The 144,179-nt window shown below is 46.9% G+C and overlaps 1 protein-coding gene across 2 annotated transcripts; it reads left to right on the top strand.

Annotated features, from left to right (window-relative positions):
* Positions 1–32,211: 32,211 nt before the first annotated feature.
* Positions 32,212–93,633, top strand: fgf16 (fibroblast growth factor 16). Of its 2 annotated transcripts, none has more exons than XM_065020012.1 (3): positions 32,212–33,093; positions 64,716–64,819; positions 91,685–93,633. In XM_065020012.1, exons 1-3 carry the CDS (start codon positions 32,820–32,822, stop codon positions 91,925–91,927), a joined length of 621 nt encoding a protein of 206 aa, XP_064876084.1. In that variant the 5' UTR covers positions 32,212–32,819; the 3' UTR covers positions 91,928–93,633. The 2 variants fall into 2 exon arrangements, with proteins under 2 accessions (XP_064876084.1, XP_064876083.1); XM_065020011.1 differs by having other exon boundaries at positions 32,215–33,093; positions 91,682–93,633.
* Positions 93,634–144,179: the final 50,546 nt, after the last annotated feature.

The raw sequence follows: 144,179 nt of genomic DNA, 5'->3' as shown, positions 1-144,179 counted from the left end.
CTCTGCTCTGTTCTACTCTGCTCTACTCTGCTCTGTTCTGCTCTGCTCTGTTCTACTCAACTCTGCTCTGTCCTCCTATGTTCTGCTCTACTCTGATCTACTCTGCTCTGTTCTCCTCTGCTCTGTTCTACTCTGCTCTGTTCTACTCTGCTCTGTTCTACTCTGCTCTACTCTACTCTGCTCTGTTCTACTCTACTCTACTCTGTTCTACTCTGTTCTGCTCTACTCTGTTCTACTCTGCTCTACTCTGTTCTACTCTGCTCTGATCTACTCTGCTCTGTTCTACTCTGCTCTGATCTACTCTGCTCTGCTCTGTTCTACTCTACTCTGTTCTACTTGGTTCTGTTCTACTCTGCTCTACTCTGTTCTACTCTGCTCTGCTCTGCTCTACTCTGTTCTGCTCTACTCTGTTACACTCTGTTCTGCTCTACTCTGTTCTACTCTGCTCTACGCTACTCTGTTCTACACTGCTCTGTTCTACTCTGCTCTACTCTACTCTACTCTAATCTGCTCTGTTATACTCTGTTCTGTTCTACTCTGCTCTGATCTACTCATCTCTGATCTGTTCTACTCTACTCTGTTCTACTCTGTTCTGTTCTACTCTACTCTGCTCTACTCTGATCTGTCTACTCTGTTCTACTCTGCTCTGTTCTACTCTGCTCTGCTCTGTTCTACTCTGCTCTACTCTACTCTGCTCTGTTCTACTCTCTCTACTCTGCTCTGTTCTCTACTCTGCTTCTGCTCTACTCTGTTCTACTCTGTTCTCTACTGCTCTCTGTTCTACTCTGCTCTGCTCTGCTCTGTTATACTCTGTTCTGCTCTACTCTGCTAAGCTCTGTTCTACTCTACTCTGTTATACACTGCTCTGTTCTACTCTGCTCTGTTCTACTCTGCTCTGTTCTAATCTAATCTGCTCTGTTCTACTCTGCTCTACTCTGCTCTGTTCTACTCTGCTCTGCTCTGTTCTACTCTGCTCTACTCTGCTCTGTTCTACTCTGCTCTGTTCTACTCTGCTCTACTCTGCTCTGTTCTGCTCTGCTCTGCTCTGTTCTACTCAACTCTGCTCTGTCCTCCTATGTTCTGCTCTACTCTGATCTACTCTGCTCTGTTCTCTCTGCTCTGTTCTACTCTGCTCTGTTCTACTCTGCTCTGTTCTACTCTGCTCTACTCTACTCTGCTCTGTTCTACTCTACTCTACTCTGTTCTACTCTGTTCTGCTCTACTCTGTTCTACTCTGCTCTACTCTGTTCTACTCTGCTCTGATCTACTCTGCTCTGTTCTACTCTGCTCTGATCTACTCTGCTCTGCTCTGTTCTACTCTACTCTGTTCTACTTGGTTCTGTTCTACTCTGCTCTACTCTGTTCTACTCTGCTCTGCTCTGCTCTGCTCTACTCTGTTCTGCTCTACTCTGTTACACTCTGTTCTGCTCTACTCTGTTCTACTCTGCTCTACGCTACTCTGTTCTACACTGCTCTGTTCTACTCTGCTCTACTCTACTCTACTCTAATCTGCTCTGTTATACTCTGTTCTGTTCTACTCTGCTCTGATCTACTCATCTCTGATCTGTTCTACTCTACTCTGTTCTACTCTGTTCTGTTCTACTCTACTCTGCTCTACTCTGATCTGTTCTACTCTGCTCTACTCTGCTCTGTTCTACTCTGCTCTGCTCTGTTCTACTCTGCTCTACTCTGCTCTGTTCTACTCTGCTCTGTTCTACTCTGCTCTACTCTGCTCTGTTCTGCTCTGCTCTGCTCTGTTCTACTCAACTCTGCTCTGTTCTCCTATGTTCTGCTCTACTCTGATCTACTCTGCTCTGTTCTCCTCTGCTCTGTTCTACTCTGCTCTGTTCTACTCTGCTCTGTTCTACTCTGCTCTACTCTACTCTGCTCTGTTCTACTCTACTCTACTCTGTTCTACTCTGTTCTGCTCTACTCTGTTCTACTCTGCTCTACTCTGTTCTACTCTGCTCTGATCTACTCTGCTCTGTTCTACTCTGCTCTGATCTACTCTGCTCTGCTCTGTTCTACTCTACTCTGTTCTACTTGGTTCTGTTCTACTCTGCTCTACTCTGTTCTACTCTGCTCTGCTCTGCTCTACTCTGTTCTGCTCTACTCTGTTACACTCTGTTCTGCTCTACTCTGTTCTACTCTGCTCTACGCTACTCTGTTCTACACTGCTCTGTTCTACTCTGCTCTACTCTACTCTACTCTAATCTGCTCTGTTATACTCTGTTCTGTTCTACTCTGCTCTGATCTACTCATCTCTGATCTGTTCTACTCTACTCTGTTCTACTCTGTTCTGTTCTACTCTACTCTGCTCTACTCTGATCTGCTCTACTCTGTTCTACTCTGCTCTGTTCTACTCTGCTCTGTTCTACTCTGCTCTACTCTACTCTGCTCTGTTCTACTCTACTCTACTCTGTTCTACTCTGTTCTGCTCTACTCTGTTCTACTCTGCTCTACTCTGTTCTACTCTGTTCTACTCTGCTCTGATCTACTCTGCTCTGTTCTACTCTGCTCTGATCTACTCTGCTCTGCTCTGTTCTACTCTACTCTGTTCTACTTGGTTCTGTTCTACTCTGCTCTACTCTGTTCTACTCTGCTCTGCTCTGCTCTGCTCTACTCTGTTCTGCTCTACTCTGTTACTCTGTTCTGCTCTTCTGCTCTACTCTGTTCTACTCTGCTCTACGCTACTCTGCTCTGTTCTACTCTGCTCTGTTCTACTCTGCTCTACTCTACTCTACTCTAATCTGCTCTGTTCTACTCTGTTCTGTTCTACTCTGCTCTGATCTACTCTGCTCTGATCTGTTCTACTCTACTCTGTTCTACTCTGCTTCTGTTCTACTCTCTGCTCTACTCTGTTCTGCTCTACTCTGTTCTACTCTGCTCTGTTCTACTCTGCTCTGTTCTACTCTGCTCTACTCTACTCTGCTCTGTTCTCTACTCTACTCTACTCTGTTCTACTCTGTTCTGCTGTTCTACTCTGTTCTGTTCTGCTCTGTTCTGCTCTGTTCTACTCTGTTCTACTCTGCTCTGATCTACTCTGCTCTGTTCTACTCTGCTCTGATCTACTCTGCTCTGCTCTGTTCTACTCTACTCTGTTCTACTTGGTTCTGTTCTACTCTGCTCTACTCTGTTCTACTCTGCTCTGCTCTGCTCTGCTCTACTCTGTTCTGCTCTACTCTGTTACACTCTGTTCTGCTCTACTCTGTTCTACTCTGCTCTACGCTACTCTGTTCTACACTGCTCTGTTCTACTCTGCTCTACTCTACTCTACTCTAATCTGCTCTGTTATACTCTGTTCTGTTCTACTCTGCTCTGATCTACTCATCTCTGATCTGTTCTACTCTACTCTGTTCTACTCTGTTCTGTTCTACTCTACTCTGCTCTACTCTGATCTGTTCTACTCTGCTCTACTCTGCTCTGTTCTACTCTGCTCTGCTCTGTTCTACTCTGCTCTACTCTGCTCTGTTCTACTCTGCTCTGTTCTACTCTGCTCTACTCTGCTCTGTTCTGCTCTGCTCTGCTCTGTTCTACTCAACTCTGCTCTGTTCTCCTATGTTCTGCTCTACTCTGATCTACTCTGCTCTGTTCTCCTCTGCTCTGTTCTACTCTGCTCTGTTCTACTCTGCTCTGTTCTACTCTGCTCTGTTCTACTCTGCTCTACTCTACTCTGCTCTGTTCTACTCTACTCTACTCTGTTCTACTCTGTTCTGCTCTACTCTGTTCTACTCTGCTCTACTCTGTTCTACTCTGCTCTGATCTACTCTGCTCTGTTCTACTCTGCTCTGATCTACTCTGCTCTGCTCTGTTCTACTCTACTCTGTTCTACTTGGTTCTGTTCTACTCTGCTCTACTCTGTTCTACTCTGCTCTGCTCTGCTCTGCTCTACTCTGTTCTGCTCTACTCTGTTACACTCTGTTCTGCTCTACTCTGTTCTACTCTGCTCTACGCTACTCTGTTCTACACTGCTCTGTTCTACTCTGCTCTACTCTACTCTACTCTAATCTGCTCTGTTATACTCTGTTCTGTTCTACTCTGCTCTGATCTACTCATCTCTGATCTGTTCTACTCTACTCTGTTCTACTCTGTTCTGTTCTACTCTACTCTGCTCTACTCTGATCTGCTCTACTCTGTTCTACTCTGCTCTGTTCTACTCTGCTCTGTTCTACTCTGCTCTGTTCTACTCTGCTCTGTTCTACTCTGCTCTGTTCTACTCTGCTCTACTCTACTCTGCTCTGTTCTACTCTACTCTACTCTGTTCTACTCTGTTCTGCTCTACTCTGTTCTACTCTGCTCTACTCTGTTCTACTCTGTTCTACTCTGCTCTGATCTACTCTGCTCTGTTCTACTCTGCTCTGATCTACTCTGCTCTGCTCTGTTCTACTCTACTCTGTTCTACTTGGTTCTGTTCTACTCTGCTCTACTCTGTTCTACTCTGCTCTGCTCTGCTCTGCTCTACTCTGTTCTGCTCTACTCTGTTACACTCTGTTCTGCTCTACTCTGTTCTACTCTGCTCTACTCTACTCTGTTCTACTCTGTTCTGCTCTACTCTGTTCTACTCTGCTCTACTCTGTTCTACTCTGTTCTACTCTGCTCTGATCTACTCTGCTCTGTTCTACTCTGCTCTGATCTACTCTGCTCTGCTCTGTTCTACTCTACTCTGTTCTACTTGGTTCTGTTCTACTCTGCTCTACTCTGTTCTACTCTGCTCTGCTCTGCTCTGCTCTACTCTGTTCTGCTCTACTCTGTTACACTCTGTTCTGCTCTACTCTGTTCTACTCTGCTCTACGCTACTCTGTTCTACACTGCTCTGTTCTACTCTGCTCTACTCTACTCTACTCTAATCTGCTCTGTTATACTCTGTTCTGTTCTACTCTGCTCTGATCTACTCATCTCTGATCTGTTCTACTCTACTCTGTTCTACTCTGTTCTGTTCTACTCTACTCTGCTCTACTCTGATCTGCTCTACTCTGTTCTACTCTGCTCTGTTCTACTCTGTTATACTCTACCCTGCTCTGCTCTGTTCTACTCTACTCTGTTATGTTCTATTCTACTCTGTTCTACTCTGTTCTGTTCTTCTTTGTTCTGTTCTGCTCAGCTCCGTTCTGCTCTACTCTGTTCTACTCTACTCTGCTCTACTCTACTCTACTCTACTCTGCTCTGCTCTGTTATACTCTGCTCTGCTCTGTCCTGCTCTGTTCTACTCTGTTCTGCTCTACTCTGCTCTGTTCTACTCTACTCTGCTCTACACTGCTCTGTTCTACTCTGTTCTGCTCTACTCTGCTCTGTTCTACTCTACTCTGTTCTACACTGCTCTGTTCTACTCTGCTCTGTTCTACTCTGCTCTGTTCTACTCTGCTCTGCTCTACTCTGCTCTGCTCTAATCTGCTCTGTTATACTCTTCTGTTCTACTCTGCTCTGATCTACTCATCTCTGATCTGTTCTACTCTGCTCTACTCTGCTCTACTCTGTTCTACTCTACTCTGCTCTGTTCTACTGTGTTCTACTCTACTCTACTCTGTTCTACTCTACTCTGATCTGCTCTACTCTGATCTACTCTACTCTGTTCTACTCTACTCTGTTCTACTCTACTTTACTCTGCTCTGATCTGCTCTACTCTGCTCTGTTCTACTCTGTTCTACTCTACTCTGATCTGCTCTACTCTGATCTACTCTGCTCTGTTCTACTCTACTCTGTTCTACTCTACTCTGTTCTACTCTACTCTGCTCTGCTCTGATCTGCTCTGCTCTACTCTGCTCTGTTCTACTCTGTTCTACTCTACTCTGCTCTACTCTGCTCTGTTCTACTCTGTTATACTCTGCTCTGCTCTTGTTTGAGTATTTTACCTTTATTTAACTAGGGAAGTCAGTTAAGAACACATTCTTATTTACAATGACAGCCTACAGCAGCCAAACCTGGACGACGCTGGACCAATTTTGCTCACCCTATGGAACTCACAATCACCGCCGGTTGTGATACAGCCTGGAATCAAACCATGGTCTGTAGTGATGCCTCTAGCACTAGGATGCAGTGCCTTAGACTGCTGGCCACTCCACTTTGCTCTGTTCTGTTCTACTCTGTTCTATTCGGTTCTTCTCTGCTCTGTTCTTCTCTGCTCTGTTCTGTTCTACTCTGTTCTTCTTTGTTCTGTTCTGCTCTGCTCTGTTCTTCTTTGTTCTGTTCTGCTCTAATCTGTTCTGTTCTACTGTGTTCTTCTCTGTTCTGCTCTGTTCTGCTCTGTTTTACTCTGTTCTGTTCTGCTCTAATCTGTTCTGTTCTGCTCTAATCTGTTCTGCTCTAATCTGTTCTGCTCTGCTCTAATCTGTTCTGTTCTGCTCTGTTCTTCTCTGTTCTGCTCTGTTCTGTTCTGCTCTGTTCTGTTCTCCTCTGTTCTGTTCTACTCTGTTATTCTTTGTTCTGTTCTGTTCTGCACTGTTCCGTTCTGCTCTGTTCTGCTCTGTTCTCTTCTGTTCTGCTCTGTTCTGTTCTGTTCTGTTCTTCTCTGTTCTGTTCTGCACTGTTCTGTTCTGCTCTGTTCTGTTTTACTGTGTTCTATTCGGTTCTGTTCTGATCTACTCTGTTCTGTTCTGATATAGTCTGTTCTGCTCTGTTCTGCTCTAATCTGTTCTGTTCTGCTCTGTTCTCTTCTGTTCTGTTCTCTTCTGTTCTGTTCTGTTCTGCTTTTTTCTTCTCTGTTCTGTTGAAGTTACAATAACAGTCTCCTCACAGCACTGTTTTCTCATCACACTGGATCATGCATACAAAGTTACATACTCTCCTCTCTACAGTTACATTCTCTCTCTCTCCCCTTATACAACATCAGAAACAGAGGGGACCCACTCAACATTGAGAAACTGAACCACAACTGTAATCCACACCTCGATCCTGTGGACGGACGGACGGACGGACGGACAGACGGACGGACGGACAGACAGACAGACAGACAGACAGACAGACAGACAGACAGACAGCCTGTGCCAGCTGAATGGAAGGCCCTAACTAGTCCTGTGCCAGCTGAATGGAAGGCCCTAACTAGGCCTGTGCCAGCTGAATGGAAGGCCCTAACTAGTCCTGTGCCAGCTGAATGGAAGGCCCTAACTAGTCCTGTCCCAGCTGAATGGAAGGCCCTAACTAGTCCTGTGCCAGCTGAATGGAAGGCCCTAACTAGGCCTGTCCCAGCTGAATGGAAGGCCCTAACTAGGCCTGTCCCAGCTGAATGGAAGGCCCTAACTAGTCCTGTGCCAGCTGAATAGAAGGCCCTAACTAGTCCTGTCCCAGCTGAATGGAAGGCCCTAACTAGGCCTGTCCCAGCTGAATGGAAGGCCCTAACTACGCTGTGCTGTGGAAGCTAGTCCTGTGCCAGCTGAATGGAAGGCCCTAACTAGGCCTGTCCCAGCTGAATGGAAGGCCCTAACTAGGCCTGTGCCAGCTGAATGGAAGGCCCTAACTAGGCCTGTCCCAGCTGAATGGAAGGCCCTAACTAATCCTGTGCCAGCTGAATGGAAGGCCCTAACTACGCCTGTGCCAGCTGAATGGAAGGCCCTAACTACGCCTGTGCCAGCTGAATGGAAGGCCCTAACTAGTCCTGTCCCAGCTGAATGGAAGGCCCTAACTAGGCCTGTCCCAGCTGAATGGAAGGCCCTAACTAATCCTGTGCCAGCTGAATGGAAGGCCCTAACTACGCCTGTGCCAGCTGAATGGAAGGCCCTAACTAGGCCTGTGCCAGCTGAATGGAAGGCCCTAACTACGCCTGTGCCAGCTGAATGGAAGGCCCTAACTACGCCTGTGCCAGCTGAATGGAAGGCCCTAACTACGCCTGTGCCAGCTGAATGGAAGGCCCTAACTAGGCCTGTCCCAGCTGAATGGAAGGCCCTAACTAATCCTGTGCCAGCTGAATGGAAGGCCCTAACTAGGCCTGTGCCAGCTGAATGGAAGGCCCTAACTAGGTGTCCCCAACCCATTGTGTGTTTTGTGTTTGTTTATTTGCGTTGTTTGTAACTTATTGTGTACATAATGTTGCTGCTACCGTCTCTTATGACCGAAAATAACTTCTGGACATCAGGACTGCAGTTACTCACCACAGACTGGCAGAATCCTTTTTCCCTTTAACGAGTGTGACGAGCCCGACGCGAATGATATAGTGCTCTCCCAGGAACAGGCCCAGATCCCCGTTGCCTTCTGAGAATTCGTAGGCGATCGAATAAAACCCCAACTTTCTTCCATTCTGCTAGCAAACGTGCAATCTTTGGACAATAAAATAGATGACCTACGCGGAAGATTAAACTACCAACAGGACATTCAAAACTGTAATATCTTATGCTTCATCGTGGCTGAATGACACCATATCAACATACAGCTGGCTGGTTATACGCTGTACCAGCAGGATAGAACAGCGGCGTCTGGTAAGACAAGGTAAGACAGGGTAGAACATCGGCGTCTGGTAAGACAAGGTAAGACAGGATAGAACAGCGGCATCTGGTAAGACGAGGTAAGACAGGATAGAACAGCGGCATCTGGTAAGACAAGATAAGACAGGATAGAACAGCGGCGTCTGGTAAGACAAGGTAAGACAGGGTAGAACAGCGGCGTCTGGTAAGACAGGGTAGAACAGCAGCGTCTGGTAAGACAGGATAGAACAGCGGCGTCTGGTAAGACAGGATAGAACAGCGGCGTCTGGTAAGACAAGGTAAGACGAGGGGCAGCAGACTAATGCTTATATGTAATCAACAGCTGGTGATATCTGAGGAAGTCGAGGTTTTGCTCGCCTGAGGTAGAGTATCTCATGATAAGCTGTAGACCACACTATTTACCTAGAGAGTTTTTGTTAAAGGAATTAAATTGCTCTATGTTTTAATACCCAATTAAAATTAAGCACTCTGTCAATTCATAAGGATTTGTAAGACCCTTATTCTATAATAATGGACAGTCTTAAAGTCATACAGCAGAGTTTATTCACGAGAGTACTGAATACGATACAGTTTACCACAGGTTATAAACTGAAAATGACATCATTAGTTTCAACACCAACCCGTGCCATCTCCGTTCCAGTACAAAGGCTGTATCTCAAGCTCTCCCACATCCGTCTCTCTACCAATTTAATATAATTTACGAGCCAAGGTTTTCTTGTGTAGATAAGCATTCTAGCCAGTCTGAAGATATCGTTCATTCATTTGTACCAAGGAACCGACAGTCATTGTTCTAATCCTTGATTAATTCACACACATTATATTCAGTACTAAGATTAAGAAAGAAAATTCATACATATACAGTAACATAATTAGTATTCTGATTAGTACATATACAGTAACATAATTAGTATTCTGATTAGTACATATACACTAACATAATTAGTATTCTGATTAGTCAGTCCTGATTGACATAATTAGTATTCTGATTAGTCACATTGAAATTAGTATTCTGATTAGTACATATCCAGTAACATAATAGTATTCTGATTAGTCATATCCTGATTGACATAATTAGTATTCTGATTAGTACATATACAGTAACATAATTAGTATTCTGATTAGTCAGTCCTGATTGACATAATTAGTATTCTGATTAGTCAGTCCTGATTGACATAATTAGTATTCTGATTAGTCAGTCCTGATTGACATAATTAGTATTCTGATTAGTCAGTCCTGATTGACATAATTAGTATTCTGATTAGTCAGTCCTGATTGACATAATTTGTATTCTGATTAGTCAGTCCTGATTGACATAATTAGTATTCTGATTAGTCAGTCCTGATTGACATAATTAGTATTCTGATTAGTCAGTCCTGATTGGCATAATTAGTATTCTGATTAGTCAGTCCTGATTGACATAATTAGTATTCTGATTAGTCAGTCCTGATTGACATAATTAGATTGATTAGTCATCCTGATTGACATAATTTGTATTCTGATTAGTCAGTCCTGATTGACATAATTAGTATTCTGATTAGTCAGTCCTGATTGACATAATTAGTATTCTGATTAGTCAGTCCTGATTGACATAATTAGTATTCTGATTAGTCAGTCCTGATTGACATAATTAGTATTCTGATCCTGATTGACATAATTAGTATTCTGATTAGTCAGTCCTGATTGACATAATTAGTATTCTGATTAGTCAGTCCTGATTGACATAATTAGTATTCTGATTAGTCAGTCCTGATTGACATAATTAGTATTCTGATTAGTCAGTCCTGATTGACATAATTAGACATATTAGTATTCTGATTAGTCAGTCCTGATTGACATAATTAGTATTCTGATTAGTCAGTCCTGATTGACGTAATTAGTATTCTGATTAGTCAGTCCTGATTGACATAATTAGTATTCTGATTAGTCAGTCCTGATTGACATAATTAGTATTCTGATTAGTCAGTCCTGATTGACATAATTAGTATTCTGATTAGTCAGTCCTGATTGACATAATTAGTATTCTGATTAGTCAGTCCTGATTGACATAATTAGTATTCTGATTAGTCAGTCTGATTGACATAATTAGTATTCTGATTAGTCAGTCCTGATTGACATAATTTGTATTCTGATTAGTCAGTCCTGATTGACATAATTAGTATTCTGATTAGTCAGTCCTGATTGGCATAATTTGTATTCTGATTAGTCAGTCCTGATTGACATAATTAGTATTCTGATTAGTCAGTCCTGATTGACATAATTAGTATTCTGATTAGTCAGTCCTGATTGACATAATTAGTATTCTGATTAGTCATTGTCCTGATTGACATAATTTGTATTCTGATTAGTCAGTCTGATTGACATAATTAGTATTCTGATTAGTCAGTCCTGATTGACATAATTAGTATTCTGATTAGTCAGTCCTGATTGACATAATTAGTATTCTGATTAGTCAGTCCTGATTGACATAATTAGTATTCTGATTAGTCAGTCCTGATTGACATAATTAGTATTCTGATTAGTTAGTAATTAGTATTCTGATTAGTCAGTCCTGATTGACATAATTAGTATTCTGATTAGTCAGTCCTGATTGACATAATTAGTATTCTGATTAGTCAGTCAGTCTGATTGACATAATTAGTATTCTGATTGACATAATTAGTATTCTGATTAGTCAGTCCTGATTGACATAATTAGTATTCTGATTAGTCAGTCCTGATTGACATAATTATTCTGTTATCAGTCTGATTAGTCAGTCCTGATTGACATAATTAGTATTCTGATTAGTCAGTCCTGATTGACATAATTAGTATTCTGATTAGTCAGTCCTGATTGACATAATTAGTATTCTGATTAGTCAGTCCTGATTGACATAATTAGTATTCTGATTAGTCAGTCCTGATTGACATAATTAGTCATCATTGATAAAAATTCCCTCAACAGTTTTCATCTGTATTTTTGGGAGCTGTTTACACCGAGACAGCACTGAATGAGCTGTACTCAGCCATAAGCAACAACAAAACGCTCACCAAGAGGCGGTGCTCCTAGGAGCCGGGGACTTTAATGCAGGGAAACTTAAACCAGTTTTACCAAATTTCTATCAGCATGTTAAATGTGTAACCAGAGAGAAAAAAAACTCTGGACCACCTGTACTCCACACACAGAGACGCGTACAAAGCTCTCCCTCCATTTGGCAAATCTGACCATAATTCCTGATTTTGCTTACAATCAAAAAATTAAATCAGGAATCACCAGTGATCAATAAAAAAGTGTCCAGATGAAGCAGATGCTAGAACAGACTGGAACATGTTCTGGGACTCCTCCGATGGCAGTGAGGAATACACCACATCAGTCATTGGCTTCATCAATAAGTGCATCGATGATGTCACCCCCACAGTAACCGTACGTACATACCCCAACCAGAAGCCATGGATTACAGGCAACATCCTCACTGAGCTAAAGGCTGCCGCTTTCAAGGAACGGGACTCTAACCCGGAAGCTTATAAGAAATCCCGCTATGCCCACCGACGAACCATCAAACAGGCAAAGCTTCAATACAGGGCTAAGATCGAATCGTACTACACCGGCACTGACACTCGTCAGATGTGGCAGGGCTTGCAAACCATTACAGACTACAAAGGGAAGCACAGCCGAGAGCTGCCCAGTGACACAAGCCTACGAGATGAGCTAAACTACTTCTATGCTCGCTTCGAGGCAAATAACACTGGACCATGCATGATAGCACCAGCTGTTCCAGAAGACTGTGTGATCACAGTACATCACTGAGGCCAAGCTTCCTGCCATCCAGGACCTCTATACCAGGCGGTGTCAGAGGAAGGCCCAGTACATCACTGGGGCCAAGCTTCCTGCCATCCAGGACCTCTATACCAGGCGGTGTCAGAGGAAGGCCCAGTACATCACTGAGGCCAAGCTTCCTGCCATCCAGGACCTCTATACCAGGCGGTGTCAGAGGAAGGCCCAGTACATCACTGGGGCCAAGCTTCCTGCCATCCAGGACCTCTATACCAGGCGGTGTCAGAGGAAGGCCCAGTACATCACTGAGGCCAAGCTTCCTGCCATCCAGGACCTCTATACCAGGCGGTGTCAGAGGAAGGCCCAGTACATCACTGGGGCCAAGCTTCCTGCCATCCAGGACCTCTATACCAGGCGGTGTCAGAGGAAGGCCCAGTACATCACTGAGGCCAAGCTTCCTGCCATCCAGGACCTCTATACCAGGCGGTGTCAGAGGAAGGCCCAGTACATCACTGAGGCCAAGCTTCCTGCCATCCAGGACCTCTATACCAGGCGGTGTCAGAGGAAGGCCCTAGAAATTGTCAAAGACTCCAGCCACCCTAGTCATACTGTTCTCGCTGCTACCGCACGGCCTGTGCCTAAAACCCTATTTCCTTTATAGTTCACTGCTTTAGACCAGGGCCCAGAGGGTAGGTCACTACTTTAGACCAGGGCCCAGAGGGTAGTGCACTATACTGTATAGGAATATGATGCCATTTGGGAGACTTTTCCTTGCAGAGTGTAGAACTCTGTGGATGATGCTCTCGCCCCATCTCTCTCTCTCTCTCTCTCTCAATTCAATTCATTTCAAGGGGCTTTATTGGCATGGGAAGCATGTGTCAATATTGCCAAAGTAAGTGAGGTAGATAATATACAAAAGTGAAATAAACAATAAAAATGAACAGTAAACATTACACATACAGAAGTTTCAAAACAATAAAGACATTACAAATGTCATATTATGTATATATACAGTGTTGTAACAATGTATAAATGGTTAAAGTACACAAGGGAAAATAAATAAGCATAAATATGAGTCTCTCTCTCTCTCTCTCTCCACCTATCTTTCTCTCTCTCTCCACCTATCTTTCTCTCTCTCTCTCTCTCCACCTACCTTTCTCTCTCTCACTCCACCTATCTTTCTCTCTCTCTCTCTCCACCTGTCTTTCTCTCTCTCTCTACCAATCTTTCTCTCTCTCTCACTCCACCTATCTTTCTCTCTCTCTCACTCCACCTATCTTTCTCTCTCTCTCTCTCCACCTATCTTTCTCTCTCTCTCCATCTATCCTTCTCTCTCTCCACCTATCTCTCTCTCTCCTACTCTCTCTCTCCACCTATCTTTCTCTCTCTCTCTCCATCAATCTCTCTCTCTCCTCCTATCTCTCTCTCTGCCTATTTCTCTTTCTCTCTCTTCAGAGAATAACACGTGAGTATTTTGTTTAACAAATGTTGGATTTAGACGGTGTTCCTCCGTGCGTACGGCTCCTCTAGAGCTGGAGGGCTTCGTTGGTTAGAGGTTTAAAGAAAAGCAAACAGATTAATTAACACTATCTCTACACACTGAGACCAGCCGGCTGGGCTAACAGACCAAGGAAAGCAGGCGCTGAAATATAACACCATTACCTAAATTCACATGCATCTGTCCATGTCTACACCCCCCCCCCACCCACCCCTCCTCTTCCTCCCCTCCCCTCCGCCCCGGGACCCTAGCCCCAATGCAGCGTGGCCTTGAACACGGTCTTCGTTGTGTGTGTGTCAAGGCGGAGGGACCACCTGTGTGTCTGGAATACAATTACACAGAATCCAGTTCTGCAAATAACTCAGTGAGAAGATCATTTTCCTCCACGTGCCGCTCGCTAGACAAAAGGTAAAATAAGAACAGATGATATCATTTCATTCCTCTCATTCCCTTTCTTTCTCCCTCTTCTGGAATCAGGGATCTTTCTTTTTTCTTCACATGAAGAGGGTGAGATGACCTCTGTTGGGGGTCATGAAATTAACATAGCAGGAGACACTCCATACAGGTCTATAAGTGTTAGAGGAGCAGGGGAACACGACTCAGACATCTGCAGGTTTAGGGTCCTCAGAGACAACCCTGAATGTTCTGTTCACCTCTCTGAAGAGGAGTAGGAGAACACGACTCAGACATCTGCAGCTTTGGGGTCCTCAGAGATAACCCTGAATGATCTGTTCCCCTCTCTGAAGAGGAGTAGGAGGACACGACTCAGACATCTGCAGCTTTGGGGTCCTCAGAGATAACCCTGAATGTTCTGTTCACCTCTCCGAAGAGGAGCAGGGGAACACGACTCAGACATCTGCAGCTTTGGGGTCCTCAGAGATAACCCTGAATGATCTGTTCACCTCTCTGAAGAGGAGACAGATGCAGTTGGTCTAAAGGGTTAGTTACTCTGACTCCTATCAGACTATTACCAGGGTTAGTTACACTGACTCCTATCAGACTATTACCAGGGTTAGTTACACTGACTCCTATCAGACTATTACCAGGGTTAGTTACACTGACTCCTATCAGACTATTACCAGGGTTAGTTACACTGACTCCTATCAGACTATTACCAGGGTTAGTTACTCTGACTCCTATCAGACTATTACCAGGGTTAGTTAGGGTTACTCTGACTCCTATCAGACTAATACCAGGGTTAGTTAGGGTTACACTGACTCCTATCAGACTATTACCAGGGTTAGTTAGGGTTACTCTGACTCCTATCAGACTATTACCAGGGTTAGTTACACTGACTCCTATCAGACTATTACCAGGGTTAGTTAGGGTTACTCTGACTCCTATCAGACTATTACCAGGGTTAGTTACACTGACTCCTATCAGACTATTACCAGGGTTAGTTAGGGTTACAGTGACTCCTATCAGACTATTACCAGGGTTAGTTAGGGTTACTCTGACTCCTATCAGACTATTACCAGGGTTAGTTAGGGTTACTCTGACTCCTATCAGACTATTACCAGGCTTAGTTACACTGACTCCTATCAGACTATTACCAGGGTTAGTTAGGGTTACACTGACTCCTATCAGACTATTACCAGGGTTACTCCTATCAGACTATTACCAGGGTTAGTTACACTGACTCCTATCAGACTATTACCAGGGTTAGTTACACTGACTCCTATCAGACTATTACCAGGGTTAGTTACTCTGACTCCTATCAGACTATTACCAGGGTTAGTTAGGGTTACTCTGACTCCTATCAGACTATTACCAGGGTTAGTTAGGGTTACTCTGACTCCTATCAGACTATTACCAGGGTTAGTTAGGGTTACAGTGACTCCTATCAGACTATTACCAGGGTTAGTTAGGGTTACTCTGACTCCTATCAGACTATTACCAGGGTTAGTTACACTGACTCCTATCAGACTATTACCAGGGTTAGTTAGGGTTACAGTGACTCCTATCAGACTATTACCAGGGTTAGTTAGGGTTACTCTGACTCTATCTATCAGACTATTACCAGGGTTAGTTAGGGTTACTCTGACTCCTATCAGACTATTACCAGGGTTAGTTAGGGTTACAGTGACTCCTATCAGACTATTACCAGGGTTAGTTAGGGTTACTCTGACTCCTATCAGACTATTACCAGGGTTAGTTAGGGTTACAGTGACTCCTATCAGACTATTACCAGGGTTAGTTAGGGTTACTCTGACTCCTATCAGACTATTACCAGGGTTAGTTAGGGTTACAGTGACTCCTATCAGACTATTAGGGTTACCACTCCTATCAGGGGTTAGTTAGGGTTACAGTGACTCCTATCAGACTATTACCAGGGTTAGTTAGGGTTACAGTGACTCCTATCAGACTATTACCAGTTGACAGTGACTCCTATCAGACTATTACCAGGGTTAGTTAGGGTTACTCTGACTCCTATCAGACTATTACCAGGGTTAGTTAGGGTTACTCTGACTCCTATCAGACTATTACCAGGGTTAGTTACACTGACTCCTATCAGACTATTACCAGGGTTAGTTAGGGTTACACTGACTCCTATCAGGCTATTACCAGGGTTAGTTACACTGACTCCTATCAGACTATTACCAGGGTTAGTTAGGGTTACAGTGACTCCTATCAGACTATTACCAGGGTTAGTTAGGGTTACAGTGACTCCTATCAGACTATTACCAGGGTTAGTTAGGGTTACAGTGACTCCTATCAGACTATTACCAGGGTTAGTTAGAGTTACACTGACTCCTATCAGACTATTACCAGGGTTAGTTAGGGTTACTCTGACTCCTATCAGACTATTACCAGGGTTAGTTAGGGTTACAGTGACTCCTATCAGACTATTACCAGGGTTAGTTACACTAACTCCTATCAGATTATTACCAGGGTTAGTTAGGGTTACAGTGACTCCTATCAGACTATTACCAGGGTTAGTTAGGGTTACACTGACTCCTATCAGACTATTACCAGGGTTAGTTAGGGTTACAGTGACTCCTATCAGACTATTACCAGGGTTACACTGACTCCTATCAGACTATTACCAGGGTTAGTTAGGGTTACACTGACTCCTATCAGACTATTACCAGGGTTAGTTAGGGTTACAGTGACTCCTATCAGACTATTACCAGGGTTACACTGACTCCTATCAGACTATTACCAGGGTTAGTTAGGGTTACACTGACTCTTATCAGACTATTACCAGGGTTACACTGACTCTTATCAGACTATTACCAGGGTTACAGTGACTCCTATCAGACTATTACCAGGGTTACACTGACTCCTATCAGACTATTACCAGGGTTAGTTAGGGTTACAGTGACTCCTATCAGACTATTACCAGGGTTAGTTACACCTTCTCCGATCAGTCTCTACACACTGAGACCAGCCGGCTGGGCTAACAGACCAAGGAAAGCAGGCGCTGAAATCTAACACCATTACTTAAATTCACATGCATCTGTCCATGTCTTCAGACTGTGAGCAGAGCAACATGCACAACCCCCACTAATGCACCCGCCCAGGCCCCATCCTGTAACAGGCCTAACCCACACTAATGCACCCCCCCCAAGCCCCATCCTGTAACAGGCCTAACCCACACTAATGCACCCACCAGGCCCCATCCTGTAACAGGCCTAACCCCCACTAATGCACCCACCAGGCCCCATCCTGTAACAGGCCTAACCCCCACTAATGCACCCACCAGGCCCCATCCTGTAACAGGCCTAACCCCCACTAATGCACCCACCAGGCCCCATCCTGTAACAGGCCTAACCCCCACTAATGCACCCACCAGGCCCCATCCTTTAACAGGCCTAACCCCACTAATGCACCCACCAAGCCCCATCCTGTAACAGGCCTAACCCCCACTAATGCACCCCCCAAGCCCCATCCTGTAACAGGCCTAACCCCCCACTAATGCACCCACCAGGCCCCATCCTGTAACAGGCCTAACCCCCACTAATGCACCCACCAAGCCCCATCCTGTAACAGGCCTAACCCCCACTAATGCACCCACCAAGCCCCATCCTGTAACAGGCCTAACCCCCCACTAATGCACCCACCAGGCCCCATCCTGTAACAGGCCTAACCCCCCCACTAATGCACCCACCAAGCCCCATCCTGTAACAGGCCTAACCCCCACTAATGCACCCACCAGGCCCCATCCTGTAACAGGCCTAACCCCCACTAATGCACCCACCAAGCCCCATCCTGTAACAGGCCTAACCCCCACTAATGCACCCACCAGGCCCCATCCTGTAACAGGCCTAACCCCCACTAATGCACCCACCAAGCCCCATCCTGTAACAGGCCTAACCCCACTAATGCACCCACCAGGCCCCATCCTGTAACAGGCCTAACCCCCACTTTTACACCCCACCAGGCCCCATCCTGCGACCTACGAGGTATGTATCAGATGCTCAACATGCTCTGCTCACACCTACTGTGATGGTCCGGGCCTAAACCACAACACTAGACACTATGCAACACTAGACACTATGGAACACTAGACACTATGGAACACTAGACACTATGGAACACTAGACACTATGGAACACTAGACACTATGGAACACTAGACACTATGCAACACTAGACACTATGGAACACTAGACACTATGGAACACCAGACACTATGGAACACCAGACACTATGGAACACTAGACACTATGGAACACTAGACACTATGGAACACCAGACACTATGCAACACTAGACACTATGGAACACTAGACACTATGGAACACCAAACACTATGGAACACTAGACACTATGCAACACTAGACACTATGGAACACCAGACACTATGGAACACCAGACACTATGGAACACCAGACACTATGGAACACTAGACACTATGCAACACTAGACACTATGGAACACTAGACACTATGGAACACTAGACACTATGGAACACTAGACACTATGGAACACTAGACACTATGGAACACTAGACACTATGGAACACAAAGCTTTTACTATCTCATCCTGGAATATACAAGGTCTTTGGCCTAAAGAGCAGGAACCTGGACTTCACCAAATAAATCAGAAATACAGACACTGTCATCCTACAAGAAACATGGTATAGAGGAGATGGACCCACTGGTTGTCCTCTAGGTTACAGAGAGATGGTAGTCCCATCCACCAAACTACCAGGTGGGTGGTATAGAGGAGATGGATCCACTGGTTGTCCTCTAGGTTACAGAGAGCTGGTAGTCCCATCCACCACACTACCAGGTGGGTGGTATAGAGGAGATGGACCCACTGGTTGCCCTCTAGGTTACAGAGAGATGGTAGTCCCATCCACCACACTACCAGGTGGGTGGTATAGAGGAGATGGACCCACTGGTTGTCCTCTGGGTTACAGAGAGATGGTAGTCCCATCCACCACACTACCAGGTGGGTGGTATAGAGGAGATGGACCCACTGGTTGTCCTCTAGGTTACAGAGAGCTGGTAGTCCCAACCACCAAACTACCAGGTGGGTGGTATAGAGGAGATGGACCCACTGGTTGTCCTCTAGGTTACAGAGAGCTGGTAGTCCCATCCACCACACTACCAGGTGGGTGGTATAGAGGAGATGGATCCACTGGTTGTCCTCTAGGTTACAGAGAGCTGGTAGTCCCATCCACCACACTACCAGGTGGGTGGTATAGAGGAGATGGACCCACTGGTTGCCCTCTAGGTTACAGAGAGATGGTAGTCCCATCCACCACACTACCAGGTGGGTGGTATAGAGGAGATGGACCCACTGGTTGTCCTCTGGGTTACAGAGAGATGGTAGTCCCATCCACCACACTACCAGGTGGGTGGTATAGAGGAGATGGACCCACTGGTTGCCCTCTAGGTTACAGAGAGCTGGTAGTCCCATCCACCACACTACCAGGTGGGTGGTATAGAGGTGATGGATCCACTGGTTGTCCTCTAGGTTACAGAGAGCTGGTAGTCCCATTCACCACACTACCAGGTGGGTGGTATAGAGGAGATGGACCCACTGGTTGTCCTCTAGGTTACAGAGAGCTGGTAGTCCCATTCACCACACTACCAGGTGGGTGGTATAGAGGAGATTTGGTATAGATCAGACCTAACTCACTCTATTAAATTAGCCAAAACAGGAACATTTTATATCAGTCTAGAAATGAATAAGGAAAATATCTTAACAGAGAGAAATGTCCTCCTGTGTGCTACCTATATCCCCCCACTAGAATCCCCATACATTAATGAAGACAGCTTCTCCATCCTGGAGGGGGAAATCAATCATTTCCAGGTCCAGGGACATGTACTAGTCTGTGGCGACCTAAATGCCAGAACCGGACAAGAACCTGACACCCTCAGCACACAGGGGGACAAACAACAGCACAGGGGGACAAACAACAGCACAGGGGGACAAACAACAGCACAGGGGGACAAACAACAGCACAGGTGGACAAACAACAGCACAGGGGGACAAACAACAGCACAGGAGGACAAACAACAGCACAGGGGGACAAACAACAGCACAGGGGGACAAACAACAGCACAGGGGGACAAACAACAGCACAGGGGGACAAACAACAGCACAGGGGGACAAACAACAGCACAGGGGGACAAACAACAGCACAGGAGGACAAACAACAGCACAGGAGGACAAACAACAGCACAGGGGGACAAACAACAGCACAGGGGGCTGGTGGGGGCCGTGGAGGGAGCATCTAAGTCCCCGGCCGGGAAATGTTTGTTTCCTGGGACTGTCGGCAGTGAAAACTCAGTTGAATCTGCTGGAGACTCGCATGCTATGAAATGTAGAATCTGCGACCTGTTTTTGGTTGTCACAGGGAAAGATCCGATGGATACTGAAAAATGTATTGGACTTGATGCAGCTAAATACAATATTATCCATGAAGAAATTAAACACCAAGCGCCTTGAACTGAATAAGGATTCTATGAAACTACCGGCATCTTTAAATGCTTCCTATCAAAACATCCAACAGGATCATAATGGGACCTTCCAGGACTATGATCAACTTTCCCCACTGCACCCCTCTACGAGCTAGAACCAGGAAATGGCTGCTCCTTGTTGAACTCCAGGTGAGTGTAAATAGCTGCTCCTTGTTGGACTCCAGGTGAGTGTAAATGGCTGCTCCTTGTTGGACTCCAGGTGAGTGTAAATGGCTGCTCCTTGTTGGACTCCAGGTGAGTGTAAATGGCTGCTCCTTGTTGGACTCCAGGTGAGTGTAAATGGCTGCTCCTTGTTGGACTCCAGGTGAGTGTAAATAGCTGCTCCTTGTTGGACTCCAGGTGAGTGTAAATGGCTCCTCCTTGTTGGACTCCAGGTGAGTGTAAATGGCTGCTCCTTGTTGGACTCCAGGTGAGTGTAAATGGCTGCTCCTTGTTGGACTCCAGGTGAGTGTAAATGGCTGCTCCTTGTTAGACTCCAGGTGAGTGTAAATGGCTGTTCCTTGTTAGACTCCAGGTGAGTGTAAATGGCTGCTCCTTGTTAGACTCCAGGTGAGTGTAAATGGCTGATCGTTGTTGGACTCCAGGTGAGTGTAAATGGCTGCTCCTTGTTGGACTCCAGGTGAGTGTAAATGTCCTTGTTGGACTCCAGGTGTAATGCTCCTTGTTAGACTCCAGGTGAGTGTAAATGGCTGCTCCTTGTTGGACTCCAGAGTGTAAATGGCTCCAGGTGAGTGTAAATGGCTGCTCCTTGTTGGACTCCAGGTGAGTGTAAATGGCTGCTCCTTGTTAGACTCCAGGTGAGTGTAAATGGCTGCTCCTTGTTGGACTCCAGGTGAGTGTAAATGGCTGCTCCTTGTTAGACTCCAGGTGAGTGTAAATGGCTGCTCCTTGTTGGACTCCAGGTGAGTGTAAATGGCTGCTCCTTGTTGGACTCCAGGTGAGTGTAAATGGCTGCTCCTTGTTGGACTCCAGGTGAGTGTAAATGGCTGTTGGACTCCAGGTGAGTGTTGGACTCAGGTGAGTGTAAATGGCTGCTCCTTGTTAGACTCCAGGTGAGTGTAAATGGCTGCTCCTTGTTGGACTCCAGGTGAGTGTAAATGGCTGCTCCTTGTTGGACTCCAGGTGAGTGTAAATGGCTGCTCCTTGTTGGACTCCAGGTGAGTGTAAATGGCTGCTCCTTGTTGGACTCCAGGTGTGTAAATGGCTGTAAATGTGTAAATGGCTGCTCCTTGTTGGACTCCAGGTGAGTGTAAATGGCTGCTCCTTGTTGGACTCAGGTGAGTGTAAATGGCTGCCCTTGTTGGACTCAGGTGAGTGTAAATGGCTGCTCCTTGTTGGACTCCAGGTGAGTGTAAATGGCTGCTCCTTTGTTGAGTGTAAATGGCTGCCACTCCAGGTGAGTGTAAATGGCTGCTCCTTGTTGACTCCAGGTGAGTGTAAATGGCTGCTCCTTGTTGGACTCAGGTGAGTGTAAATGGCTGCTCCTTGTTGGACTCCAGGTGAGTGTAAATGGCTGCTCCTTGTTGGACTCCAGGTGAGTGTAAATGGCTGCTCCTTGTTGGACTCCAGGTGAGTGTAAATGGCTGCTCCTTGTTGGACTCCAGGTGAGTGTAAATGGCTGCTCCTTGTTGGACTCCAGGTGAGTGTAAATGGCTGCTCCTTGTTGGACTCCAGGTGAGTGTAAATGGCTGCTCCTTGTTAGACTCAGGTGAGTGTAAATGGCTGCTCCTTGTTGGACTCCAGGTGAGTGTAAATGGCTGCTCCTTGTTGGACTCCAGGTGAGTGTAAATGGCTGCTCCTTGTTGGACTCCAGGTGAGTGTAAATGGCTGCTCCTTGTTAGACTCCAGGTGAGTGTAAATGGCTGCTCCTTGTTGGACTCCAGGTGAGTGTAAATGGCTGCTCCTTGTTGGACTCCAGGTGAGTGTAAATGGCTGCTCCTTGTTAGACTCCAGGTGAGTGTAAATGGCTGCTCCTTGTTGGACTCCAGGTGAGTGTAAATGGCTGCTCCTTGTTGGACACTTGACTCAACACTATACATGTCAGCTACTACAGCGACTGAAATGACTGCAACACTTAACAAAGAGCTGGAGTTAGATTCGTAACGGGTAGCAAGGAATAAGTTAGTCCTAAATATTTCTAAACCTAAAAGCATTATATTTGGGACAAAACATTCACTAAACCCAAAACCACAACTAAATCTTGTAATGAATAATGGGGAAATCTAGCAGATTGAGGAGACTAAACTGCTTGGAGTAACCCTGGATTGTAAACTGTCATGGTCAAAACATATTGATGCAGTAGATGAGGGGAGAAGTCTGTCTATAATAAAGTGCTGCTCTGCCTTCTTAAACACACTATCAACAAGGCAGGTCCAACAGGCCCTAGTTTTGTCACTACTGTTCAGTCGTGTAGTTAGGAGCCACAAAGAGAGACTTAGGAAAATTGCAATTGTCTCAGAGACAAGAGAGAGGATTACCTCCTCATCACTATCTGAAGAGACAGGATTACCTCCTCATCACTATCTGAAGAGAGAGGATTACCTCCTCATCACTATCTGAAGAGACAGGATTACATCCTCATCACTATCTGTAGAGAGAGGATTACCTCCTCATCACTATGTGTAGAGACAGGATTACCTCCTCATCACTATGTGTAGAGACAGGATTACCTCCTCATCACTATGTGTAGAGACAGGATTACCTCCTCATCACTATGTGTAGAGACAGGATTACCTCCTCATCACTATGTGTAGAGACAGGATTACCTCCTCATCACTATGTGTAGAGAGAGGATTACCTCCTCATCACTATGTGTAGAGAGAGGATTACCTCCTCATCACTATGTGTAGAGAGAGGATTACCTCATCATCACTATGTGTAGAGAGAGGATTACCTCCTCATCACTATCTGTAGAGAGAGGATTACCTCCTCATCACTATGTGTAGAGACAGGATTACCTCCTCATCACTATGTGTAGAGAGAGGATTGCCTCCTCATCACTATCTGTAGAGAGAGGATTACCTCCTCATCACTATCTGTAGAGAGAGGATTACCTCCTCATCACTATGTGTAGAGACAGGATTACCTCCTCATCACTATGTGTAGAGACAGGATTACCTCCTCATCACTATGTGTAGAGACAGGATTACCTCCTCATCACTATCTGTAGAGAGAGGATTACCTCCTCATCACTATCTGTAGAGAGAGGATTACCTCCTCATCACTATGTGTAGAGACAGGATTACCTTTTGCATGGGAGGTCTATGAAAGCGTGTCAAATTACCTGAAGCTTATTAATCAAATAGAGAGTCATGTTTAGGTTGTTACAAATGTGCTGATCCAAGTGGACACGTGGCATTCTGCAACTTTAAGAAAAACATCTTGATCTGCGTTATCTGCCCTCTCATTGGGTAGCATGGTCCCACCTCATCACCCCCTGCGTTATCTGCCCTCTCATTGGGTAGCATGGTCCCACCTCATCACCCCCTGCGTTATCTGCCCTCTCATTGGGTAGCATGGTCCCTCCTCATCACTATCTGCGTTATCTGCCCTCTCATTGGGTAGCATGGTCCCTCCTCATCACCCCCTGCGTTATCTGCCCTCTCATTGGGTAGCATGGTCCCACCTCATCACCCCCTGCGTTATCTGCCCTCTCATTGGGTAGCATGGTCCCACCTCATCACCCCCTGCGTTATCTGCCCTCTCATTGGGTAGCATGGTCCCACCTCATCACTATCTGCGTTATCTGCCCTCTCATTGGGTAGCATGGTCCCTCCTCATCACTATCTGCGTTATCTGCCCTCTCATTGGGTAGCATGGTCCCACCTCATCACTATCTGCGTTATCTGCCCTCTCATTGGGTAGCATGGTCCCACCTCATCACCCCCTGCGTTATCTGCCCTCTCATTGGGTAGCATGGTCCCTCCTCATCACCCCCTGCGTTATCTGCCCTCTCATTGGGTAGCATGGTCCCACCTCATCACCCCCTGCGTTATCTGCCCTCTCATTGGGTAGCATGGTCCCTCCTCATCACTATCTGCGTTATCTGCCCTCTCATTGGGTAGCATGGTCCCACCTCATCACCCCCTGCGTTATCTGCCCTCTCAATGGGTAGCATGGTCCCACCTCATCACCCCCTGCGTTATCTGCCCTCTCATTGGGTAGCATGGTCCCACCTCATCACTATCTGCGTTATCTGCCCTCTCATTGGGTAGCATGGTCCCACCTCATCACCCCCTGCGTTATCTGCCCTCTCATTGGGTAGCATGGTCCCTCCTCATCACCCCCTGCGTTATCTGCCCTCTCATTGGGTAGCATGGTCCCACCTCATCACTATCTGCGTTATCTGCCCTCTCATTGGGTGGCATGGTCCCTCCTCATCACCCCCTGCGTTATCTGCCCTCTCATTGGGTAGCATGGTCCCTCCTCATCACCCCCTGCGTTATCTGCCCTCTCATTGGGTAGCATGGTCCCACCTCATCACCCCCTGCGTTATCTGCCCTCTCATTGGGTAGCATGGTCCCACCTCATCACCCCCTGCGTTATCTGCCCTCTCATTGGGTAGCATGGTCCCTCCTCATCACCCCCTGCGTTATCTGCCCTCTCATTGGGTAGCATGGTCCCACCTCATCACCCCCTGCGTTATCTGCCCTCTCATTGGGTAGCATGGTCCCACCTCATCACCCCCTGCGTTATCTGCCCTCTCATTGGGTAGCATGGTCCCTCCTCATCACTATCTGCGTTATCTGCCCTCTCATTGGGTAGCATGGTCCCTCCTCATCACCCCCTGCGTTATCTGCCCTCTCATTGGGTAGCATGGTCCCTCCTCATCACCCCCTGCGTTATCTGCCCTCTCATTGGGTAGCATGGTCCCTCCTCATCACCCCCTGCGTTATCTGCCCTCTCATTGGGTAGCATGGTCCCACCTCATCACTATCTGCGTTATCTGCCCTCTCATTGGGTAGCATGGTCCCACCTCATCACCCCCTGCGTTATCTGCCCTCTCATTGGGTAGCATTGTCCCACCTCATCACCCCCTGCGTTATCTGCCCTCTCATTGGGTAGCATGGTCCCACCTCATCACTATCTGCGTTATCTGCCCTCTCATTGGGTAGCATGGTCCCACCTCATCACTATCTGCGTTATCTGCCCTCTCATTGGGTAGCATGGTCCCACCTCATTACTATCTGCGTTATCTGCCCTCTCATTGGGTAGCATGGTCCCTCCTCATCACCCCCTGCGTTATCTGCCCTCTCATTGGGTAGCATGGTCCCACCTCATCACTATCTGCGTTATCTGCCCTCTCATTGGGTAGCATGGTCCCTCCTCATCACCCCCTGCGTTATCTGCCCTCTCATTGGGTAGCATGGTCCCTCCTCATCACTATCTGCGTTATCTGCCCTCTCATTGGGTAGCATGGTCCCACCTCATCACCCCCTGCGTTATCTGCCCTCTCATTGGGTAGCATGGTTCCACTTCATCACTATCTGCGTTATCTGCCCTCTCATTGGGTAGCATGGTCCCTCCTCATCACTATCTGCGTTATCTGCCCTCTCATTGGGTAGCATGGTCCCACCTCATCACCCCCTGCGTTATCTGCCCTCTCATTGGGTAGCATGGTCCCACCTCATCACTATCTGCGTTATCTGCCCTCTCATTGGGTAGCATGGTCCCTCCTCATCACCCCCTGCGTTATCTGCCCTCTCATTGGGTAGCATGGTCCCACCTCATCACCCCCTGCGTTATCTGCCCTCTCATTGGGTAGCATGGTCCCACCTCATCACTATCTGCGTTATCTGCCCTCTCATTGGGTAGCATGGTCCCTCCTCATCACCCCCTGCGTTATCTGCCCTCTCATTGGGTAGCATGGTCCCACCTCATCACCCCCTGCGTTATCTGCCCTCTCATTGGGTAGCATGGTCCCACCTCATCTTGCCTGTCTTCCATCTTTGAGTACTTTTACAAAAGCCTTCAGAAAGTGTTCATACTCTTTAACCTATTCCATGTTTTGTTGTGTTAAAGCCTTAATTCAAAATGGATTAAAGATATTTTTTCCACCCATCTACACACAATACCCCATAATGAAACAAGTGAAAACATGCTTTTCGACAAATTTATTGAAAATCAAATACAGAAATATATAATTTACTTAAGTATTCTGAGTCAATACTTTGTAGAAGGACCTTCGGCAGCAATTCCAGCAGTGAGTCTTTAAGAGCTTTCAATAACTTGGCCATTTTTCTTTTCACAATGATTCATATCAAATTGGTTGTTGATCATTGCTAGACAACCAAGCGGTCTGAATACTGTACGATGCCCAGGCACGAGGCAGCACCTGCTCCAGCACAGATAGAAACAGGAAAGGACTCAGGGGGTATGCTAATTTGCTATAGAGCAGACCTAACTCACTCCGTTAAATTAATCAAAACAGGAACATTTTACATTTGGCTAGAAATTAAAAAGGAAATTATCTTAACAGAGAAAAATGACCCCCTGTGTGTTACCTATATCCCCCCCACTAGAATTCCCATACTTTAATGAAGACAGCTTCTCCATCCTGGAGGGGGAAATCAATCATTTCCAGGCCCAGGGACATGTACTAGTCTGTGGTGACCTAAATGCCAGAACCGGACAAGAACCTGACACCCTCAGCACACAGGGGGACAAACACCTGCCTGGAGGTGACAACATTCCCTCCCCCATATGCCCCCCTAGACACAACAACAACAACATAACCAACAAAAATGGGTCACAACTCCTGCAGCTCTGTCGCATCCTGGGTATGTACATCGTCAATGGTAGGCTTCGAGGGGACTCCTATGGTAGGTACACCTATAGCTCATCTCTTGGCAGTAATACTGTAGACTACTTTATCACTGACCTCAACCCAGAGTCTCTCAGAGCGTTCACAGTCAGCCCACTGACACATCTATCAAATCACAGCAAAATCACACTTGAACAGAGAAATACTCAATCATGAGGCATCAAATCCAAAGGAACTGAGTAACATTAAGAAATGCTATAGATGGAAGGAATGCAATTTGGAAACTTATAAAAAAACAATTAGGCAACAACAAATTCAATCCCTTTTAGACAATTTCCTGGGTAAAACATTTCACTGTAATAGTGAAGGTGTAAACTTGGCAGTAGAAAATCTTAACAGTATATTTGACCTCTCAGCTTCCCTATCAAATCTAAAAATCTCAAATAGAAAACCGAAGAAAATGAACAACAATGACAAATGGTTTGATGAAGAATGCAAAAATCTAAGAAAGAAATTGAGAAACCTGTCCAACCAAAAACATAGAGACCCGAAAAACCTGAGCCTACGCCTTCACTATGGTGAATCACTAAAACAATACAGAAATACACTACGGAAAAAGAAGGAACAGCACGTCAGAAATCAGCTCAAAGTAATTGAAGAATCCATAGACTCAAGCAACTTCTGGGAAAATTGGAAAACACTAAACAAACAACAACACGAAGAATTATCTATCCAAAATGGAGATGTATGGGTAAACCACTTCTCCAATCTTTTTTTGCTCTATAACAAAGAACAAAGAGCAAAAACATATACAGGATCAAATACAAATCTTAGAATCAACTATTAAAGACTACCAGAACCCACTGGATTCTCCAATTACCTTGAATGAGCTACAGGACAAAATACAAACCCTCCAACTCAAAAAGGCCTTTGGTGTTGATGGTATCCTCAATGAAATGATCAAATATACAGACAACAAATTCCAATTGGCTATACTAAAACTCTTTAACATCATCCTTAGCTCTGGCATCTTCCCCAACATTTGAAACCAAGGACTGATCACCCCAATCCACAAAAGTGGAGACAAATTTGACCCCAATAACTACCGTGGGATATGCGACAACAGCAACCTCGGGAAAATCCTCTGCATTATCATTAACAGCAGACTCGTACATTTCCTCAGTGAAAACAATGTAATGAGCAAATGTCCAATTGGCTTCTTACCAAATTACCGTACAACAGACCATGTATTCACCCTACACACCCTAATTGACAATAAAACAAACCAAACCAAATGCAAAGTCATCTCATGATTTGTTGATTTCAAAAAAGCCTATGATTCAATTTGTCATGAGGGTCTGCTATACAAATTGCTGGAAAGTGGTGTTGGGGGTCAAACATTATAAAATCCATGTACACAAACAACAAGTGTGTGGTTAAAATAGGCAAAAAACACACATTTCTTCCCATCACCGTGGGGTGAAACAGGGATGCAGCTTAAGCCCCACCCTCTTCAACATATATATCAACGAATTGGCGAGGGCACTAGAACAGTCTGCAGCACCCAGCCTCATCCTACTAGAATCTGAAGTCAAATGTTTACTGTTTGCTGATGATCTGGTGCTTCTGTCACCAACCAAGGAGGGCCTACAGCAGCACCTAGATCTCCTGCACAGATTCTGCCAGACCTGGGCCCTGACAGTAAATCTCAGTAAGACCAAAATAATGGTGTTCCAAAAAAAGGTCCAGTCACCAGGACCACAAATACAAATTCCATCTACCGTAATTGCTGGACTATTAAGCGCACCTGAATATAAACCGCACCCACTGAATTATTAAAAAATATGTGTTTTGTACATAAATAAGCCGCACATGTCTATAAGCCGCAGGTGCCTACCGGTACATTGAAACATGTCTATAAGCCGCAGGTGCCTACCGGTACATTGAAACATGTCTATAAGCCGCAGGTGCCTACCGGTACATTGAAACATGTCTATAAGCCGCAGGTGCCTACCGGTACATTGAAACAAATGAACTTTACAAAGCCTTTAAACGAAACACGGCTTGTAACAAAAATAAATAGGCTTTAACGAAACACGGCTTGTAACAAAATTTAAACAGTAGCCTACCAAGAAAGTCATTGGTCACTATCTTCCTCCTCCTGTGCACTGAAACCACTGAAGTCATCTCCTTCGGTGTCGGAGTTGAATAGAACCACCTAAAAGGAAGCGATTCACAAACCTTCCATAACAAAGCCATCACCTACAGAGAGATGAACCTGGAGAAGAGTCCCCTAAGCAAGCTGGTCCTGGGGCTCTGTTCACAAACACAAACAGACCCCACAGAGCCCCAGGACAGCAACACAATTAGACCCAAACAAATCATGAGAAAGAAAAAAGATAGATGCTTGACACATTGGATAGAATTTACAAAAAAACTGAGCAAACTAGAATGCTATTTGGCCCTAAACAGAGAGTACACAGTGGCAGAATACCTGGCCACTGTGACTGAACCAAACTTAAGGAAAGCTTTGACTATGTACAGACTCAGTGAGCATAGCCTTGCTATTGAGAAAGGCCGCTGTAGGCAGATATGGCTCTCAAGAGAAGACAGGCTATGTGCACACTGCCCACAAAATGATGTGGAAACTGAGCTGCACTTCCTAACCTCCTGCCAAATGTATGACCATATTAGAGACACATATTTCCCTCAGATTACACAGATCCACAAAGAATTCGAAAACAAACCCGATATTGATAAACTCCCATATCTACTGGGTGAAATACCACCGTGTGACATCACAGCAGCAAGATTTGTGACCTGTTGCCACGAGAAAAGGGCAACCAGTGAAGAACAAACACCATTGTAAATACAACCCATATTTATGCTTATTTATTTTCCCTTTTTATTTATTTTTATTTTACCTTTATTTAACTAGGCAAGTCAGTTAAGAACAAATTCAGTGGGTTAACTGCCTGTCTTTATTCTTTTGGAGCTTCTGTGGGTGTAATGTTTACTGTTAATTTAATATTGTTTATTTCACTTTTGTTTATTGTCTACTTCACCTGCTTTGGCAATGTTAACACATGTTTCCCATGTCAATAAAGCCCCTTGAATTGAATTGAAATTGAAATGTATTTAATTTAATTAATAGTATGTGGATAGAAACCATTCATCAAAACTTCCAAAAAGTTCAGCGGCTCGAGAATAACATTCTGATCTGAACACAGAGTGACTGACAGAGTGACTGTCTGACTGACAGAGTGACTGTCTGACTGACTGACTGACAGAGTGACTGACTGACTGACTGACTGACAGAGTGACTGACTGACTGACAGACTGACTGTCTGCTAGAGTGACTGACAGAGTGACTGTCTGACTGACTGACTGACTGACAGAGTGACTGACTGACTGACTGACTGACAGAGTGACTGACTGACTGACTGACAGACTGATTGTCTGACAGAGTGACTGTCTGACTGACTGACTGACAGAGTGACTGACTGTCTGACTGACTGACAGAGTGACTGTCTGACTGACTGACTGACAGAGTGACTGTCTGACTGACTGACTGACTGTCTGACAGAGTGACTGACTGACAGAGTGACTGTCTGACTGACTGACTGACAGAGTGACTGACTGACTGACTGACTGACAGAGTGACTGACTGACTGACAGACTGACTGTCTGACAGAGTGACTGACAGAGTGACTGTCTGACTGACTGACTGACAGAGTGACTGACTGACTGACTGACAGAGTGACTGACTGACTGACTGACAGACTGACTGTCTGACAGAGTGACTGTCTGACTGACTGACTGACAGAGTGACTGACTGTCTGACTGACTGACAGAGTGACTGTCTGACTGACTGACTGACTGACAGAGTGACTGTCTGACTGACTGACAGAGTGACTGACTGTCTGACAGAGTGACTGTCTGACTGACTGACTGACAGAGTGACTGACTGTCTGACTGACTGACAGAGTGACTGTCTGACAGAGTGACTGACAGAGTGACTGACTGACTGACAGAGTGACTGTCTGACAGAGTGACTGTCTGACTGACTGACTGACTGACTGTCTGACAGAGTGACTGACTGACAGAGTGACTGTCTGACTGACTGACTGTCTGACAGAGTGACTGACTGACTGACTGACTGACAGTGTGACTGTCTGACTGACAGAGTGACTGTCTGACAGAGTGACTGTCTGACTGACTGACTGTCTGACAGAGTGACTGTCTGACTGACTGACTGACTGTCTGACTGACTGACAGAGTGACTGTCTGACTGACAGACTGATTGACTGACAGAGTGACTGACTGGCTGACTGACAGAGTGACTGTCTGTCTGACTGACAGAGTGACTGACTGACTGACTGTCTGACTGACTGACTGACTGACTGACTGACTGACAGACAGACTGACTGTCTGACTGACAGAGTGACTGACTGACAGACTGACTGACGGACAGAGTGACTGACGGACTGACAGAGTGACTGACTGACTGACTGTCTGACTGACAGAGTGACTGACTGACAGACTGACGGACTGACTGACAGAGTGACTGACTGACTGACAGAGTGACTGACTGACTGACTGAGTGACGGTGAGTGTGACTGACTGACACCGCTATAAAATGGGACCAAGTTGAATGGAGCTTTTCTGTTTGAAATCCGCACAAGACATGAGGAAACCTCTCTTTGACTTTCTTCAGAGGGAAAATAACAGAGTCACCGGTGCCGTTTGAGATAGAAGTGATATAGTGATACGACGTCAAGCGGTTTAGAGGTCTTTTACGAGTTCTATATGGATGGATTCTGAATGTGGTAGTATGATGCACTGAAACATGTAGTTTATCAGCTCTGTGTCAACTTCCATCCGTTTTTTAATGATGATTGCGGCTTTCATTCCGGAATCTGTTCCTTATTTCAATGCACCACAAACTATCACCAGTTTCCTGCTCTTGGTTCCGTGGTGGTTTTATCAGCAGAAAGACACAGAGAGCCGAGCAGGGGGGTTGTCCTGCTACAGATCAGAAGACCAGTGATCCTACAGCGGCATCAGGACGAGGCCAGAGCGAAAAGCACAAAGGCTGCAGCAGCATCATACAATAATCAAAGTTGGAATGAAACGATATATTTTTTCAGTAAACTCATGATGCGGCACGCAAAGCGGGGATGCCAGCCAGGCGTGGCTTGCATTTGAAAAGCCATGATGTATATAACCAGCCTGTCCGTTTGATAAGCACACTAATCTAAGTGATGAGTAGTAAAGGACACGTCATTAAATAAAGGAACCGATTTACCGAAGTTGAGGAGGAGGTGAAATACGCATTACGCCGGGTTGCATACCTTCGTGGCTTTTTGCGCACGGGATTTGACTTCCTATGTTGAACGATAAACTTCCTTGATTCAACGGACATTTTAATTGCATTAACAGATCCCTTCAGTTGTGCGCCATGTCGGAGGTTGGGGGCTTTCTAGGGACACTCGACTTGGATTTACAGAGTTTCCCCGCACTAGGAAGTATGCCCTTGGCAGAGGCGCCAGCGGGGTTACTGGATGAGAGGCTGGGACAGATCGAGGGGAGGTTACAGCGAGGCTCGCTGACGGAATTCGAGCACCTTAAAGGGATTCTGCGGCGGAGGCAGCTGTACTGTCGAACCGGATTCCAGCTGGAGATATTCCCCAACGGGACCGTGTACGGGACAAGACAGGACCACAGCAGATTCGGTAAGCTTCCACCAGTTGCATGTGAACTTGGTGTGGTTTTGTGCGCAAAGACCAAGAGCAACATCTTTTAAATTTGACACCTGGTTATTTATTTGCCGGGTTTCCTTTCACAAGCAGTTGAGGTGCCTTTGATGATAGAGCAGCAGCTTTTTCTGTCTTTCCGGTAACAGAAGATGTGTCCTATTTAACCGGTAACAGAAGATGTGTTATATATTGAACCGGTAACAGAATATGTGTTATATTTAACCGGTAACAGAAGGATTTTACTGCAGGCCATTTGATTCCTATTATGGCCCACTTCTCAGAATGTGATTAGTCATATTGCTGAAGGATTTCTGGTGTGTGTGTGTGTGTGTGTGTGTGTGTGTGTGTGTGTGTGTGTGTGTGTGTGTGTGTGTGTGTGTGTGTGTGTGTGTGTGTTATCCAGTCAGCAGGACAGCCACATGCCTTCCTTCCCCCGTCCAACCCACCCTCAGCGGGGCGCGGGAGCACCGGGCAGGCAGGTGGCTCCCCTCAGAGAGAGAGAGAGAGAGAGAGAGCTGGACAGGCAATGGTCTGGTTCTCTGTTTAACTGGTTCAAAGGGACCATACCGGCTCTCTCTCTCCTAATTCTACTATTAATACGAATCATTGGAGGTGTGGTTCCAATCACTATCACAGACACATGAGGTCACAGAGAAAAAATCACATTCTCTGCATCTCTTGTTCATGCAGTCATTCTGCAGGTGCAGCTTCTCTGTTAGGCTCACTGCCTGCCTGCCACGGAGAGAAAGAGAGAGTTGGGGAAAGATTGATGGAGAGAGAGTGAGATGGGGAGAGAGTGATGGGAGAGAGTGATGAGATGGAAAGAGTGATGGGGAGAGAGTGATGAGAGAGACAGAGATATGAGGAGAGAGGGAGGGAGACAGATGGGGAGAGAGACATAGGGAGAGAGAAAGAGAGTTGAATTGAATTTGAATTTAATTTAATTGAGAGAGAGATGGGGACAGAGAGAGACAGAGAGAGCCGGTGGTGTACAGGTCTGAACAAGGGTGAGGAGGGCTAAACAGGGCTGAGGAGGGCTGAACAGGGATGGACAGGGCTGAGGAGGGCTGGACAGGGCTGAGGAGTGCTGAACAGGGCTGAGGAGTGCTGAACAGGGCTGGGGAGGGCTGAACAGGGATAAACAGCGCTGGGGAGGGCTAAACAGGGCTGAACAGGGCTGGGGAGTGCTGAACAGGGCTGAGGAGGGCTGAACAGGGCTGGGGAGGGCTGAACAGGGATACACAGGGCTGAACAGGGCTGGGGAGTGCTGAACAGGGCTGAGGAGGGCTGAACAGGGCTGAGGAGGGCTGAACAGGGCTGAGGAGTGCTGAGGAGTGCTGAGGAGTGCTGAGGAGGGCTGAGGAGGGCTGGGGAGTGCTGAACAGGGCTGAACAGGGCTGGGGAGTGCTGAACAGGGCTGAGGAGGGCTGAGGAGGGCTGAACAGGGCTGAGGAGGGCTGAGGAGTGCTGAACAGGGCTGAGGAGTGCTGAACAGGGCTGGGGAGTGCTCTGAACAGGGCTGGGGAGTGCTGAACAGGGCTGGGGAGGGCTGAACAGGTCTGAGGAGGGCTGAACAGGGCTGGGGAGTGCTGAACAGGGATAAACAGGGCTGAGGAGGGCTGAACAGGGCTGAACAGGGATAAACAGGGCTGAACAGGGATAAACAGGGCTGAGGAGGGCTGAACAGGGCTGAACAGGGCTGAGGAGGGCTGAACAGGGCTGAGGAGGGCTGAACAGGGATAAACAGGGCTGAACAGGGATAAACAGGGCTGAGGAGGGCTGAACAGGGATAAACAGGGATAAACAGGGCTGAACAGGGCTGAACAGGGATCAACGGGGCTGAGGAGGGCTGAACAGGGATAAACAGGGCTGAGGAGGGATAAACAGGGCTGAGGAGGGCTGAACAGGGCTGAACAGGGATAAACGGAGCTGAGGAGGTCTAGAGAGGGTTGGGTGGTCTGCCCCAACCCGGATGGTGTTTGTTTCTGGCTTCACTTTGGGTTAGAGCAGGTGTCAGTGCTGGGAGGCTGGGAGAGAGAAGAGAGACAGAGGAGATGGATTTGATTAAAATGAATAATGTCACCAGGATCAGAGAGTTCTGCTCTTTCATTCCCTGGCAGTATCATCGTAGAGGATCAAAGAGAGCTGCTCTTTCATTCCCTGGCAGCATCATCGTAGAGGATCAGAGAGAGAGCTGGTCTTTCATTCCCTGGCAGCATCATCGTAGAGGATCAGAGAGAGCTGGTCTTTCATTCCCTGGCAGCATCATCGTAGAGGATCAGAGAGAGCTGGTCTTTCATTCCCTGGCAGCATCATCGTAGAGGATCAGAGAGAGAGAGCTGGTCTTTCATTCCCTGGCAGCATCATCGTAGAGGATCAGAGAGAGAGCTGGTCTTTCGTTCCCTGGCAGCATCATCGTAGAGGATCAGAGAGAGAGCTGGTCTTTCATTCCCTGGCAGCATCATCGTAGAGGATCAGAGAGAGAGCTGGTCTTTCGTTCCCTGGCAGCATCATCGTAGAGGATCAGAGAGAGAGCTGGTCTTTCATTCCCTGGCAGCATCATCGTAGAGGATCAGAGAGAGCTGGTCTTTCATTCCCTGGCAGCATCATCGTAGAGGATCAGAGAGAGAGAGCTGGTCTTTCATTCCCTGGCAGCATCATCGTAGAGGATCAGAGAGAGAGCTGGTCTTTCGTTCCCTGGCAGCATCATCGTAGAGGATCAGAGAGAGAGCTGGTCTTTCGTTCCCTGGCAGCATCATCGTACTGGATCGGAGAGAGCTGGTCTTTCATTCCCTGGCAGCATCATCGTAGAGGATCAGAGAGAGAGCTGGTCTTTCATTCCCTGGCAGCATCATCGTAGAGTAAGTCGCTCTGGATAAGAGCGTCTGCTAAATGACTTAAATGTAGAGGATCAGAGAGAGAGCTGGTCTTTCGTTCCCTGGCAGCATCATCGTAGAGAATTAGGGAGCAGGATGAGGCTGTTTGCATCCTATTGCCCTGGTCAAAAGTAGTGCACTACATTACATGACATAGTGCACTACACTACATGCCCAGGTGTTGTCTTGTCCTGGCCAGGGGAGGGCCGGACGTTAAACACTAATAACATCAGTATTATGTTATAGTTCTGCATCAGCTGTGGTAGTGTTTATCCACAGTTTATATAAACTATTAGAAAACATCCCTGTTCAGGCTTCAGGTAGAGACCAAATACTGTGGGAAAACATTCAATGTGTTCTGTCTATGGGCTCTGGTCAAAAGTAGCACACTATAAAGGGAATTATAGGGTGCCATTTGGGACGAAGACCATAAAGTGAAACATCTAGAACTAGTGGGGAGCTTCTGTTTCTCTCTGCACCACATAACGACTGAGATCAGCTGTCCACAACTCAGTCCCTATCATTGGCTACATCTCAAATGGCACCATATTCCCTACTTTAGACCAGAGCCCTATGGAACCCTATTCCCTATATAGTGCACTACTTTAGACCAGGGCCCTATGGAACCCTATTCCCTATATAGCGCACTACTTTATACCAGAGTCACCCAGGCTAGTCACCCAGGCTAGTCACCCAGGCTAGTCACCCAGGCTAGTCACCCAGGCTAGTCACCCAGGCTAGTCCCCCAGGCCAGTCCCCCAGGCCAGTCACCCAGGCCAGTCACCCAGGCCAGTCACCCAGGCTAGGACAGACTGTGTGTTATCGAGCTCTAAACACTGTTGCTCTCCAGAAGTTGGACGGCTGATCACAGAGTCGCACCTTATAACGTCCACGCTTCGCAAAAGCTCTGCAATGTTTTGTCGTCTTGTTCAGTGTTTTCCTACAGGTTTCCACCTGAAAGCGAGCCATGGCTCAGAGAGCACTGAGTGTTCAGGAGCTCCCCTCTAGGGTTCGGAAAGCTCTGGATATTCAGTGCGCATTCCTCAGTGCCTCAACTTCTCCAATGAACTGTATCAAACTTTCCAAGGTGGTGCAGACGTGGTTTTGTCTTGTGTCCTTTTGTATTTTTCATCTTTTTTTCTCCAAATATTTCAATTTATTTTCAATCTCTTTTTCATTTTAAAAAATTAAATATACCTTCAGGTAACCCGCCTCACCCAATGCGATAACGGATCCGCTTTAAAAAAGATATATATTTTTTTCTTATTCCTTATAACCAGAACATCCATCAGAAGCTAACCACCTAATTAGCGACTAGCTATTTAGTCATTGTCAGCCACTGCTAGCGGCCTTTACCCTCTGCACAGACACCAGCTGTTTGTTTTAGCCTGGATAATACTTGCCAGTATCGGATTGTTTCTCTACTACAACGTCGGATTCCTGCCTAAACCCTGGACCTTTACTCCTGATCATCACAGCTAGCCAGCCGAGTGACCCAGCCACGAAGCTAGCCCTGAGCCAGCTGCCACCGAGTGACCCAGCCACGAAGCTAGCCCTGAGCCAGCTGCCAGCGGGGTGACCCAGCCACGAAGCTAGCCCTGAGCCAGCTGCCACCGAGTGACCCAGCCACGAAGCTAGCCCTGAGCCAGCTGCCACCGAGTGACCCAGCCACGAAGCTAGCCCTGAGCCAGGTCCCCCTCCCGGCCTACTCCGTGATCACCTCCCGAACCCCAACACAGATTAAATCCGTATAACTTCTAGTTCTAAGCATTGCTCTTCTTTATTTTATTTTACGTTATTGAAAATGATACAGTCGGTATTTCGAAATACCCCAGTATACGGTATAAACAGTATACGGTATAAACAGTATACGGTATAAATGGTATAAACAGTATACGGTATAAACAGTATACGGTATAAACAGTATACGGTATAAACAGTATACGGTATAAATGGTATAAACAGTATACGGTATAAATGGTATAAACAGTATACGGTATAAATGGTATAAACAGTATACGGTATAAATGGTATAAATGGTATAAACAGTATACGGTATAAACAGTATACGGTATAAACAGTATACGGCATAAACAGTATACGGTATAAATGGTATATCGGCCAAATCTAGTATGTATGGTGTAACGTGTTGTCTCTGTCCTCTCTAGGTATCCTAGAGTTCATCAGTCTGGCTGTAGGGCTGGTCTATATCTCTGACAGGTGTTGTCTCTGTCCTCTCAAGGTATCCTAGAGTTCATCAGTCTGGCTGTAGGGCTGGTCTATATCTCTGACAGGTGTTGTCTCTGTCCTCTCTAGGTATCCTAGAGTTCATCAGTCTGGCTGTAGGGCTGGTCTATATCTCTGACAGGTGTTGTCTCTGTCCTCTCTAGGTATCCTAGAGTTCATCAGTCTGGCTGTAGGGCTGGTCTATATCTCTGACAGGTGTTGTCTCTGTCCTCTCTAGGTATCCTAGAGTTCATCAGTCTGGCTGTAGGGCTGGTCTATATCTCTGACAGGTGTTGTCTCTGTCCTCCCCATCGTGGAGTTCATCAGTCTGGCTGTAGGGCTGGTCTATATCTCTGACAGGTGTTGTCTCTGTCCTCTCTAGGTATCCTAGAGTTCATCAGTCTGGCTGTAGGGCTGGTCTATATCTCTGACAGGTGTTGTCTCTGTCCTCTCTAGGTATCCTAGAGTTCATCAGTCTGGCTGTAGGGCTGGTCTATATCTCTGACAGGTGTTGTCTCTGTCCTCTCTAGGTATCCTAGAGTTCATCAGTCTGGCTGTAGGGCTGGTCTATATCTCTGACAGGTGTTGTCTCTGTCCTCCCCATCGTGGAGTTCATCAGTCTGGCTGTAGGGCTGGTCTATATCTCTGACAGGTGTTGTCTCTGTCCTCCCCATCGTGGAGTTCATCAGTCTGGCTGTAGGGCTGGTCTATATCTCTGACAGGTGTTGTCTCTGTCCTCCCCATCGTGGAGTTCATCAGTCTGGCTGTAGGGCTGGTCTATATCTCTGACAGGTGTTGTCTCTGTCCTCCCCATCGTGGAGTTCATCAGTCTGGCTGTAGGGCTGGTCTATATCTCTGACAGGTGTTGTCTCTGTCCTCCCCATCGTGGAGTTCATCAGTCTGGCTGTAGGGCTGGTCTATATCTCTGACAGGTGTTGTCTCTGTCCTCCCCATCGTGGAGTTCATCAGTCTGGCTGTAGGGCTGGTCTATATCTCTGACAGGTGTTGTCTCTGTCCTCCCCATCGTGGAGTTCATCAGTCTGGCTGTAGGGCTGGTCTATATCTCTGACAGGTGTTGTCTCTGTCCTCCCCATCGTGGAGTTCATCAGTCTGGCTGTAGGGCTGGTCTATATCTCTGACAGGTGTTGTCTCTGTCCTCTCTAGGTATCCTAGAGTTCATCAGTCTGGCTGTAGGGCTGGTCTATATCTCTGACAGGTGTTATCTCTGTCCTCTCTAGGTATCCTAGAGTTCATCAGTCTGGCTGTAGGGCTGGTCTATATCTCTGACAGGTGTTGTCTCTGTCCTCTCTAGGTATCCTAGAGTTCATCAGTCTGGCTGTAGGGCTGGTCTATATCTCTGACAGGTGTTGTCTCTGTCCTCTCTAGGTATCCTAGAGTTCATCAGTCTGGCTGTAGGGCTGGTCTATATCTCTGACAGGTGTTGTCTCTGTCCTCTCTAGGTATCCTAGAGTTCATCAGTCTGGCTGTAGGGCTGGTCTATATCTCTGACAGGTGTTGTCTCTGTCCTCCCCATCGTGGAGTTCATCAGTCTGGCTGTAGGGCTGGTCTATATCTCTGACAGGTGTTGTCTCTGTCCTCCCCATCGTGGAGTTCATCAGTCTGGCTGTAGGGCTGGTCTATATCTCTGACAGGTGTTGTCTCTGTCCTCCCCATCGTGGAGTTCATCAGTCTGGCTGTAGGGCTGGTCTATATCTCTGACAGGTGTTGTCTCTGTCCTCTCTAGGTATCCTAGAGTTCATCAGTCTGGCTGTAGGGCTGGTCTATATCTCTGACAGGTGTTGTCTCTGTCCTCTCTAGGTATCCTAGAGTTCATCAGTCTGGCTGTAGGGCTGGTCTATATCTCTGACAGGTGTTGTCTCTGTCCTCTCTAGGTATCCTAGAGTTCATCAGTCTGGCTGTAGGGCTGGTCTATATCTCTGACAGGTGTTGTCTCTGTCCTCCCCATCGTGGAGTTCATCAGTCTGGCTGTAGGGCTGGTCTATATCTCTGACAGGTGTTGTCTCTGTCCTCCCCATCGTGGAGTTCATCAGTCTGGCTGTAGGGCTGGTCTATATCTCTGACAGGTGTTGTCTCTGTCCTCCCCATCGTGGAGTTCATCAGTCTGGCTGTAGGGCTGGTCTATATCTCTGACAGGTGTTGTCTCTGTCCTCCCCATCGTGGAGTTCATCAGTCTGGCTGTAGGGCTGGTCTATATCTCTGACAGGTGTTGTCTCTGTCCTCCCCATCGTGGAGTTCATCAGTCTGGCTGTAGGGCTGGTCTATATCTCTGACAGGTGTTGTCTCTGTCCTCCCCATCGTGGAGTTCATCAGTCTGGCTGTAGGGCTGGTCTATATCTCTGACAGGTGTTGTCTCTGTCCTCCCCATCGTGGAGTTCATCAGTCTGGCTGTAGGGCTGGTCTATATCTCTGACAGGTGTTGTCTCTGTCCTCTCTAGGTATCCTAGAGTTCATCAGTCTGGCTGTAGGGCTGGTCTATATCTCTGACAGGTGTTATCTCTGTCCTCTCTAGGTATCCTAGAGTTCATCAGTCTGGCTGTAGGGCTGGTCTATATCTCTGACAGGTGTTGTCTCTGTCCTCTCTAGGTATCCTAGAGTTCATCAGTCTGGCTGTAGGGCTGGTCTATATCTCTGACAGGTGTTGTCTCTGTCCTCTCTAGGTATCCTAGAGTTCATCAGTCTGGCTGTAGGGCTGGTCTATATCTCTGACAGGTGTTGTCTCTGTCCTCTCTAGGTATCCTAGAGTTCATCAGTCTGGCTGTAGGGCTGGTCTATATCTCTGACAGGTGTTGTCTCTGTCCTCCCCATCGTGGAGTTCATCAGTCTGGCTGTAGGGCTGGTCTATATCTCTGACAGGTGTTGTCTCTGTCCTCCCCATCGTGGAGTTCATCAGTCTGGCTGTAGGGCTGGTCTATATCTCTGACAGGTGTTGTCTCTGTCCTCCCCATCGTGGAGTTCATCAGTCTGGCTGTAGGGCTGGTCTATATCTCTGACAGGTGTTGTCTCTGTCCTCTCTAGGTATCCTAGAGTTCATCAGTCTGGCTGTAGGGCTGGTCTATATCTCTGACAGGTGTTGTCTCTGTCCTCCCCATCGTGGAGTTCATCAGTCTGGCTGTAGGGCTGGTCTATATCTCTGACAGGTGTTGTCTCTGTCCTCCCCATCGTGGAGTTCATCAGTCTGGCTGTAGGGCTGGTCTATATCTCTGACAGGTGTTGTCTCTGTCCTCCCCATCGTGGAGTTCATCAGTCTGGCTGTAGGGCTGGTCTATATCTCTGACAGGTGTTGTCTCTGTCCTCCCCATCGTGGAGTTCATCAGTCTGGCTGTAGGGCTGGTCTATATCTCTGACAGGTGTTGTCTCTGTCCTCTCCATCGTGGAGTTCATCAGTCTGGCTGTAGGGCTGGTCTATATCTCTGACAGGTGTTGTCTCTGTCCTCCCCATCGTGGAGTTCATCAGTCTGGCTGTAGGGCTGGTCTATATCTCTGACAGGTGTTGTCTCTGTCCTCCCCATCGTGGAGTTCATCAGTCTGGCTGTAGGGCTGGTCTATATCTCTGACAGGTGTTGTCTCTGTCCTCCCCATCGTGGAGTTCATCAGTCTGGCTGTAGGGCTGGTCTATATCTCTGACAGGTGTTGTCTCTGTCCTCCCCATCGTGGAGTTCATCAGTCTGGCTGTAGGGCTGGTCTATATCTCTGACAGGTGTTGTCTCTGTCCTCTCTAGGTATCCTAGAGTTCATCAGTCTGGCTGTAGGGCTGGTCTATATCTCTGACAGGTGTTGTCTCTGTCCTCTCTAGGTATCCTAGAGTTCATCAGTCTGGCTGTAGGGCTGGTCTATATCTCTGACAGGTGTTGTCTCTGTCCTCTCTAGGTATCCTAGAGTTCATCAGTCTGGCTGTAGGGCTGGTCTAAATCTCTGACAGGTGTTGTCTCTGTCCTCTCTAGGTATCCTAGAGTTCATCAGTCTGGCTGTAGGGCTGGTCTATATCTCTGACAGGTGTTGTCTCTGTCCTCCCCATCGTGGAGTTCATCAGTCTGGCTGTAGGGCTGGTCTATATCTCTGACAGGTGTTGTCTCTGTCCTCCCCATCGTGGAGTTCATCAGTCTGGCTGTAGGGCTGGTCTATATCTCTGACAGGTGTTGTCTCTGTCCTCCCCATCGTGGAGTTCATCAGTCTGGCTGTAGGGCTGGTCTATATCTCTGACAGGTGTTGTCTCTGTCCTCCCCATCGTGGAGTTCATCAGTCTGGCTGTAGGGCTGGTCTATATCTCTGACAGGTGTTGTCTCTGTCCTCCCCATCGTGGAGTTCATCAGTCTGGCTGTAGGGCTGGTCTATATCTCTGACAGGTGTTGTCTCTGTCCTCTCTAGGTATCCTAGAGTTCATCAGTCTGGCTGTAGGGCTGGTCTATATCTCTGACAGGTGTTATCTCTGTCCTCTCTAGGTATCCTAGAGTTCATCAGTCTGGCTGTAGGGCTGGTCTATATCTCTGACAGGTGTTGTCTCTGTCCTCTCTAGGTATCCTAGAGTTCATCAGTCTGGCTGTAGGGCTGGTCTATATCTCTGACAGGTGTTGTCTCTGTCCTCTCTAGGTATCCTAGAGTTCATCAGTCTGGCTGTAGGGCTGGTCTATATCTCTGACAGGTGTTGTCTCTGTCCTCTCTAGGTATCCTAGAGTTCATCAGTCTGGCTGTAGGGCTGGTCTATATCTCTGACAGGTGTTGTCTCTGTCCTCCCCATCGTGGAGTTCATCAGTCTGGCTGTAGGGCTGGTCTATATCTCTGACAGGTGTTGTCTCTGTCCTCCCCATCGTGGAGTTCATCAGTCTGGCTGTAGGGCTGGTCTATATCTCTGACAGGTGTTGTCTCTGTCCTCCCCATCGTGGAGTTCATCAGTCTGGCTGTAGGGCTGGTCTATATCTCTGACAGGTGTTGTCTCTGTCCTCTCTAGGTATCCTAGAGTTCATCAGTCTGGCTGTAGGGCTGGTCTATATCTCTGACAGGTGTTGTCTCTGTCCTCTCTAGGTATCCTAGAGTTCATCAGTCTGGCTGTAGGGCTGGTCTATATCTCTGACAGGTGTTGTCTCTGTCCTCTCTAGGTATCCTAGAGTTCATCAGTCTGGCTGTAGGGCTGGTCTAAATCTCTGACAGGTGTTGTCTCTGTCCTCTCTAGGTATCCTAGAGTTCATCAGTCTGGCTGTAGGGCTGGTCTATATCTCTGACAGGTGTTGTCTCTGTCCTCTCTAGGTATCCTAGAGTTCATCAGTCTGGCTGTAGGGCTGGTCTATATCTCTGACAGGTGTTGTCTCTGTCCTCCCCATCGTGGAGTTCATCAGTCTGGCTGTAGGGCTGGCCTATATCTCTGACAGGTGTTGTCTCTGTCCTCCCCATCGTGGAGTTCATCAGTCTGGCTGTAGGGCTGGTCTATATCTCTGACAGGTGTTGTCTCTGTCCTCCCCATCGTGGAGTTCATCAGTCTGGCTGTAGGGCTGGTCTATATCTCTGACAGGTGTTGTCTCTGTCCTCTCTAGGTATCCTAGAGTTCATCAGTCTGGCTGTAGGGCTGGTCTATATCTCTGACAGGTGTTGTCTCTGTCCTCCCCATCGTGGAGTTCATCAGTCTGGCTGTAGGGCTGGTCTATATCTCTGACAGGTGTTGTCTCTGTCCTCCCCATCGTGGAGTTCATCAGTCTGGCTGTAGGGCTGGTCTATATCTCTGACAGGTGTTGTCTCTGTCCTCCCCATCGTGGAGTTCATCAGTCTGGCTGTAGGGCTGGTCTATATCTCTGACAGGTGTTGTCTCTGTCCTCCCCATCGTGGAGTTCATCAGTCTGGCTGTAGGGCTGGTCTATATCTCTGACAGGTGTTGTCTCTGTCCTCTCCATCGTGGAGTTCATCAGTCTGGCTGTAGGGCTGGTCTATATCTCTGACAGGTGTTGTCTCTGTCCTCCCCATCGTGGAGTTCATCAGTCTGGCTGTAGGGCTGGTCTATATCTCTGACAGGTGTTGTCTCTGTCCTCCCCATCGTGGAGTTCATCAGTCTGGCTGTAGGGCTGGTCTATATCTCTGACAGGTGTTGTCTCTGTCCTCCCCATCGTGGAGTTCATCAGTCTGGCTGTAGGGCTGGTCTATATCTCTGACAGGTGTTGTCTCTGTCCTCCCCATCGTGGAGTTCATCAGTCTGGCTGTAGGGCTGGTCTATATCTCTGACAGGTGTTGTCTCTGTCCTCCCCATCGTGGAGTTCATCAGTCTGGCTGTAGGGCTGGTCTATATCTCTGACAGGTGTTGTCTCTGTCCTCCCCATCGTGGAGTTCATCAGTCTGGCTGTAGGGCTGGTCTATATCTCTGACAGGTGTTGTCTCTGTCCTCTCTAGGTATCCTAGAGTTCCTCAGTCTGGCTGTAGGGCTGGTCTATATCTCTGACAGGTGTTGTCTCTGTCCTCTCTAGGTATCCTAGAGTTCATCAGTCTGGCTGTAGGGCTGGTCTATATCTCTGACAGGTGTTGTCTCTGTCCTCTCTAGGTATCCTAGAGTTCATCAGTCTGGATGTAGGGCTGGTCTATATCTCTGACAGGTGTTGTCTCTGTCCTCTCTAGGTATCCTAGAGTTCATCAGTCTGGCTGTAGGGCTGGTCTATATCTCTGACAGGTGTTGTCTCTGTCCTCTCTAGGTATCCTAGAGTTCATCAGTCTGGCTGTAGGGCTGGTCTATATCTCTGACAGGTGTTGTCTCTGTCCTCCCCATCGTGGAGTTCATCAGTCTGGCTGTAGGGCTGGTCTATATCTCTGACAGGTGTTGTCTCTGTCCTCCCCATCGTGGAGTTCATCAGTCTGGCTGTAGGGCTGGTCTATATCTCTGACAGGTGTTGTCTCTGTCCTCCCCATCGTGGAGTTCATCAGTCTGGCTGTAGGGCTGGTCTATATCTCTGACAGTCCCTCGACTTCTTGGCTCTGACGGAAACATGGATCACCACAGACAACACCGCTACTCCTACTGCTCTCTCTTCGTCCGCCCACGTGCTCTCGCACACCCCGAGAGCTTCTGGTCAGCGGGGTGGTGGCACCGGGATCCTCATCTCTCCCAAGTGGTCATTCTCTCTTTCTCCCCTTACCCATCTGTCTATCGCCTCCTTTGAATTCCATGCTGTCACAGTTACCAGCCCTTTCAAGCTTAACATCCTTATCATTTATCGCCCTCCAGGTTCCCTCGGAGAGTTCATCAATGAGCTTGATGCCTTGATAAGCTCCTTTCCTGAGGACGGCTCACCTCTCACAGTTCTGGGCGACTTTAACCTCCCCACGTCTACCTTTGACTCATTCCTCTCTGCCTCCTTCTTTCCACTCCTCTCCTCTTTTGACCTCACCCTCTCACCTTCCCCCTACTCACAAGGCAGGCAATACGCTCGACCTCATCTTTACTAGATGCTGTTCCTCCACTAACCTCATTGCAACTCCTCCAAGTCTCCGACCACTACCTTGTATCCTTTTCCCTCTCGCTCTCATCCAACACTTCCCACACTGCCCCTACTCGGATGGTATCGCGCCGTCCCAACCTTCGCTCTCTCTCCCCGCTACTCTCTCCTCTTCCATCCTATCATCTCTTCCCTCTGCTCAAACCTTCTCCAACCTATCTCCTGATTCTGCCTCCTCAACCCTCCTCTCCTCCCTTTCTGCATCCTTTGACTCTCTATGTCCCCTATCCTCCAGGCCGGCTCGGTCCTCCCCTCCCGCTCCGTGGCTCGACGACTCATTGCGAGCTCACAGAACAGGGCTCCGGGCAGCCGAGCGGAAATGGAGGAAAACTCGCCTCCCTGCGGACCTGGCATCCTTTCACTCCCTCCTCTCTACATTTTCCTCCTCTGTCTCTGCTGCTAAAGCCACTTTCTACCACTCTAAATTCCAAGCATCTGCCTCTAACCCTAGGAAGCTCTTTGCCACCTTCTCCTCCCTCTTGAATCCTCCTCCCCTCCCCCCTCCTCCCTCTCTGCAGATGACTTCGTCAACCATTTTGAAAAGAAGGTCGACGACATCCGATCCTCGTTTGCTAAGTCAAACGACACCGCTGGTTCTGCTCACACTGCCCTACCCTGTGCTCTGACCTCTTTCTCCCTCTCTCTCCAGATGACATCTCGCGTCTTGTGACGGCCGGCCGCCCAACAACCTGCCCGCTTGACCCTATCCCCTCCTCTCTTCTCCAGACCATCTCCGGTGACCTTCTCCCTTACCTCACCTCGCTCATCAACTCATCCCTGACCGCTGGCTACGTCCCTCCCGTCTTCAAGAGAGCGAGAGTTGAACCCCTTCTGAAAAAACCTACACTCGATCCCTCCGATGTCAACAACTACAGACCAGTATCCCTTCTTTCTTTTCTCTCCAAAACTCTTGAACGTGCCGTCCTTGGCCAGCTCTCCCGCTATCTCTCTCAGAATGACCTTCTTGATCCAAATCAGTCAGGTTTCAAGACTAGTCATTCAACTGAGACTGCTCTTCTCTGTATCACGGAGGCGCTCCGCACTGCTAAAGCTAACTCTCTCTCCTCTGCTCTCATCCTTCTAGACCTATCGGCTGCCTTCGATACTGTGAACCATCAGATCCTCCTCTCCACCCTCTCCGAGTTGGGCATCTCCGGCGCGGCCCACGCTTGGATTGCGTCCTACCTGACAGGTCGCTCCTACCAGGTGGCGTGGCGAGAATCCGTCTCCTCACCACGTGCTCTCACCACTGGTGTCCCCCAGGGCTCTATTCTAGGCCCTCTCCTATTCTCGCTATACACCAAGTCACTTGGCTCTGTCATAACCTCACATGGTCTCTCCTATCATTGCTATGCAGACGACACACAATTAATCGTCTCCTTTCCCCCTTCTGACGACCAGGTGGCGAATCGCATCTCTGCATGTCTGGCAGACATATCAGTGTGGATGACGGACCATCACCTCAAGCTGAACCTCGGCAAGACGGAGCTGCTCTTCCTCCCGGGGAAGGACTGCCCGTTCCATGATCTCGCCATCACGGTTGACAACTCCATTGTGTCCTCGTCCCAGAGCGCTAAGAACCTTGGCGTGATCCTGGACAACACCCTGTCGTTCTCAAATAACATCAAGGCGGTGGCCCGTTCCTGTAGGTTCATGCTCTACAACATCCGCAGAGTACGACCCTGCCTCACACAGGAAGCGGCGCAGGTCCTAATCCAGGCACTTGTCATCTCCCGTCTGGATTACTGCAACTCGCTGTTGGCTGGGCTCCCTGCCTGTGCCATTAAACCCCTACAACTCATCCAGAACGCCGCAGCCCGTCTGGTGTTCAACCTTCCCAAGTTCTCTCACGTCACCCCGCTCCTCCGCTCTCTCCACTGGCTTCCAGTTGAAGCTCGCATCCGCTACAAGACCATGGTGCTTGCCTACGGAGCTGTGAGGGGAACGGCACCTCAGTACCTCCAGGCTCTGATCAGGCCCTACACCCAAACAAGGGCACTGCGTTCATCCACCTCTGGCCTGCTCGCCTCCCTACCACTGAGGAAGTACAGTTCCCGCTCAGCCCAGTCAAAACTGTTCGCTGCTCTGGCCCCCCAATGGTGGAACAAACTCCCTCACGACGCCAGGACAGCGGAGTCAATCACCACCTTCCGGAGACACCTGAAACCCCACCTCTTTAAGGAATACCTAGGATAGGATAAAGTAATCCTTCTCACCCCCCCTTAAAAGACCTAGATGCACTATTGTAAAGTGGCTGTTCCACTGGATGTCATAAGGTGAAAGCACCAATTTGTAAGTCGCTCTGGATAAGAGCGTCTGCTAAATGACTTAAATGTAAATGTAAATGTAAATGTCTATATCTCTGACAGGTGTTGTCTCTGTCCTCTCCATCGTGGAGTTCATCAGTCTGGCTGTAGGGCTGGTCTATATCTCTGACAGGTGTTGTCTCTGTCCTCTCCATCGTGGAGTTCATCAGTCTGGCTGTAGGGCTGGTCTATATCTCTGACAGGTGTTGTCTCTGTCCTCCCCATCGTGGAGTTCATCAGTCTGGCTGTAGGGCTGGTCTATATCTCTGACAGGTGTTGTCTCTGTCCTCTCCATCGTGGAGTTCATCAGTCTGGCTGTAGGGCTGATCTATATCTCTGACAGGTGTTGTCTCTATCCTCCCCATCGTGGAGTTCATCAGTCTGGCTGTAGGGCTGGTCTATATCTCTGACAGGTGTTGTCTCTGTCCTCCCCATCGTGGAGTTCATCAGTCTGGCTGTAGGGCTGGTCTATATCTCTGACAGGTGTTGTCTCTGTCCTCTCCATCGTGGAGTTCATCAGTCTGGCTGTAGGGCTGGGCTATATCTCTGACAGGTGTTGTCTCTGTCCTCCCCATCGTGGAGTTCATCAGTCTGGCTGTAGGGCTGGTCTATATCTCTGACAGGTGTTGTCTCTGTCCTCTCCATCGTGGAGTTCATCAGTCTGGCTGTAGGGCTGGTCTATATCTCTGACAGGTGTTGTCTCTGTCCTCTCTAGGTATCCTAGAGTTCATCAGTCTGGCTGTAGGGCTGGTCTATATCTCTGACAGGTGTTGTCTCTGTCCTCTCCATCGTGGAGTTCATCAGTCTGGCTGTAGGGCTGGTCTATATCTCTGACAGGTGTTGTCTCTGTCCTCCCCATCGTGGAGTTCATCAGTCTGGCTGTAGGGCTGGTCTATATCTCTGACAGGTGTTGTCTCTGTCCTCTCCATTGTGGAGTTCATCAGTCTGGCTGTAGGGCTGGTCTATATCTCTGACAGGTGTTGTCTCTGTCCTCTCTAGGTATCCTAGAGTTCATCAGTCTGGCTGTAGGGCTGGTCTATATCTCTGACAGGTGTTGTCTCTGTCCTCTCCATTGTGGAGTTCATCAGTCTGGCTGTAGGGCTGGTCTATATCTCTGACAGGTGTTGTCTCTGTCCTCTCCATCGTGGAGTTCATCAGTCTGGCTGTAGGGCTGGTCTATATCTCTGACAGGTGTTGTCTCTGTCCTCTCCATCGTGGAGTTCATCAGTCTGGCTGTAGGGCTGGTCTATATCTCTGACAGGTGTTGTCTCTGTCCTCTCCATCGTGGAGTTCATCAGTCTGGCTGTAGGGCTGGTCTATATCTCTGACAGGTGTTGTCTCTGTCCTCCCCATCTTGGAGTTCATCAGTCTGGCTGTAGGGCTGGTCTATATCTCTGACAGGTGTTGTCTCTGTCCTCCCCTTCATGGAGTTCATCAGTCTGGCTGTAGGGCTGGTCTATATCTCTGACAGGTGTTGTCTCTGTCCTCTCCATCGTGGAGTTCATCAGTCTGGCTGTAGGGCTGATCTATATCTCTGACAGGTGTTGTCTCTGTCCTCCCCATCGTGGAGTTCATCAGTCTGGCTGTAGGGCTGGTCTATATCTCTCACAGGTGTTGTCTCTGTCCTCCCCATCGTGGAGTTCATCAGTCTGGCTGTAGGGCTGGTCTATATCTCTGACAGGTGTTGTCTCTGTCCTCCCCATCGTGGAGTTCATCATTCTGGCTGTAGGGCTGGTCTATATCTCTGACAGGTGTTGTCTCTGTCCTCCCCATCGTGGAGTTCATCAGTCTGGCTGTAGGGCTGGTCTATATCTCTGACAGGTGTTGTCTCTGTCCTCCCCATCGTGGAGTTCATCAGTCTGGCTGTAGGGCTGGTCTATATCTCTGACAGGTGTTGTCTCTGTCCTCTCCATCTTGGAGTTCATCAGTCTGGCTGTAGTGCTGGTCTATATCTCTGACAGGTGTTGTCTCTGTCCTCTCCATCGTGGAGTTCATCAGTCTGGCTGTAGGGCTGGTCTATATCTCTGACAGGTGTTGTCTCTGTCCTCCCCATCGTGGAGTTCATCAGTCTGGCTGTAGGGCTGGTCTATATCTCTGACAGGTGTTGTCTCTGTCCTCTCCATCGTGGAGTTCATCAGTCTGGCTGTAGGGCTGGTCTATATCTCTGACAGGTGTTGTCTCTGTCCTCTCTAGGTATCCTAGAGTTCATCAGTCTGGCTGTAGGGCTGGTCTATATCTCTGACAGGTGTTGTCTCTGTCCTCTCCATCGTGGAGTTCATCAGTCTGGCTGTAGGGCTGGTCTATATCTCTGACAGGTGTTGTCTCTGTCCTCCCCATCGTGGAGTTCATCAGTCTGGCTGTAGGGCTGGTCTATATCTCTGACAGGTGTTGTCTCTGTCCTCCCCATCTTGGAGTTCATCAGTCTGGCTGTAGGGCTGGTCTATATCTCTGACAGGTGTTGTCTCTGTCCTCCCCTTCATGGAGTTCATCAGTCTGGCTGTAGGGCTGGTCTATATCTCTGACAGGTGTTGTCTCTGTCCTCTCCATCGTGGAGTTCATCAGTCTGGCTGTAGGGCTGATCTATATCTCTGACAGGTGTTGTCTCTGTCCTCCCCATCGTGGAGTTCATCAGTCTGGCTGTAGGGCTGGTCTATATCTCTCACAGGTGTTGTCTCTGTCCTCCCCATCGTGGAGTTCATCAGTCTGGCTGTAGGGCTGGTCTATATCTCTGACAGGTGTTGTCTCTGTCCTCCCCATCGTGGAGTTCATCATTCTGGCTGTAGGGCTGGTCTATATCTCTGACAGGTGTTGTCTCTGTCCTCCCCATCGTGGAGTTCATCAGTCTGGCTGTAGGGCTGGTCTATATCTCTGACAGGTGTTGTCTCTGTCCTCCCCATCGTGGAGTTCATCAGTCTGGCTGTAGGGCTGGTCTATCTCTGACAGGTGTTGTCTCTGTCCTCTCCATCTTGGAGTTCATCAGTCTGGCTGTAGTGCTGGTCTATATCTCTGACAGGTGTTGTCTCTGTCCTCTCCATCGTGGAGTTCATCAGTCTGGCTGTAGGGCTGGTCTATATCTCTGACAGGTGTTGTCTCTGTCCTCCCCATCGTGGAGTTCATCAGTCTGGCTGTAGGGCTGGTCTATATCTCTGACAGGTGTTGTCTCTGTCCTCTCCATCGTGGAGTTCATCAGTCTGGCTGTAGGGCTGGTCTATATCTCTGACAGGTGTTGTCTCTGTCCTCTCTAGGTATCCTGAGAGTTCATCAGTCTGGCTGTAGGGCTGGTCTATATCTCTGACAGGTGTTGTCTCTGTCCTCTCCATCGTGGAGTTCATCAGTCTGGCTGTAGGGCTGGTCTATATCTCTGACAGGTGTTGTCTCTGTCCTCCCCATCGTGGAGTTCATCAGTCTGGCTGTAGGGCTGGTCTATATCTCTGACAGGTGTTGTCTCTGTCCTCTCCATCCTAGAGATCATCAGTCTGGCTGTAGGGCTGGTCTATATCTCTGACAGGTGTTGTCTCTGTCCTCTCCATCGTGGAGTTCATCAGTCTGGCTGTAGGGCTGGTCTATATCTCTGACAGGTGTTGTCTCTGTCCTCTCCATCGTGGAGTTCATCAGTCTGGCTGTAGGGCTGGTCTATATCTCTGACAGGTGTTGTCTCTGTCCTCCCCATCGTGGAGTTCATCAGTCTGGCTGTAGGGCTGGTCTATATCTCTGACAGGTGTTGTCTCTGTCCTCTCCATCCTAGAGATCATCAGTCTGGCTGTAGGGCTGGTCTATATCTCTGACAGGTGTTGTCTCTGTCCTCTCCATCGTGGAGTTCATCAGTCTGGCTGTAGGGCTGGTCTATATCTCTGACAGGTGTTGTCTCTGTCCTCCCCATCGTGGAGTTCATCAGTCTGGCTGTAGGGCTGGTCTATATCTCTGACAGGTGTTGTCTCTGTCCTCTCCATCGTGGAGTTCATCAGTCTGGCTGTAGGGCTGGTCTATATCTCTGACAGGTGTTGTCTCTGTCCTCTCTAGGTATCCTAGAGTTCATCAGTCTGGCTGTAGGGCTGGTCTATATCTCTGACAGGTGTTGTCTCTGTCCTCTCCATCGTGGAGTTCATCAGTCTGGCTGTAGGGCTGGTCTATATCTCTGACAGGTGTTGTCTCTGTCCTCCCCATCGTGGAGTTCATCAGTCTGGCTGTAGGGCTGGTCTATATCTCTGACAGGTGTTGTCTCTGTACTCTCCATCGTGGAGTTCATCAGTCTGGCTGTAGGGCTGGTCTATATCTCTGACAGGTGTTGTCTCTGTCCTCTCTAGGTATCCTAGAGTTCATCAGTCTGGCTGTAGGGCTGGTCTATATCTCTGACAGGTGTTGTCTCTGTCCTCTCCATTGTGGAGTTCATCAGTCTGGCTGTAGGGCTGGTCTATATCTCTGACAGGTGTTGTCTCTGTCCTCTCCATCGTGGAGTTCATCAGTCTGGCTGTAGGGCTGGTCTATATCTCTGACAGGTGTTGTCTCTGTCCTCTCCATCGTGGAGTTCATCAGTCTGGCTGTAGGGCTGGTCTATATCTCTGACAGGTGTTGTCTCTGTCCTCTCCATCGTGGAGTTCATCAGTCTGGCTGTAGGGCTGGTCTATATCTCTGACAGGTGTTGTCTCTGTCCTCCCCATCTTGGAGTTCATCAGTCTGGCTGTAGGGCTGGTCTATATCTCTGACAGGTGTTGTCTCTGTCCTCCCCATCGTGGAGTTCATCATTCTGGCTGTAGGGCTGGTCTATATCTCTGACAGGTGTTGTCTCTGTCCTCCCCATCGTGGAGTTCATCAGTCTGGCTGTAGGGCTGGTCTATATCTCTGACAGGTGTTGTCTCTGTCCTCCCCATCGTGGAGTTCATCAGTCTGGCTGTAGGGCTGGTCTATATCTCTGACAGGTGTTGTCTCTGTCTGGCTGTAGGGCTGGTCTATATCTCTCCATCTTGGAGTTCATCAGTCTGGCTGTAGGGCTGGTCTATATCTCTGACAGGTGTTGTCTCTGTCCTCTCCATCGTGGAGTTCATCAGTCTGGCTGTAGGGCTGGTCTATATCTCTGACAGGTGTTGTCTCTGTCCTCCCCATCGTGGAGTTCATCAGTCTGGCTGTAGGGCTGGTCTATATCTCTGACAGGTGTTGTCTCTGTCCTCTCCATCGTGGAGTTCATCAGTCTGGCTGTAGGGCTGGTCTATATCTCTGACAGGTGTTGTCTCTGTCCTCTCTAGGTATCCTAGAGTTCATCAGTCTGGCTGTAGGGCTGGTCTATATCTCTGACAGGTGTTGTCTCTGTCCTCTCCATCGTGGAGTTCATCAGTCTGGCTGTAGGGCTGGTCTATATCTCTGACAGGTGTTGTCTCTGTCCTCCCCATCGTGGAGTTCATCAGTCTGGCTGTAGGGCTGGTCTATATCTCTGACAGGTGTTGTCTCTGTCCTCTCCATCCTAGAGATCATCAGTCTGGCTGTAGGGCTGGTCTATATCTCTGACAGGTGTTGTCTCTGTCCTCTCCATCGTGGAGTTCATCAGTCTGGCTGTAGGGCTGGTCTATATCTCTGACAGGTGTTGTCTCTGTCCTCTCCATCGTGGAGTTCATCAGTCTGGCTGTAGGGCTGGTCTATATCTCTGACAGGTGTTGTCTCTGTCCTCCCCATCGTGGAGTTCATCAGTCTGGCTGTAGGGCTGGTCTATATCTCTGACAGGTGTTGTCTCTGTCCTCTCCATCCTAGAGATCATCAGTCTGGCTGTAGGGCTGGTCTATATCTCTGACAGGTGTTGTCTCTGTCCTCTCCATCGTGGAGTTCATCAGTCTGGCTGTAGGGCTGGTCTATATCTCTGACAGGTGTTGTCTCTGTCCTCCCCATCGTGGAGTTCATCAGTCTGGCTGTAGGGCTGGTCTATATCTCTGACAGGTGTTGTCTCTGTCCTCTCCATCGTGGAGTTCATCAGTCTGGCTGTAGGGCTGGTCTATATCTCTGACAGTTGTTGTCTCTGTCCTCTCCATCCTAGAGTTCATCAGTCTGGCTGTAGGGCTGGTCTATATCTCTGACAGGTGTTGTCTCTGTCCTCTCCATCGTGGAGTTCATCAGTCTGGCTGTAGGGCTGGTCTATATCTCTGACAGGTGTTGTCTCTGTCCTCCCCATCGTGGAGTTCATCAGTCTGGCTGTAGGGCTGGTCTATATCTCTGACAGGTGTTGTCTCTGTCCTCTCCATCGTGGAGTTCATCAGTCTGGCTGTAGGGCTGGTCTATATCTCTGACAGGTGTTGTCTCTGTCCTCTCCATCCTAGAGTTCATCAGTCTGGCTGTAGGGCTGGTCTATATCTCTGACAGGTGTTGTCTCTGTCCTCTCCATTGTGGAGTTCATCAGTCTGGCTGTAGGGCTGGTCTATATCTCTGACAGGTGTTGTCTCTGTCCTCTCCATCGTGGAGTTCATCAGTCTGGCTGTAGGGCTGGTCTATATCTCTGACAGGTGTTGTCTCTGTCCTCTCCATCGTGGAGTTCATCAGTCTGGCTGTAGGGCTGGTCTATATCTCTGACAGGTGTTGTCTCTGTCCTCTCCATCGTGGAGTTCATCAGTCTGGCTGTAGGGCTGGTCTATATCTCTGACAGGTGTTGTCTCTGTCCTCCCCATCTGGAGTTCATCAGTCTGGCTGTAGGGCTGGTCTATATCTCTGACAGGTGTTGTCTCTGTCCTCCCCTTCATGGAGTTCATCAGTCTGGCTGTAGGGCTGGTCTATATCTCTGACAGGTGTTGTCTCTGTCCTCTCCATCGTGGAGTTCATCAGTCTGGCTGTAGGGCTGATCTATATCTCTGACAGGTGTTGTCTCTGTCCTCCCCATCGTGGAGTTCATCAGTCTGGCTGTAGGGCTGGTCTATATCTCTGACAGGTGTTGTCTCTGTCCTCCCCATCGTGGAGTTCATCAGTCTGGCTGTCTGGCTGTAGGGCTGGTCTATATCTCTGACAGGTGTTGTCTCTGTCCTCTCCATCTTGGAGTTCATCAGTCTGGCTGTAGGGCTGGTCTATATCTCTGACAGGTGTTGTCTCTGTCCTCCCCATCGTGGAGTTCATCAGTCTGGCTGTAGGGCTGGTCTATATCTCTGACAGGTGTTGTCTCTGTCCTCCCCATCGTGGAGTTCATCAGTCTGGCTGTAGGGCTGGTCTATATCTCTGACAGGTGTTGTCTCTGTCCTCTCCATCGTGGAGTTCATCAGTCTGGCTGTAGGGCTGGTCTATATCTCTGACAGGTGTTGTCTCTGTCCTCTCTAGGTATCCTAGAGTTCATCAGTCTGGCTGTAGGGCTGGTCTATATCTCTGACAGGTGTTGTCTCTGTCCTCTCCATCGTGGAGTTCATCAGTCTGGCTGTAGGGCTGGTCTATATCTCTGACAGGTGTTGTCTCTGTCCTCCCCATCGTGGAGTTCATCAGTCTGGCTGTAGGGCTGGTCTATATCTCTGACAGGTGTTGTCTCTGTCCTCTCCATCCTAGAGATCATCAGTCTGGCTGTAGGGCTGGTCTATATCTCTGACAGGTGTTGTCTCTGTCCTCTCCATCGTGGAGTTCATCAGTCTGGCTGTAGGGCTGGTCTATATCTCTGACAGGTGTTGTCTCTGTCCTCTCCATCGTGGAGTTCATCAGTCTGGCTGTAGGGCTGGTCTATATCTCTGACAGGTGTTGTCTCTGTCCTCCCCATCGTGGAGTTCATCAGTCTGGCTGTAGGGCTGGTCTATATCTCTGACAGGTGTTGTCTCTGTCCTCTCCATCCTAGAGATCATCAGTCTGGCTGTAGGGCTGGTCTATATCTCTGACAGGTGTTGTCTCTGTCCTCTCCATCGTGGAGTTCATCAGTCTGGCTGTAGGGCTGGTCTATATCTCTGACAGGTGTTGTCTCTGTCCTCCCCATCGTGGAGTTCATCAGTCTGGCTGTAGGGCTGGTCTATATCTCTGACAGGTGTTGTCTCTGTCCTCTCCATCGTGGAGTTCATCAGTCTGGCTGTAGGGCTGGTCTATATCTCTGACAGGTGTTGTCTCTGTCCTCCCCATCGTGGAGTTCATCAGTCTGGCTGTAGGGCTGGTCTATATCTCTGACAGGTGTTGTCTCTGTCCTCTCCATCGTGGAGTTCATCAGTCTGGCTGTAGGGCTGGTCTATATCTCTGACAGGTGTTGTCTCTGTCCTCTGTCCATCCTAGAGTTCATCAGTCTGGCTGTAGGGCTGGTCTATATCTCTGACAGGTGTTGTCTCTGTCCTCTCCATTGTGGAGTTCATCAGTCTGGCTGTAGGGCTGGTCTATATCTCTGACAGGTGTTGTCTCTGTCCTCTCCATCGTGGAGTTCATCAGTCTGGCTGTAGGGCTGGTCTATATCTCTGACAGGTGTTGTCTCTGTCCTCTCCATCGTGGAGTTCATCAGTCTGGCTGTAGGGCTGGTCTATATCTCTGACAGGTGTTGTCTCTGTCCTCTCCATCGTGGAGTTCATCAGTCTGGCTGTAGGGCTGGTCTATATCTCTGACAGGTGTTGTCTCTGTCCTCCCCATCTTGGAGTTCATCAGTCTGGCTGTAGGGCTGGTCTATATCTCTGACAGGTGTTGTCTCTGTCCTCCCCATCGTGGAGTTCATCAGTCTGGCTGTAGGGCTGGTCTATATCTCTGACAGGTGTTGTCTCTGTCCTCTCCATCGTGGAGTTCATCAGTCTGGCTGTAGGGCTGGTCTATATCTCTGACAGGTGTTGTCTCTGTCCTCCCCATCGTGGAGTTCATCAGTCTGGCTGTAGGGCTGGTCTATATCTCTGACAGGTGTTGTCTCTGTCCTCCCCATCGTGGAGTTCATCAGTCTGGCTGTAGGGCTGGTCTATATCTCTGACAGGTGTTGTCTCTGTCCTCCCCATCGTGGAGTTCATCAGTCTGGCTGTAGGGCTGGTCTATATCTCTGACAGGTGTTGTCTGTCCTCTCCATCGTGGAGTTCATCAGTCTGGCTGTAGGGCTGGTCTATATCTCTGACAGGTGTTGTCTCTGTCCTCTCTAGGTATCCTAGAGTTCATCAGTCTGGCTGTAGGGCTGGTCTATATCTCTGACAGGTGTTGTCTCTGTCCTCTCCATCGTGGAGTTCATCAGTCTGGCTGTAGGGCTGGTCTATATCTCTGACAGGTGTTGTCTCTGTCCTCCCCATCGTGGAGTTCATCAGTCTGGCTGTAGGCTGGTCTATATCTCTGACAGGTGTTGTCTCTGTCCTCTCCATCGTGGAGTTCATCAGTCTGGCTGTAGGGCTGGTCTATATCTCTGACAGGTGTTGTCTCTGTCCTCCCCATCGTGGAGTTCATCAGTCTGGCTGTAGGGCTGGTCTATATCTCTGACAGGTGTTGTCTCTGTCCTCTCCCATCGTGGAGTTCATCAGTCTGGCTGTAGGGCTGGTCTATATCTCTGACAGGTGTTGTCTCTGTCCTCTCTAGGTATCCTAGAGTTCATCAGTCTGGCTGTAGGGCTGGTCTATATCTCTGACAGGTGTTGTCTCTGTCCTCCCATCGTGGAGTTCATCAGTCTGGCTGTAGGGCTGGTCTATATCTCTGACAGGTGTTGTCTCTGTCCTCCCATCGTGGAGTTCATCAGTCTGGCTGTAGGGCTGGTCTATATCTCTGACAGGTGTTGTCTCTGTCCTCCCCATCGTGGAGTTCATCAGTCTGGCTGTAGGGCTGGTCTATATCTCTGACAGGTGTTGTCTCTGTCCTCTCCATCGTGGAGTTCATCAGTCTGGCTGTAGGGCTGGTCTATATCTCTGACAGGTGTTGTCTCTGTCCTCTCCATCGTGGAGTTCATCAGTCTGGCTGTAGGGCTGGTCTATATCTCTGACAGGTGTTGTCTCTGTCCTCCCCATCGTGGAGTTCATCAGTCTGGCTGTAGGGCTGGTCTATATCTCTGACAGGTGTTGTCTCTGTCCTCCCCATCGTGGAGTTCATCAGTCTGGCTGTAGGGCTGGTCTATATCTCTGACAGGTGTTGTCTCTGTCCTCTCCATTGTGGGGTTCATCAGTCTGGCTGTAGGGCTGGTCTATATCTCTGACAGGTGTTGTCTCTGTCCTCTCTAGGTATCCTAGAGTTCATCAGTCTGGCTGTAGGGCTGGTCTATATCTCTGACAGGTGTTGTCTCTGTCCTCTCCATCGTGGAGTTCATCAGTCTGGCTGTAGGGCTGGTCTATATCTCTGACAGGTGTTGTCTCTGTCCTCCCCATCGTGGAGTTCATCAGTCTGGCTGTAGGGCTGGTCTATATCTCTGACAGGTGTTGTCTCTGTCCTCTCCATCCTAGAGATCATCAGTCTGGCTGTAGGGCTGGTCTATATCTCTGACAGGTGTTGTCTCTGTCCTCTCCATCGTGGAGTTCATCAGTCTGGCTGTAGGGCTGGTCTATATCTCTGACAGGTGTTGTCTCTGTCCTCCCCATCGTGGAGTTCATCAGTCTGGCTGTAGGGCTGGTCTATATCTCTGACAGGTGTTCTCTCTGTCCTCCCCATCGTGGAGTTCATCAGTCTGGCTGTAGGGCTGGTCTATATCTCTGACAGGTGTTCTCTCTGTCCTCCCCATCGTGGAGTTCATCAGTCTGGCTGTAGGGCTGGTCTATATCTCTGACAGGTGTTGTCTCTGTCCTCTCCATCGTGGAGTTCATCAGTCTGGCTGTAGGGCTGGTCTATATCTCTGACAGGTGTCGTCTCTGTCCTCTCCATCGTGGAGTTCATCAGTCTGGCTGTAGGGCTGGTCTATATCTCTGACAGGTGTTGTCTCTGTCCTCTCCATCGTGGAGTTCATCAGTCTGGCTGTAGGGCTGGTCTATATCTCTGACAGGTGTTGTCTCTGTCCTCCCCATTGTGGAGTTCATCAGTCTGGCTGTAGGGCTGGTCTATATCTCTGACAGGTGTTGTCTCTGTCCTCTCCATCGTGGAGTTCATCAGTCTGGCTGTAGGGCTGGTCTATATCTCTGACAGGTGTTGTCTCTGTCCTGTCCATCGTGGAGTTCATCAGTCTGGCTGTAGGGCTGGTCTATATCTCTGACAGGTGTTGTCTCTGTCCTCCCCATCGTGGAGTTCATCAGTCTGGCTGTAGGGCTGGTCTATATCTCTGACAGGTGTTGTCTCTGTCCTCTCTAGGTATCCTAGAGTTCATCAGTCTGGCAGTAGGGCTGGTCTATATCTCTGACAGGTGTTGTCTCTGTCCTCTCCATCGTGGAGTTCATCAGTCTGGCTGTAGGGATGGTCTATATCTCTGACAGGTGTTGTCTCTGTCCTCCCCCTCGTGGAGTTCATCAGTCTGGCTGTAGGGCTGGTCTATATCTCTGACAGGTGTTGTCTCTGTTCTCCCCATCGTGGAGTTCATCAGTCTGGCTGTAGGGCTGGTCTATATCTCTGACAGGTGTTGTCTCTGTCCTCCCCATCGTGGAGTTCATCAGTCTGGCTGTAGGGCTGGTCTATATCTCTGACAGGTGTTGTCTCTGTCCTCTCCATCATGGAGTTCATCAGTCTGGCTGTAGGGCTGGTCTATATCTCTGACAGGTGTTGTCTCTGTCCTCTCCATCGTGGAGTTCATCAGTCTGGCTGTAGGGCTGGTCTATATCTCTGACATGTGTTGTCTCTGTCCTCTGCATCGTGGAGTTCATCAGTCTGGCTGTAGGGCTGGTCTATATCTCTGACAGGTGTTGTCTCTGTCCTCTCCATCGTGGAGTTCATCAGTCTGGCTGTAGGGCTGGTCTATATCTCTGACATGTGTTGTCTCTGTCCTCTGCATCGTGGAGTTCATCAGTCTGGCTGTAGGGCTGGTCTATATCTCTGACAGGTGTTGTCTCTGTCCTCTCCATCGTGGAGTTCATCAGTCTGGCTGTAGGGCTGGTCTATATCTCTGACAGGTGTTGTCTCTGTCCTCCCCATCTTGGAGTTCATCAGTCTGGCTGTAGGGCTGGTCTATATCTCTGACAGGTGTTGTCTCTGTCCTCCCCTTCATGGAGTTCATCAGTCTGGCTGTAGGGCTGGTCTATATCTCTGACAGGTGTTGTCTCTGTCCTCTCCATCGTGGAGTTCATCAGTCTGGCTGTAGGGCTGATCTATATCTCTGACAGGTGTTGTCTCTGTCCTCCCTATCGTGGAGTTCATCAGTCTGGCTGTAGGGCTGGTCTATATCTCTCACAGGTGTTGTCTCTGTCCTCCCCATCGTGGAGTTCATCAGTCTGGCTGTAGGGCTGGTCTATATCTCTGACAGGTGTTGTCTCTGTCCTCCCCATCGTGGAGTTCATCATTCTGGCTGTAGGGCTGGTCTATATCTCTGACAGGTGTTGTCTCTGTCCTCTCCATCGTGGAGTTCATCAGTCTGGCTGTAGGGCTGGTCTATATCTCTGACAGGTGTTGTCTCTGTCCTCTCTAGGTATCCTAGAGTTCATCAGTCTGGCTGTAGGGCTGGTCTATATCTCTGACAGGTGTTGTCTCTGTCCTCCCCATCGTGGAGTTCATCAGTCTGGCTGTAGGGCTGGTCTATATCTCTGACAGGTGTTGTCTCTGTCCTCCCCATCGTGGAGTTCATCAGTCTGGCTGTAGTGCTGGTCTATATCTCTGACAGGTGTTGTCTCTGTCCTCTCCATCGTGGAGTTCATCAGTCTGGCTGTAGGGCTGGTCTATATCTCTGACAGGTGTTGTCTCTGTCCTCCCCATCGTGGAGTTCATCAGTCTGGCTGTAGGGCTGGTCTATATCTCTGACAGGTGTTGTCTCTGTCCTCTCCATCGTGGAGTTCATCAGTCTGGCTGTAGGGCTGGTCTATATCTCTGACAGGTGTTGTCTCTGTCCTCCCCATCGTGGAGTTCATCAGTCTGGCTGTAGGGCTGGTCTATATCTCTGACAGGTGTTGTCTCTGTCCTCTCCATTGTGGAGTTCATCAGTCTGGCTGTAGGGCTGGTCTATATCTCTGACAGGTGTTGTCTCTGTCCTCTCCATCGTGGAGTTCATCAGTCTGGCTGTAGGGCTGGTCTATATCTCTGACAGGTGTTGTCTCTGTCCTCTCCATCGTGGAGTTCATCAGTCTGGCTGTAGGGCTGGTCTATATCTCTGACAGGTGTTGTCTCTGTCCTCTCCATCGTGGAGTTCATCAGTCTGGCTGTAGGGCTGGTCTATATCTCTGACAGGTGTTGTCTCTGTCCTCCCCATCTTGGAGTTCATCAGTCTGGCTGTAGGGCTGGTCTATATCTCTGACAGGTGTTGTCTCTGTCCTCCCCTTCATGGAGTTCATCAGTCTGGCTGTAGGGCTGGTCTATATCTCTGACAGGTGTTGTCTCTGTCCTCTCCATCGTGGAGTTCATCAGTCTGGCTGTAGGGCTGATCTATATCTCTGACAGGTGTTGTCTCTGTCCTCCCCATCGTGGAGTTCATCAGTCTGGCTGTAGGGCTGGTCTATATCTCTCACAGGTGTTGTCTCTGTCCTCCCCATCGTGGAGTTCATCAGTCTGGCTGTAGGGCTGGTCTATATCTCTGACAGGTGTTGTCTCTGTCCTCCCCATCGTGGAGTTCATCATTCTGGCTGTAGGGCTGGTCTATATCTCTGACAGGTGTTGTCTCTGTCCTCTCCATCGTGGAGTTCATCAGTCTGGCTGTAGGGCTGGTCTATATCTCTGACAGGTGTTGTCTCTGTCCTCTCTAGGTATCCTAGAGTTCATCAGTCTGGCTGTAGGGCTGGTCTATATCTCTGACAGGTGTTGTCTCTGTCCTCCCCATCGTGGAGTTCATCAGTCTGGCTGTAGGGCTGGTCTATATCTCTGACAGGTGTTGTCTCTGTCCTCCCCATCGTGGAGTTCATCAGTCTGGCTGTAGTGCTGGTCTATATCTCTGACAGGTGTTGTCTCTGTCCTCTCCATCGTGGAGTTCATCAGTCTGGCTGTAGGGCTGGTCTATATCTCTGACAGGTGTTGTCTCTGTCCTCCCCATCGTGGAGTTCATCAGTCTGGCTGTAGGGCTGGTCTATATCTCTGACAGGTGTTGTCTCTGTCCTCTCCATCGTGGAGTTCATCAGTCTGGCTGTAGGGCTGGTCTATATCTCTGACAGGTGTTGTCTCTGTCCTCTCTAGGTATCCTAGAGTTCATCAGTCTGGCTGTAGGGCTGGTCTATATCTCTGACAGGTGTTGTCTCTGTCCTCTCCATCGTGGAGTTCATCAGTCTGGCTGTAGGGCTGGTCTATATCTCTGACAGGTGTTGTCTCTGTCCTCTCCATCGTGGAGTTCATCAGTCTGGCTGTAGGGCTGGTCTATATCTCTGACAGGTGTTGTCTCTGTCCTCCCCATCGTGGAGTTCATCAGTCTGGCTGTAGGGCTGGTCTATATCTCTGACAGGTGTTGTCTCTGTCCTCTCCATCCTAGAGATCATCAGTCTGGCTGTAGGGCTGGTCTATATCTCTGACAGGTGTTGTCTCTGTCCTCTCCATCGTGGAGTTCATCAGTCTGGCTGTAGGGCTGGTCTATATCTCTGACAGGTGTTGTCTCTGTCCTCCCCATCGTGGAGTTCATCAGTCTGGCTGTAGGGCTGGTCTATATCTCTGACAGGTGTTGTCTCTGTCCTCTCCATCGTGGAGTTCATCAGTCTGGCTGTAGGGCTGGTCTATATCTCTGACAGGTGTTGTCTCTGTCCTCCCCATCGTGGAGTTCATCAGTCTGGCTGTAGGGCTGGTCTATTTCTCTGACAGGTGTTGTCTCTGTCCTCTCCATCGTGGAGTTCATCAGTCTGGCTGTAGGGCTGGTCTATATCTCTGACAGGTGTTGTCTCTGTCCTCTCCATCGTGGGGTTCATCAGTCTGGCTGTAGGGCTGGTATATATCTCTGACAGGTGTTGTCTCTGTCCTCTCTAGGTATCCTAGAGTTCATCAGTCTGGCTGTAGGGCTGGTCTATATCTCTGACAGGTGTTGTCTCTGTCCTCTCCATCGTGGAGTTCATCAGTCTGGCTGTAGGGCTGGTCTATATCTCTGACAGGTGTTGTCTCTGTCCTCCCCATCGTGGAGTTCATCAGTCTGGCTGTAGGGCTGGTCTATATCTCTGACAGGTGTTGTCTCTGTCCTCTCCATCCTAGAGATCATCAGTCTGGCTGTAGGGCTGGTCTATATCTCTGACAGGTGTTGTCTCTGTCCTCTCCATCGTGGAGTTCATCAGTCTGGCTGTAGGGCTGGTCTATATCTCTGACAGGTGTTGTCTCTGTCCTCCCCATCGTGGAGTTCATCAGTCTGGCTGTAGGGCTGGTCTATATCTCTGACAGGTGTTGTCTCTGTCCTCCCCATCGTGGAGTTCATCATTCTGGCTGTAGGGCTGGTCTATATCTCTGACAGGTGTTGTCTCTGTCCTCCCCATCGTGGAGTTCATCAGTCTGGCTGTAGGGCTGGTCTATATCTCTGACAGGTGTTGTCTCTGTCCTCTCCATCGTGGAGTTCATCAGTCTGGCTGTAGGGCTGGTCTATATCTCTGACAGGTGTTGTCTCTGTCCTCTCCATCGTGGAGTTCATCAGTCTGGCTGTAGGGCTGGTCTATATCTCTGACAGGTGTTGTCTCTGTCCTCTCCATCGTGGAGTTCATCAGTCTGGCTGTAGGGCTGGTCTATATCTCTGACAGGTGTTGTCTCTGTCCTCCCCATTGTGGAGTTCATCAGTCTGGCTGTAGGGCTGGTCTATATCTCTGACAGGTGTTGTCTCTGTCCTCTCCATCGTGGAGTTCATCAGTCTGGCTGTAGGGCTGGTCTATATCTCTGACAGGTGTTGTCTCTGTCCTCTCCATCGTGGAGTTCATCAGTCTGGCTGTAGGGCTGGTCTATATCTCTGACAGGTGTTGTCTCTGTCCTCCCCATCGTGGAGTTCATCAGTCTGGCTGTAGGGCTGGTCTATATCTCTGACAGGTGTTGACTCTGTCCTCTCCATCGTGGAGTTCATCAGTCTGGCTGTAGGGCTGGTCTATATCTCTGACAGGTGTTGTCTCTGTCCTCCCCATCGTGGAGTTCATCAGTCTGGCTGTAGGGCTGGTCTATATCTCTGACAGGTGTTGTCTCTGTCCTCTCTAGGTATCCTAGAGTTCATCAGTCTGGCAGTAGGGCTGGTCTATATCTCTGACAGGTGTTGTCTCTGTCCTCTCCATCGTGGAGTTCATCAGTCTGGCTGTAGGGATGGTCTATATCTCTGACAGGTGTTGTCTCTGTCCTCCCCCTCGTGGAGTTCATCAGTCTGGCTGTAGGGCTGGTCTATATCTCTGACAGGTGTTGTCTCTGTTCTCCCCATCGTGGAGTTCATCAGTCTGGCTGTAGGGCTGGTCTATATCTCTGACAGGTGTTGTCTCTGTCCTCCCCATCGTGGAGTTCATCAGTCTGGCTGTAGGGCTGGTCTATATCTCTGACAGGTGTTGTCTCTGTCCTCTCCATCATGGAGTTCATCAGTCTGGCTGTAGGGCTGGTCTATATCTCTGACAGGTGTTGTCTCTGTCCTCTCCATCTTGGAGTTCAACAGTCTGGCTGTAGGGCTGGTCTATATCTCTGACAGGTGTTGTCTCTGTCCTCTCCATCGTGGAGTTCATCAGTCTGGCTGTAGGGCTGGTCTATATCTCTGACAGGTGTTGTCTCTGTCCTCTCTAGGTATCCTAGAGTTCATCAGTCTGGCTGTAGGGCTGGTCTATATCTCTGACAGGTGTTGTCTCTGTCCTCTCTAGGTATCCTAGAGTTCATCAGTCTGGCTGTAGGGCTGGTCAGTATTAGAGGAGTGGACGCAGGACTCTACCTGGGCATGAACGAGAGAGGAGAGCTCTATGGGTCGGTAAGTTAAACCATCCTCCTCTCCTCTTCCCGCCTCTACATATTTTCTCCTCCTCGCCTCGCCTCTCCTCCCTCGCTCGCTCCCTCGCTCCCTCCCTCGCTCCCTCCCTCCCTCCCTCTCTCCTCTCCTCTCCTCTCCTCTCTCTCCTCTCCTCTCCTCTCCTATCCTATCCTATCCTATCCTCTCCCTCCTTCCTATCTTCTCCTCCCTCCTATCCTCTCCTCTCTCCTATCCTCTCCTCTCTTCTCCTTTACTCCCTCTCCTCTCCTCTCCTCTATTCCCTCCTCTCCTCTCCTCCATAGCCGAGGGAAGATGTTTTGAGTTGGGGTACTGGGGGGGATAGAATCAGAAAACATTGCATGCTCGCATGATCGCATTTGGGTAGAGGCATACAGTTGAGCAGACACTTAGGACTTCCACACATTTTCTTGTAGCAGGTTCTGGATTTTTTTTTTTGCATTACATGCAAATCTATGACATTTACATTATTTTTTTATACCACACAAATAGCCAAATTCAAGATACTGGTAGGATGCAATTGTGTTAATTTATTTGTATCACTAGTTTTCTCATTACTATTGTTGTTACTTTAGGCTCATTTATTCGTGTAAAACAGTTCTTTAAATATTTAAAACGTGTTTCCTTTAATTCTGTTGAGACATTTTCATTGGCTAAATTAAGTTCCATCTGTCTTTTTAAACGTGTGCTCTGTATTTAGTTTAGGTCTTCTGTAGAGCCGACCCTCCCATTAGGCCTTCTGTAGAGCCGACCCTCCCATTAGGCCTTCTGTAGAGCCGACCCTCCCATTAGGCCTTCTGTAGAGCCGACCCTCCCATTAGGCCTTCTGTAGAGCCGACCCTCCCATTAGGCCTTCTGTAGAGCCGACCCTCCCATTAGGTCTTCTATAGAGCCGACCCTCCCATTAGGCCTTCTGTAGAGCCGACCCTCCCATTAGGCCTTCTGTAGAGCCGACCCTCCCATTAGGTCTTCTATAGAGCCGACCCTCCCATTAGGCCTTCTGTGAGCCGACCCTCCCATTAGGCCTTCTGTAGAGCCGACCCTCCCATTAGGCCTTCTGTAGAGCCGACCCTCCCATTAGGCCTTCTGGTCTTCTAGAGCCGACCCTCCCATTAGGCCTTCTGTAGAGCCGACCCTCCCATTAGGTCTTCTATAGAGCCGACCCTCCCATTAGGCCTTCTGTAGAGCCGACCCTCCCATTAGGCCTTCTGTAGAGCCGACCCTCCCATTAGGCCTTCTGTAGAGCCGGTCCTCCCATTAGGTCTTCTGTAGAGCCGACCCTCCCATTAGGCCTTCTGTAGAGCCGGTCCTCCCATTAGGTCTTCTGTAGAGCCGACCCTCCCATTAGGTCTTCTGTAGAGCCGACCCTCCCATTAGGCCTTCTGTAGAGCCGGTCCTCCCATTAGGTCTTCTGTAGAGCCGGTCCTCCCATTAGGCCTTCTGTAGAGCCGACCCTCCCATTAGGCCTTCTGTAGAGCCGGTCCTCCCATTAGGTCTTCTGTAGAGCCGACCCTCCCATTAGGTCTTCTGTAGAGCCGACCCTCCCATTAGGCCTTCTGTAGAGCCGGTCCTCCCATTAGGTCTTCTGTAGAGCCGACCCTCCCATTAGGTCTTCTGTAGAGCCGACCCTCCCATTAGGCCTTCTGTAGAGCCGGTCCTCCCATTAGGTCTTCTGTAGAGCCGGTCCTCCCATTAGGCCTTCTGTAGAGCCGACCCTCCCATTAGGCCTTCTGTAGAGCCGGTCCTCCCATTAGGTCTTCTGTAGAGCCGACCCTCCCATTAGGTCTTCTGTAGAGCCGACCCTCCCATTAGGCCTTCTGTAGAGCCGGTCCTCCCATTAGGTCTTCTGTAGAGCCGACCCTCCCATTAGGTCTTCTGTAGAGCCGACCCTCCCATTAGGCCTTCTGTAGAGCCGGTCCTCCCATTAGGTCTTCTGTAGAGCCGGTCCTCCCATTAGGCCTTCTGTAGAGCCGACCCTCCCATTAGGCCTTCTGTAGAGCCGACCCTCCCATTAGGCCTTCTGTAGAGCCGGTCCTCCCATTAGGTCTTCTGTAGAGCCGACCCTCCCATTAGGCCTTCTGTAGAGCCGGTCCTCCCATTAGGTCTTCTGTAGAGCCGACCCTCCCATTAGGTCTTCTGTAGAGCCGACCCTCCCATTAGGCCTTCTGTAGAGCCGGTCCTCCCATTAGGTCTTCTGTAGAGCTGGTCCTCCCATTAGGCCTTCTGTAGAGCCGACCCTCCCATTAGGTCTTCTATAGAGCCGACCCTCCCATTAGGCCTTCTGTAGAGCCGACCCTCCCATTAGGCCTTCTGTAGAGCCGACCCTCCCATTAGGCCTTCTGTAGAGCCGACCCTCTCTGCCCTTCCACCTCACACCACCCCTCTCTGCCCCTCCACCCCACCCCTCTCTGCCCCTCCACCTCACCCCACCCCTCTCTGCCCCTCCACCTCTCCTCCCCACCCCTCTCTGCCCCTCCACCTCACCCCCCCTCTCTGCCCCTCCACCTCTCCCCACCCCTCTCTGCCCCTCCACCTCACCCACCCCTCTCTGCCCTCCACCTCACCCCACCCCTCTCTGCCCCTCCACCTCACCCCACCTCACCTCTCTCTGCCCCTCTCCACCTCACCCCACCCCTCTCTGCCCCTCCACCTCACCCCACCCCTCCTGCCCCTCTCTGCCCTCCACCTCCACCTCACCCCTCACCCACCCCTCTCTCTGCCCCTCCACCTCCACCTCACCCCTCTCTGCCCCTCCACCTCACCCCACCCCTCTCTGCCCCTCCACCTCACCCCCCACCCCTCTCTGCCCCTCCACCTCACCCACCCCCCCCCCTCTCTGCCCCTCCACCTCACCTCACCCCACCCCTCTCTGCCCCTCCACCTCCCTCACCCCACCCCTCTCTGCCCCTCCACCTCCTCACCCCACCCCTCTCTGCCCCTCCACCTCACCTCACCCCACCCCTCTCTGCCCCTCCACCTCCCCTCCCACCCCTCTCTGCCCCTCCACCTCACCCCCACCTCTCTGCCCCTCCACCTCACCTCACCCCTCCTGCCCCTCACCCCCCCCCTCACCTCACCCCTCTCTGCCCCTCCACCTCACCTCACCCACCCCTCTCTGCCCCTCCACCTCACCTCACCCCTCTCTGCCCCTCCACCCCACTCTCTCTGCCCCTCCACCTCCACCTCACCCCTCTCTGCCCCTCCACCTCACCCCCACCCCTCTCTGCCCCTCCACCTCACCCCACCCTCTCTGCCCCTCCACCTCACCCACCCCTCTCTGCCCCTCCACCACCTCACCTCACCCCTCTCTGCCCCTCCACCTCACCTCACCCCTCTCTGCCCCTCCACCTCCCTCACCTCACCCCTCTCTGCCCCTCCACCTCCTCACCCCCCCTCTCTGCCCCTCCACCTCACCCCTCTCTGCCCCTCCACCTCACCCACCCCTCTCTGCCCCTCCACCTCACCCCCTCACCCCTCTCTGCCCCTCCACCTCACACCCTCACCCCTCTCTGCCCCTCCACCTCACCTCACCCCCCCTCTCTGCCCCTCCACCTCACCTCACCCCCACCCCTCTCTGCCCCTCCACCTCTCACCCCTCTCTGCCCCTCCACCTCACCCCACCCCTCTCTGCCCCTCCACCTCACCCTCCCCTCCTCCCCTCCACCTCCACCTCACCCCACCCCTCTCTGCCCCTCCACCTCACCTCACCCCTCTCTGCCCCTCCACCTCACCACCACCCCCTCTCTGCCCCTCCACCTCACCCCACCCCTCTCTGCCCCTCCACCTCACCTCACCCCTCTCTGCCCCTCCACCTCACCTCACCCCTCTCTGCCCCTCCACCTCACCCCACCTCCCACCCCACCCCCCTCTCTGCCCCTCCACCTCTCCCCCTCACCCACCTCTCTGCCCCTCCACCTCACCTCACCCCACCCCTCTCTGCCCCTGCACCCTCCACCTCTCTGCCCCTCCACCTCACCCCCCCTCTGCCCCCTCACCTCACCTCACCCCTCTCTGCCCCTCCACCTCACCCCACCCCTCTCTGCCCCTCCACCTCACCTCACTGCCCCTCCACCTCCTCTCTCTGCCCCTCCACCTCACCTCCCCTCTCTGCCCTCCACCTCCCCCCCCCACCCCCTCTCTGCCCCTCCACCTCACCCTCTCCTCCACCTCACCCCTCTCTGCCCCTCCACCTCCTCACCCCACCCCTCTCTGCCCTCCACCTCACCTCACCCCACCCCTCTCTGCCCTCCACCTCTCCTCACCCCACCCCTCTCTGCCCCTCCACCTCACCTCACCCCTCTCTGCCCCTCCACCTCACCTCACCCCACCCCTCTCTGCCCCTCCACCTCACCCCACCCCTCTCTGCCCCTCCACCTCACCTCCCTCACCCCTCTCTGCCCCTCCACCTCACCTCACCCCTCTCTGCCCCTCCACCTCACCTCACCCCACCCCTCTCTGCCCCTCCCCCACCTCACCCACCCCTCTCTGCCCCTCCACCTCACCTCACCCACCCCTCTCTGCCCCTCCACCTCACCTCCCCCTCCCTCTCTCTGCCCCTCCACCACCTCACCCCTCACCCCTCTCTGCCCCTCCTCCTCACCTCACCCCACCCCTCTCTGCCCCTCCACCTCACCCCACCCCTCTCTGCCCCTCCACCTCTCCTCACCTCACCCCTCTCTGCCCCTCCACCTCACCCCCACTCTCTGCCCCTCCACCTCACCTCACCCCTCTCTGCCCCTCCACCTCTCACCCCACCCCTCACCTCACCCCTCTCTGCCCCTCCACCTCACCTCACCCCTCTCTGCCCCTCCACCCCTCTCTGCCCCTCCACCTCTCACCCCCCTCTCTGCCCCACCCACCTCACCCACCCCTCTCTGCCCCTCCACCTCACTCCCACCCCACCCCTCTCTGCCCCTCCACCTCTCCTCCACCACCTCCTGCCCCTCTCTCACCCCTCACCCTCTCTGCCCCTCCCACCTCACCCCACCCCTCTGCCCCTCCACCTCTCCTCACCCCCTCACCCCTCTCTGCCCCTCCACCTCACCCACCCCTCTCTGCCCCTCCACCTCCCTCACCCCTCTCTGCCCCTCCACCTCACCTCCCTCACCCCTCTCTGCCCCTCCACCTCACCTCACCCCACCCCTCTCTGCCCCTCCACCTCACCCCACCCCTCTCTCTCTGCCCCACCTCCCCCTCTCTGCCCTCCACCCCACCCCTCTCTGCTGCCCTCCACCTCTCCCCCTCACCTCCCCCACCCCTCTCTGCCCCTCCACCTCACCTCACCCCTCTCTGCCCCTCCACCTCACCCCAACCCATTCTGCCCCTCCCTCCCCTCACCTCACCCCTCTCTGCCCCTCCACCTCACCTCACCCCACCCCTCTCTGCCCCTCCTCACCTCTGCCCCTCCACCTCCACCCCTCTCTGCCCCTCCACCTCACCCCACCCCATCTCTGCCCCTCCACCTCACCTCCTCCACCTCACCTCACCCCTCTCTGCCCCTCCCACCTCACCTCACCCCACCCCTCTCTGCCCCTCCACCTCACCTCCCTCACCCCTCTCTCTGCCCCTCCACCTCACCTCACCCCTCTCTGCCCCTCCACCTCTCCTCTCCCTCACCCCTCTCTGCCCCTCCACCTCACCTCACCTCACCCCCTCTCTGCCCTCCACCTCACCTCACCCCTCTCTGCCCTCCACCCTCTCTGCCCCTCCACCCCTCTCTGCCCCTCCACCTCACCCCCCCTCTGCCCCTCCACCTCACCCCACCTCACCCCTCTCTGCCCCTCCACCTCACCTCCCTCACCCCTCTCTGCCCCCCCTCCACCTCACCTCACCCCTCTCTGCCCTCCACCTCACCACTCACCCCACCCCTCTGCCCCTCCACCTCACCTCACCCCTCTCTGCCCCTCCACCTCACCTCACCCCTCTCTGCCCTCTCCACCTCACCTCACCCACCCCTCTCTGCCCCTCCACCCCTCTCTGCCCCTCCACCTCACCTCTCTGCCCCTCTCACCCTCACACCCACCTCTGCCCCTCCACCTCACCTCACCCCTCTCTGCCCCCACCTCCACCTCCTGCCCCTCCACCTCCCCTCCCTCTCTGCCCCTCCACCTCACCCCACCCCTCTCTGCCCCTCCACCTCACCTCACCCCACCCCTCTCTGCCCCCACCCACCTCACCCCACCCCTCTCTGCCCCTCCACCACCTCACCCCTCTCTGCCCCTCCACCCACCTCTGCCCCTCCACCTCCCCTCCCCTCCACCTCACCCCTCCTGCCCCTCCACCTCTCACCCTCCCCTCCACCTCTCTCCTGCCCCTCCACCACCCACCCCTCTCTGCCCCTCCCCACCTCCCCACCTCCCACCCCTCTCTGCCCCCACCACCTCACCCCTCTCTGCCCCTCCACCTCTCTCTGCCCCCCACTCCACCTCACCTCCCACCCCCAACCCTCTGCCCCTCCACCTCACCTCACCCCTCTCTGCCCCTCCACCTCACCCCTCTCTGCCCCTCCACCTCACCCCCCTCTCTGCCCCTCCACCTCACCTCACCCCCACCTCACCCTCACCCCCCCTCTCTGCCCCTCCACCTCACCTCACCCCCACCCCTCTCTGCCCCTCCACCTCTCCTCACCTCCACCCCTCTCTGCCCCTCCACCTCCCTCACCCCTCTCTGCCCCTCCACCTCCTCTCTGCCCCTCCACCTCACCTCACCTCACCCCCTCTCTCTGCCCCTCCACCTCACCTCACCCCCTCTCTCTGCCCCTCCACCCCTCTCTGCCCCTCCACCTCACCCACCCCTCTCTGCCCCTCCACCTCACCCCTCACCTCCCCCCCTCTCTGCCCCTCCACCTCACCCCACCCCTCTCTGCCCCTCCACCTCACCTCACCCCTCTGCCCCTCCACCTCACCTCACCCCCCCTCTCTGCCCCTCCACCTCACCTCACCCTCTGCCCCTCCACCCCTCTCTGCCCCTCCACCTCCACCCCCCTCTCTGCCCCTCCACCTCCCACCCCTCTCTGCCCCTCCACCTCCACCCCTCTCTGCCCCTCCACCTCACCCCTCTCTGCCCCTCCACCTCACCCCACCTCACCCCTCTCTGCCCCTCCACCTCACCTCTGCCCCTCCACCTCACCTCACCCCTCTCTGCCCCTCCACCTCACCCCTCCTGCCCCTCCACCTCACCCCACCCCTCCACCTCCACCTCACCCACCCCACCTCACCCCTCTCTGCCCCTCCACCTCACTCACCCACCCCCTGCCCCTGCCACCTCCCCACCTCTCTGCCCTCCACCTCCCCACCCCACCCCTCTCTGCCCCTCCACCTCCACCTCCCCTCTCTGCCCCTCCACCTCACCCCAACCCATTCTGCTCCTCCACCCCTCTCTGCCCCTCCACACCTCACCCCACCCCTCTCTGCCCCTCCACCTCACCTCACCCCACCTCACCTCACCCCTCTCTGCCCTCTCCACCTCCACCTCACCCCCCCTCTCTGCCCCTCCACCTCACCTCACCTCTGCCCCTCCACCCTCCCCCCCCCTCTCTGCCCTCCACCTCCACCTCTGCCCCTCCACCTCACCCCTCTCTCTGCCCTTCCACCTCACCCACCCACCTCTCTGCCCCTCCACCTCACCTCACCCCACCCCTCTCTGCCCCTCCACCTCACCTCACCCCACTCTCTGCCCCCCACCTCTCCTCACCCCACCCCTCTGCCCCTCCACCTCTCCTCACCTCACCCCTCTCTGCCCCTCCACCTCACCCCACCCCTCTCTGCCCCTCCACCTCACCTCACCCCTCTCTGCCCCTCCACCTCACCTCACCTCACCCCTCTCTGCCCCTCCACCTCACCTCACCCCACCCCTCTCTGCCCCTCCACCTCACCCCACTCTGCCCACCTCCTCACCTCACCCCTCACCCCTCTCCACCTCACCTCACCACCACCCCTCTGCCCCTCCACCTCTCCTCACCTCACCCCTCTCTGCCCCTCCACCTCACCTCACCCACCCCTCTCTGCCCCCACCTCACCTCACCCCACCCCTCTCTGCCCCTCCACCTCACCTCACCCCCCTCTCTCTGCCCCTCCACCTCACCCCACCCCCCTCACCCCTCTCTGCCCCTCCACCTCACACCCCTCACCCCCTCCACCTCCCCCCCCCCTCTCTGCCCCTCCACCTCCTCCCCCACCCCTCTCTGCCCTCCACCTCACCTCCCCACTCTCTCTGCCCCTCCACCTCACCCACCTCACCCCTCTCTGCCCCTCCACCTCACCTCCCCCCTCTCTGCCCCTCCACCTCACCCCACCCACCTCTCTGCCCCTCCACCTCACCTCACCCCTCTCTGCTGCCCTCCACCTCACCTCACCCCCTCACCCCTCTCTGCCCCTCCACCTCACCTCACCCTCACCCCTCTCTGCCCCTCCACCTCACCCCACCCCTCTCTGCCCCTCCACCTCCACCCCACCCCCCTCACCCCTCTCTGCCCCTCCACCTCACCTCACCCCCTCACCCCTCTCTGCCCCTCCACCTCACCCCACCCCCCTCTCTGCCCCTCCACCTCACCTCACCCCACCCCTCTCTGCCCCTCCACCTCACCTCACCCCTCTCTGCCCCTCCACCTCTCCTCACCCCCCCTCACCTCTCTGCCCCTCCACCCTCTCTGCCCCTCCCCACCCCACTCTCTGCCCCTCCACCTCACCTCACCACCCCACCCCTCTCTGCCCCTCCACCTCACCCTCTCTGCCCCTCCACCTCTCCCCACCCCTCTCTGCCCCTCCACCTCACCTCACCCCCTCTCTGCCCCTCCACCTCACCTCACCCACACCCCTCTCTCCCTCCACCTCCCCCACCCCCCTCTGCCCCTCCACCTCCCCCCCACTCTCTGCCCTCCACCTCCCCTCCCCCTCACCTCCCACCCCTCTGCCCCTCCACCTCACCTCACCTCACCCCTCTCTGCCCCTCCACCTCACCTCCACCCTGCCCCTCCACCTCACCCCCTCTCTGCCCCTCCACCCTCCCTCCCCCACCCCTCTCTGCCCCTCCACCTCACCCCACCCCTCTCTGCCCCTCCACCTCACCTCACCTCCCCCACCCCTCTCTGCCCCTCTCTCCCCTCCCCCTCTCCCCCCTCCACCTCCACCCCTCTCTGCCCCTCCCACCTCCCACCACCCTGCCCTCCACCCTCTGCCCCTCCACCTCACCTCACCCTCTCTCTGCCCCTCCACCTCCTCACCCCCACCCCTCTCTGCCCCTCCACCTCACCTCACCCCACCCCTCTCTGCCCCCACCACCTCCCTCCCTCACCCACCCCTCTCTGCCCACCCACCTCACCCCACCCCTCTGCCCCTCCACCTCACCTCACCCCACCCTCACCCCCCCACCCCCTCTCTGCCCTCCACCTCACCTCACCCCCACCCCTCTCTGCCCCTCCACCTCACCTCACCCACCCCTCTCTGCCCCTCCACCTCCCCCACCCCTCTCTGCCCCTCCACCTCCACCTCACCCCTCTGCCCCTCCACCTCACCCCACCCCTCTCTGCCCTCCACCTCACCTCACCCTCCCTCCCACCTGCCCCTCCACCTCACCTCACCCCTCTCTGCCCCTCCACCTCCCTCACCCCACCCCTCTCTGCCCCTCCACCTCACCTCACCCCTCACCCCTGCCCCTCCACCTCACCCTCACCCCACTGCCCCTCCACCTCACCTCACCTCACCCCTCTCTGCCCTCCACCTCACCTCACCCCACCCCTCTCTGCCCCTCCACCTCACCTCACCCCTCTCTGCCCCTCTGCCCCTCCACCTCACCACCCCTCTCTGCCCCTCCACCTCCCTCACCCCACCCCCTCTGCCCTCCACCTCACCCCACCCCTCTCTGCCCCTCCACCTCACCTCACCCCTTTCTGCCCCTCCACCTCACCCTCACCCCACCCCTCTCTGCCCCTCCACCTCACCTCACCCCTCTGCCCCTCCACCTCACCCCCACCCCTCTCTGCCCTCCACCTCCCTCTCACCCCCTCTGCCCCTCCTGCCCTCCCACCCCTCTCTGCCCCTCCACCTCACCCCACCCCTCTCTGCCCCTCCACCTCACCTCACCCCTCTCTGCCCCTCCACCTCACCCCAACCCATCACCCCCCCCTCTCTGCCCTCCACCTCACCTCACCCCACCCCTCTCTGCCCCTCCACCTCACCTCACCCCACCTCTCTGCCCCTCCACCTCACCCCACCCCTCTCTGCCCCTCCACCTCCCACCTCACCCCACCTCACCCCTCTCTGCCCCTCCACCTCACCTCACCCCTCTCTGCCCCTCCACCTCACCTCACCCCACCCCTCTCTGCCCCTCCACCTCACCCCACCCCTCTCTGCCCCTCCACCTCACCCCACCCCTCTCTGCCCCTCCACCTCACCCCCACCCCTCTCTGCCCCTCCACCTCACCCCCCACCCACCCCTCTCTGCCCCTCCACCTCACCCCACCCCTCTCTGCCCCACCTCCACCTCACCCCACCCCCCACCCTCTCTGCCCCTCCACCTCACCTCACCCCACCCCTCTCTGCCCTCCACCTCACCCCACCCCTCTCTGCCCCTCCACCTCACCTCACCCCCCCCCCTCTCTGCCCCTCCACCTCACCTCACCCCACCCCTCTCTGCCCCTCCACCTCACCTCACCCCTCTCTGCCCCTCCACCTCACCTCACCCCTCTCTGCCCCTCCACCTCACCTCCACCCCTCTCTGCCCCTCCACCTCACCCCACCCTCCTGCCCCTCCACCTCCCTCACCACCCCCTCTCTGCCCCTCCACCTCACCTCACCCCACCCCTCTCTGCCCCTCCACCTCACCCACCCCCCTCTCTGCCCCTCCACCTCACCCCACCCCTCTCTGCCCCTCCACCTCACCACACCCCACCCCTCTCTGCCCTCCACCTCACCCCCCCCCCTCCCCTCCACCTCCCTCCACCTCACCCCACCCTCTCTGCCCTCCACCTCACCCCCTCACCCCACCTCTCTGCCCCTCCACCTCACCTCACCCCCTCTCTGCCCCACCCCTCCACCTCACCTCACCCCCCCTCTCTGCCCCTCCACCTCACCTCACCCCTCTCTGCCCCTCCACCTCACCTCACCCCACCCCTCTCTGCCCCTCCACCTCACCTCACCCCACCCTCTCTGCCCCTCCACCTCCCACCTCACCCCCTCTCTGCCCCTCCACCTCACCTCCCCTGCCCCCTCTCTGCCCCTCCACCTCACCTCACCCCTCCTGCCCCTCCACCTCCCCCACCCCCTCACCCCTCTCTGCCCCTCCACCTCACCCCACCCCTCTCTGCCCCTCCACCTCACCCCACCCCTCACCTCACCCCTCTGCCCCCACCTCCACCTCACCCCTCCACCTCACCCCACCCTCTCTGCCCCTCCACCTCACCTCACCCCACCCCTCTCTGCCCCTCCACCTCTCTGCCCCTCCACCTCACCTCACCCCCCCTCTCTGCCCCTCCACCTCACCTCACCCCACCCCTCTCTGCCCCTCCACCTCACCTCACCCCACCCCTCTCTGCCCCTCCACTTCACCTCACCCCACCCCTTCTGCCCCTCCACCTCCTCACCCCACCCCTCTCTGCCCCTCCACCTCACCCCACCCCTCTCTGCCCCTCCACCTCACCCCACCCCTCTCTGCCCCTCCACCTCACCCCACCCTCTCTGCCCCTCCACCTCACCCCACCCCTCTGCCCCTCCTTCCTCACCCCACCCCTCTCTGCCCCTCCACCTCACCCCACCCCTCTGCCCCTCCACCTCACCCCACCCCTCTCTGCCCCTCCACCTCCACCCCACCCCCCTCTCTGCCCCTCCACCTCACCCCTGCCCCTCCACCCCCTCTCTCTGCCCCTCCACCTCACCTCACCCCTCTCTGCCCCTCCACCTAACCCCACCCCTCTCTGCCCCTCCACCTCACCTCACCCCTTTCTGCCCCTCCACCTCACCTCACCTCACCCCTCTCTGCCCCTCCACCTCACCCACCCCACCCCTTTCTGCCCCTCCACCTCACCTCACCTCACCCCTCTCTGCCCCTCCACCTCACCCCACCCCCTCTCTGCCCCTCCACCTCACCCCACCCCACCCTCTCTGCCCCTCCACCTCACCTCACCCCACCCCTCTCTGCCCCTCCACCTCACCCCACCCCCTCTCTGCCCCTCCACCTCACCCCACCCCTCTCTGCCCCTCCACCTCACCTCACCCTCTCTGCCCCTCCACCTAACCCCACCCCTCTCTGCCCCTCCACCTCACCCCACCCCTTTCTGCCCCTCCACCTCACCTCACCCCTCTCTGCCCCTCCACCTCTCCTCACCCCACCCCTCTCTGCCCCTCCACCTCACCCCACCCCTCTCTGCCCCTCCACCTCACCTCACCCCTCTCTGCCCCTCCACCTAACCCCACCCCTCTCTGCCCCTCCACCTCACCTCACCCCACCCCTCTCTGCCCCTCCACCTCTCCTCACCCCACTCCTCTCTGCCCCTCCACCTCACCTCACCCCACCCCTCTCTGCCCCTCCACCTCACCCCACCCCTCTCTGCCCCTCCACCCCACCCCTCTCTGCCCCTCCACCTCACCTCACCCCTCCCTCTGCCCCTCCACCTCACCCCACCCCTTTCTGCCCCTCCACCTCACCTCACCCCCTCTCTGCCCCTCCACCTCTCCTCACCTCACCCCTCTCTGCCCCTCCACCTCTCCTCACCTCACCCCTCTCTGCCCCTCCACCTCACCTCACCCCCTCTCTGCCCCTCCACCTCCCCTCACCCCCACCCTCTCTCTGCCCCTCCACCTCACCTCACCCCTCTCTGCCCCTCCACCTCACCTCCCACCCTTTCTGCCCCTCCACCTCACCCCACCCCTTTCTGCCCCTCCACCTCTCCTCACCCCACCCCTCTCTGCCCTTCCACCTCACCTCACCCCTCTCTGCCCCTCCACCTCTCCTCACCCCACCCCTCTCTGCCCCTCCACCTCACCTCACCTCACCCCTCTCTGCCCCTCCACCTCTCCTCACCCCACCCCTTTCTGCCCCTCCACCTCACCTCACCCTGCACCTCATCAGAAAACATTATTGTCGTAGGGAACAGGGAACAGTCATCTCCAAACAGCCTGTGTTGTTACACCTACATATTTACATCAGGTTGGTCATATTCTCAGTGGTTTAGACAGACTGTCTCTGTAGTAGGTCCTTTATGTTGGGGATAACAACAGACAGACTGTCTCTATAGCAGGTTCTTTATGTTGTGGATAACAACAGACAGACTGTCTCTATAGCAGGTCCTTTATGTTGGGGATAACAACAGACAGACTGTCTCTATAGCAGGTTCTTTATGTTGTGGATAACAACAGACAGACTGTCTCTATAGCAGGTCCTTTATGTTGGGGATAACAACAGACAGACTGTCTCTATAGCAGGTTCTTTATGTTGTGGATAACAACAGACAGACTGTCTCTATAGCAGGTTCTTATTTGTCATTATTTGTCACCAGTTACAACACACCTACCTGATGTAATTAAAATGAGTTTCTCAACACAATAGAGTTCTCTTAGAGATGCTCAGCTCCATAGCAGGTCCTTTAACAAAATAACAAAACGCAACAGTTCTGTCTGCTACTCACACAAAACAATCACCGACAACTCAAAATGGGAAAACCGGCTGCCTAAGTATGGTTCTCAATCAGGGACAACGATAGACAGCTGCCTCTGATTGAGAACCATACCAGGCCAAACACATAGAAAAACACAACCTAGACCTACAACATAGAATACCCACCCACATCACACCCTGACCAAACTAAACATAGAAACATACAAAGCAATCTAGGGTCAAGGCGTGACAGTAGTAGACATGTGGTCATAGTTCATGCTCAAGGGGAATACCTACAGGTTCCCATCTTTCAATGAGAAAGTATTTTTAATTAGATCGTGTGTTTTTTGTAACTGTTTCCAAACAACGACATGAGAGAGAAGGCTGACTTCCCTAGCGGGTCTGGAACCAAGGCCACCAGCACCAATGACATGAGAGAGAAGGCTGACTTCCCTAGCGGGTCTGGAACCAAGGCCACCAGCACCAATGACATGAGAGAGAAGGCTGACTTCCCTAGCGGGTCTGGAACCAAGGCCACCAGCACCAATGACATGAGAGAGAAGGCTGACTTCCCTAGCGGGTCTGGAACCAAGGCCACCAGCACCAATGACATGAGAGAGAAGGCTGACTTCCCTAGCGGGTCTGGAACCAAGGCCACCAGCACCAATGTTAGGCCCAGTCCTGAAGAAAGCCTAACCCCTCCTCCCTAGGCACTTGGTATGGTTAGTTATCTCTAGACAACAGATGAAGAGTGATGAATGGACGGTTAGTTATCTCTAGACAACAGATGAATGGACGGTTAGTTATCTCTGGACAACAGATGAATGGACGGTTAGTTATCTCTGGACAACAGATGAACAGTGATGAATGGTACGGTTAGTTATCTCTAGACAACAGATGAAGAGTGATGAATGGACGGTTAGTTATCTCTAGACAACAGATGAAGAGTGATGAATGGACGGTTAGTTATCTCTGGACAACAGATGAATGGACGGTTAGTTATCTCTGGACAACAGATGAAGAGTGATGAATGGACGGTTAGTTATCTCTAGACAACAGATGAAGAGTGATGAATGGACGGTTAGTTATCTCTGGACAACAGATGAATGGACGGTTAGTTATCTCTGAACAACAGATGAAGAGTGATGAATGGACGGTTAGTTATCTCTAGACAACAGATGAACAGTGATGAATGGACGGTTAGTTATCTCTGGACAACAGATGAATGGACGGTTAGTTATCTCTGGACAACAGATGAAGAGTGATGAATGGACGGTTAGTTATCTCTGGACAACAGATGAAGAGTGATGAATGGATCAGTGGTTCACCAATCAGGGCCTTGATTGACTTGGTAACAGTAATGAAAACAATTATTTAGGACCATCCAGTGACATCATGACAACTGATTCACAGAAACCTGGACGATGTTCTTGGACCGTGTCTAAAACATTCATGTAGGATATTCTGAGAGCATGGTAACCATGTAGGATATTCTGAGAGCATGGTAACCATGTAGGATATTCTGAGAGCATGGTAACCATGTAGGATATTCTGAGAGCATGGTAACCATGTAGGATATTCTGAGAGCATGGTAACCATGTAGGATATTCTGAGAGCATGGTAACCATGGTTATTCTCTATTTAACGTTAAGGGAATGTTGTCCATCTCTAATGACAAAATGTGCTTAAAAAGGTTCTCAGAAAGTTTTTGTTGACATAGAATGTTCCCCCTAACAGGCAGAAAACTGGACACTCAAACATTACAAAAACATTCTCTCGCCCTATAATTGTTAGCTGGGTATGTGCCTGGCCTCCCGGTGTGTGTTTACAGACAACACCCCTCCACACAGCCATGACCCCTAACCCCTAGCCCCTAACCTCTAGCTCCTAGCCCCTAACCCCTAGCTCCTCCACACAGCCCTAACCCCTTCACACAGCCCTAATCCCTAACCCCTTCACACAGCCCTAAACCCTAGCCCCTAATCCCTAGCCCCTAACCCCTTCACACAGCCTTAACCCCGAACCCCTTCACACAGCCCTAACCCCTATCCCCTAACCCCTAAGCCCTAGCCCCTAACCCCTAACCTATAGACCCTAACCTCTAACCCCTAGCCCCTAGCCTCTAACCTCTAGCCCCTAACCTCTAGCCCCTAACCTCTAAACTCTAACCCTTAACCTCTAGCCCCTAACCTCTAGCCCCTAACCCCTAACCTCTAGCCCCTAACCTCTAGCCTCTAGCCCCTAACCCCTAACCTCTAGCCCCTAACCTCTAGACTCTAGCCTCTAGCCCCTAACCCCTAACCTCTAGCCCCTAACCTCTAAACTCTAACCCTTAACCTCTAGCCCCTAACCTCTAGCCCCTAACCCCTAACCTCTAGCCCCTAACCTCTAACCTCTAGCCCCTAACCCCTAACCTCTAGCCCCTAACCTCTAGCCTCTAGCCCCTAACCCCTAACCTCTAGCCCCTAACCTCTAGCCTCTAGCCCATAACCCTAACCTCTAGCCCCTAACCTCTAGCCTCTAGCCCATAACCCCTAGCCCCTTCAATCAACCATAACCTGCCGGCTAATTCACAGAACTGTTTCAGAACGCCACCTCTATTTATGTAAACACACTGCTGTTCTGCTGGTCAAAAACATTCATCTGCTGGTCAAACACATTCATCTGCTGGTCAAACACATTATGCTGCTGGTCAAACACATTATGCTGCTGGTCAAACACGTTATGCTGCTGGTCAAACACGTTATGCTGCTGGTCAAACACATTATGCTGCTGGTCAAACACGTTATGCTGCTGGTCAAACACGTTATGCTGCTGGTCAAACACATTATGCTGCTGGTCAAACACGTTATGCTGCTGGTCAAACACATTCATCTGCTGGTCAAACACATTATGCTGCTGGTCAAACACGTTATGCTGCTGGTCAAACACGTTATGCTGCTGGTCAAACACATTATGCTGCTGGTCAAACACATTATGCTGCTGGTCAAACACGTTATGCTGCTGGTCAAACACGTTATGCTGCTGGTCAAACACGTTATGCTGCTGGTCAAACACGTTATGCTGCTGGTCAAACACGTTATGCTGCTGGTCAAACACGTTATGCTGCTGGTCAAACACGTTATGCTGCTGCCTGCAGTCCAAGTATCCCAAATGGCACCCTACCATCTTCTATCTTATGATGTCAGGTTATACCCCGCTCAGCCAAACAGCAGAGAGCTGGGCCAAGAGGGCAGACTATTCAGATACCCCAGAGGTTGGGCGAACTCACACACACACACACACTGAAACACACCCACCCTGACAGAGTGGTGTTGTCAGGCTATTGGGTTCTATTGTTCTGTCCTGTTGTGTTCTATTATTCTGTTCTATTGCTCTGTCCTGTTGTGTTCTATTATTCTGTTCTATTGTTCTGTCCTGTTGTGTTCTATTATTCTGTTCTATTGTTCTGTCCTGTTGTGTTCTATTGTTCCGTCCTGTTGGGTTCTATTGTTCTGTCCTGTTGTGTTCTATTGTTCTGTCCTGTTGTGTTCTATTATTCTGTTCTATTGTTCTGTCCTGTTGTGTTCTATTGTTCTGTCCTGTTGGGTTCTATTGTTCTGTCCAGGTAGGATAATGATATTGTATTGTTGTAGACTAGTCTAGGGAGGATCATTATATTGTAGAGTTGTAGACTAGTCTAGGGAGGAGCATTATATTGTAGACTAGTCGAGGGAGGAGCATTATATTGTAGACTAGTCAAGGGAGGAGCATTATATTGTAGACTAGTCTAGGGAGGAGCATTATATTGTAGACTAGTCTAGGGAGGATCATTATATTGTAGACTAGTCTAGGGAGGATCATTATATTGTAGACTAGTCTAGGGAGGAGCATTATATTGTAGACTAGTCTAGGGAGGATCATTATATTGTAGACTAGTCGAGGGAGGAGCATTATATTGTAGACTAGTCTAGGGAGGATCATTATATTGTAGACTAGTCTAGGGAGGAGCATTATATTGTAGACTAGTCTAGGGAGGATCATTATATTGTAGACTAGTCTAGGGAGGATCATTATATTGTAGAGTTGTAGACTAGTCTAGGGAGGAGCATTATATTGTAGACTAGTCTAGGGAGGATCATTATATTGTAGACTAGTCTAGGGAGGATCATTATATTGTAGACTAGTCTAGGGAGGATCATTATATTGTAGACTAGTCTAGGGAGGATCATTATATTGTAGACTAGTCTAGGGAGGATCATTATATTGTAGACTAGTCTAGGGAGGATCATTATATTGTAGAGTTGTAGACTAGTCTAGGGAGGAGCATTATATTGTAGACTAGTCTAGGGAGGATCATTATATTGTATTGTTGTAGACTAGTCTAGGGAGGAGCATTATATTGTAGACTAGTCTAGGGAGGAGCATTATATTGTAGACTAGTCTAGGGAGGATCATTATATTGTAGACTAGTCAAGGGAGGATCATTATATTGTAGACCAGTCTAGGGAGGAGCATTATATTGTAGACTAGTCTAGGGAGGATCATTATATTGTAGACTAGTCTAGGGAGGAGCATTATATTGTAGACTAGTCTAGGGAGGAGCATTATATTGTAGACCAGTCTAGGGAGGAGCATTATATTGTAGACTAGTCTAGGGAGGATCATTATATTGTAGACTAGTCTAGGGAGGAGCATTATATTGTAGTCTAGTCTAGGGAGGAGCATTATATTGTAGACTAGTCTAGGGAGGAGCATTATATTGTAGAGTTGTAGACTAGTCTAGGGAGGCTCATTATATTGTAGACTAGTCTAGGGAGGATCATTATATTGTAGACTAGTCTAGGGAGGATCATTATATTGTAGACTAGTCTAGGGAGGATCATTATATTGTAGACTAGTCTAGGGAGGATCATTATATTGTAGAGTTGTAGACTAGTCTAGGGAGGAGCATTATATTGTAGACTAGTCTAGGGAGGCTCATTATATTGTAGACTAGTCTAGGGAGGATCATTATATTGTAGACTAGTCTAGGGAGGAGCATTATATTGTAGACTAGTCTAGGGAGGATCATTATATTGTAGACTAGTCTAGGGAGGAGCATTATATTGTAGACTAGTCTAGGGAGGAGCATTATATTGTAGACTAGTCTAGGGAGGAGCATTATATTGTAGACTAGTCTAGGGAGGCTCATTATATTGTAGACTAGTCTAGGGAGGATCATTATATTGTAGACTAGTCAAGGGAGGAGCATTATATTGTAGACTAGTCTAGGGAGGCTCATTATATTGTAGACTAGTCTAGGGAGGAGCATTATATTGTAGAGTTGTAGACTAGTCTAGGGAGGATCATTATATTGTAGACTAGTCTAGGGAGGAGCATTATATTGTAGACTAGTCTAGGGAGGCTCATTATATTGTAGACTAGTCTAGGGAGAATCATTATATTGTAGACTAGTCTAGGGCGGATCATTATATTGTAGACTAGTCTAGGGAGGAGCATTATATTGTAGACTAGTCTAGGGAGGAGCATTATATTGTAGACTAGTCTAGGGAGGATCACTATATTGTATTGTTGTAGACTAGTCTAGGGAGGATCATTATATTGTATTGTTGTAGACTAGTCTAGGGAGGATCATTATATTGTAGACTAGTCTAGGGAGAATCATTATATTGTAGACTAGTCAAGGGAGGAGCATTATATTGTAGACTAGTCTAGGGAGGAGCATTATATTGTAGACTAGTCTAGGGAGGAGCATTATATTGTAGACTAGTCTAGGGAGGATCATTATATTGTAGACTAGTCTAGGGAGAATCATTATATTGTAGACTAGTCAAGGGAGGAGCATTATATTGTATTGTTGTAGACTAGTCTAGGGAGGAGCATTATATTGTAGACTAGTCTAGGGAGGAGCATTATATTGTAGTCTAGTCAAGGGAGGATCATTATATTGTAGACTAGTCTAGGGAGGATCATTATATTGTAGACTAGTCAAGGGAGGATCATTATATTGTAGACTAGTCTAGGGAGGAGCATTATATTGTAGACTAGTCTAGGGAGGAGCATTATATTGTAGACTAGTCAAGGGAGGAGCATTATATTGTATTGTTGTAGACTAGTCTAGGGAGGAGCATTATATTGTAGACTAGTCTAGGGAGGAGCATTATATTGTATTGTTGTAGACTAGTCTAGGGAGGAGCATTATATTGTAGACTAGTCTAGGGAGGAGCATTATATTGTATTGTTGTAGACTAGTCTAGGGAGGAGCATTATATTGTAGACTAGTCTAGGGAGGATCATTATATTGTAGACTAGTCTAGGGAGGAGCATTATATTGTAGACTAGTCTAGGGAGGATCATTATATTGTAGAGTTGTAGACTAGTCTAGGGAGGAGCATTATATTGTATTGTTGTAGACTAGTCTAGGGAGGAGCATTATATTGTAGACTAGTCTAGGGAGGAGCATTATATTGTAGACTAGTCTAGGGAGGATCATTATATTGTAGACTAGTCTAGGGAGGATCATTATATTGTAGACTAGTCTAGGGAGGAGCATTATATTGTAGACTAGTCTAGGGAGGAGCATTATATTGTAGACTAGTCTAGGGAGGATCATTACATGCCTATCACCTGACCTCTCCCCTGTCTATCACCTGACCTCTCCCCTGTCTATCACCTGACCTCTCCCCTGCCTATCACCTGACCTCTCCCCTGCCTATCACCTGACCTCTCCCCTGCCTATCCCCTGCCTATCGCCTGACCTTTCCCCTGCCTATCACCTGACATCTCCATTGCCTATCACCTGACCTCTCCCCTGCCTGTCACCTGACCTCTCCACGTCCTATCACCTGACCTCTCCCCTGCCTGTCACCTGACCTCTCCACGTCCTATCACCTTACCTCTCCCCTGCCTATCACCTGACCTCTCCCCTGCCTATCCCATGCCTATCACCTGACCTCTCCCCTGCCTATCACCTGACCTCTCCACTTCCTATCACCTTACCTCTCCCCTGCCTATCACCTGACCTCTCCACTTCCTATCACCTGACCTCTCCACTTCCTATCACCTGACCTCTCCCCTGCCTATCACCTGACCTCTCCACTTCCTATCACCTGACCTCTCCCCTGCCTATCACCTGACCTCTCCACTTCCTATCACCTGACCTCTCCACTTCCTATCACCTGACCTCTCCCCTGCCTATCACCTGACCTCTCCACGTCCTATCACCTTACCTCTCCCCTGCCTATCACCTGACCTCTCCCCTGCCTATCCCATGCCTATCACCTGACCTCTCCCCTGCCTATCACCTGACCTCTCCACTTCCTATCACCTGACCTCTCCCCTGCCTATCCCATGCCTATCACCTGACCTCTCCCCTGCCTATCACCTGACCTCTCCACTTCCTATCACCTGACCTCTCCCCTGCCTATCACCTGACCTCTCCACTTCCTATCACCTGACCTCTCCCCTGCCTATCACCTGACCTCTCCACTTCCTATCACCTGACCTCTCCCCTGCCTATCACCTGACCTCTCCCCTGCCTATCACCTGACCTCTCCCCTGCCTATCACCTGACCTCTCCCCTGCCTATCACCTGACCTCTCCCCTGCCTATCACCTGACCTCTCCACGTCCTATCACCTGACCTCTCCACGTCCTATCGCCTCTCCAATCCACTTCCTATCACCTTTCCTCTCCCCTGCCTATCACCTGACCTCTCCCCTGCCTATCACCTGACCTCTCCCCTGCCTATCACCTGACCTCTCCCCTGCCTATCACCTGACCTCTCCCCTGCCTATCACCTGACCTCTCCCCTGCATATCACCTGACCTCTCCCCTGCCTTTCACCTGACCTCTACCCTATTACCTAGACAACCAGGTGAGGTGAGTTCCTTACTGAGACCTAGACAACCAGGTGAGGGGAGTTCCTTACTGAGACCTAGACAACCAGGTGAGGGGAGACACTCGGCCCTCAGTGGAATGAGTTTGACACCTGTGACCCTCTGGCTGAAATTACCCGTCCCAAATAGCACCCTATTCCCTATATAGTGCACTACTTTAGACCAGAGACCTATGGGCCGTAGCACCCTATTCCCTATATAGTGCACTACTTTAGACCAGAGACCTATGGGCCGTAGCACCCTATTCCCTATGTAGTGCACTACTTTAGACAAGAGACATATGGGCCGTAGCACCCTATTCCCTATATAGTGCACTACTTTTGACTAGAGACCTATGGTAATCCCTATTTTTTATTTCACCTTTATTTAACCAGGTAGGCTAGTTGAGAACACCTTTATTTAACCAGGTAGGCTAGTTGAGAACACCTTTATTTAACCAGGTGGCCAGTTGAGAACACCTTTATTTAACCAGGTGGCCAGTTGAGAACACCTTTATTTAACCAGGTGGCCAGTTGAGAACACCTTTATTTAACCAGGTAGGCTAGTTGAGAACACCTTTATTTAACCAGGTGGCCAGTTGAGAACACCTTTATTTAACCAGGTAGGCCAGTTGAGAACACCTTTATTTAACCAGGTAGGCCCAGTTGAGAACACCTTTATTTAACCAGGGAGGCTAGTTGAGAACACCTTTATTTAACCAGGTAGGCCAGTTGAGAACACCTTTATTTAACCAGGTAGGCCAGTTGAGAACACCTTTATTTAACCAGGTAGGCCCAGTTGAGAACACCTTTATTTAACCAGGTAGGCTAGTTGAGAACACCTTTATTTAACCAGGTAGGCCAGTTGAGAACACCTTTATTTAACCAGGTAGGCCAGTTGAGAACACCTTTATTTAACCAGGTAGGCCAGTTGAGAACACCTTTATTTAACCAGGTAGGCCAGTTGAGAACACCTTTATTTAACCAGGTAGGCCAGTTGAGAACACCTTTATTTAACCAGGTAGGCCAGTTGAGAACACCTTTATTTAACCAGGTAGGCTAGTTGAGAACACCTTTATTTAACCAGGTAGGCCAGTTGAGAACACCTTTATTTAACCAGGTGGCCAGTTGAGAACACCTTTATTTAACCAGGTGGCCAGTTGAGAACACCTTTATTTAACCAGGTGGCCAGTTGAGAACACCTTTATTTAACCAGGTGGCCAGTTGAGAACACCTTTATTTAACCAGGTGGCCAGTTGAGAACACCTTTATTTAACCAGGTGGCCAGTTGAGAACACCTTTATTTAACCAGGTAGGCTAGTTGAGAACACCTTTATTTAACCAGGTAGGCCAGTTGAGAACACCTTTATTTAACCAGGTAGGCTAGTTGAGAACACCTTTATTTAACCAGGTAGGCTAGTTGAGAACACCTTTATTTAACCAGGTAGGCCAGTTGAGAACACCTTTATTTAACCTGTTGCTTCTACTCGGGACGCTTGCGTCCCAACTAGAGCTCTGGAAATGCAAATGCGCTACACTAAATGCTAATAGTATTAGTTAAAACTCAAAAGTTCATTAAAATACACATGCAGGGTATCGAATTAAAGCTACACTCGTTGTGAATCCAGGCAACAAGTCAGATTTTTAAAATGCTTTTCGGCGAAAGCATGAGAAGCTATTATCTGATAGCATGCAACACCCCAAAAGACCCACAGGGGACGTAAACAAAATAATTAGCATTTCGGCGTTACACAAACCGCACAATAAAATAGAAAACATTCATTACCTTTCACCATCTTCTTTGTTGGCACTCCTAGATGTCCCATAAACACTATTTGGGTCTTTATTTCGATTAAATCGGTCCATATAAAGCCTAGATATCGTTATATGTAGACTGTGTGATAAACGAAAAACATCGTTTCAAAACGTAACGTCATTTTTTTAAATTCAAAAAGTCGACGATAAACTTTCACAAAACACTTCGAAATACGTTTGTAATGCAACTTTAGGTATTAGTAAACGTTAATAAGCGATAAAATTCATCAGGAGGCGATGTAAAGATCATTAGCTGTCCGTCTGGAAAAATGTCCGGCTAGAAACTCAACGAAAATATCCGGTCCTAGACCGGATTAGATACGGTGTCCTGTATGTGTTTGACCAAGAAAAAACTCGAAGGGAAATGACAAGACTCTAGACACCCTGTGGAAGCTGTAGGTACTGCAACCTCAGTCAATTAATTGTGGTTCACGTTTATCAATGGGTTCAAGTAGCGCATGGATATATTTTCCCCATTTTCAGTGATCAGTTTTTCCTGTGCTTTTCGATGTAAATGCCGTTCTGGTAAAGCCACAGCAGTGATTTAACCAGTTTTTTAAACGTCTGAGTGTTTTCTATCCACACAGACTAAGCAAATGCATATACTATATTCCTGGCATGAGTAGCAGGGCGCTGAAATGTTGCGCGATTTTTAACAGAATGTTCAAAAAAGTAGAGGGTCGACTGAAGAGGTTAACCAGGTAGGCCAGTTGAGAACACCTTTATTTAACCAGGTAGGCCCAGTTGGGAACACCTTTATTTAACCAGGTAGGCCAGTTGAGAACACCTTTATTTAACCAGGTAGGCCCAGTTGGGAACAACTTTATTTAACCAGGTAGGCCAGTTGAGAACACCTTTATTTAACCAGGTAGGCCCAGTTGAGAACACCTTTATTTAACCAGGTAGGCCCAGTTGGGAACACCTTTATTTAACCAGGTAGGCCCAGTTGAGAACACCTTTATTTAACCAGGTAGGCCCAGTTGAGAACACCTTTATTTAACCAGGTAGGCCCAGTTGAGAACACCTTTATTTAACCAGGTAGGCCCAGTTGAGAACACCTTTATTTAACCAGGTAGGCCCAGTTGGGAACACCTTTATTTAACCAGGTAGGCCAGTTGAGAACACCTTTATTTAACCAGGTAGGCCAGTTGAGAACACCTTTATTTAACCAGGTAGGCTAGTTGAGAACACCTTTATTTAACCAGGTGGCCAGTTGAGAACACCTTTATTTAACCAGGTAGGCCCAGTTGGGAACACCTTTATTTAACCAGGTTGGCTAGTTGAGAACACCTTTATTTAACCAGGTAGGCCCAGTTGGGAACACCTTTATTTAACCAGGTAGGCCCAGTTGGGAACACCTTTATTTAACCAGGTAGGCCAGTTGAGAACACCTTTATTTAACCAGGTAGGCCAGTTGAGAACACCTTTATTTAACCAGGTAGGCTAGTTGAGAACACCTTTATTTAACCAGGTGGCCAGTTGAGAACAAGTTCTCATTTACATCTGCGACCTGGCCAAGATAAAGCAAAGCAGTGAGAGACAAACAACAACACAGAGTTACACATGTTACACATGGAGTAAACAAACATACAGTCAATAACACAATAGAAAAGTCTATATACAGTGTGTGCAAATGAGGTAAGATTAGGGAGGTAAGGCAGTAAATAGGCCATAGTGGTGAAGTAATTACAATTTAGCAATTAAACACTGGAGTGATAGATGTGTAGAAGATGAATGTGCAAGTAGAGATACTGGGGTGCAAAGGAGCAAAAAAAGAAATAACAATATGGGGATGAGGTAGTTTGATGGGCTGTTTACAGATGGGCTATGTACAGGTGCAGTAATCTGTGAGCTACTCTGACAGCTGATGCTTAAAGTTAGTGAGGGAGACATGAGTCTCCAGTTTCAGTGATTTTTGCAATTTGTTCCAGTCATTGTCAGCAGAGAACTGGAAGGAAAGGCGGCCAAAGGAGGAATAGGCTTTGGGGGTGACCAGTGAAATATACTTGCTGGAGCGTGTGCTACGGGTGGGTGCTGCTATGGTGACCAGTGAGCTGAGATAAGGCGGGGCTTTACCTAGAAAATACTTATAGATGACCTGGAGCCAGTGGGTTTGGCGGATAATTTTAGAAAAAGAGGGTCCAGATTGATTTGTAGGGGTCCAGATTTTGCAACTCTTTCAGAACATCAGCTGTCTGGATTTGGGAGAAGGAGAAATGGGGAAGGCTTGGACAAGTTGCTGTGGGGGTGCAGTGCTGTTGACCGGGGTAGGGGTAGCCAGGTGGAAAGCATGGCCAGCCGTAGAAAAATGCTTATTGAAATTCTCAATTATAGTGGATTTATCGGTGGTGACAGTGTTTTCCCAGCCTCAGTGCAGTGGGCAGCTGGGAGGAGGTGCTCTTATTCTCCATGGACTTTACAGTGTCCCATCACGTTTTTGAGTTAGTGCTACAGGATGCAAATTTCTGTTTGAAAAAGCTAGCCTTAGCTTTCCTAACTGATGGAGTATATTGGTTTGTGACTTCCCTGAAAAGTTTTATATCACGGGGGCTATTCGATGCGAATGCAGAAAGACCCAGGATGTTTTTGTGTTGGTTAAGGGCAGTCAGGTCTGGAGTGAACCAAGGACTATATCTGTTCCTGGTTCTAAATTTCTTCTTCTTTCTCTCCCCTTCTTACCTTCTCTCACCCCCTCAGCAGGCGTTCTCTCCCTTAGTCTCCCCTTCTTACCTTCTATCACCCCCTCAGTAGGCTTTCTCTCCCTTAGTCTCCCCTTCTTACCTTCTCTCACCCCCTCAGCAGGCGTTCTCTCCCTTAGTCTCCCCTTCTTACCTTCTCTCACCCCCTCAGTAGGCTTTCTCTCCCTTAGTCTCCCCTTCTTACCTTCTCTCACCCCCTCAGCAGGCGTTCTCTCCCTTAGTTCCCCCTTCTTACCTTCTCTCACCCCCTCAGCAGGCTTTCTCTCCCTTAGTCTCCCCTTCTTACTTTCTCTCACCCCCTCAGCAGGCGTTCTCTCCCTTAGTTCCCCCTTCTTATCTTCTCTCACCCCCTCAGCAGGCGTTCTCTCCCTTAGTCTCCCCTTCTATCACCCCCTCAGCAGGCGTTCTCTCCCTTAGTTCCCCCTTCTTACCTTCTCTCACCCCCTCAGCAGGCTTTCTCTCCCTTAGTCTCCCCTTCTTACCTTCTCTCACCCCCTCAGCAGCTCTTTTTTGTTAATTATTGTGTTATGAACTGTTGCTGTGAAATTTCCTCCTCAAACTGTTGGCAAAATATTAATAACATATAAATGAACTAATCCATGAATTATATCCTAATGAAGCTACTGTATGGACACCACACTCAACCATCTCTCCCTCTCTTCTTACCTTCTCTTCTATTATATCCTAATGAAGCTACTGTATGGACACCACACTCAACCATCTCTCCCTCTCTTCTTACCTTCTCTTCTATTATATCCTAATGAAGCTACTGTTTGGACACCACACTCAACCATCTCTCCCTCTCTTCTTACCTTCTCTTCTATTATATCCTAATGAAGCTACTGTATGGACACCACACTCAACCATCTCTCCCTCTCTTCCGCAGAAGAAGTTAACAGCGGAGTGCGTGTTCAGAGAGCAGTTTGAGGAGAATTGGTACAACACATACGCCTCTACGCTCTACAAACACACCGACACCGGACGCTTCTACTACGTAGCGCTCAACAAGGACGGCTCGCCACGGGAGGGGGGGAGGACGAAGAAACACCAGAAACTAACGCACTTCCTGCCTCGGCCTGTGGAGATAGAAAAGATCCCCCAGGCGTACAGAGATCTGTTCCAATACAGGTGACCAGGGCTGAGCCTGGGAGAGAGGGATGAGGAGGAGGAAAGGGAGGAGAGTTTGGGACTAAGGACAGGACTCAGTACTCCCGCTGACCCCGCCCCCACTGACCCCGCCCCCACTCCCCCTGTGAAGGTGTTTATGTATTGCCCCTCCAGCCAAAAGGTCCCCCTCCCATTCCTCCGAATGGACCACCAACAAGAGAGATAAACATAGCTTGTGTTCCTGGACGTTAACACTATGAGAGGACTGTTTGACCTCAGAGGGGTCAGAGTAGAGTGTAGGAGACGCTCTTCTCTCCAGCCACTGAGGAGAGAGAGGGGGAGTCCTACTAGAGGGGGGTGTTATTAGGCCCATAAGACCTCACTCTGGAGGAGAGCACAGGGTTGAGAGGAGAAAATCCCTTCTCTGAACGGATACGGAGGGAGAGAGACTGGACTGGCGTTAGGCCTGTATGACTGCCTAACCCACCCTGGGATAACCGCAGGTTAAAACCACCTGAACCACTAACCACCTGAAGAAGACAAAGACTTTTCCTGATGAGAACCACTTTTATACATAATAAGATAATTAACCAGCAATAATTCACTGCAAATAAGAAAGGGTTTGGGGTTAGTCCTCAGCAGTTTGAGTAAGGGGTCTGAGGACTATTAATGAACAAGTAATGGAAAGTTGATCAGACTAACTGAGATGACCAGTGGACACTACTCTAGCCAAGCCATTCACCACAGCAACCAGAGAACTCCAGGGAGCGAGGGAGGGATTGACCAATGGAAGTTGAGAGAATGTCAGTGTGTTCTAAATCAACGTGTAGAGAGAACTGATCTTCTGACTAGTCATTGTGATGTCAGAGTGTTCTAAATCAACGTGTAGAGGGAACTGATCTTCTGACTAGTCATTGTGATGTCAGAGTGTTCTAAATCAACGTGTAGAGGGAACTGATCTTCTGACTAGTCATTGTGATGTCAGAGTGTTCTAAATCAACGTGTAGAGGGAACTGATCTTCTGACTAGTCATTGTGATGTCAGAGTGTTCTAAATCAATGTGTAGAGAGAACTGATCTTCTGACTAGTCATTGTGATGTCAGAGTGTTCTAAATCAACGTGTAGAGGGAACTGATCTTCTGACTAGTCATTGTGATGTCAGAGTGTTCTAAATCAACATGTAGAGAGAACTGATCTTCTGACTAGTCATTGTGATGTCAGAGTGTTCTAAATCAACGTGTAGAGGGAACTGATCTTCTGACTAGTCATTGTGATGTCAGAGTGTTCTAAATCAACATGTAGAGAGAACTGATCTTCTGACTAGTCATTGTGATGTCAGAGTGTTCTAAATCAACGTGTAGAGGGAACTGATCTTCTGACTAGTCATTGTGATGTCAGAGTGTTCTAAATCAACGTGTAGAGAGAACTGATCTTCTGACTAGTCAATGTGATGTCAGGGCTGAGCTGGGAGAGAGAGAGAGAGAGTACACTACTACTTAGAATGTATATGTGATGGAGACAGATTGGCCATGACGGTGCATCCAGGTGTAACAGGGTTGGCAGAACTTGGCACATAAGTTAAATGATCAATGTAAAGAGATGTGATGAGCTGGGATACATGTAATACTTTTTGACTATGTGATAAATGTAAAACATGAATTCAGTTGGTACAGTCAAGGACATGGATGGTGCAGCTAGATTGCATTTCAATTAAATGCAGATGACAACGAATGTGAAATCCTGAAAAGAATAAGCTTTTATTGAGACAAACTTGATACACTATATATACAGCAGTATGTGGACACCCCTTCAAATTAGAGGATTCTATTTCAGCCACACACATTGCTGACAGGTGTATAAAATCAAGCACACAGCCATGCAATCTCCATTGGCAGTAGATTGGCCGGTACTGAGGAGCTCAGTAACTTTATTTTTTTATTTTTTTTATTTTACCCCTTTTTCTCCCCAATTTCGTGGTATCCAATTGTTGTAGTAGCTACTATCTTGTCTCATCGCTACAACTCCCGTACGGGCTCGGGAGAGACGAAGGTTGAAAGTCATGCGTCCTCCGATACACAACCCAACCAGCCGTACTGCTTCTTAACACAGCGCGCATCCAACCCGGAAGCCAGCCGCACCAATGTGCCGGAGGAAACACCGTGCACCTGGCCACCTTGGCTAGCGCACACTGCGCCCAGCCCGCCACAGGAGTCGCTGGTGCGCGATGAGACAAGGACATCCCTACCGCCCAAGCACTCCCTAACCCGGACGACGCTAGGCCAATTGTGCGTCGCCCCACGGACCTCCCGGTCGCGGCCGGTTACGACAGAGCCTGGGCGCAAACCCAGAGTCTCTGATGGCACAGCTGGCGCCACCCGGGAGGCGAGCTCAGTAACTTTCAACGTGGCACTGTCATAGGATGCCACCTTTTCAACTGTAAGTGCTGTTATTGTGAAGTGGAAACATCTAGGAGCAACAACGGCTCAGCCGTGAAGTGGTAGACGACACAAGCTCACAGAACTGGACCGCAGAATGCTAAAGCGCAAAGCGCATAAAAATCGTCTGTCCTCGGTTGCAACACTCACTACCGAGTTCCAAACTGCCTCTGGATGCATCGTCAGCACAAGAACCGTTCGTCGGGAGCTTCATGAAATGGGTTTCCATGGTCGAGCAGCAGCACACAAGTCTAAGATCACCATGCGCAATGCCAGGCATCGGCTGGAGTGGTGTAAAGCTCGCTGCCATTGGACTCTGGAGCAGTGGAAACACGTTCTCTGGAGTGATGAATCACACTTCACCATCTGGCAGTCCAATGGACAAATCTGGGTTTGGCGGATGCCAGGAGAACGCATAGTGCCAACTGTAAAGTTTGGTGGAGGAGGAATAATGGTCTGGGTCTGTTTTTCATGGTTCGGGCCCCTTAGTTCCAGTGAAGGGAAATCTTAATGCTACAGAACACAATGACATTCTAGATGATTCTGTGCCTCCAACTTTGTGGCAACAGTTTGGGAAAGGCCCTTTCCTGTTTCAGCATGACAATGCTCCCGTGCACAAAGCGAGGTCCATACAGAAATGGTTTATCAAGATCAGTGTGGAAGAACTTGACTGGCCTGCACAGAGCCCTGACCTCAACACCATCAAACACCTTTGGGATGAATTGGAACGCCGACTGCGAGCCAGGCCTAATCACCCCCAACATCAGTGACCGATCTCACTAATGCTCGTGGCTGAATGGAAGCAAGTCCCTGCAGCAATGTTCCAACATCTAGTGGAAAGCCTTCCCAGAAGAGTGGAGGCTGTTATAGCAGCAATGTTCCAACATCTAGTGGAAAGCCTTCCCAGAAGAGTGGAGGCTGTTATAGCAGCAATGTTCCAACATCTAGTGGAAAGCCTTCCCAGAAGAGTGGGGGCTGTTATAGCAGCAACGTTCCAACATCTAGGAGAAAGCCTTCCCAGAAGAGTGGAGGCTGTTATAACAGCAATGTTCCAACATCTAGTGGAAAGCCTTCCCAGAAGAGTGGAGGCTGTTATAGCAGCAATGTTCCAAAATCTAGTGGAAAGCCTTCCCAGAAGAGAGGAGGCTGTTATAGCAGCAATGTTCCAACATCTAGTGGAAAGCCTTCCCAGAAGAGTGGAGGCTGTTATAGCAGCAAAGGGGGGGACCAACTCCAAATGAATGCACATGATTTTAGAATGAGATATTGGAAGAGCAGGTGTCCACATCCTGTTGGTCTTGTAGTGTAGTTCCTAACTTCTGGCAACAGAGAAGGGAAAACATCTGACAATCTCCAATGTAAGACATATGAAGATGAAAGAGGATTTACTAATTGCCTCTACAGGGTCAACATGACTTCCCCCCCTGAGCAGGCCAACCAAACAGCCTTCTCCTCTCTGAAACAGTTTATCCTCAAACTCATAATAGTAGCAGATGTTGTGGCATCTAGAAAGACTAGGAGATGCTGTATGTAGACTACAGTGAGGTTACACTACCAGACTACAGTGAGGTTACACTACCAGACTACAGTGAGGTTACACTACTAGACTACAGTGAGGTTACACTACTAGACTACAGTGAGGTTACACTACCAGACTACAGTGAGGTTACACTACCAGACTACAGTGAGGTTACACTACCAGACTACAGTGAGGTTACACTACTAGACTACAGTGAGGTTACACTACTAGACTACAGTGAGGTTACACTACTAGACTACAGTGAGGTTACACTACCAGACTACAGTGAGGTTACACTACCAGACTACAGTGAGGTTACACTACCAGACTACAGTGAGGTTACACTACTAGACTAGGGAGGTTACACTACTAGACTAGGGAGGTTACACCACTAGACTAGGGAGGTTACACTACTAGACTACAGTGAGGTTACACCACCAGACTACAGTGAGGTTACACTACAGTGAGGTTACACCACTAGACTACAGGGAGGTTACACCACTAGACTACAGTGAGGTTACACCACCAGACTACAGTGAGGTTACACTACAGTGAGGTTACACCACTAGACTACAGTGAGGTTACACCACTGGACTACAGTGAGGTTACACCACTAGACTGCAGTGAGGTTACACCACTAGACTACAGTGAGGTTACACCACTAGACTACAGTGAGGTTAAACCACCAGACTACAGTGAGGTTACACTACAGTGAGGTTACACTACTAGACTACAGCGAGGTTACACTACCAGACTACAGTGAGTTTACACCACTAGACTACAGTGAGGTTACACCACTAGACTACAGTGAGGTTACACCACTAGACTACAGTGAGGTTACACCACCAGACTACAGTGAGGTTACACCACCAGACTACAGTGAGGTTACACTACAGTGAGGTTACACTACCAGACTACAGTGAGGTTACACTACTAGACTACAGTGAGGTTACACTACTAGACTACAGTGAGGTTACACCACTAGACTACAGTGAGGTTACACTACTAGACTACAGTGAGGTTGCACTACTAGACTACAGTGAGGTTACACTACTAGACTACAGTGAGGTTACACTACCAGACTACAGTGAGGTTACACCACTAGACTACAGTGAGGTTACACTACCAGACTACAGTGAGGTTACACCACTAGACTACAGTGAGGTTACACTACAGTGAGGTTACACTACTAGACTACAGTGATATTACACTACCAGACTACAGTGAGGTTACACTACTAGACTACAGTGAGGTTACACTACTAGACTACAGTGAGGTTAAACTACTACACTACAGTGAGGTTACACTACTAGACTACAGTGAAGTTACACTACTAGACTACAGTGAGGTTACACTACTAGACTACAGTGAGGTTACACTACTAGACTACAGTGAGATTACACTACTAGACTACAGTGAGGTTACACCACCAGACTACAGTGAGGTTACACTACTAGACTACAGTGAGGCTACACTACCAGACTACAGTGAGGTTACACTACTAGACTACAGTGAGGTCACACTACAGTGAGGTTACACTACTAGACTACAGTGAAGTTACACTACTAGACTACAGTGAGGTTACACCACTAGGCTACAGTGAGGTTACACCACCAGACTACAGTGAGGTTACACTACTAGACTACAGTGAGGTTACACCACCAGACTACAGTGAGGTTACACCACTAGACTACAGTGAGGTTACACTACTAGACTACAGTGAGGCTACACTACCAGACTACAGTGAGGTTACACTACCAGACTACAGTGAGGTTACACTACCAGACTACAGTGAGTTTACACTACTAGACTACAGTGAGGTTACACTACTAGACTACAGTGAGGTTACACCACTAGACTACAGTGAGGTTACACCACTAGACTACAGTGAGGTTACACCACTAGACTACAGTGAGGTTACACTACTAGACTACAGTGAGGTTACACTACTAGACTACAGTGAGGTTACACTACTAGACTACAGTGAGGCTACATTACCAGACTACAGTGAGGTTACACTACTAGACTACAGTGAGGTTACACTACTAGACTACAGTGAGGTTAAACTACTACACTACAGTGAGGTTACACTACTAGACTACAGTGAAGTTACACTACTAGACTACAGTGAGGTTACACTACTAGACTACAGTGAGGTTACACTACTAGACTACAGTGAGATTACACTACTAGACTACAGTGAGGTTACACCACCAGACTACAGTGAGGTTACACTACTAGACTACAGTGAGGCTACACTACCAGACTACAGTGAGGTTACACTACTAGACTACAGTGAGGTCACACTACAGTGAGGTTACACTACTAGACTACAGTGAAGTTACACTACTAGACTACAGTGAGGTTACACCACTAGGCTACAGTGAGGTTACACCACCAGACTACAGTGAGGTTACACTACTAGACTACAGTGAGGTTACACCACCAGACTACAGTGAGGTTACACCACTAGACTACAGTGAGGTTACACTACTAGACTACAGTGAGGCTACACTACCAGACTACAGTGAGGTTACACTACCAGACTACAGTGAGGTTACACTACCAGACTACAGTGAGTTTACACTACTAGACTACAGTGAGGTTACACTACTAGACTACAGTGAGGTTACACCACTAGGCTACAGTGAGGTTACACTACTAGACTACAGCGGGTTACACTACCATACTACAGTGAGGTTACACCACTAGACTACAGTGAGATTACACTACTAGACTACAGTGAGGTTACACTACTAGACTACAGTGAGGTTACACTACTAGACTACAGTGAGGTTACACCACTAGACTACAGTGAGGTTACACCACTAGACTACAGTGAGGTTACACCACTAGACTACAGTGAGGTTACACTACTAGACTACAGTGAGGTTACACTACTAGACTACAGTGAGGTTACACTACTAGACTACAGTGAGGTTACACCACTAGGCTACAGTGAGGATACACTACTAGACTACAGTGAGGCTACACTACCAGACTACAGTGAGGTTACACTACTAGACTACAGTGAGGTCACACTACAGTGAGGTCACACTACTAGACTACAGTGAGGTTACACTACTAGACTACAGTGAGGTTACACTACTAGACTACAGTGAGGCTACACTACCAGACTACAGTGAGGTTACACTACTAGACTACAGTGAGGTTACACTACTAGACTACAGTGAGGTTAAACTACTACACTAGAGTGAGGTTACACTACTAGACTACAGTGAGGTTAAACTACTACACTAGAGTGAGGTTACACTACTAGACTACAGTGAAGTTACACTACTAGACTACAGTGAGGTTACACTACTAGACTACAGTGAGGTTACACTACTAGACTACAGTGAGATTACACTACTAGACTACAGTGAGGTTACACCACCAGACTACAGTGAGGTTACACCACTAGACTACAGTGAGGTTACACTACTAGACTACAGTGAGGCTACACTACCAGACTACAGTGAGGTTACACTACCAGACTACAGTGAGTTTACACTACTAGACTACAGTGAGGTTACACTACTAGACTACAGTGAGGTTACACCACTAGGCTACAGTGAGGTTACACTACTAGACTACAGCGGGGTTACACTACCATACTACAGTGAGGTTACACCACTAGACTACAGTGAGGTTACACTACTAGGCTACAGTGAGGATACACTACTAGACTACAGTGAGGCTACACTACCAGACTACAGTGAGGTTACACTACTAGACTACAGTGAGGTCACACTACAGTGAGGTCACACTACTAGACTACAGTGAGGTTACACTACTAGACTACAGTGAGGTTACACTACTAGACTACAGTGAGGTTACACTACTAGACTACAGTGAGGCTACACTACCAGACTACAGTGAGGTTACACTACTAGACTACAGTGAGGTTACACTACTAGACTACAGTGAGGTTAAACTACTACACTAGAGTGAGGTTACACTACTAGACTACAGTGAAGTTACACTACTAGACTACAGTGAGGTTACACTACTAGACTACAGTGAGATTACACTACTAGACTACAGTGAGGTTACACCACCAGACTACAGTGAGGTTACACCACTAGACTACAGTGAGGTTACACTACTAGACTACAGTGAGGCTACACTACCAGACTACAGTGAGGTTACACTACCAGACTACAGTGAGGTTACACTACCAGACTACAGTGAGTTTACACTACTAGACTACAGTGAGGTTACACTACTAGACTACAGTGAGGTTACACCACTAGGCTACAGTGAGGTTACACTACTAGACTACAGCGGGGTTACACTACCATACTACAGTGAGGTTACACCACTAGACTACAGTGAGGTTACACTACTAGACTACAGTGAGGTTACACCACTAGGCTACAGTGAGGTTACACTACTAGACTACAGCGGGGTTACACTACCATACTACAGTGAGGTTACACCACTAGACTACAGTGAGATTACACTACTAGACTACAGTGAGGTTACCCTACTAGACTACAGTGAGGTTACACTACTAGACTACAGTGAGGTTACACCACTAGACTACAGTGAGGTTACACCACTAGACTACAGTGAGGTTACACCACTAGACTACAGTGAGGTTACACTACTAGACTACAGTGAGGTTACACTACTAGACTACAGTGAGGTTACACTACTAGACTACAGTGAGGTTACACCACTAGGCTACAGTGAGGATACACTACTAGACTACAGTGAGGCTACACTACCAGACTAGTGAGGTTACACTACTAGACTACAGTGAGGTCACACTACAGTGAGGTCACACTACTAGACTACAGTGAGGTTACACTACTAGACTACAGTGAGGTTACACTACTAGACTACAGTGAGGTTACACTACCAGACTACAGTGAGTTTACACCACTAGACTACAGTGAGGTTACACCACTAGACTACAGTGAGGTTACACCACTAGACTACAGTGAGGTTACACTACCAGACTACAGTGAGTTTACACCACTAGACTACAGTGAGATTACACTACTAGACTACAGTGAGGTTACACTACTAGACTACAGTGAGGTTACACTACTAGACTACAGTGAGGTTACACCACTAGACTACAGTGAGGTTACACCACTAGACTACAGTGAGGTTACACTACTAGACTACAGTGAGGTTACACTACTAGACTACAGTGAGGTTACACTACTAGACTACAGTGAGGTTACACCACTAGGCTACAGTGAGGATACACTACTAGACTACAGTGAGGCTACACTACCAGACTACAGTAAGGTTACACTACTAGACTACAGTGAGGTCACACTACAGTGAGGTCACACTACTAGACTACAGTGAGGTTACACTACCAGACTACAGTGAGTTTACACCACTAGACTACAGTGAGGTTACACCACTAGACTACAGTGAGGTTACGCCACTAGACTACAGTGAGGTTACACTACCAGACTACAGTGAGTTTACACCACTAGACTACAGTGAGGTTACACCACTAGACTACAGTGAGGTTACACCACTAGACTGCAGTGAGGTTACACCACTAGACTACAGTGAGGTTACACCACTAGACTACAGTGAGGTTAAACCACCAGACTACAGTGAGGTTACACTACAGTGAGGTTACACTACTAGACTACAGCGAGGTTACACTACCAGACTACAGTGAGTTTACACCACTAGACTACAGTGAGGTTACACCACTAGACTACAGTGAGGTTACACCACTAGACTACAGTGAGGTTACACCACCAGACTACAGTGAGGTTACACCACCAGACTACAGTGAGGTTACACTACAGTGAGGTTACACTACCAGACTACAGTGAGGTTACACTACTAGACTACAGTGAGGTTACACTACTAGACTACAGTGAGGTTACACCACTAGACTACAGTGAGGTTACACTACTAGACTACAGTGAGGTTGCACTACTAGACTACAGTGAGGTTACACTACTAGACTACAGTGAGGTTACACTACCAGACTACAGTGAGGTTACACCACTAGACTACAGTGAGGTTACACTACCAGACTACAGTGAGGTTACACCACTAGACTACAGTGAGGTTACACTACAGTGAGGTTACACTACTAGACTACAGTGATATTACACTACCAGACTACAGTGAGGTTACACTACTAGACTACAGTGAGGTTACACTACTAGACTACAGTGAGGTTAAACTACTACACTACAGTGAGGTTACACTACTAGACTACAGTGAAGTTACACTACTAGACTACAGTGAGGTTACACTACTAGACTACAGTGAGGTTACACTACTAGACTACAGTGAGATTACACTACTAGACTACAGTGAGGTTACACCACCAGACTACAGTGAGGTTACACTACTAGACTACAGTGAGGCTACACTACCAGACTACAGTGAGGTTACACTACTAGACTACAGTGAGGTCACACTACAGTGAGGTTACACTACTAGACTACAGTGAAGTTACACTACTAGACTACAGTGAGGTTACACCACTAGGCTACAGTGAGGTTACACCACCAGACTACAGTGAGGTTACACTACTAGACTACAGTGAGGTTACACCACCAGACTACAGTGAGGTTACACCACTAGACTACAGTGAGGTTACACTACTAGACTACAGTGAGGCTACACTACCAGACTACAGTGAGGTTACACTACCAGACTACAGTGAGGTTACACTACCAGACTACAGTGAGTTTACACTACTAGACTACAGTGAGGTTACACTACTAGACTACAGTGAGGTTACACCACTAGACTACAGTGAGGTTACACCACTAGACTACAGTGAGGTTACACCACTAGACTACAGTGAGGTTACACTACTAGACTACAGTGAGGTTACACTACTAGACTACAGTGAGGTTACACTACTAGACTACAGTGAGGCTACATTACCAGACTACAGTGAGGTTACACTACTAGACTACAGTGAGGTTACACTACTAGACTACAGTGAGGTTAAACTACTACACTACAGTGAGGTTACACTACTAGACTACAGTGAAGTTACACTACTAGACTACAGTGAGGTTACACTACTAGACTACAGTGAGGTTACACTACTAGACTACAGTGAGATTACACTACTAGACTACAGTGAGGTTACACCACCAGACTACAGTGAGGTTACACTACTAGACTACAGTGAGGCTACACTACCAGACTACAGTGAGGTTACACTACTAGACTACAGTGAGGTCACACTACAGTGAGGTTACACTACTAGACTACAGTGAAGTTACACTACTAGACTACAGTGAGGTTACACCACTAGGCTACAGTGAGGTTACACCACCAGACTACAGTGAGGTTACACTACTAGACTACAGTGAGGTTACACCACCAGACTACAGTGAGGTTACACCACTAGACTACAGTGAGGTTACACTACTAGACTACAGTGAGGCTACACTACCAGACTACAGTGAGGTTACACTACCAGACTACAGTGAGGTTACACTACCAGACTACAGTGAGTTTACACTACTAGACTACAGTGAGGTTACACTACTAGACTACAGTGAGGTTACACCACTAGGCTACAGTGAGGTTACACTACTAGACTACAGCGGGGTTACACTACCATACTACAGTGAGGTTACACCACTAGACTACAGTGAGATTACACTACTAGACTACAGTGAGGTTACACTACTAGACTACAGTGAGGTTACACTACTAGACTACAGTGAGGTTACACCACTAGACTACAGTGAGGTTACACCACTAGACTACAGTGAGGTTACACCACTAGACTACAGTGAGGTTACACTACTAGACTACAGTGAGGTTACACTACTAGACTACAGTGAGGTTACACTACTAGACTACAGTGAGGTTACACCACTAGGCTACAGTGAGGATACACTACTAGACTACAGTGAGGCTACACTACCAGACTACAGTGAGGTTACACTACTAGACTACAGTGAGGTCACACTACAGTGAGGTCACACTACTAGACTACAGTGAGGTTACACTACTAGACTACAGTGAGGTTACACTACTAGACTACAGTGAGGCTACACTACCAGACTACAGTGAGGTTACACTACTAGACTACAGTGAGGTTACACTACTAGACTACAGTGAGGTTAAACTACTACACTAGAGTGAGGTTACACTACTAGACTACAGTGAGGTTAAACTACTACACTAGAGTGAGGTTACACTACTAGACTACAGTGAAGTTACACTACTAGACTACAGTGAGGTTACACTACTAGACTACAGTGAGGTTACACTACTAGACTACAGTGAGATTACACTACTAGACTACAGTGAGGTTACACCACCAGACTACAGTGAGGTTACACCACTAGACTACAGTGAGGTTACACTACTAGACTACAGTGAGGCTACACTACCAGACTACAGTGAGGTTACACTACCAGACTACAGTGAGTTTACACTACTAGACTACAGTGAGGTTACACTACTAGACTACAGTGAGGTTACACCACTAGGCTACAGTGAGGTTACACTACTAGACTACAGCGGGGTTACACTACCATACTACAGTGAGGTTACACCACTAGACTACAGTGAGGTTACACTACTAGGCTACAGTGAGGATACACTACTAGACTACAGTGAGGCTACACTACCAGACTACAGTGAGGTTACACTACTAGACTACAGTGAGGTCACACTACAGTGAGGTCACACTACTAGACTACAGTGAGGTTACACTACTAGACTACAGTGAGGTTACACTACTAGACTACAGTGAGGTTACACTACTAGACTACAGTGAGGCTACACTACCAGACTACAGTGAGGTTACACTACTAGACTACAGTGAGGTTACACTACTAGACTACAGTGAGGTTAAACTACTACACTAGAGTGAGGTTACACTACTAGACTACAGTGAAGTTACACTACTAGACTACAGTGAGGTTACACTACTAGACTACAGTGAGATTACACTACTAGACTACAGTGAGGTTACACCACCAGACTACAGTGAGGTTACACCACTAGACTACAGTGAGGTTACACTACTAGACTACAGTGAGGCTACACTACCAGACTACAGTGAGGTTACACTACCAGACTACAGTGAGGTTACACTACCAGACTACAGTGAGTTTACACTACTAGACTACAGTGAGGTTACACTACTAGACTACAGTGAGGTTACACCACTAGGCTACAGTGAGGTTACACTACTAGACTACAGCGGGGTTACACTACCATACTACAGTGAGGTTACACCACTAGACTACAGTGAGGTTACATCACTACTAGACTACAGTGAGGTTACACCACTAGGCTACAGTGAGGTTACACTACTAGACTACAGCGGGGTTACACTACCATACTACAGTGAGGTTACACCACTAGACTACAGTGAGATTACACTACTAGACTACAGTGAGGTTACCCTACTAGACTACAGTGAGGTTACACTACTAGACTACAGTGAGGTTACACCACTAGACTACAGTGAGGTTACACCACTAGACTACAGTGAGGTTACACCACTAGACTACAGTGAGGTTACACTACTAGACTACAGTGAGGTTACACTACTAGACTACAGTGAGGTTACACTACTAGACTACAGTGAGGTTACACCACTAGGCTACAGTGAGGATACACTACTAGACTACAGTGAGGCTACACTACCAGACTACAGTGAGGTTACACTACTAGACTACAGTGAGGTCACACTACAGTGAGGTCACACTACTAGACTACAGTGAGGTTACACTACTAGACTACAGTGAGGTTACACTACTAGACTACAGTGAGGTTACACTACCAGACTACAGTGAGTTTACACCACTAGACTACAGTGAGGTTACACCACTAGACTACAGTGAGGTTACACCACTAGACTACAGTGAGGTTACACTACCAGACTACAGTGAGTTTACACCACTAGACTACAGTGAGATTACACTACTAGACTACAGTGAGGTTACACTACTAGACTACAGTGAGGTTACACTACTAGACTACAGTGAGGTTACACCACTAGACTACAGTGAGGTTACACTACTAGACTACAGTGAGGTTACACTACTAGACTACAGTGAGGTTACACTACTAGACTACAGTGAGGTTACACTACTAGACTACAGTGAGGTTACACCACTAGGCTACAGTGAGGATACACTACTAGACTACAGTGAGGCTACACTACCAGACTACAGTGAGGTTACACTACTAGACTACAGTGAGGTCACACTACAGTGAGGTCACACTACTAGACTACAGTGAGGTTACACTACCAGACTACAGTGAGTTTACACCACTAGACTACAGTGAGGTTACACCACTAGACTACAGTGAGGTTACGCCACTAGACTACAGTGAGGTTACACTACCAGACTACAGTGAGTTTACACCACTAGACTACAGTGAGGTTACACCACTAGACTACAGTGAGGTTACACCACTAGACTACAGTGAGGTTACACCACTAGACTACAGTGAGGTTACACCACTAGACTACAGTGAGGTTAAACCACCAGACTACAGTGAGGTTACACTACAGTGAGGTTACACTACTAGACTACAGTGAGGTTATACTACCAGACTACAGTGAGTTTACACCACTAGACTACAGTGAGGTTACACCACTAGACTACAGTGAGGTTACACCACCAGACTACAGTGAGGTTACACTACAGTGAGGTTACACTACTAGACTACAGCGAGGTTACACTACCAGACTACAGTGAGTTTACACCACTAGACTACAGTGAGGTTACACCACTAGACTACAGTGAGGTTACACCACCAGACTACAGTGAGGTTACACTACAGTGAGTTTACACTACTAGACTACAGTGAGGTTACACCACTAGACTACAGTGAGGTTACACTACTAGACTACAGTGAGGTTGCACTACTAGACTACAGTGAGGTTACACTACTAGACTACAGTGAGGTTACACTACCAGACTACAGTGAGGTTACACCACTAGACTACAGTGAGGTTACACTACAGTGAGGTTACACTACAGTGAGGTTACACTACTAGACTACAGTGATATTACACTACCAGACTACAGTGAGGTTACACTACCAGACTACAGTGAGGTTACACTACCAGACTACAGTGAGGTTACACTACCAGACTACAGTGAGGTTACACTACTAGACTACAGTGAGGTTACACTACTAGACTACAGTGAGGTTACACTACTAGACTACAGTGAGGTTACACCACTAGGCTACAGTGAGGTTACACTACTAGACTACAGCGGGGTTACACTACCATACTACAGTGAGGTTACACCACTAGACTACAGTGAGATTACACTACTAGACTACAGTGAGGTTACACTACTAGACTACAGTGAGGTTACACCACTAGACTACAGTGAGGTTACACCACTAGACTACAGTGAGGTTACACTACTAGACTACAGTGAGGTTACACTACAAGACTACAGTGAGGTTACACTACTAGACTACAGTGAGGTTACACTACTAGACTACAGTGAGGTTACACCACTAGGCTACAGTGAGGATACACTACTAGACTACAGTGAGGCTACACTACCAGACTACAGTGAGGTTACACTACTAGACTACAGTGAGGTCACACTACAGTGAGGTCACACTACTAGACTACAGTGAGGTTACACTACTAGACTACAGTGAGGTTACACTACTAGACTACAGTGAGGTTACACTACTAGACTACAGTGAGGCTACACTACCAGACTACAGTGAGGTTACACTACTAGACTACAGTGAGGTTACACTACTAGACTACAGTGAGGTTAAACTACTACACTACAGTGAGGTTACACTACTAGACTACAGTGAAGTTACACTACTAGACTACAGTGAGGTTACACTACTAGACTACAGTGAGGTTACACTACTAGACTACAGTGAGATTACACTACTAGACTACAGTGAGGTTACACCACCAGACTACAGTGAGGTTACACTACTAGACTACAGTGAGGCTACACTACCAGACTACAGTGAGGTTACACTACTAGACTACAGTGAGGTCACACTACAGTGAGGTTACACTACTAGACTACAGTGAGGTTACACCACTAGGCTACAGTGAGGTTACACCACCAGACTACAGTGAGGTTACACCACTAGGCTACAGTGAGGTTACACCACCAGACTACAGTGAGGTTACACTACTAGACTACAGTGAGGTTACACCACCAGACTACAGTGAGGTTACACCACTAGACTACAGTGAGGCTACACTACCAGACTACAGTGAGGTTACACTACCAGACTACAGTGAGGTTACACTACCAGACTACAGTGAGTTTACACTACTAGACTACAGTGAGGTTACACTACTAGACTACAGTGAGGTTACACCACTAGGCTACAGTGAGGTTACACTACTAGACTACAGCGGGTTACACTACCATACTACAGTGAGGTTACACCACTAGACTACAGTGAGATTACACTACTAGACTACAGTGAGGTTACACTACTAGACTACAGTGAGGTTACACTACTAGACTACAGTGAAGTTACACCACTAGACTACAGTGAGGTTACACCACTAGACTACAGTGAGGTTACACCACTAGACTACAGTGAGGTTACACTACTAGACTACAGTGAGGTTACACTACTAGACTACAGTGAGGTTACACTACTAGACTACAGTGAGGTTACACTACTAGACTACAGTGAGGTTACACCACTAGGCTACAGTGAGGATACACTACTAGACTACAGTGAGGCTACACTACCAGACTACAGTGAGGTTACACTACTAGACTACAGTGAGGTCACACTACAGTGAGGTCACACTACTAGACTACAGTGAGGTTACACTACTAGACTACAGTGAGGTTACACTACTAGACTACAGTGAGGTTACACTACCAGACTACAGTGAGTTTACACCACTAGACTACAGTGAGGTTACACCACTAGACTACAGTGAGGTTACACCACTAGACTACAGTGAGGTTACACCACTAGACTACAGTGAGGTTACACTACCAGACTACAGTGAGTTTACACCACTAGACTACAGTGAGATTACACTACTAGACTACAGTGAGGTTACACTACTAGACTACAGTGAGGTTACACCACTAGACTACAGTGAGGTTACACCACTAGACTACAGTGAGGTTACACCACTAGACTACAGTGAGGTTACACTACTAGACTACAGTGAGGTTACACCACTAGACTACAGTGAGATTACACCACTAGACTACAGTGAGGTGACACCACTAGACTACAGTGAGGTGACACCACTAGACTACAGTGAGGTTACACCACTAGACTACAGTGAGGTTACACCACTAGACTACAGTGAGGTTAATCCACCAGACTACAGTGAGGTTACACTACAGTGAGGTTACACTACTAGACTACAGTGAGGTTACACTACCAGACTACAGTGAGTTTACACCACTAGACTACAGTGAGGTTACACCACTAGACTACAGTGAGGTTACACCACCAGACTACAGTGAGGTTACACTACAGTGAGGTTACACTACTAGACTACAGCGAGGTTACACTACCAGACTACAGTGAGTTTACACCACTAGACTACAGTGAGGTTACACCACTAGACTACAGTGAGGTTACACCACTAGACTACAGTGAGGTTACACCACCAGACTACAGTGAGGTTACACTACAGTGAGTTTACACTACTAGACTACAGTGAGGTTACACCACTAGACTACAGTGAGGTTACACTACTAGACTACAGTGAGGTTGCACTACTAGACTACAGTGAGGTTACACTACTAGACTACAGTGAGGTTACACTACCAGACTACAGTGAGGTTACACCACTAGACTACAGTGAGGTTACACTACAGTGAGGTTACACTACAGTGAGGTTACACTACTAGACTACAGTGATATTACACTACCAGACTACAGTGAGGTTACACCACTAGACTACAGTGAGGTCACACTACCAGACTACAGTGAGGTTACACCACTAGACTACAGTGAGGTTACACCACTAGACTACAGTGAGGTTACACCACTAGACTACAGTGAGGTTACACCACCAGACTACAGTGAGGTTACACTACAGTGAGTTTACACTACTAGACTACAGTGAGGTTACACCACTAGACTACAGTGAGGTTACACTACTAGACTACAGTGAGGTTGCACTACTAGACTACAGTGAGGTTACACTACTAGACTACAGTGAGGTTACACTACCAGACTACAGTGAGGTTACACCACTAGACTACAGTGAGGTTACACTACAGTGAGGTTACACTACAGTGAGGTTACACTACTAGACTACAGTGATATTACACTACCAGACTACAGTGAGGTTACACCACCAGACTACAGTGAGGTTACACTACTAGACTACAGTGAGGCTACACTACCAGACTACAGTGAGGTTACACTACTAGACTACAGTGAGGTTACACTACCAGACTACAGTGAGGTTACACCACTAGACTACAGTGAGGTTACACTACAGTGAGGTTACACTACAGTGAGGTTACACTACTAGACTACAGTGATATTACACTACCAGACTACAGTGAGGTTACACTACCAGACTACAGTGAGGTTACACTACCAGACTACAGTGAGGTTACACTACCAGACTACAGTGAGGTTACACTACTAGACTACAGTGAGGTTACACTACTAGACTACAGTGAGGTTACACTACTAGACTACAGTGAGGTTACACCACTAGGCTACAGTGAGGTTACACTACTAGACTACAGCGGGGTTACACTACCATACTACAGTGAGGTTACACCACTAGACTACAGTGAGATTACACTACTAGACTACAGTGAGGTTACACTACTAGACTACAGTGAGGTTACACCACTAGACTACAGTGAGGTTACACCACTAGACTACAGTGAGGTTACACTACTAGACTACAGTGAGGTTACACTACAAGACTACAGTGAGGTTACACTACTAGACTACAGTGAGGTTACACTACTAGACTACAGTGAGGTTACACCACTAGGCTACAGTGAGGATACACTACTAGACTACAGTGAGGCTACACTACCAGACTACAGTGAGGTTACACTACTAGACTACAGTGAGGTCACACTACAGTGAGGTCACACTACTAGACTACAGTGAGGTTACACTACTAGACTACAGTGAGGTTACACTACTAGACTACAGTGAGGTTACACTACTAGACTACAGTGAGGCTACACTACCAGACTACAGTGAGGTTACACTACTAGACTACAGTGAGGTTACACTACTAGACTACAGTGAGGTTAAACTACTACACTACAGTGAGGTTACACTACTAGACTACAGTGAAGTTACACTACTAGACTACAGTGAGGTTACACTACTAGACTACAGTGAGGTTACACTACTAGACTACAGTGAGATTACACTACTAGACTACAGTGAGGTTACACCACCAGACTACAGTGAGGTTACACTACTAGACTACAGTGAGGCTACACTACCAGACTACAGTGAGGTTACACTACTAGACTACAGTGAGGTCACACTACAGTGAGGTTACACTACTAGACTACAGTGAGGTTACACCACTAGGCTACAGTGAGGTTACACCACCAGACTACAGTGAGGTTACACCACTAGGCTACAGTGAGGTTACACCACCAGACTACAGTGAGGTTACACTACTAGACTACAGTGAGGTTACACCACCAGACTACAGTGAGGTTACACCACTAGACTACAGTGAGGCTACACTACCAGACTACAGTGAGGTTACACTACCAGACTACAGTGAGGTTACACTACCAGACTACAGTGAGTTTACACTACTAGACTACAGTGAGGTTACACTACTAGACTACAGTGAGGTTACACCACTAGGCTACAGTGAGGTTACACTACTAGACTACAGCGGGGTTACACTACCATACTACAGTGAGGTTACACCACTAGACTACAGTGAGATTACACTACTAGACTACAGTGAGGTTACACTACTAGACTACAGTGAGGTTACACTACTAGACTACAGTGAAGTTACACCACTAGACTACAGTGAGGTTACACCACTAGACTACAGTGAGGTTACACCACTAGACTACAGTGAGGTTACACTACTAGACTACAGTGAGGTTACACTACTAGACTACAGTGAGGTTACACTACTAGACTACAGTGAGGTTACACCACTAGGCTACAGTGAGGATACACTACTAGACTACAGTGAGGCTACACTACCAGACTACAGTGAGGTTACACTACTAGACTACAGTGAGGTCACACTACAGTGAGGTCACACTACTAGACTACAGTGAGGTTACACTACTAGACTACAGTGAGGTTACACTACTAGACTACAGTGAGGTTACACTACCAGACTACAGTGAGTTTACACCACTAGACTACAGTGAGGTTACACCACTAGACTACAGTGAGGTTACACCACTAGACTACAGTGAGGTTACACCACTAGACTACAGTGAGGTTACACTACCAGACTACAGTGAGTTTACACCACTAGACTACAGTGAGATTACACTACTAGACTACAGTGAGGTTACACTACTAGACTACAGTGAGGTTACACCACTAGACTACAGTGAGGTTACACCACTAGACTACAGTGAGGTTACACCACTAGACTACAGTGAGGTTACACTACTAGACTACAGTGAGGTTACACCACTAGACTACAGTGAGATTACACCACTAGACTACAGTGAGGTTACACCACTAGACTACAGTGAGGTGACACCACTAGACTACAGTGAGGTTACACCACTAGACTACAGTGAGGTTACACCACTAGACTACAGTGAGGTTAATCCACCAGACTACAGTGAGGTTACACTACAGTGAGGTTACACTACTAGACTACAGTGAGGTTACACTACCAGACTACAGTGAGTTTACACCACTAGACTACAGTGAGGTTACACCACTAGACTACAGTGAGGTTACACCACCAGACTACAGTGAGGTTACACTACAGTGAGGTTACACTACTAGACTACAGCGAGGTTACACTACCAGACTACAGTGAGTTTACACCACTAGACTACAGTGAGGTTACACCACTAGACTACAGTGAGGTTACACCACTAGACTACAGTGAGGTTACACCACCAGACTACAGTGAGGTTACACTACAGTGAGTTTACACTACTAGACTACAGTGAGGTTACACCACTAGACTACAGTGAGGTTACACTACTAGACTACAGTGAGGTTGCACTACTAGACTACAGTGAGGTTACACTACTAGACTACAGTGAGGTTACACTACCAGACTACAGTGAGGTTACACCACTAGACTACAGTGAGGTTACACTACAGTGAGGTTACACTACAGTGAGGTTACACTACTAGACTACAGTGATATTACACTACCAGACTACAGTGAGGTTACACCACTAGACTACAGTGAGGTCACACTACCAGACTACAGTGAGTTTACACCACTAGACTACAGTGAGGTTACACCACTAGACTACAGTGAGGTTACACCACTAGACTACAGTGAGGTTACACCACCAGACTACAGTGAGGTTACACTACAGTGAGTTTACACTACTAGACTACAGTGAGGTTACACCACTAGACTACAGTGAGGTTACACTACTAGACTACAGTGAGGTTGCACTACTAGACTACAGTGAGGTTACACTACTAGACTACAGTGAGGTTACACTACCAGACTACAGTGAGGTTACACCACTAGACTACAGTGAGGTTACACTACAGTGAGGTTACACTACAGTGAGGTTACACTACTAGACTACAGTGATATTACACTACCAGACTACAGTGAGGTTACACCACCAGACTACAGTGAGGTTACACCACTAGACTACAGTGAGGTTACACTACTAGACTACAGTGAGGCTACACTACCAGACTACAGTGAGGTTACACTACCAGACTACAGTGAGGTTACACTACCAGACTACAGTGAGTTTACACTACTAGACTACAGTGAGGTTACACTACTAGACTACAGTGAGGTTACACCACTAGGCTACAGTGAGGTTACACTACTAGACTACAGCGGGGTTACACTACCATACTACAGTGAGGTTACACCACTAGACTACAGTGAGATTACACTACTAGACTACAGTGAGGTTACACTACTAGACTACAGTGAGGTTACACTACTAGACTACAGTGAGGTTACACCACTAGACTACAGTGAGGTTACACCACTAGACTACAGTGAGGTTACACCACTAGACTACAGTGAGGTTACACTACTAGACTACAGTGAGGTTACACTACTAGACTACAGTGAGGTTACACTACTAGACTACAGTGAGGTTACACCACTAGGCTACAGTGAGGATACACTACTAGACTACAGTGAGGCTACACTACCAGACTACAGTGAGGTTACACTACTAGACTACAGTGAGGTCACACTACAGTGAGGTCACACTACTAGACTACAATGAGGTTACACTACTAGACTACAGTGAGGTTACACTACTAGACTACAGTGAGGTTACACTACCAGACTACAGTGAGTTTACACCACTAGACTACAGTGAGGTTACACCACTAGACTACAGTGAGGTTACACCACTAGACTACAGTGAGGTTACACCACTAGACTACAGTGAGGTTACACTACCAGACTACAGTGAGTTTACACCACTAGACTACAGTGAGATTACACTACTAGACTACAGTGAGGTTACACTACTAGACTACAGTGAGGTTACACCACTAGACTACAGTGAGGTTACACCACTAGACTACAGTGAGGTTACACCACTAGACTACAGTGAGGTTACACTACTAGACTACAGTGAGGTTACACTACTAGACTACAGTGAGGTTACACTACTAGACTACAGTGAGGTTACACTACTAGACTACAGTGAGGTTACACCACTAGGCTACAGTGAGGATACACTACTAGACTACAGTGAGGCTACACTACCAGACTACAGTGAGGTTACACTACTAGACTACAGTGAGGTCACACTACAGTGAGGTCACACTACTAGACTACAGTGAGGTTACACTACTAGACTACAGTGAGGTTACACTACCAGACTACAGTGAGTTTACACCACTAGACTACAGTGAGGTTACACCACTAGACTACAGTGAGGTTACACCACTAGACTACAGTGAGGTTACACTACCAGACTACAGTGAGTTTACACCACTAGACTACAGTGAGGTTACACCACTAGACTACAGTGAGGTTACACCACTAGACTACAGTGAGATTACACCACTAGACTACAGTGAGGTTAATCCACCAGACTACAGTGAGGTTACACTACAGTGAGGTTACACTACTAGACTACAGTGAGGTTACACTACCAGACTACAGTGAGTTTACACCACTAGACTACAGTGAGGTTACACCACTAGACTACAGTGAGGTTACACCACCATACTACAGTGAGGTTACACTACAGTGAGGTTACACTACTAGACTACAGCGAGGTTACACTACCAGACTACAGTGAGTTTACACCACTAGACTACAGTGAGGTTACACCACTAGACTACAGTGAGGTTACACCACTAGACTACAGTGAGGTTACACCACCAGACTACAGTGAGGTTACACTACAGTGAGTTTACACTACTAGACTACAGTGAGGTTACACTACTAGACTACAGTGAGATTACACCACTAGACTACAGTGAGGTTACACCACTAGACTACAGTGAGGTTACACCACTAGACTACAGTGAGGTTACACTACTAGACTACAGTGAGGTTACACTACTAGACTACAGTGAGGTTACACCACTAGACTACAGTGAGGCTACACTACCAGACTACAGTGAGGTTACACTACTAGACTACAGTGAGGTTACACTACTAGACTACAGTGAGGTTAAACTACTACACTACAGTGAGGTTACACTACTAGACTACAGTGAGGTTACACTACTAGACTACAGTGAGGTTACACTACTAGACTACAGTGAGGTTACACTACTAGACTACAGTGAGATTACACTACTAGACTACAGTGAGGTTACACCACCAGACTACAGTGAGGTTACACTACTAGACTACAGTGAGGCTACACTACCAGACTACAGTGAGGTTACACTACTAGACTACAGTGAGGTCACACTACAGTGAGGTTACACTACTAGACTACAGTGAGGTTACACTACTAGACTACAGTGAGGTTACACCACTAGGCTACAGTGAGGTTACACCACTAGACTACAGTGAGGTTACACTACTAGACTACAGTGAGGTTACACCACCAGACTACAGTGAGGTTACACCACTAGACTACAGTGAGGTTACACTACTAGACTACAGTGAGGCTACACTACCAGACTACAGTGAGGTTACACTACCAGACTACAGTGAGTTTACACTACTAGACTACAGTGAGGTTACACTACTAGGCTACAGTGAGGTTACACTACTAGACTACAGCGGGGTTACACTACCATACTACATTGAGGTTACACCACTAGACTACAGTGAGATTACACTACTAGACTACAGTGAGGTTACACTACTAGACTACAGTGAGGTTACACTACTAGACTACAGTGAGGTTACACTACTAGACTACAGTGAGGTTACACCACTAGACTACAGTGAGGTTACACCACTAGACTACAGTGAGGTTATATTACTAGACTACAGTGAGGTTACACTACTAGACTACAGTGAGGTTACACTACTAGACTACAGTGAGGTTACACTACTAGACTACAGTGAGGTTACACCACTAGGCTACAGTGAGGATACACTACTAGACTACAGTGAGGCTACACTACCAGACTACAGTGAGGTTACACTACAGTGAGGTCACACTACTAGACTACAGTGAGGTTACACTACTAGACTACAGTGAGGTTACACTACAGTGAGGTCACACTACTAGACTACAGTGAGGTTACACTACTAGACTACAGTGAGGTCACACTACAGTGAGGTCACACTACTAGACTACAGTGAGGTTACACTACTAGACTACAGTGAGGTTACACTACTAGACTACAGTGAGGTTACACTACTAGACTACAGTGAGGTTACACCACTATACTACAGTGAGGTTACACTACTAGACTACAGTGAGGTTACACTACTAGAATACAGTGAGGTTACACTACTAGACTACAGTGAGGTTACACCACCAGACTACAGTGAGGTTACACCACTAGACTACAGTGAGGTTACACTACTAGACTACAGTGAGGCTACACTACCAGACTACAGTGAGGTTACACTACCAGACTACAGTGAGGTTACACTACAGTGAGGTTACACTACTAGACTACAGTGAGGTTGCACTACTAGACTACAGTGAGGTTACACCACTAGACTACAGTGAGGTTACACTACCAGACTACAGTGAGTTTACACCACTAGACTACAGTGAGATTACACTACTAGACTACAGTGAGGTTACACTACTAGACTACATTGAGGTTACACTACTAGACTACAGTGAGGTTACACTACAGTGAGGTTACACTACCAGACTACATTGAGGTTACACTACCAGACTACAGTGACGTTACACCACTAGACTCCAGTAGACTACATTGAGGTTACACTACTAGACTACAGTGAGGTTACACCACTAGACTCCAGTGAAGTTACACTACAGTGAGGTTACACTACTATACTACAGTGAGGTTACACCACTAGACTACAGTGAGGTTACAGTACCAGACTACAGTGAGGTTACACTACTAGACTACAGTGAGGTCACACTACAGTGAGGTCACACTACTAGACTACAGTGAGGTTACACTACTAGACTACAGTGAGGTTACACTACTAGACTACAGTGAGGTTACACTACTAGACTACAGTGAGGTTACACTACTATACTACAGTGAGGTTACACTACTAGACTACAGTGAGGTTACACTACTAGAATACAGTGAGGTTACACTACTAGACTACAGTGAGGTTACACCACCAGACTACAGTGAGGTTACACCACTAGACTACAGTGAGGTTACACTACTAGACTACAGTGAGGCTACACTACCAGACTACAGTGAGGTTACACTACCAGACTACAGTGAGGTTACACTACAGTGAGGTTACACCACTAGACTACAGTGAGGTTGCACTACTAGACTACAGTGAGGTTACACCACTAGACTACAGTGAGGTTACACTACCAGACTACAGTGAGTTTACACCACTAGACTACAGTGAGATTACACTACTAGACTACAGTGAGGTTACACTACTAGACTACATTGAGGTTACACTACTAGACTACAGTGAGGTTACACTACAGTGAGGTTACACTACCAGACTACATTGAGGTTACACGACCAGACTACAGTGACGTTACACCACTAGACTCCAGTGAAGTTACACTACATTGAGGTTACACTACTAGACTACAGTGAGGTTACACCACTAGACTCCAGTGAAGTTACACTACAGTGAGGTTACACTACTATACTACAGTGAGGTTACACCACTAGACTACAGTGAGGTTACAGTACCAGACTACAGTGAGGTTACACTACCAGACTACAGTGAGGTTACACCACTAGACTACAGTGAGATTACACCACTAGACTACAGTGAGGTTACACTACTAGACTACAGTGAGATTACACCACTAGACTACATTGAGGTTACACTACTAGACTACAGTGAGGTTACAGTACAGTGAGGTTACACTACCAGACTACAGTGAGGTTACACCACTAGACTACAGTGAGGTTACACTACCAGACTACAGTGAGTTTACACCACTAGACTACAGTGAGATTACACTACTAGACTACATTGAGGTTACACTACTAGACTACAGTGAGGTTACACTACAGTGAGGTTACACTACCAGACTACATTGAGGTTACACTACCAGACTACAGTGAGGTTACACCACTAGACTCCAGTGAAGTTACACTACATTGAGGTTACACTACTAGACTACAGTGAGGTTACACCACTAGACTCCAGTGAAGTTACACTACAGTGAGGTTACACTACTATACTACAGTGAGGTTACACCACTAGACTCCAGTGAAGTTACACTACAGTGAGGTTACACTACTATACTACAGTGAGGTTACACCACTAGACTACAGTGAGGTTACACTACTAGACTACAGTGAGGTTACATTACCAGGCTACAGTGAGGTTACACCACTAGACTACAGTGAGGTTACACCACTAGACGACAGTGAGATTACACTACTAGACTACAGTGAGGTTACACCACTAGTCTAGAGTGAGGTTACACCACTAGACTACAGTGAGGTTACACCACTAAGACTACAGTGAGGTTACACTACTAGACTACAGTGAGGTTACACCACTAGACTACAGCGAGGTTACACCACTAGACTACAGTGAGGTTACATTACAGTGAGGTTACACTACTAGACTACAGTGAGGTTACACTACCAGACTACAGCGAGGTCACACTACAGTGAGGTTACACTACTAGACTAGAGTGAGGTTACATTACAGTGAGGTTACACTACTAGACTACAGTGAGGTTATACCACTAGACTACAGTGAGGTTACACTACCAGACTACCGTGAGGTTACATTACTAGACTACAGTGAGGTTACACTACTAGACTACAGTGAGGTTACACTACCAGACTACAGTGAGGTTACACTACAGTGAGGTTACACCACTAGACTACAGTGAGGTTGCACTACTAGACTACAGTGAGGTTACACTACTAGACTACAGTGAGGTTACACTACTAGACTACAGTGAGTTTACACTACCAGACTACAGTGAGGTTACACTACTAGACTACAGTGAGATTACACCACTAGACTACAGTGAGGTTACACTACTAGACTACAGTGAGTTTACACTACCAGACTACAGTGAGGTTACACTACAGTGAGGTTACACTACTAGACTACAGTGAGATTACACCACTAGACTACAGTGAGGTTACACTACTAGACTACAGTGAGATTACACCACTAGACTACAGTGAGATTACACTACTAGACTACAATTGAGGTTACACTACTAGACTACAGTGAGGTTACAGTACAGTGAGGTTACACTACCAGACTACAGTGAGGTTACACCACTAGACTACAGTGAGGTTACACTACCAGACTACAGTGAGGTTACACCACTAGACTACAGTGAGGTTACACTACCAGACTACAGTGAGGTTACACTACTAGACTACAGTGAGGTTACACCACTAGTCTCCAGTGAGGTTACACCACTAGACTACAGTGAGGTTACACCACTAAGACTACAGTGAGGTTACACTACTATGCTACAGTGAGGTTACACCACTAGACTACAGTGAGGTTACACTACTAGACTACAGTGAGGTTACACCACTAGGCTACAGTGAGGTTACACCACTAGACTACAGTGAGGTTACACTACCAGACTACAGTGAGGTTACAGTACAGTGAGGTTACACCACTAGACTACAGTGAGGTTACACTACCAGACTACAGTGAGGTTACACTACCAGACTACAGTGAGGTTACACTACAGTGAGGTTACACTACTAGGCTACAGTGAGATTACACTACTAGACTACATTGAGGTTACCCTACTAGGCTACAGTGAGGTTACAATACTAGGCCACAGTGAGGTTATTAACCTTGAAAATGAAAGCACTTCCCTGACCAGAGTAAAGCTGTGGTGTGTGTCTGTAGGAGGATTATGTATGTGTCTGTGTTTTGACTTTTGAACAGAGGGAGAACTGTAGAACAGAGGGAGAACCGAGGGAGAACTGTAGAACAGAGGGAGAACAGAGGGAGAACTGTAGAACAGAGGGAGAACAGAGGGAGAACTGTAGAACAGAGGGAGAACAGAGGGAGAACTGTAGAACAGAGGTAGAACCGAGGGAGAACTGTAGAACAGAGGGAGAACAGAGGGAGAACAGAGGGAGAGCTGTAGATGAGAGGGAGAGCTGTAGAACAGAGGGAGAGCTGTAGAACAGAGGGAGAGCTGTATAACAGAGGGAGAGCTGTATAACAGAGGGAGAGCTGTAGAACAGAGGGAGAGCTGTAGAACAGAGGGAGAGCTGTAGAACAGAGGGAGAGCTGTAGAACAGAGGGAGAGCTGTAGAGCAGAGGGAGAGCTGTAGAACAGAGGGAGAGCTGTAGAACAGAGGGAGAGCTGTAGAACAGAGGGAGAGCTGTAGAACAGAGGGAGAGGGAGAGCTGTAGAACAGAGGGAGAGCTGTAGAACAGAGGGAGAGCTGTAGAACAGAGGGGGAGAGCTGTCGAACAGAGGGAGAGCTGTCGAACAGAGGGAGAGCTGTAGCTGTAGAACAGAGGGAGAGCTGTAGAACAGAGGGGGAGAGCTGTCGAACAGAGGGAGAGCTGTCGAACAGAGGGAGAGCTGTCGAACAGAGGGAGAGCTGTAGAACAGAGGGAGAGCTGTAGAACAGAGGGAGAGCTGTAGAACAGAGGGAGAGCTGTAGAGCAGAGGGAGAGCTGTAGAACAGAGGGAGCGAACAGAGGGAGAGCTGTCGAACAGAGGGAGAGCTGTAGAACAGAGGGAGAGCTGTAGAACAGAGGGAGAGGAGGGAGAGCTATCGAACAGAGGGAGAGCTGTAGAACAGAGGGAGAGCTGTAGAACAGAGGGAGAGCTGTAGAACTTAGGGAGAGCTGTAGAACTTAGGGAGAGCTGTAGAACTTAGGGAGAGCTGTAGAACAGAGGGAGAGGGAGAGCTGTATAACAGAGGGAGAGCTGTATAACAGAGGGAGAGCTGTATAACAGAGGGAGAGCTGTAGAACTTAGGGAGAGCTGTCGAACAGAGGGAGAGCTGTAGAACAGAGGGAGAGGGAGAGCTGTAGAACAGAGGGAGAGCTGTAGAGCAGAGGGAGAGCTGTAGAGCAGAGGGAGAGCTGTAGAGCAGAGGGAGAGCTGTAGAACAGAGGGAGAGCTGTAGAGCAGAGGGAGAGCTGTAGAGCAGAGGGAGAGGGAGAGCTGTAGAACAGAGGGAGAGCTGTAGAACAGAGGGAGAGCTGTAGAACTTAGGGAGAGCTGTAGAACAGAGGGAGAGCTGTAGAACAGAGGGAGAGCTGTGGAACAGAGGGAGAGGGAGAGCTGTAGAACAGAGGGAGAGCTGTAGAACAGAGGGAGAGCTGTAGAACAGAGGGAGAGGGAGAGCTGTAGAACAGAGGGAGAGCTGTAGAACAGAGGGAGAGCTGTAGAACAGAGGGAGAGGAGGGAGAGCTATCGAACAGAGGGAGAGCTGTAGAACAGAGGGAGAGCTGTAGAACAGAGGGAGAGCTGTAGAACTTAGGGAGAGCTGTAGAACTTAGGGAGAGCTGTAGAACTTAGGGAGAGCTGTAGAACAGAGGGAGAGGGAGAGCTGTATAACAGAGGGAGAGCTGTATAACAGAGGGAGAGCTGTAGAACTTAGGGAGAGCTGTCGAACAGAGGGAGAGCTGTAGAACAGAGGGAGAGGGAGAGCTGTAGAACAGAGGGAGAGCTGTAGAGCAGAGGGAGAGCTGTAGAGCAGAGGGAGAGCTGTAGAACAGAGGGAGAGCTGTAGAGCAGAGGGAGAGCTGTAGAGCAGAGGGAGAGGGAGAGCTGTAGAACAGAGGGGAGCTGTAGAACAGAGGGAGAGCTGTAGAACAGAGGGAGAGCTGTAGAACTTAGGGAGAGCTGTAGAACAGAGGGAGAGCTGTAGAACAGAGGGAGAGCTGTAGAACAGAGGGAGAGCTGTAGAACAGAGGGAGAGGGAGAGCTGTAGAACAGAGGGAGAGCTGTAGAACAGAGGGAGAGCTGTAGAACAGAGGGAGAGGGAGAGCTGTAGAACAGAGGGAGAGCTGTAGAACAGAGGGAGAGCTGTAGAACAGAGGGAGAGCTGTAGAACAGAGGGAGAGGGAGAGCTGTAGAACAGAGGGAGAGGGAGAGCTGTAGAACAGAGGGAGAGCTGTAGAACATAGGGAGAGCTGTAGAACAGAGGGAGAGCTGTAGAACAGAGGGAGAGCTGTCGAACAGAGGGAGAGCTGTAGAACAGAGGGAGAGCTGTAGAACAGAGGGAGAGGAGGGAGAGCTGTCGAACAGAGGGAGAGCTGTAGAACAGAGGGAGAGCTGTAGAACAGAGGGAGAGCTGTAGAACAGAGGGAGAGCTGTAGAGCAGAGGGAGAGCTGTAGAGCAGAGGGAGAGCTGTAGAACAGAGGGAGAGCTGTAGAGCAGAGGGAGAGCTGTAGAGCAGAGGGAGAGGGAGAGCTGTAGAACAGAGGGAGAGCTGTAGAGCAGAGGGAGAGGGAGAGCTGTAGAACAGAGGGAGAGCTGTAGAACAGAGGGAGAGCTGTAGAACAGAGGGAGGGGAGGAACAGAGGGAGAGCTGTAGAACAGAGGGAGAGCTGTAGAACAGAGGGAGAGCTGTAGAACAGAGGGAGAGGGAGAGCTGTAGAACAGAGGGAGAGCTGTAGAACAGAGGGAGAGCTGTAGAACAGAGGGAGAGGGAGAGCTGTAGAACAGAGGGAGAGGGAGAGCTGTAGAACAGAGGGAGAGCTGTAGAACATAGGGAGAGCTGTAGAACATAGGGAGAGCTGTAGAACAGAGGGAGAGCTGTAGAACAGAGGGAGAGCTGTAGAACAGAGGGAGAGCTGTCGAACAGAGGGAGAGCTGTAGAACAGAGGGAGAGCTGTAGAACAGAGGGAGAGCTGTAGAACTTAGGGAGAGCTGTAGAACTTAGGGAGAGCTGTAGAACAGAGGGAGAGCTGTAGAACAGAGGGAGAGGGAGAGCTGTATAACAGAGGGAGAGGAGGGAGAGCTGTCGAACAGAGGGAGAGCTGTAGAACAGAGGGAGAGCTGTAGAACAGAGGGAGAGCTGTAGAACTTAGGGAGAGCTGTAGAACTTAGGGAGAGCTGTAGAACAGAGGGAGAGCTGTAGAACAGAGGGAGAGGGAGAGCTGTAGAACAGAGGGAGAGGGAGAGCTGTATAACAGAGGGAGAGCTGTATAACAGAGGGAGAGCTGTAGAACTTAGGGAGAGCTGTAGAACTTAGGGAGAGCTGTCGAACAGAGGGAGAGCTGTAGAACAGAGGGAGAGGGAGAGCTGTAGAACAGAAGGAGAGCTGTAGAGCAGAGGGAGAGCTGTAGAGCAGAGGGAGAGCTGTAGAGCAGAGGGAGAGGGAGAGCTGTAGAACAGAGGGAGAGCTGTAGAACAGAGGGAGAGCTGTAGAACAGAAGGAGAGCTGTAGAACTTAGGGAGAGCTGTAGAACAGAGGGAGAGCTGTAGAACAGAGGGAGAGCTGTAGAACAGAGGGAGAGGGAGAGCTGTAGAACAGAGAGAGAGCTGTAGAACAGAGGGAGAGGGAGAGCTGTAGAACAGAGGGAGAGCTGTAGAACAGAGGGAGAGCTGTAGAACAGAGGGAGAGGGAGAGCTGTAGAACAGAGGGAGAGCTGTAGAACAGAGGGAGAGGGAGAGCTGTAGAACAGAGGGAGAGGGAGAGCTGTAGAACAGAGGGAGAGCTGTAGAACAGAGGGAGAGCTGTAGAACAGAGGGAGAGCTGTAGAACTTAGGGAGAGCTGTAGAACAGAGGGAGAGCTGTAGAACAGAGGGAGAGGGAGAGCTGTAGAACAGAGGGAGAGCTGTAGAACAGAGGGAGAGCTGTAGAGCAGAGGGAGAGCTGTAGAGCAGAGGGAGAGGGAGAGCTGTAGAACAGAGGGAGAGCTGTAGAACAGAGGGAGAGCTGTAGAACAGAGGGAGAGCTGTAGAACTTAGGGAGAGCTGTCGAACAGAGGGAGAGCTGTAGAACAGAGGGAGAGGGAGAGCTGTAGAACTTAGGGAGAGCTGTAGAACAGAGGGAGAGCTGTAGAACAGAGGGAGAGGGAGAGCTGTAGAACAGAGGGAGAGGGAGAGCTGTAGAACAGAGGGAGAGGGAGAGCTGTAGAACAGAGGGAGAGGGAGAGCTGTAGAACAGAGGGAGAGCTGTAGAACAGAGGGAGAGCTGTAGAACAGAGGGAGAGCTGTAGAACAGAGGGAGAGGGAGAGCTGTAGAACAGAGGGAGAGCTGTAGAACTTAGGGAGAGCTGTAGAACAGAGGGAGAGCTGTAGAACAGAGGGAGAGCTGTAGAGCAGAGGGAGAGCTGTAGAGCAGAGGGAGAGCTGTAGAGCAGAGGGAGAGCTATAGAACAGAGGGAGAGCTGTAGAGCAGAGGGAGAGCTATAGAACAGAGGGAGAGGGAGAGCTGTAGAACAGAGGGAGAGCTGTAGAACATAGGGAGAGCTGTAGAAGATAGGGAGAGCTGTAGAAGATAGGGAGAGCTGTAGAACATAGGGAGAGCTGTAGAACAGAGGGAGAGCTGTTGAGCAGAGGGAGAGCTGTAGAACAGAGGGAGAGGGAGAGCTGTAGAACAGAGGGAGAGCTGTAGAACAGAGGGAGAGCTGTAGAACAGAGGGAGAGCTGTAGAACAGAGGGAGAGCTGTAGAACAGAGGGAGAGCTGTCGGAGAGCTGTCGAACAGAGGGAGAGCTGTAGAACAGAGGGAGACCTGTAGAACAGAGGGAGAGCTGTAGAACAGAGGGAAAGCTGTCGAACAGAGGGAGAGCTGTCGAACAGAGGGAGAGCTGTAGAACAGAGGGAGAGCTGTAGAACAGGGGGAGAGCTGTAGAACAGAGGGAGAGGGAGAGCTGTAGAACAGAGGGAGAGCTGTAGAACAGAGGGAGAGGGAGAGCTGTAGAACAGAGGGAGAGCTGTAGAACAGAGGGAGAGGGAGAGCTGTAGAACAGAGGGAGAGCTGTAGAACATAGGGAGAGCTGTAGAACAGAGGGAGAGCTGTAGAGCAGAGGGAGAGGGAGAGCTGTAGAGCAGAGGGAGAGGGAGAGCTGTAGAACAGAGGGAGAGCTGTAGAACAGAGGGAGAACTGTAGAACAGAGGGAGAGGGAGAGCTGTAGAACAGAGGGAGAACAGAGGGAGAACTGTAGAACAGAGGGAGAGCTGTAGAACAGAGGGAGAACTGTAGAACAGAGGGAGAGCTGTAGAACAGAGGGAGAGCTGTAGAACAGAGGGAGAGCTGTAGAACAGAGGGAGAGCTGTAGAACAGAGGGAGAACTGTAGAACAGAGGGAGAGCTGTAGAGCAGAGGGAGAGCTGTAGAACAGAGGGAGAGGGAGAGCTGTAGAGCAGAGGGAGAGCTGTAGAACAGAGGGAGAGCTGTAGAGCAGAGGGAGAGCTGTAGAACAGAGGGAGAGCTGTAGAACAGAGGGAGAGCTTTGGAACGGACAGACCAGAGAGAGAAAGGGACTTGTAATGTTCAGCCTGCACAGAGGAACATTATTAAAATACAACCAGCTGAGATGTACATATGAATGATCCTATTTATGAGATGTACTATATATTTATTTTATTACATATAAAGTATAAGTATAAATCTATATTATATTTATTTATTGCAAAGGCTCTATTTTGTAATGAACTTGAAGTTATCACAACTGTAAATTCTACTGAAATTATAGACAAAAAAAATGCTGACACGTAAAATGAAACAACTGAAATTAAATACATTTGGCAATAAAATTGTCTTGCTGTTGAGTGTTCACTGTGAGAACTTGGATTAGGATCTAGTCTGTATGTCTCAGAGTCTGTATGTCTCAGTCTGTATGTCTCAGTCTGTATGTCTCAGTCTGTATGTCTCAGTCTGTATGTCTCAGAGTCTGTATGTCTCAGTCTGTATGTCTCAGTCTGTATGTCTCAGTCTGTATGTCTCAGTCTGTATGTCTCAGAGTCTGTATGTCTCTACTCCTGTGAGGTGTGTCTCTACTCCTGTGAGGTGTGTCTCTACTCCTGTGGGGTGTGTCTCTACTCCTGTGAGGTGTGTCTCTACTCCTGTGAGGTGTGTCTCTACTCCTGTGAGGTGTGTCTCTACTCCTGTGAGGTGTGTCTCTACTCCTGTGAGGTGTGTCTCTACTCCTGTGAGGTGTGTCTCTACTCCTGTGAGGTGTGTCTCTACTCCTGTGGGGTGTGTCTCTACTCCTGTGAGGTGTGTCTCTACTCCTGTGAGGTGTGTCTCTACTCCTGTGAGGTGTGTCTCTACTCCTGTGAGGTGTGTCTCTACTCCTGTTAGGTATGTCTCTACTCCTGTGAGGTGTGTCTCTACTCCTGTGGGGTGTGTCTCTACTCCTGTGAGGTGTGTCTCTACTCCTGTGAGGTGTGTCTCTACTCCTGTGAGGTGTGTCTCTACTCATGTGAGGTGTGTCTCTACTCATGTGAGGTGTGTCTCTACTCCTGTGAGGTGTGTCTCTACTCCTGTGAGGTGTGTCTCTACTCCTGTGGGGTGTGTCTCTACTCCTGTGAGGTGTGTCTCTACTCCTGTGAGGTGTGTCTCTACTCCTGTGAGGTGTGTCTCTACTCCTGTGAGGTGTGTCTCTACTCCTGTGGGGTGTGTCTCTACTCCTGTGAGGTGTGTCTCTACTCCTGTGAGGTGTGTCTCTACTCCTGTGAGGTGTGTCTCTACTCCTGTGGGGTGTGTCTCTACTCCTGTGGGGTGTGTCTCTACTCCTGTGAGGTGTGTCTCTACTCATGTGAGGTGTGTCTCTACTCCTGTGAGGTGTGTCTCTACTCCTGTGAGGTGTGTCTCTACTCCTGTGAGGTGTGTCTCTACTCCTGTGGGGTGTGTCTCTACTCCTGTGAGGTGTGTCTCTACTCCTGTGGGTGTGTCTCTACTCCTGTGAGGTGTGTCTCTACTCCTGTGAGGTGTGTCTCTACTCCTGTGAGGTGTGTCTCTACTCCTGTGGGGTGTGTCTCTACTCCTGTGAGGTGTGTCTCTACTCCTGTGAGGTGTGTCTCTACTCCTGTGAGGTGTGTCTCTACTCCTGTGGGGTGTGTCTCTACTCCTGTGAGGTGTGTCTCTACTCCTGTGGGGTGTGTCTCTACTCCTGTGAGGTGTGTCTCTACTCCTGTGAGGTGTGTCTCTACTCCTGTGAGGTGTGTCTCTACTCCTGTGAGGTGTGTCTCTACTCCTGTGGGGTGTGTCTCTACTCCTGTGAGGTGTGTCTCTACTCCTGTGGGGTGTGTCTCTACTCCTGTGGGGTGTGTCTCTACTCCTGTGAGGTGTGTCTCTACTCCTGTGAGGTGTGTCTCTACTCCTGTGGGGTGTGTCTCTACTCCTGTGGGGTGTGTCTACTCCGATGTTTGATTTGATTCCAGAGGACCACAACAGCCCTTCCCAGTTCAGTCCCCTGGACGTTTGGTCTACATCTCAAAGGGACGTTTGGTCTACTTCTCAAAGGGACGTTTGGTCTACTTCTCAAAGGGACGTTTGGTCTACTTCTCAAAGGGACGTTTGGTCTACTTCTCAAAGGGACGTTTGGTCTACTTCTCAAAGGGACGTTTGGTCTACTTCTCAAAGGGACGTTTGGTCTACTTCTCAAAGGGACGTTTGGTCTACTTCTCAAAGGGACGTTTGGTCTACTTCTCAAAGGTAACCATTAGAACCAGGGAAAACAACTCAGGGAGGGAATAGTTTCCTGGTACTTAGCCCTCCTAAACCCTATATAGTGGATGTAGGCCTTCCCTTTTGACCAAAATTTGTGCACTATAAAGGGGTGCCTCTTGGGACGCCTGCCTCCATAGGGTCTAAGTCAGACCTCGCTCCATTCTCCATAGGGTCTAAGTCAGGCCTCCCTCCATTCTCCATAGGGTCTAAGTCAGGCCTCCCTCCATTCTCCATAGGGTCTAAGTCAGACCTCGCTCCATTCTCCATAGGGTCTAAGTCAGGCCTCCCTCCATTCTCCATAGGGTCTAAGTCAGGCCTCCCTCCATTCTCTATAGGGTCTAAGTCAGGCCTCCCTCCATTCTCCATAGGGTCTAAGTCAGGCCTCCCTCCATTCTCCATAGGGTCTAAGTCAGACCTCGCTCCATTCTCCATAGGGTCTAAGTCAGGCCTCCCTCCATTCTCCATAGGGTCTAAGTCAGGCCTCCCTCCATTCTCCATAGGGTCTAAGTTAGACCTCGCTCTATTCTCCATAGGGTCTAAGTCAGGCCTCCCTCCATTCTCCATAGGGTCTAAGTCAGGCCTCCCTCCATTCTCCATAGGGTCTAAGTCAGGCCTCCCTCCATTCTCCATAGGGTCTAAGTCAGACCTCCCTCCATTCTCCATAGGGTCTAAGTCAGGCCTCCCTCCATTCTCCATAGGGTCTAAGTCAGGCCTCCCTCCATTCTCCATAGGGTCTAAGTCAGGCCTCCCTCCATTCTCCATAGGGTCTAAGTCAGGCCTCCCTCCATTCTCCATAGGGTCTAAGTCAGGCCTCCCTCTATTCTCCATAGGGTCTAAGTCAGGCCTCCCTCTATTTTCCATAGGGTCTAAGTCAGGCCTCCCTCCATTCTCCATAGGGTCTAAGTCAGGCCTCCCTCCATTCTCCATAGGGTCTAAGTCAGGCCTCCCACCATTCAGTATTCTATCCCTTCTTCCCTCCCATCCGACGCAGTAAATCAGATTCTTACTGCAACTGGATCCCAACTCCTAATTGGCTTGAGACGTCAGCGAGAATTTAGGGTCTGTGATGGGTTGTTCTGTTGGCCTGGCAGCCTAATCATATACACAGCTGGGTTCAAACACTATTAGAAATCATTTGATATACGTTATCTGGGAATGATTGAGCTTTCTTCGCTTAATGAACCAACCGAAGAGTCACAAAACTGTAAACCCCACCCATCTGGCAGTCCAGCCGAAGAGTCACAAAACTGTAAACCCCACCCATCAGGCAGTCCAGCCGAAGAGTCACAAAACTGTAAACCCCACCCATCAGGCAGTCCAGCCGAAGAGTCACAAAACTGTAAACCCCACCCATCTGGCAGTCCAGCCGAAGAGTCACAAAACTGTAAACCCCACCCATCTGGCAGTCCAGCCTCTTTGTATTTACTCTGGATGGAGATCAGGGTCTCATTTCCAATGGTGCAAAAACTACACCATACAACATACAATAATAGCAAGATACAATAAGATACAACAACAAGATACAATATCAAAATACAATAAGATACAATAAGATACAATAAGATACAACAACAAGATACAACAACAAGATACAATATCAAGATACAATAAGATACAATAAGATACAACAACAAGATACAATAAGATACAACAACAAGATACAACAAGATACAATAAGATACAACAACAAGATACAATAAGATACAACAAGATACAATAAGATACAACAACAAGATGCAACAACAAGATACAATAGCAAGTGTTACGTTCCCCAGATTATGTGTTGTAGTTGGTGTATTTGCATGTGTTTATTTCAGGAAATGGCTTCCTGAAATCCCTCAAGCAGCTGATTGGTCGACTCCATGGCTAATTGGAGAGCTGACCCCGCCCCCTCGTCAAGACTCAGCTGTCTCCAATTACCCATTCAATCTGAAGCTATATAAAAGCCAGTGTTCTGTTCAGGAGAGAGAGATTTTCTGGGAGGTCATTGCAGAGAGATTTTGATAGAGGTTGATTTTGCTGGGAGTTCATTGCTGAGAGTTGGTATGTTTTGTGAGTTTGTTGCTCAGATAGAGCTTATTTTGATGTCCTTTGTTTGTGAAATTGTTTAATATTCTGTTTCATTTGTTCCCAGGGGGGAAGGGGAAGGCACCTAGGGAGTGCTTAGGCAAGAGGCCCGCGGGCATACATATACCTGTAGCATATTCGCTGTCTAGGCACACTAGGTAAGACCTGGGCGGACCACCCCCTGTATTTTGGTTAGGGCATCAGGTGGTGCTAAATTAGGTAAGTATTGGTTAGGCAGGGGAGGTTTTGAGATTTACTTTCTTTGCTTTGGTTCCGTCCAGCCCCTTTTCCCCATATTACCGTGTAAAGGAATAAAGTCCTTGTAAACGGTACCACATTTTGCCTGTTGTCATTCTTACTCGCACCTACAGTCCATACCTTTTTCACTTCACGGAGAGTTTAATTGTAGCAGGGTGTTGCGTTCCCTCTTCATAGAGGCGTGCGTAACACAATATACAATAAGATACAATAACAAGATACAATAAGATACAACAACAAGATACAATAAGATACAATAACAAGATACAATAAGGTACAACAACAAGATACAATAAGATACAACAACAAGATACAATAAGATACAATAACAAGATACAATAAGATACAACAACAAGATACAATAAGATACAATAAGATACAATAAGATACAATAAGATACAACAACAAGATACAATAAGATATAACAAGATACAATAAGATACAATAAGATACAACAATAAGATACAATAACAAGATACAATAAGATACAACAACAATATACAATAAGATACGATAGCAAGATACAATATACAATAAGATACAATAGCAAGATACAATAAGATACAATAAGATACAATAACAAGATACAATAAGATACAACAATAAGATACAATAAGATACAATAAGATACAATAAGATACAATATACAATAAGATACAACAACAAGATACAATAAGATACAATAAAAAACAATAAGATACAAGATACAATAAGATACAACAACAAGATACAATAAGATACAACAACAAGATACAACAACAAGATACAATAACAAGATACAACAAGATACAATAAGATACAATAACAAGATACAATAAGATACAACAACAAGATACAATAACAAGATACAATAAGATACAATAAGATACAACAACAAGATACAATAGCAAGATACAATAAGATACAACAACAAGATACAATAACAAGATACAATAAGATACAATAACAAGATACAATAAGATACAATAACAAGATATAACAAGATACAATAAGATACAATAACAAGATACAATAAGATACAATAAGATACAACAACAATATACAATAAGATACAATAAGATACGATAGCAAGATACAATAAGATACAATAACAAGATACAATAAGATACAATAAGATACAACAACAATATACAATAAGATACAATAAGATACAATAACAAGATACAATAAGATACAATAAGATACAATAAGATACAACAAGATACAATAACAAGATACAATAAGATACAATAAGATACAATAAGATACAACAATAAGATACAATAAGATACAATAACAAGATACAATAAGATACAATAAGATACAATAACAAGATACAATAAGATACAATAAGATACAATAAGATACAACAAGATACAATAACAAGATACAATAAGATACAATAGCAAGATACAATAGCAAGATACAATAAGATACAATAAGATACAATAAGATACAACAAGATACAATAAGATACAACAAGATACAATAAGATACAACAACAAGATACAATAAGATACAATAAGATACAATAAGATACAACAACAAGATGCAATAACAATATACAATAAGATACAACAACAAGATGCAATAACAATATACAATAAGATACAATAGCAAGATGCAATAACAAGATACAATAAGATACAATAAGATACAATAAGATACAATAAGATACAACAACAGGATACAATAAGATACAACAACAAGATACAATAAGATACAATAAGATACAACAACAAGATGCAATAACAATATACAATAAGATACAATAGCAAGATGCAATAACAAGATACAATAAGATACAATAAGATACAATAAGATACAATAGCAAGATACAATAACAAGATACAATAACAATATACAATAAGATACAATAGCAAGATACAATAGCAAGATACAATAAGATACAATAAGATACAACAACAAGATACAATAAGATACAATAAGATACAACAACAAGATACAATAAGATACAACAAGATGCAACAATAAGATACAATAAGATACAATAAGATACAATAAGATACAATAATAAGATACAATAAGATACAATAACAAGATACAATAGCAAGATACAATAAGATACAATAAGATACAACAACAAGATACAATAAGATACAATAAGATACAATAAGATACAATAACAAGATACAATAAGATACAATAACAAGATACAATAAGATACAATAAGATACAACAACAAGATACAATAAGATACAATAACAAGATACAATAAGATACAATAAGATACAACAACAAGATACAATAAGATACAATAAGATACAATAAGATACAACAACAATATACAATAAGATACAACAAGATGCAACAATAAGATACAATAAGATACAATAAGATACAATAGCAAGATACAATAAGATACAATAAGATACAATAACAAGATACAATAAGATACAATAACAAGATACAATAAGATACAATAAGATACAACAACAAGATACAATAAGATACAATAAGATACAATAACAAGATAGAATAGCAAGATACAATATACAATAAGATACAATAACAAGATACAATAAGATACAATAAGATACAATAACAAGATACAATAAGATACAATAAGATACAACAACAAGATACAATAAGATACAATAAGATACAATAAGATACAACAAGATACAATAAGATACAATAAGATACAATAGCAAGATACAACAAGATACAATAAGATACAATAAGATACAATAACAAGATACAATAAGATACAATAAGATACAACAACAAGATACAATAAGATACAATAAGATACAATAAGATACAACAAGATACAATAAGATACAATAAGATACAATAGCAAGATACAATAAGATACAATAAGATACGATAGCAAGATACAATAACAAGATACAATAAGATACAATAACAAGATACAATAACAAGATACAATAAGATACAATAAGATACAACAACAAGATACAATAAGATACAATAACAAGATACAATAAGATACAACAACAATATACAATAAGATACAATAAGATACAATAAGATACAATAAGATACAATAACAAGATACAATAAGATACAATAAGATACAATAACAAGATACAATAAGATACAATAAGATACAATAAGATACAATAAGATACAACAAGATACAATAACAAGATACAATAAGATACAATAAGATACAATAAGATACAACAATAAGATACAATAAGATACAATAAGATACAATAACAAGATACAATAAGATACAATAAGATACAATAACAAGATACAATAAGATACAATAAGATACAACAAGATACAATAACAAGATACAATAAGATACAATAGCAAGATACAATAGCAAGATACAATAAGATACAATAAGATACAATAAGATACAACAAGATACAATAAGATACAACAACAAGATACAATAAGATACAATAAGATACAATAAGATACAACAACAAGATGCAATAACAATATACAATAAGATACAACAACAAGATGCAATAACAATATACAATAAGATACAATAGCAAGATGCAATAACAAGATACAATAAGATACAATAAGATACAATAACAAGATACAATAAGATACAATAAGATACAATAAGATACAACAACAGGATACAATAAGATACAACAACAAGATACAATAAGATACAATAAGATACAACAACAAGATGCAATAACAATATACAATAAGATACAATAGCAAGATGCAATAACAAGATACAATAAGATACAATAAGATACAATAAGATACAATAAGATAGAATAAGATACAATAAGATACAATAGCAAGATACAATAACAAGATACAATAACAATATACAATAAGATACAATAGCAAGATACAATAGCAAGATACAATAAGATACAATAAGATACAACAACAAGATACAATAAGATACAATAAGATACAACAACAAGATACAATAAGATACAACAAGATGCAACAATAAGATACAATAAGATACAATAAGATACAATAAGATACAATAAGATACAATAAGATACAATAAGATACAATAAGATACAATAACAAGATACAATAAGATACAATAACAAGATACAATAAGATACAATAAGATACAACAACAAGATACAATAAGATACAATAACAAGATACAATAAGATACAATAAGATACAACAACAAGATACAATAAGATACAATAAGATACAATAAGATACAACAACAATATACAATAAGATACAACAAGATGCAACAATAAGATACAATAAGATACAATAAGATACAATAAGATACAATAAGATACAATAAGATACAATAAGATACAATAAGATACAATAACAAGATACAATAAGATACAATAAGATACAACAACAAGATACAATAAGATACAATAAGATACAATAAAGATACAATAAGATACAATAACAAGATACAATAAGATACAATAAGATACAATAACAAGATACAATAAGATACAATAAGATACAACAACAAGATACAATAAGATACAATAAGATACAATAAGATACAACAAGATACAATAAGATACAATAGCAAGATACAACAAGATACAATAAGATACAATAAGATACAATAACAAGATACAATAAGATACAATAAGATACAACAACAAGATACAATAAGATACAATAAGATACAATAAGATACAACAAGATACAATAAGATACAATAAGATACAATAGCAAGATACAATAAGATACAATAAGATACGATAGCAAGATACAATATACAATAAGATACAATAACAAGATACAATAACAAGATACAATAAGATACAATAAGATACAATAAGATACAACAACAAGATACAATAGCAAGATACAATAAGATACAACAACAAGATACAATAAGATACAATAAGATACAATAAGATACAACAAGATACAATAAGATACAATAGCAAGATACAACAAGATACAATAAGATACAATAAGATACAATAGCAAGATACAATAAGATACAATAAGATACGATAGCAAGATACAATATACAATAAGATACAATAACAAGATACAATAAGATACAATAACAAGATACAATAAGATACAATAACAAGATACAATAAGATACAATAAGATACAACAACAAGATACAATAAGATACAATAACAAGATACAATAAGATACAATAAGATACAACAACAAGATACAACAAGATACAATAACAAGATACAATATACAACAAGATACAATAAGATACAACAACAAGATACAACAAGATAAGATACAATAAGATACAATAAGATACAACAACAATATACAATAAGATACAATAGCAAGATACGATAGCAAGATACAATATACAATAAGATACAATAGCAAGATACAATAAGATACAACAACAAGATACAATAAGATACAATAAGATACAATAACAAGATACAATAAGATACAATAACAAGATACAATAAGATACAATAAGATACAACAACAAGATACAATAAGATACAATAACAATATACAATAAGATACAATAAGATACAACAACAAGATACAACAAGATACAATAAGATACAATAAGATACAACAACAAGATACAATAAGATACAATAACAAGATACAATAAGATACAATAAGATACAACAACAAGATACAACAAGATACAATAACAAGATACAATATACAATAAGATACAATAACAAGATACAATAAGATACAATAAGATACAATAAGATACAACAACAAGATACAATAAGATACAATAGCAAGATACAATATACAATAAGATACAATAACAAGATACAACAAGATACAATAACAAGATACAATAAGATACAATAAGATACAATAACAAGATACAATAAGATACAATAAGATACAATAACAAGATACAATAAGATACAACAACAAGATACAATAAGATACAACAACAAGATACAATAAGATACAACAACAATATACAATAAGATACAACAACAAGATACAATAAGATACAACAACAAGATACAATAAGATACAACAACAATATACAATAAGATACAATAACAAGATACAATAAGATACAATAAGATACAATAAGATACGATAGCAAGATACAATAAGATACAATAAGATACGATAGCAAGATACAATAAGATACAATAAGATACGATAGCAAGATACAATAAGATACAATAAGATACGATAGCAAGATACAATAAGATACAATAAGATACAATAGCAAGATACAATAGCAAGATACAATAAGATACGATAGCAAGATACAATAAGATACAATAGCAAGATACAATAAGATACAATAGCAAGATACAATAAGATACAATAAGATACAATAAGATACAATAACAAGATACAATAAGATACAATAGCAAGATACAATAAGATACAACAACAATATACAATAAGATACAACAAGATACAATAAGATACAATAACAAGATACAATAAGATACAATAAGATACAATAAGATACAACAACAAGATACAATAAGATACAATAACAAGATACAATAAGATACAATAAGATACAACAACAAGATACAATAAGATACAATAAGATACAATAAGATACAACAACAATATACAATAAGATACAATAACAAGATACAATATACAATAAGATACAATAACAAGATACAATAAGATACAATAAGATACAATAACAAGATACAATATACAATAAGATACAATAACAAGATACAATAAGATACAATAAGATACAACAACAAGATACAATAAGATACAACAACAAGATGCAATAACAATATACAATAAGATACAATAGCAAGATGCAATAACAAGATACAATAAGATACAATAAGATACAATAAGATACAATAAGATACAATAAGATACAATAGCAAGATACAATAACAAGATACAATAACAATATACAATAAGATACAATAGCAAGATACAATAGCAAGATACAATAAGATACAATAAGATACAACAACAAGATACAATAAGATACAATAAGATACAATAAGATACAACAACAAGATACAATAAGATACAACAAGATGCAACAATAAGATACAATAAGATACAATAAGATACAATAATAAGATACAATAAGATACAATAAGATACAATAAGATACAATAATAAGATACAATAAGATACAATAACAAGATACAATAAGATACAATAACAAGATACAATAAGATACAATAAGATACAACAACAAGATACAATAAGATACAATAACAAGATACAATAAGATACAATAAGATACAACAACAAGATACAATAAGATACAATAAGATACAATAAGATACAACAACAATATACAATAAGATACAACAAGATGCAACAATAAGATACAATAAGATACAATAAGATACAATAGCAAGATACAATAAGATACAATAAGATACAATAACAAGATACAATAAGATACAATAACAAGATACAATAAGATACAATAAGATACAATAAGATACAATAAGATACAACAACAAGATACAATAGCAAGATACAATAAGATACAACAACAATATACAATAAGATACAATAAGATACAATAACAAGATACAATAAGATACAATAAGATACAAGATACAATAAGATACAATAAGATACAATAAGATACAAGATACAATAAGATACAATAAAGATACAATAAGATACAATAAGATACAATAAGATACAATAACAAGATACATACAATAAGATACAACAACAAGATACAATAAGATACAATAAGATACAATAAGATACAACAAGATACAATAAGATACAATAAGATACAATAAGATACAATAAGATACAATAAGATACAAGCAAGATACAAGATACAATAACAAGATACAATAAGATACAAGATACAATAAGATACAATAACAAGATACAATAAGATAAGATACAACAACAAGATACAATAAGATACAATAACAAGATACAATAAGATACAATAAGATACAACAACAAGATACAATAAGATACAATACAATAAGATACAACAACAAGATACAACAAGATAAGATACAATAAGATACAATAAGATACAACAACAATATACAATAAGATACAATAGCAAGATACGATAGCAAGATACAATATACAATAAGATACAATAGCAAGATACAATAAGATACAACAACAAGATACAATAAGATACAATAAGATACAATAACAAGATACAATAAGATACAATAACAAGATACAATAAGATACAATAAGATACAACAACAAGATACAATAAGATACAATAACAATATACAATAAGATACAATAAGATACAACAACAAGATACAACAAGATACAATAACAAGATACAATATACAATAAGATACAACAACAAGATACAATAAGATACAATAACAAGATACAATAAGATACAATAAGATACAACAACAAGATACAACAAGATACAATAACAAGATACAATATACAATAAGATACAATAACAAGATACAATAAGATACAATAAGATACAATAAGATACAACAACAAGATACAATAAGATACAATAGCAAGATACAATAAGATACAATAACAAGATACAACAAGATACAATAACAAGATACAATAAGATACAATAAGATACAATAACAAGATACAATAAGATACAATAAGATACAATAACAAGATACAATAAGATACAACAACAAGATACAATAAGATACAACAACAAGATACAATAAGATACAACAACAATATACAATAAGATACAATAACAAGATACAATAAGATACAATAAAAAACAATAAGATACAACAACAATATACAATAAGATACAATAACAAGATACAATAAGATACAATAAGATACAATAAGATACAACAACAAGATACAATAAGATACAATAAGATACAAGCAAGATACAATAAGATACAATAAGATACGATAGCAAGATACAATAAGATACAATAAGATACAAGATACAATAAGATACAATAAGATACAATAAGATACAATAGCAAGATACAATAAGATACAATAGCAAGATACAATAAGATACAATAGCAAGATACAATAAGATACAATAAGATACAATAAGATACAATAAGATACAATAAGATACAATACAATAAGATACAATAGCAAGATACAATAAGATACAACAACAATATACAATAAGATACAACAAGATACAATAAGATACAATAACAAGATACAATAAGATACAATAAGATACAATAAGATACAACAACAAGATACAATAAGATACAATAACAAGATACAATAAGATACAATAAGATACAACAACAAGATACAATAAGATACAATAAGATACAATAAGATACAACAACAATATACAATAAGATACAATAACAAGATACAATATACAATAAGATACAATAACAAGATACAATAAGATACAATAAGATACAATAACAAGATACAATATACAATAAGATACAATAACAAGATACAATAAGATACAATAAGATACAACAACAAGATACAATAAGATACAATAAGATACAATAACAATATACAATAAGATACAATAACAAGATACAATATACAATAAGATACAATAACATACAATAACAATAAGATACAATAAGATACAACAACAAGATAAGATACAATAAGATACAATAAGATACAATAAGATACGATAACAAGATACAATAAGATACGATAACAAGATACAATAAGATACAATAAGATACAATAATAAGATACAATAAGATACAATAAGATACAACAAGATACAATAACAAGATACAATAAGATACAACAACAAGATACAATAAGATACAATAACAAGATACAATAAGATACAACAACAAGATACAATAAGATACAATAAGATACAACAACAATATACAATAAGATACAATAGCAAGATACGATAGCAAGATACAATATACAATAAGATACAATAGCAAGATACAATAAGATACAATAACAAGATACAATAAGATACAATAACAAGATACAATAAGATACAACAAGATACAACAACAAGATACAATAAGATACAATAAGATACAACAACAAGATACAATAAGATACAATAAGATACAATAAGATACAATAGCAAGATACGATAGCAAGATACAATAAGATACAATAACAAGATACGATAAGATACAACAACAAGATACAATAAGATACAATAAGATACAACAACAAGTTACAATAAGATACAATAACAAGATACAATAAGATACAATAACAAGATATAACAAGATACAATAAGATACAACAAGATACAACAAGATACAATAAGATACAACAACAAGATACAAAAAGATACAATAAGATACAACAACAAGATACAATAAGATACAACAACAAGATACAATAAGATACAATAAGATACAACAAGATACAATAAGATACAATAAGATACAATAACAAGATACAATAAGATACAATAAGATACAACAACAAGATACAATAAGATACAATAACAAGATACAATAAGATACAATAGCAAGATACAATAGCAAGATACAATAAGATACGATAGCAAGATACAATAAGATACAATAGCAAGATACAATAAGATACAATAGCAAGATACAATAAGATACAATAAGATACAATAAGATACAATAACAAGATACAATAAGATACAATAGCAAGATACAATAAGATACAACAACAAGATACAATAAGATACAATAAGATACAATAAGATACAATAAGATACAATAAGATACAACAACAAGATACAATAAGATACAATAACAAGATACAATAAGATACAATAAGATACAACAACAAGATACAATAAGATACAACAACAAGATACAATAAGATACAATAAGATACAACAACAATATACAATAAGATACAATAACAAGATACAATATACAATAAGATACAATAACAAGATACAATAAGATACAATAAGATACAATAACAAGATACAATATACAATAAGATACAATAACAAGATACAATAAGATACAATAAGATACAACAACAAGATACAATAAGATACAATAAGATACAATAAGATACAATAACAATATACAATAAGATACAATAACAAGATACAATATACAATAAGATACAATAACATACAACAACAAGATACAATAAGATACAATAAGATACAATAAGATACAATAAGATACAACAAGATACAATAAGATACGATAACAAGATACAATAAGATACAATAACAAGATACAATAAGATACAATAAGATACAATAAGATACAACAAGATACAATAACAAGATACAATAAGATACAACAACAAGATACAATAAGATACAATAACAAGATACAATAAGATACAACAACAAGATACAATAAGATACAATAAGATACAACAACAATATACAATAAGATACAATAGCAAGATACGATAGCAAGATACAATATACAATAAGATACAATAGCAAGATACAATAAGATACAATAACAAGATACAATAAGATACAATAACAAGATACAATAAGATACAACAAGATACAACAACAAGATACAATAAGATACAATAAGATACAACAACAAGATACAATAAGATACAATAAGATACAATAAGATACAATAAGATACAATAGCAAGATACGATAGCAAGATACAATATACAATAAGATACAATAACAAGTTACAATAAGATACAATAAGATACAACAACAAGTTACAATAAGATACAATAACAAGATACAATAAGATACAATAACAAGATATAACAAGATACAATAAGATACAACAAGATACAACAAGATACAATAAGATACAACAACAAGATACAATAAGATACAATAAGATACAACAACAAGATACAATAAGATACAATAACAAGATACAATAAGATACAATAACAAGATATAACAAGATACAATAAGATACAACAAGATACAACAAGATACAATAAGATACAACAACAAGATACAATAAGATACAATAAGATACAACAACAAGATACAAAAAGATACAATAAGATACAACAACAAGATACAATAAGATACAACAACAAGATACAATAAGATACAATAAGATACAACAAGATACAATAAGATACAATAAGATACAATAACAAGATACAATAAGATACAATAAGATACAACAACAAGATACAATAAGATACAATAACAAGATACAATAAGATACAATAAGATACAATAAGATACAATAAGATACAATAACAAGATACAATAAGATACAACAACAAGATACAATAAGATACAATAAGATACAACAACAAGATACAATAAGATACAACAACAAGATACAATAAGATACAATAAGATACAACAACAAGATACAATAAGATACAATAAGATACAATAAGATACAACAACAAGATACAACAAGATACAATAAGATACAATAAGATACAACAACAAGATACAATAAGATACAATAAGATACAATAACAAGATACAATAAGATACAATAAGATACAACAACAAGATACAATAAGATACAATAAGATACAACAACAAGATACAATAAGATACAATAACAAGATACAATAAGATACAACAACAAGATACAATAAGATACAATAACAAGATACAATAAGATACAACAAGATACAATAAGATACAATAAGATACAATAAGATACAATAAGATACAACAACAAGATACAATAAGATACAATAACAAGATACAATAAGATACAATAAGATACAACAACAAGATACAACAACAAGATACAATAAGATACAATAACAAGATACAATAAGATACAATAAGATACAACAACAAGATACAACAACAAGATACAATAAGATACAACAACAAGATACAACAACATTACATAGAACTTCACAGCCATAATCAACAAATGATTAAAGTTATTCGATCAAAACAATTTCACACCTCAGTTTGTCATCAGGGGTTCAAAGTGATGTGAGCCATGACCAGCCTTTCAAAGCATGGCTACTGATGTGAGCCATGACCAGCCTTTCAAAGCATGGCTACCGATGTGAGCCATGACCAGCCTTTCAAAGCATGGCTACTGATGTGAGCCATGACCAGCCTTTCAAAGCATGGCTACTGATGTGAGCCATGACCAGCCTTTCAAAGCATGGCTACCGATGTGAGCCATGACCAGCCTTTCAAAGCATGGCTACTGATGTGAGCCATGACCAGCCTTTCAAAGCATGGCTACTGATGTGAGCCATGACCAGCCTTTCAAAGCATGGCTACTGATGTGAGCCATGACCAGCCTTTCAAAGCATGGCTACTGATGTGAGCCATGACCAGCCTTTCAAAGCATGGCTACTGATGTGAGCCATGACCAGCCTTTCAAAGCATGGCTACTGATGTGAGCCATGACCAGCCTTTCAAAGCATGGCTACTGATGTGAGCCATGACCAGCCTTTCAAAGCATGGCTACTGATGTGAGCCATGACCAGCCTTTCAAAGCATGGCTACTGATGTGAGCCATGACCAGCCTTTCAAAAGCATGGCTACTGATGTGAGCCATGACCAGCCTTTCAAAGCATGGCTACTGATGTGAGCCATGACCAGCCTTTCAAAGCACTTCATGGCTACTGATGTGCTACGGGGCTGTCATCATTTAGGCAGGTTACCTTCGCTTCCTTGGGCACAGGGTCTATGGTGGTCTGCTTGAATCATGTTGGTATTACAGACTCAGTCAGGGAGAGTTTGAAAATGTTAGTGAAGACACTTGACAGTTGGTCAGCGCATGCGCAGAGTACACATCCTGGTAATTAGTCTGGCCCTGCGGCCTTGTGAATGTTGACTTGTTAAAAGGTCTTGCTCACATCGGCTACTCAGAGCGTTATCACACAGTTGTCCAGAACAGCTGATGTTCTCATGCATGCTTCAGTGTTGCTTGCCTCAAAGCGTGCATAAAAGTAATTTAGCTCATCTGGTAGGCTCCCGTCACTGGGCAGCTCGCGTCTGGGTTTCCCTTTGTAGTCCGTAAT

Source organism: Oncorhynchus nerka, linkage group LG6 (genome assembly GCF_034236695.1).
Source record: "Oncorhynchus nerka isolate Pitt River linkage group LG6, Oner_Uvic_2.0, whole genome shotgun sequence".
In the NCBI taxonomy this organism is placed as follows: Eukaryota; Metazoa; Chordata; class Actinopteri; order Salmoniformes; family Salmonidae; genus Oncorhynchus; species Oncorhynchus nerka.
The sequence above is the reverse complement of the archived record's forward strand: the minus strand, read 5'-3'. Positions and strand labels throughout refer to the sequence as shown.

Excerpts from the sequence above, each read along its gene's own strand:
- fgf16 (XM_065020011.1), top strand. The coding sequence starts at position 32,820 with ATGTCGGAGGTTGGGGGCTTTCTAGGGACACTCGACTTGGATTTACAG. Across the intron at positions 33,094-64,715 it reads ACAGGACCACAGCAGATTCG|GTATCCTAGAGTTCATCAGT; the intron begins GTAAGCTTCCAC and ends TGTCCTCTCTAG. Across the intron at positions 64,820-91,681 it reads GAGGAGAGCTCTATGGGTCG|AAGAAGTTAACAGCGGAGTG; the intron begins GTAAGTTAAACC and ends TCTCTTCCGCAG.